The sequence below is a fragment of the Ambystoma mexicanum genome, chromosome 5p (genome assembly GCF_040938575.1).
Source record: "Ambystoma mexicanum isolate Mex_15411 chromosome 5p, UKY_AmexF1_1, whole genome shotgun sequence".
Lineage (NCBI taxonomy): Eukaryota > Metazoa > Chordata > Amphibia > Caudata > Ambystomatidae > Ambystoma > Ambystoma mexicanum.
In genome coordinates this window covers 1,305,213,916-1,305,358,094 of record NC_090930.1, presented here as the reverse complement: position 1 = coordinate 1,305,358,094, position 144,179 = coordinate 1,305,213,916, and the positions used below count along the sequence as shown (strand labels likewise).

Sequence of the window (144,179 nt, the reverse complement as noted above, 5' to 3'; positions counted from 1 at the left end):
TGGGACAGAACTTGCCCTTATTGACCTGAAGAATCAACTAGACAACGGAAAGACAAAGGAGAAGCTTCCATCCTTCTCCTTATGGACTTATGTGCCACGTTCGACCTGGTCGACCACAAAACCCTGTGGAACCACCTACAAACAGCCGCCCACTTCTCCAAGGAAGCCACAACATGGATAAGCTCCTTTCTGGACAACAGATCCATGAGAGTCTTCTCACCTTCCTCCGCAGCAGACCCAGTACCCATCACATGCAAAGTACCACAGGGTTCTTGTGTCTCTCCAACCCTGTATAATATATTTACCAAGCCCCTCTGCGACATACTTGACAATCTGGATGTCTCATGTACCAACTATGCTGACGACACCCAGATTCTCCTCCTCATCCACGGAGACTATGACAAAGATGTAACCCTGATTAACAAAATAATAATACAAACATGGATGGCCACACATGGCTTATGCCTCAATGACGAAAAGACGGAGCTCTTAATCGTTGGGTCTCCTAACAGATTGACTAAACTCTCTTCCCAAAACAACTCTGTCACCATTGATGGAATTAAGATCAAAATATCCAAGGAGGTAAAGACCTTAGTTTTCTACCTGGAATCTGCACTCAACCACAATAAACAAATTAATGTCACAGCCTCTGCTACTAGCTACATGTGCAAACTGATTCATGCCTGCAAACCTTTCCTGTCTACGAAAAGCTGCACTACGATTGTGAGGGCCCTAATCCTCTCCAAGTTGGACTACTGCAATGCCTTATACTTGGGTACCAGTAAACAAAATACCAACAAACTCCAGACACTCCAAAACAACGCCTTACGATCTTCCCTGGGCATCCCCAAAACTCAGCATATCTCCCACGTGAGACGCTCCACCAACTGGCTCTCCATAAACAACAGAATCAAGTTCAAATCACTTAACCTTACCCACAAATGTCTTTCCAACAATGCTCCACTATACCTCATTGATAGATTTACCAAACACACCTCAGAAAGACCTACCAGAAAGGCGCAATCCAATAGCCTTAGAATTTCCAACTTCAAACTAAAAAAAAACAGAAGGCTCTAGCTTTCCAGTCTTGGCAGCACAATTATGGAACTCTATCCCTGATTCCTTTAGAGCCACATCTCCCTTCCCTTCCTTTAAGATTAATGTTAAGAGTTGGTTGCACTCATGAGACCTGTGACCACTTGTGCATGTATCCTTGCACAAAATCTTGAATATTATATCAAAGTAAGGAACTGTAATTAATGTATATATTGTAAATATGTACATTTGTACATTTCTTCTGCAAAATGTATTTGTATGTATATGTATTTTATGTCCATGTCATCTGTAACTATGAAACCTGTAATGCGCCCAGATGCCTACTGGCTCGGTGTGCTCAATAAATGAATAAACAAACAAACAAAAAACTTCATAACTTTCCCTTATTGCTTTTTCTTCTATATACTGAACAGTTGTCTGTGAGGTATACAAAGGTTATTATTAGCAAACTCCTCATATGTTCCCATCCATTTTGCCATTCTTTGTCGATTTCCCTCTTTCCTTTGTCCTGTGATTTGTTCTGTTTGTTTATTCATTATTTCAGTTTGTTGCTTTCTTTTTTAATTTCTTTTTTTATTTTAAGTGTGATAGTCATTTTTGCTGGGTCTTTGTTGACTTTATATTAGTTCAGACATTGTCCAACATGTCTGAACACGGCAGTGGCAGCAGCAATGATGCGATTGGGTGCCAAACCCACCATCCCTATAAAATATTATGCGGAATGAAGAAAACAACAGATAGCTGGAGTAACTTCATGGTGGAGGAGCAACCTTTTCTTAAAGAAATTGAAAATGTGCAGTGCAAGATCTGCAAGAGGAAACTACACCGGGGACCATCAAATTTGACTTCACAGGGTTTGGGGCCATCCGCCCTCATTCAACCCCTAGTTAGAGTGTACTGGGATGATGTAGACAAGGACTATAGAAAGACCCATGAGCACTACAAAATATAGGTCCATGGACCACACTCTGGATGGTGACGACCAGCTAAAACCTCAACTTCAACACTAGCAACTACCACTGCAACCTCTGGACGATCAACTTCCACCTCTGTACCTACCACAACTTCCACCGGACCCCCACCTCACACGCTGCTGCCAACACCAGACCTAAATGATTGCAAAGTTATATGCAAATTATGCCACAATTGGATCACAGTGGGGGATGCCACAATAGATGGCTTGAGACAGGCTGTTTCTGAACTCCAGAACCACTCCCACTGGGAAAATTATTTGTTTAAGTTACATTCCCCCTCCCCTTTTTGTTTTGGGTATGGAGTTCATTTAATTTCTTTTTAGTTGCAGCTATCAAGGTCCTTGGTGCAGCCTGGGTATCGGAGCAAACAGTTGGGGCGAGTTGCAATTGGTGTTCTTGTAGCCGCGGGAACGATCTCCAGTTATTGCTGAGATTAACCATGCATCGAACCTTGTCATATCATTGGATGGTGTGGTAGCCATGCTTATGAATTTATGTTAAAAAGAAATATATATATATATATATATATATATATATATATATATATATATATATATATATATATATATATATATATATATGTATATATATATATATATATATGTATATATATATATATATATTTTTTTTTTACATATGTATGTATGTGTGTATTCAGTACTCCTTGCAAGTTACATTTTAAGACACATAGGGCCTCCTTACCGGGTCCCAGTACTGGGTTCCTTCAATGAGGAATAACCGGGTCATTCTGACTTTGGAGGACCCAGTAATTCCTCCTTGAAGGAACCCATCCCCATTACCATTTGAGCCCCCATAGGGCTCAATGGTAATGGAGAGGGAGCTAATAACGGGCCTGTAAATAACAGCTCGTTATTAGCTCTCGCGGGACCCTCTGAGGACGCCTGGTTTTACAAGGCGTCCTTACCGGGTCCCGCAAAGGGAATCTCCTAATAGGGCGTCCTGTATAGAAAAGGTGCCAGTCCCATACCGGCGCCCTTCATTACGGAAGCGCCTATGTCATAATGAGGCCCATAGAGTGTAAGAGATAATGAGGGTAGGTTGCGGTAGCATGAATAGATGTAGTAGTGACAGGGTGAGTAGGGATCAAGAGGGTGTGGGTAGGCTAGGCAGAGGAAGAGAGGATGTGGATAGAGTGTGGGTAGACTGTCAACAAAGTGAGTGGTTGGGGGTAGCCAGAGTTAGATTAAGTAGGTGTGTTTCATATTAGGTACAGACACTTAATAGATATAATGAGAAAGGTATAATTTTCACTCTTCTAAAAAGAACACATAATTAGTTAGAGAACATACTTCATGAAATACAATTAGTTACAGTTGTACACATATGTTTAATTCTATTGACCCTCATATATAGAGCATCATATGCACTATGCTCAATACAATATTTGTGCTTGCTATAATGTTGTTGTATTCACATATGATAATCATTGAGTCATTACAATAACACATCAATAAGGTAAATGGGTGGGAGTATAGTGGGTACGGATGTGCAGAGTAGGTGCAGGTACATAGGCGGCACTTGGGTGGGTGAGGGTACAGAAGATGGATGTAAGGTGGGTGGGGGCACTGAAACTAGGGTAGGGTGGGTGAGGTTATAAAAGAGGGAGTCGGATGGGTTTGGATATAAAAAGTGGCAGCAGGGTGCACAATGCTACAGGGGGTGAGGGTACAATGCGCGGACAAGGATAGAGGAGGGGGTGGGTGAATGAACAAAGCATCCATCCCTGCAAAACCCCTGCAATGAAAATGTGGCATGAAAAAAAACTGCAGACTACTGGAGGTACTTTATGGTGGACCAGCACCACTCCATAAAACAGACAGAAAAGGTGTAATACAGAATCTGCAAAAAAAGCTATGCTGTGGACCATCTAATGTCCCATCACAGAGCTTGGGGACAGGTGTCCTCATACAACACTTAGTCCGATTCCACTGAACTACAGTGATGAGGTCTACTGAATGCTCAATGAGAAACAGAAAATACAGGGACCTGGACCGAACTGTTGCTCTCTTACTTATAAGAATCATTCGGCCGTTGGAAAAGAAACAAGGTGGATGGAAAAAACCCACACAGTTTGTAAAAAAACCTCTTTTACATTTCCGCATTGCTGTTTATTAAACTACTGCTAACAGCTGCTGTGGTGTCAACCTCTGCACCAGCAACCACCATGACAACATTTTTACCATCCACCTCCACTCCACCACCGTACCTTCCACGACCTCCACCAGCAACATGCAAAGTTTTGTGCTACAAATGTCGCATTTCTTTCACTTTGGAAGATGCCATTTTATGCCTCTGAAAATTTCAGAAATGTTTAAGGAACTAAACCTTTAAACTCAGAGAAGGTTGTCAAGTCATTATTTAAATTATTTCATATCTTTACTTTCAGTGGCCTAATGCTATTTCTCATGTCTTTCTCAAGCGAAAACTGCTGATATCTAGAGCGTACTTCATGGAGGAGGTGCAGTGAAAGTTTAGGACAAGTGCAAGCAAATAATCCTTTCCCTCAGTAACCTGTGTAGGAAAAGGAAAATATTTGAATATAAATCCTGTTCTTTTTAAAAGCATCAGAATAAAACACTGCTAATGCAAAGCTGTATAAACAGGGATGGCTTTATTTAATAGCATCTCAGTAGAACACTGGCAATGCATAGGTGTATGAGCAGCACCAATATTTTTCTAATGCTATAAAGTTAAGCAAAATGCACTTTCTAAACACTTTCATGGTACAATTAACGGAAACGTGATGTGAGCAGGAGGAAAATACTGGCAATATATGCCATCTGATAGCACAGGTTAATATAGCTGACACACACAACACTGCAAATAAACCTTTACATTTGTAAATATTTACCGACACTTTCACATCAGCCACACACTCAGCATGTGCACAGTCTGAGTTCGGCAATCAAAAGGAGAACAGTGGACAAAATGGTCAATAGCATAATATAATATATACGTATATATTATAGTGCAGCGTTTTTTTTCAGCAAAAGTGCAGCCTACTTCCCATTCATTTTCCCATAGACAAAAAAAGGTACATTTTTTTGCCAAAGGGCACAGCCTAAACCACTGGATCGATTTAGACCAGGTCCAAAACACCTGGGCACGAAGCATTGACTCGCTATCCATGCATGGTTTGGGGTTATTCCGTGCCATAGCATTTGAAAATTTGACGTAGAAGGGGGTGCCCCTTCCCCAAAACTTATAGTTATATCTCCCATGGTGCATTTCAGGATCATGGTTTTCACAAATGAAATGACCGCCATCTTGTTTTTCTTTCGATGCAAGAGCTAGTTGTGGCTATAGCCGAGGTTATGGGAAAATGAAACGCAGTAAAAAGCTATTTGCAGTTCAAAAAACATACAAATGCAATAAGGGTAGAGGAGTTGGATGGGGTCCAGGGATCCAGTTTGCAACATAAAGCTTTCTGTAGCCTCGGCTATAGCCGCAAATAGCCGGCATCTGAAAGCAAACTGCATGACAGAAGCAGCGTGTGCTCTCGGGTGAAAGGGAGCGAGCAGGGGAGGTAAGGAGGCCATCTGGGAGTGGGGAAGCTGGCACAGATGAGGGGTCACTTGGTGTGGGCAGGGAAGCATTTCTTTTTCGTCTGTTTTGCCAAGCTATTAACAGCTATATCTGAGGTTGCAAAGGACTACAAATAACCACGGGTATGTGTAGTTTGGTACCTGCAGTTACATTTTTTAAAACATTTTTTGGGGGAAAGATATTTTAATAACTATAGTGACATTACGGGTGGAACATCACTGGCTATGGCCAAAGACCATGGCCAGTGACTCAATTGCTATCCAGGTCTCCCATTCATTGCAGTAATCAGGACAGACCCTGCCTAGCTTCAAAGAAGTGAGGAAGGGGCCATCCTCCTTAAGCCATGTTGCCTGATACATGAGCCAAACCTACAAGACAACCTAGAGGAATGGGCCGACCCTTTTCTTGCTTTGAAACTAAGCAGGGTCAGACCTGCTTTGAAGATAAGTAGGGTTAGTCCCGGTTAATGCTTGGATGGGCGACCAAATGGGCATCTGAATTATTATCTTTTTTAAAACTGTGCTACTGTCAGTCCTTGAAGGTCTTGCATTCAGAGACATTTATTTTTCCTTTTGCTGAATTGCATTCTGGTATTTATAGTCCCCCAGTCAATAATACATATTAAAAAAAATGGTATTTTTTACAACAGTGAGTTTCTTATCCCTGCAGTAACTGGGACAAACCCTGCTTATCTTCAAAGTGTGGAATGGGTCAGCCCACTGGCCATGTTGCCTAATATTTGGCCCCCCTTGGAAGAACACTTAGAGAAACATGACCTAAGGGGGCTGGATCCTTCCTCACTTTGAAACTAAGCAGGGTCGGTCCTGTTGCATTGGATGGCAGACAGTCCACGGTCCTGAATGCCATGGGTTTTCTTAGTTTTAAATATCTCATAACACACGGCATCTGCATTTTTATAAAACAGAGAAAATTAAATGTTAATAAATCACATTTATGTTGAACACTACCAGCAGAGAATCTTGGCCTTAAGGAGTTTGAAACACAGCACTGAACCATCATACTACAATGAGGTTATTGTGTGTATTTTAGGAAGTTTCATACCTAGCCTGTATACCTAGCCTTTATTGCTGAATATATTAAATTATAGGGTAAGTATGAAATGTATGCCCCATGAAAAACCAAACCATTGTGGACTAGTGATTAAATGCTGGGCCTCGAACCCTGGCTAATCAGGGTTCAAGGATGTATGTTTTTTTTTGTTATTTAACTAATTTAATTTCATTAAAAGCGAAGCAACAAGTGGAGGTGGCGAGGTTTGTTGCAGTGCAGTCCTGTGATCATATTTAGCATGAGGGCATTTAGGCATGGCTGCAATGTCAGACACGTCCAAACATCCCTTGCGCCAACATAATTGCGACGGAATGGCATTCATGCTGAAAAGGGTGCGCCGAAATGGGCGCTGCCCAGAGTTCTGTTTAACAACAACACTCTAATATTATGTTTTGTTGAAATGATCACATTCTTTAATACAATAAGTAGTTCATGATGGATTTCCCGATCACCCCTCACATCTTGTTACTAATATTATAAGCACAACCTCTTTTAGAGATTAATTGAAACACAATTAATTTCATATGTGATGTCATCAGTGATGTCATCAATGACATTTGCAATGTCATTTTGATGTCCTGGGTGTTAGTCTTAGCAGTGCACGGAGGAGGAGCAAGTTATGCTTGCTTAGCATACCATCATTGTCGAATTTCAAGGGTTTTTCGGTTTTACTTGTAACCATAACATCTCTTTAACATCCCTTTAACAAAGTTCTTTCAGTGAATTTCATAGGTTATTGTTAGGGCAACTTAACCATAACGCCCCTTTAACAAAGTATTTTCAGTTAATTTCATAGTTTTTGTTAGTGCAACTTAAGCACAACCTCCCTTTAACAAAGTATTTTCAGTGAATTTCATGGGTTTTTACTAGTGCCTCTTTAATCTGCTGCAAGTGCCCTATATTATACAACCCCCACCCCAATATGGCAGATATACAGTGCACGGACAGCACAGTAGCCTGCGGATGTCAGATGGCATTAACAAGACTCAGAATCATAGGGAAGGCCTAAAAAAGATATACTGATCAACCAGCAAACATATGTACCTAAAACCACAACTAATGTTTACAACATGCAAATGGGAGATGGTCTATCTCTTTCGTCGGCTGGGTCCTCCCTCTGGAACCATCTCCGGTTCAGGAAGCACCTCAAGACCTTCCTCTTTGCTTCTGCATTCTTTCTGCCTCTCCCCTGCTGAACTCCTGGCTGAAACTGAAACTGCACTGGTCGTCTGGCTGCCCTCTGATCTCGGGCCCAGGTTCTCCCCACCAGCTGCACACCTGCACTACCCTCCTGGCAACCCTACATTCAGGGGATGTTTCCGTATCCCATAAGCCCCCTGACATCACCTGACATTTGTTGTCTGCACTTACCCCTGCACTTGCCACCAGCTAACTGCACTTCTTATTTATTGTTTCTATTTATTCATTCTGTCGATCCCATGTACTGCACTGCCCCCTCCCGCTTTCCCCATGCACTTCCTCCCTGCACTTGCGTGATCTCAATGTCACTTGGCCTTGCAAGATTGTTGTCTCTGTCTTCCCTCTGTTTCCCATCCCTTGCCTTGTCGTGCCTTGAAACACTTGTGTATAGGCGAGTTACAAATGCTGTATCATATCATATCATATCAAATATATCTTTTTGTACAATCACGTAAAACATGTTTTTACTTTTTTCATACAACACACATTAGAATGGAATGCACCAATCACAAAACATAACTGTACACTTCATATAATCTCCTCACTACAACTCTGCATACAGATCAAGAAACACCAGGTGCTTATTGGACAACATATTCTCACTAAATAATAAGTGCATTGTATTCATGTTTGTTTTATTAGCTTTCATTACATAAACATGTGTTATAAGACATAAGCCCTTTTTTTCTCACAGAAATGGCAAGCACACTTCAGAACTTCCCAAAAGAAGAAATGAGCGACAATAACATCTACAATAATATATAATAGATATTTTAATGTCATCAAATAATGTATTTTGTACACACCTTACCAAAATATTTCTCTTACAGTACATAGTTTTAATGAAGAAACCACGCCCCAGTTTAATCATTCCAATCCCAGGAAGTCCTAATCCCAAATGTAAATACTGAAATCATGAACTTGTCTAAAATATTGAAAGAACTAAGTAATGATTTTAAGGAACTTTTACAGTATGTCAAAAATCATGTCATTAAAAATGTTCCCTACCACTGTCCTTCTTGCACCTTTCCCCCTTGTCCCCAGCAATCATCCCTATAAAATTCTGAACAATTTTATCAAAGATGTTTTGATGAAACTACACTCCCTTCCTCCCCTCATGATTATTGTACTCAAATTTCTAAATCTCCCATTTATGTTTCCCATTCCAATACCCCATCCCGTTCTTGAATAAATATATTTGTTGTACTACATATGTTTTGTTTATTGTTGAGTGGTATTCCCTTCTTCTTTTTAAAACTCTCATTATGAATATGCGGACTATGCATTCAAAATGAAGGTACCCCCGAACTGGCGCGATGTCCAGGCATGTCCTTTTCGTGTGGTGCACTTTTAATTAGTCCGCAGATGGAATGACTGCCTGGAGGTGTCCACACTCAAAGTGAAGGTGCCCCGGACAGGCAGGATGTTCGAACATGTCAGTTTTTTTTGTGTGACACACTTTTAATTAGTCTGCGGACACCGCGCATTAGACTTGTGATTCACAAACCCCATCGCCACAACCCCTCGCACGCGCAAACCAAACCCCCAAACAAACACACCTGCTATTTAATGGAATGTTCAGTGACTGACCTTGATGTTTTCATTTTCAAAAGATGTCATGCCTACACCATTCAAAAAAGCACATATACTTTTATTTACAAGATGCCTACCTTGTTCTAGTTGTGCACAGAACAAATTTGGGCACCTCCACAGTTCCTTGGATGTATTGCTGAAAAATACAAATGGACCGCAGCTCTCCAGTGCTGAAATCCCTCAACTGGCTCCCTACAGCTGCAAGGATAGAATTCAAGACTCTTTGCATTGTCCACAAGGCTTTCTGGGGCCTGGGATCTACCTATCTGCATTGCTGCCTGCCTAAATACTGTCCCTCATGAGCCCTCCGCTCATCTACCTCCAACCTTCTGCGAGTGAGCTGGTTCTCCAAGCAGAGATTTGGCCAGAATTCCTTATCCTCAGCAGGTGCCTCCCTCTGGAATAGCCTCCCTGTCGCCCGCTGTCTTGAGCCGGATCTCCTGAAATTCTGAAGGCTGGTGTACCTCAGAATATCCCTGGACCCCTACGTTCCTGCCAGTCCTCTTGCAATTGCTGCAGGGCCCTACACCCCACTCACACTCATCGTACTGAGAAATTTACTGAAGAGAGTGGCTCTCTTTGCACTTACCCCAGTCTCAACTGACCGGGTGCACTTGACCCTCCCCTTCCTGTGACCCTCTGTTCACTTCTCGATCCATACGCACCACGCCTGAAGGCCATCTTGTCTGTCTCTCCCCTGTCTTGCCCCCAATTGTACTGTTATAAACTTGCAGAACCGCTGTCAGGCCTATTTGCTATTTCCCACACTTAAATGTATTTCATGCACTTAATTTGCTTGTACAGACTATTATCGTCTCAGAGTTTCAAGGGCTCCTTGCAACTGTTGTTTTTTTTCCTATGTTGCGACCCTTCTTGAGTGCTTTGAAACACTTGCCTGTATATAGGCACTATATAGATAAACAATACAATGCAATATAATACAATACAATACAATACAATGCAACCTGCAAATAGAGTGGATCAACGTACCCCAAACTATTTTCTCCACAATGAAGAACAATAATATGTGGGCATTGGAAGTGAGCCATAGTCTTATAAAACAATAGTAGACACACCCATCTTAACCCAGACACTGAATAGCAGGAAACCTCCATCCCTCCAAACCTATAGTACCACAGATGCCACACAACTCAGTGTACCTTTTCAAATAATTCACCCAACAATCACCCACTATCCACAATTGTGGAGAGGAGTTAGTTTGTGCTGGGCTGTGAAGACTGACAGAGTTCAAAAAGGGTCAGAGCACTGGCTGTGAGAAATTTCTCGCCGGTGCTCCCCACCCAAGATTACAGAATCATTTTGTGCTGACACTGGGCCTGCATTTGCAAAAATAGCAAGGTCAAGCTGTAAATAACCATGGTAAGAATTGATGACATGTAAATGTAAATCAATATAATAAGTACCTATGAAAACAAACGGGAGTTTGTGTCATTCATGCATCTGTGAATTATTTTCTATAGGTGATGTCTAAAGGGGAGGTTTGTTTCTGTTCAGTAGTGCATTTGTCAATTTACTACTGCAAGTAAAATAACAACCCAGAAGAAGCTAGTAATATTCACTGATAAAGCAGGTCTGTGTGTGTGTGTGTGCCTTCCTTGCATGCTGATGGGAAGGAATCTGATATGATATATAGATTACTGGAAGTCTATGAACCAGTAATGCTTAAGGGCACATAGATTACTGGATGTAGATAAGCCAGTGATACCAGCCACAAACTGTAGGTGGAGCTCTGAATAAAATTATTGGGTTCTAACAGTGCATAAGTGTGGGGCTCTCTACAGACAACTAAGAGGTATTCTAATAGAAAGGAAAGTTTTGTTTTATGATGGGGTTATAGTATAAAGAAGAAAACCATGCTCACCACTATACCACAGGAATAATTACCGCAAAACAAAATACCACTAAAATTACCACCAATATAAGCTAACAAGGTATGGTCACTAAAATAAGGTGATGCCAAATCCAATCTAAGTGCAAGACTACTTTACCACCAAATTACCACCAATATTTTTACAGTAAAAAAATACTGCCAAATCCCAGAATTACCCCAATAGAACAAAATCTCTTAACAAATAATGGTGTGCCAGCCAGGAAAGTGACTGTAGAGCTCCTATTGGGCATGGAAAGTGTGTCTAACACTACCATATGTGCATTAAAGGGAACCCATTTTATTTGAGCAGCGTGACACTAAAAGTGAATCTCAGAATGTCTCAAACGGAGGCCACATTCCCAGAGTTAGTGCAATATCTGGAGGCAAAGTTATATGCACATGGAACATGGTCATCAAATAACGCCACAGAGTGGCATGACCGTATCTAAGGTGAAGTGCAGAAAGAACCATTGGACAGCATTTTTGCAGAAGGTAGCATAATCCAGGTCTGTCTTTTGAGATTATTAAATGCTGCTGATAAACATGCAGAGAAAGATTGTCTGATACAGCTATGTGCCAAGACATGGTTCATTTTAAATAGGTCTTTGCGAATGCAAGAAAATGATGCCAAGCTGATTAGCAGATTAAAAGTAGAATTGGATGGAGCTAGTGAACAAGAGGAAAAGTTAAGAGCAGAACTAGAGGTATGTAAAAAGGACATGCAGTTAAAATGTAAAGATCTCAACACTCAATTGTCCCAAAGAAAGAACAGTTTTAAGATAGTGAGCATGAATTAAAACACTTGAAAGGGTTGGTAGATCATATTAGACAAGATAAAGATGAGGTTATTTTGATTTTACAAAAAGAACATTTTGAGAAAGAAAGTGATCTTCAAAATGCTGAACAAGAGATAATTAAAATGTTTCAAAAAAGACACAAGAAAGACAAAGAATTCAATGAATGCCAAATACAAATGAGCGATATGCAAAATGTGATTAATAAGATGGGTGATGAAAATAATTACTTGCGTAAGGACACATATCGACTCCTTAAAAAGTGCAAGGATTTGGAACAGCAAATTAGCATTTCCAGGTCCCAGGACAAACGACAGGGCACCACATTCAATGGATTTGATGTGAATTCTATTTCTAGACGGAGAGATATTGCCCCAGTGGCTGTGCCGGTGTCTGAACTTGGTTGTAGCGCTCTTGGGGGATGTGACACACCCATTGGGGGCCGCCACCAATCCCATACGCCTGAAACAAGGGTTGAATCACAAAGTAGTGCAATCCCAAGTATCGCAATAAGTAGCCATATCGAAATAATGAAATCAATCAGGGGCCTAATCAAACCATTCAAAAAAGGAGGGGAGTGCTGCCTAGAAGGCCACTTAGAAGGGGTACACAATATATTTAAAGCCCTCCAGATACCTGAAGAACAATACAGACAATACTTTCATTTAACTCTGGACACCCCCACAGCCAAAATCATTAGAGGATTAAATGAACAGCAGAACATGACATGGGCAGAGTTTGAAAAAGAGCTTAGACGTCATTTTTCTCCATTCCAGTCATTACAGGAGGCAAAGAAAGTGGCATACACGATTACGGCTGGGCCAAATACGTCCCCTCGCCAATTTTTGCAAGACTTTAAAAGAGCTTTTTCTCGCTTTGATGTATCTTTTGACCCAAATTCCAATGAGTTTAAAACTGCCTATTTCTATGGGTTGCAGAAAGACATCATATCACAGTTAGTAAGTGAATTTGACTGTGACAAGTCCCTTGAGTGGATTGTGCACCAAAGTACAAAACTATATGAAGTGCTATATTGTCAGGGTAGAGAGAGTGATAAAATAAAAGACACTAGACCAAAATCTAAAGAATCCTCAGCAGCAGTGATGGAGGTCAGGTCAGCTAAAATGTCACTTGAGTCTGCTCAAAGTCCAGGTAAAAATAATGTGATACCTGAACAGAGGGGTAATCAATAAAGGTTGCTGCTCTCTGCACCGATGTTTCAATCACATGATCCTAGTAATAGGGAGAGCTACATTAGCCCTAGGTACTTAGGAGACAGGCCCCGGGCAGGATATCGGCCTGATATGTCAGGTATGAACAATAATCAGAGACAAAGCCAGGATCAAAGAAATAATGGTCCCTACCAAACATTGGGGACACAGGGCAGATTTGACGCCAACACCATGATATATGGTAATCTCGACAGACCCCGATATGTGGATCAATTTACTGAAAATGGGAATCAGCATAGGGACAATACTCACAAAATGAGAGACAGGACATGAGGCAGAGTATGAATTATGCCCCATGTCAATAAAATCAATCGCCGTCACCGGAGGACTACAACCAAAGGATAGGTGCACCCCGCTCCCCGCCCCACATGAATCAAGAGTTCAGAAGCAACCCCAATAGAAAACATTCTACTGAGAGATATCACAATAGATTCAATCAGGGAGAAAACAACCAATATCGACCTAGGCCACAGAGAGAAGATTCTAGAGCGATGGAAAGATTCCAGTGTCTCAAGGCCCAAGTGAAAATGTTGGCTGAACAAATAGGAAAACTATGTACGGTTCAAAAACAGACATCAAAGGAGGGGGCAGAAGGCCATAGCAATGAGTGGGTGGTTTTCGATAATAAGTGACTAAATATTCATGATACCTGCAATGCTAAAAAGACAGATTGCCCTGATCTGGTTTTACATAATGATTCTGAGATGCTCAATGATTTAAAAATGAAAGTACTGGCAAATGAACATGTGACAGAAATTGCAAATACATCTAAGAAACATTAGAGATTTGCACAAATGAAAAAGGAAAACATGAAATTCCAAAAGAACAAAGAGACAGATTTAAGAACGACAACTCATGCATGGGTAATACAATTGATCAGGGAGTAAGTGGGGATGTTAGAACGCTCTCTCTAGACAATCAAAACACTAACAAAACACAGGCAGGAAGAATAAGTACTCAAAAGGAGGATACAAATCAGTCACTTGAAGAGTTCTTTGAGCCACAGATTTTTGTTAAAAAGATTGGTACCATGCCAAATACCCACAAATGCCCAGAAATAGAAAATGACAAATTATCAAGTAATGTTTCTACGCATATTCAGTTGGAGATTGTAGTGTGAACTCTGATGATTCCCGGATGGAAGGGCGAACAGTGGCCACACTCCAAAGGAAGTCTGAATATGGGGAAATGAGTAAGGTTTCTAAAACGGAAATGGACAGAAAGGAGGGAAAAATGTCCTTTCATTTACCAATGTGCTTAGCCAAAAGTGAGAAAGGTCTGAGAAAAGTGAATCCTGAAATCAGTAAAAATTCACACTTTTTGTGTTTGATAGAGAAAGTTGAGGACGGATACTATGCTCCCATTACTGTGGAAGAAATATGCAATACATTTGCCATGATTGACACAGGTGCAGAGGCCACAATTAGTATTGGTAAAAATTGGTAAAAAGTATCAATGAAGGGAGATCTTCACAGAATCAGATCACAGTAAAACAGAGTGAAAGCTCAGTGCATAACTTTAACAGTGAGGAGGTGCTATCGTGGGTGTCACCGAGGTTGACATAAAGATAGGAAAACACAGAATGAAACAGGAAGTGTTGATCACACCTATTTGTGAAATCCCAATCCTAATGGGAACAGATTGCCTGAAAAGATTGTCTCCTCTCATAGATGGGGTAAATGGAGTACTATGGTCCTTAACCAAAAAACCATTAAGACCTAAGAAAATAAAACATCAAAACAGCAATGTAAGTGAATGCCATACTGTTGCCAAAACGAATGATGCAGTGGAGGTATACCTACAGAATAGCTGTGTGCCTAGTGTCACTGTCATTTTGATGTGTCAGGATAAAATGCAACGTGAAAAAGAAAAACAATCTGCGCAGATGTATTTGGATCCTAGGAAGAAATGACAAACTGAAATAAATGAACACACATTGCGTTTCTATTTAAAAGAGAAGAAATGCAAACAGAACACTATTCCCATAGCAGACCCAGAAAAACCCATCATCACCCTTGCTGAAATACATATGGAAGATGAACAGCCATGGATTCACATTGGTATAAATGAGCATTCTAAAGTGATTAAAGCTACTTTGGCGCTTGAACAGGAAACGAGTTTTATTAATGAGACATTACGGCAGAGAATAATGGAAAGGGAGGAGATCCCTAAATTTAGAATTAGAAACCAATATGTCTCTAGTTTGGAGAATCCAGATTTTGAAAATCGAATTGCACGAAGGTGCATGCTAAAGATTAACATTGGACACAAAACCATCTACCACAATGTGTGGATAGTGAGTGGAACACAAAATTATTTTTACATGGGCAATGATATCATGCACAGGATGTGTATGGTGCTAGATTTCCTTAACCAAAAAGTATGGTCCCAGCTAGGCATGCCTGCACCCGAATTTCAAGATAAGAAAAGGCTTATCATTGTGCACAATTGGTACCATATGCAATTGAATTACCGGTGAAGAAGGATATTACTATTCCTGCATTCACCAAGCAGGTTGCTATAATAATAATGTGCAAGAATGGACAGCAAATGAAAGACTCTGATGCATTTGTGTGCTTAAATGAATCCATGAAACAGCAAGGCCTGGATTATGAATACACCCCATTGATAGATGCTGGGGAATGGTCTGTAAAAATGATGGTGAACAATAAGGGATGTCAGGATATTCATTTAGAAGAGAATTCTTTATTAGGAATGGCCATTCAAAAATCACATTTTAGTGGAGATTTCAATAACATGGTGAATGGAAATATCCCTGAGAGATATGTAGATACACAGGGTGTGTTGCCAGAGTATCTGGATTCTCAACCCAAAGGGATATTCAAACTTCAATCTGTGTACCCTTATGATTCCAATGTGACAGTGTGCTGTCAGCAGGAGAATTGTATAGTATTTTAGTTGAATGAAAATGAAACAGAAAATCAACGCATTGAAATGGAAGCTGATAGGGCAAAATATTTAAAAGTGGCAACTTTGCAAAGAGATACAGTCACACAGCTAGAAGAGAGCACAGAGATGCCTCCACTGCAGGATTTCCCTGAATTTTCAAAAATGATAGAGGAGCAGATTCTGTTAGCAGATGCATGTCATAGCGAAGAGGATAAGAATGAATTGAGAAAAATGTTTATGGAATTTAAAAACGTTTTTGCTAAAGATGCATATGATTGCGGCCTAACTAATTTACATGTAACCACATTACCAGAGGGGTGTGGTAGAAATCCAGTATTTGTGCGCCAATATCGATTGCCACTGGCATGCTTAGAGTCATTGGCAGAGATAATTAAAAACTTGGAGTCTCTGGGAATTATCAGGCCCATTCATAGTACCTCCAACACTCCTATTTTGGGTGTGTTAAAGCCAAATGGTCAATGGCGTCTGTGTGCAGACTTGAGAGAGTTGAATAAAAGAGTACTAGTGTCTATATGGCCGCTGCCATTCTGTCAGAGAGCACCAAAGTATTAACTGAAAAGGATACGGTACTCAAAAGGATACAGGTGGTAGGGTCTTCCGGATCCTTGTTCACGCGTTTTGATAGTTGTGAAGTCAAGTTAAGACCTTCCAAATGATACAACTCTCTGACTGGTAAAACAGGCAGAGCGATGGATCACTGGAAAGGGCGTGGGTAAGGTATAGGAAGTCAGCCTAGAACAAAATAAAGTATCATGAATAACTGCCCCAACCTGAGTATGATGGAATAGAAAACGACATGAATGCACACACTGACCTTGAGTCTAGAGCAGATGAATCCAGCAGAGTCTCTTGAGGAAATCCAAGGTAGAACAAACGACAAGGAAGGGAAGATTAGTAAGGGAGACTTATCCCGAACGGAACGAGGCTCACGCTAGATACCGGGTTGATGCACCACAGGATAGCGTCCAAAGTACTGTTCACTGTCACCTTCCAATTATCCTTGAAAAGCTTCCTTCCCACGTAGAGTAAAGTATAGAAATGAATCAATCCCCCTGTTAATATCACAGGTGCAGGAGTTGGAAATAGCGCTCTTTTTATGGTATAAACAAAGTACACGCGGTTCTGTACAGCCGCGAAGAAAATAGCGTGTGCGTGTGGATTTACACGCGATTAGGATTCACGCAGTCCAGGCCAACAGCGCTTGAAGACAAAGTATGCGTGTGGATTTACACGCGAGCAGGATTCACGCAGTCCAGGCCAGCCGTACTTGAAGATAGCGTGTGCGTGTGGAATTACACGCGAGCAGGATTCACGCAGTCCAGGCCAGCAGCGCTTGAAGATAGCGTGCGCGTGTGGATTTACACGCGAACAGGATTCACGCAGTCCAGGCCAGCCGTGCTTGAAGATAGCGTGCGCGTGTGGATTTACACGCGAGCAGGATTCACGCAGTCCAGGCCAGCCGTGCTTGAAGATAGCGTGCGCGTGTGGATTTACACGCGAGTAGGATTCACGCAGTCCAGGCCAGCCGTGCTTGAAGATAGCCTGCGCGTGTGGATTTACACGCGAACAGGATGCACGCAGCCTAGGCCAGCAGCGCTTGAAGATAGCGTGCGCGTGTGGATTTACACGCGAACAGGATTCACGCAGCCCAGGCCAGCCGCGTTTGAAGACAATGTGCGCGTGTGGATTTACACGCAACCAAACAGCTCCAGGAATCAGCGTGTGGCGGAAAACACGCTATAGAAGGCCCAAAAAGTAGCTATAGTAACCTGCAAGGATGCAGTCCGGAGGTTCAGCTACACAACGCCAAATGATTCGATCAGAAGCAGCGAGTGAAGTTTCCACGCTGCTTAAATACGTAATGCCGTAGTTCACGTGACGAAGCAGAATACACGTGAAGTTAGCGACGTGAAAAGTGCAAACGTCGTTTTCCCGGCAACGTTTCGAACAACCGCCATTTGGAATAGAACGGTCTAGCTGTTCTACGAGCGTAGGAGGTAGGACCACGTCCATCATGCATGACACATTCATTGATCAAGGCCTTGCTCAAGTGCATGGGTCAAAGGTGTTTACCACATTAGATCTCACATCTGGATATTGGAGTGTGCCACTGGCAGAGGATATACAGAATTTATTTTCATTTTCATTTGATAAAACACAATACACATGGGCTAGAACACCATATGGGTATGTCAATAGTGGGAGCGAATTTGGCATATTTTTGAGAAAGGCTATGCCAGATGCAGCAGAAAGAGGAATCATAGTTTATGTGGATGATGTCCTGATAAAAAATTTAAACTTGAAAAGCTATTTTGATGAAATTAGCCAATTGCAAAAGGCGGGTGCCAAAGTATCTTTGCAGAAAGCCCAATGGTGCAAGAAAAAGGTGAATTTCCTAGGCCATGAGGTAACTGAACATGGGCTAAATCCACAAAAGAAAAAGGTGGAGGCCATACAGAAATTGAAAGATCCTAGAAATGTGAAAGGTTTAAACAGTTTATTAGGAATGACAGGATATAACAGGAAATGTATTGAAAATGATGCTGAAATTATTCAACCATTGACTAAACTCTTGAAGCTGAACACACCATGGAAATGGAAAACGAGCAATCTGAGGCAGTTGCTAAATTGAAGGAATGTCTCATAAAGGCACCGTGTTTAGCGTATCCCATACAAAACAGAGATTTCTTTATAGAAATAGGTTTCACTGAACATTGTAAGTCATCAGTGTTATCTCAAAAACATGGTTTGAACCACAACACCATTGCTTATACAAGTAAGGCATTTTCCCAGGTTGAGAACAAATTCAGTGAATGTGAAAATGCCCTTTTGACCACTGTGTGGGTGTTGCAGTATTTTCTCCCCATTGTTCAAGGGGATAAAGTAATTATTGAAACAAATACAGTTTTTACAGAGTAAAAGGATTAGGTCAGGCAATTTAGCACAGTCCAGAATTACTTCATGGACAAGGGCAATGCAAGGCTTTCCTGTAGAAGTGACATATGGCCAAAATAAAAGGAGCCCAGTTTCTCAAGGGTTAGCAGATTTACATGACTGTGCAGCTGAATGTGTTGAAAAATCACCACACAAAGCTTTTGATGAAAATACATGTAAAGATTGACCAACTGTATATGTTGACACATTGAAAATGACAGCAATAAACAGTTGGTATCAGGGATCGGAAATGTATGGTTAAAATGTGAGCACATTCCTAGTATAGGGATGAGAATTGGGGCTAGGAGTAGCCGGGTAGCGGAATTGGCAGCTATTTATAGAGCAATTTCTACAGCAGTTGATAATAAATTCAGTAAAATTGTCCTGGTGACTGATTCTGATTATGCACGAAATAGCTTTGTAGAGTATTTGCTTGGCTGGAAAACAAGAGGTATGCTTACATATAATTAAAAAAAAAAAACTCAATCATGGAAAAATGATACAGGCTATAAACAAATTAGTGTCAGAGAATGATTTAACAATATATTGGAGAAACATTTGTGGACATTGAAAAACTCCAGGCGAAGATAAGGAGGGAAATGATAAAGCAGACCAATTAGCCAAGATTCGGGCTCTTATGGGAGAACTATTACCCATTGAACACTTAATTGGTGAAATACAAATAGATACAGTTACACGCTCTAAGGCTCCAAAAGAGGTATAACAACCAGTAGTGCAATGCAGTTATGATACACCAGATCATGATCTGATTAAAGCGCAAAAAGATGATCCAATATTGGGGATCTATTATAATCATTTGATGGACCCCGAACAAAATCCTTTAACTGAAAATGATTGTACAGGAAAAGAAGAGTTGAGGGTGTTTTGAAAGAATAAACAACGAATTAGACTACAGGATGGACTCATGATCAGGGAATCCATAACAGGACAGATACAATGGGTGGTACCCCTTTAATTCAGAGGGCTCATGCTACACCATGCACATGATGCAATTACTGCAGGACACAGAGGTTCACAAAAGACTTTAGAAATACTGAAAGATTATGCTTATGTCCCAAGATTTGGAATTATACTCTAGGGTGTGTCTACTATGTGCCCAATTTAAACCCGCTTCACCAATGCATAGAGCTCCACTGATGAAAAGAGGCTAAACCCTTCCATGGTCAGATTTGCAAATTGACTATGTAGGGCCTGTAAAAAGGTAGAGTAGGGGGAACCGTTATCTTTTGACCGTGGTTTGTTTGATGTCAAAATGGGTAGAGTGTATTCTTGTACCAGATTGTAGTGCGCAAACAGCAGCTACATTACTGGTAAATCATATATTTTCAAGATTTGGATTACCACAAAGAATAGAGTCAGACAGAGGAAGTCATTTCACAAGCACCTTGATGAGTAAGGTGTGGCAGGTATTGGGGTGAAAAGGAAACTGCATATTGCGTACCGACCCGCCTCTTCTGGGAATATGGAACGTTGCAACAAGTCTGCTGTGGAGATATTAAAGAAGGTTGTAGCGGAGGCAGGTTCCAGCTGGGATTTATGATTACCTCTGGTTTTGATGGCAATCAGATCAACTCCTGCCAAAACAACAGGTATCAGCCCTCATGAGGTGTTGACAGGTAGGAAGATGGTACTGCCACAACATTTATTATACAGGACCCATGAGCAGACACTTGTGAGTGCGTCTACAGTTCATGAATATGTGGAAGAATTGAGGAAGCATTTACAACATGCATTTGCATTGTTGCAGCAAAATTTGGAGAGAGCTGCTGATAGTGCAAAGTCATATTATGATAGAAAGACGTTCGTGAAAGAGTATAATGTGCGGAATCAGGTGTATAAATTTAATTTTGGAAAAGGTAATCAGAAAAATTCTAAATTTCTTGCGGCTTGGCAAGGGCTATTTGAAATCGTGGATAACGTATCCTCAGTAGTTTACAAAATATTGAAGACAGAGGGTGAAATGGTAACGAACAATTTGTTCATGTAAACCAAATTAAACCCTGTCACCCCAAACATGAAATCAGGAGGCTGGAGCCAGTGGAAACAGCTTAAGTGCCCTGAATACATGGAAAGAAAAACACAGTAGCTGTTTTCATCGTATCCCATACCATAGAAATAAAAATAGATGTGGTCCTTATTGTAGAGATAAATGTAAATGAAAATACAATAGGTGACATATTGGGCTGAAGCAAGTTGAATTATTATAGTACAATATTGAAATATATTTTTGATGTATAATGGTGTCTTGTGTATATTTTTGTTTTCTCTCTAACATGTGCTTAGTTTCAGAAATCAATCGGAATGTTTTGCACTACGTTTTTTTTGTTTTGGTAGAAAGGGTAAAATTGGTATTGTGCTATGTACTTAATCTGTCTCTTTTCTATTTACTTTAGAAACATTAATTGGTCTTTGGTCGAGGTCGGAGGTCGCAGGACCGGAGGACAGGAGGAGATTCCAAAAAAGCCCCGGCGAGGGCAAAGAACAAGTCTACAAGACTGATGACATTGATGATGGCACCAGCAACATGGATAATGGTTCTGTTGGTTGCAGGGAATCTTAAAGCCATGAAAGCACAGGTTATCATTGAGCCCAGACCAGCTTCTGGTATTGCAGTGGAGGAAGTGCCTGGTTTTATTATGGGCAATAGAAGAATGATCTTCCAGAATATATATATACCCATGAATCCTGAAAAAAGAGGACGCTAAGCAGACAATAAGAGATATGTTAATGCAATTAGAAAAGACATTTGTGAATTCAGCGGATATAAAAAAAAAGGAGGGGAAAGAGAGGGGCAGTAATGCTTTTGGTCTCCTTGGTAATGCTCATTATTGGAGCAGTAATAGGTACTACGATGTCAACAGTTAATGCCATTTCAGTAGGGACATTGAGTGCCAAAGCACAACAATTAAGTTACAATCTAGAAATGATCCAAAAGACCTTGGATGGAATTAGGGGTGGATTGGGCGAACACGTGAAATTTATTAATGAAACTGTGGTGTTACTAAATGAACAGGCTGAAATTATACAACATAGTACCAAAGTGATAATTAAGCATGACCGAATATTGAATGAGATTATAAATGTAACAAATCCTGTTGATAGATTGTTGACAAATTACATGATTGAAGTCCAAACTGCAATTTCCCAATTAATTCAAGGACATATACCGTTATATTTTGTTTTGAAAGACATTGTTCATCAAATGATGGAGAGGGTCACAAAAAGGGAAATTGAAATAATGCAGGTGAAAGTTGCATTTGAAATGGCCAGTGCAATGCCACTATATGTGAATTTAGAAAGAATGGAAATAGGGTTTTTGCTGTGCATATCATATATAGCTCCTGAACGTATTTACCAAACTAAGTGGGTACATAATGTGGGATTGTGGCAAGAAGGGAAATATATAAAAATTTAAACTCCAGAGGTGGTGACATTTCAGTCATGGGAACCTGCGGTTTACTTAATTCCAAACCTGGAAACATGTATAAAGTGTAAAGAACAAAATTACATGTGTCCATGTAAAACATTTGTTACTGATGCTAGAGATGCTATTTGTGGTTTAAAATCTGACCCAGGTGTATCAGGAGGATGTAAAGTGGTCATTAGCAATTCGCGTGGTGAAGAGTTAGCACACGCCAAAATGGTTAAAAATAGATGGTTGGTCAGCACCGTTATGAAGAATATGACTATCAAGCATCTAAATTATGGAACATTTGTTGTAAGCAATTGAAATATAATGTATTTTACTTGCAGGTTCCAAAGGATACAATTGTTTCGGTTGGGGGTCTGACATTATTCCATATTAAAAATGATATTTGGGAAAGCCAAGTGGAAAATACTGAGTTTTTTCAAAGAGATATATTTCTGATAGACACGGATGTAGAATTTTTGTTGAGTCATAAGGGAAAGCATACTATTAAAATTATTCTGAAAAAGAGCAACATTACAGTTAGAAGCCTGGGTGTAATGGAGGTGGATGTGTTTAATTGGGGAACCTGGGTGAAACATACTAAATTTTGGTTTCCTCCAATTGTGGAGTTGGGTAGCCAGAATTGTCAGAAACGTGGGGTATGTATGGACATATATATTGTACCAAAATGTAATATATATATATATATATATATATATATATATATATATATATATATAATACAGAATTCACAGCACAGCCAAGCCCAACTGAAACTGCAGAGAATTAAATGCACATAGAAAAACTTAGTGCTGCCAGGCCAAATAATGAAGTGCACCATTTATTTGGATACCTTATACATGGAGACTACATTAAATTACATAACTGACTAACATAATTAATATTGCTAAATACTAATTCTAACTTTCCTAACTTTATAATATAGTCTCATGTGCAAAATGTGGTGAAAATCCATGTTTTAGTGGCACTACTGAAATTAATTTTAAATACAGACTGGCGTTTACTTTAGCTGGTGGAGAGGAGAAAGAATGCTGCAGCAGGAAATCAAAATGAAACAATAATTCTGTTCTGAAGCGCTCATTGTTCTGAGCATGAGAGTTGTTACAGAACACATCCTTGTTAACCTGATTGGTGGAAATTATAGGCAGACATGCCACGCCAAAATGGGAAGGATCCAAGCTTTCCTGATGACAAAAATTGCTGAGAGGAATTAGTTTGTGCGGGCTGTGAAGACTGACAGAGTTCAAAAAGTGTCAGAGCGCTGGCTGTGAGAAATCTCTCGCCGGTGCTCCCCACCCAAGATTACAGAATCATTTTCTGCTGACACTGGGCCTGCATTTGCGAAAATAGCAATTTCACGCTGGGAGCTTCAAAGAAATACGAATCTTGGTAAGATATGTACGTGCCAAGTGAGGACCGTGGGAAATGCCCTATGAGTGGCTAAAGTTTATCAAAGGGCAGGGAAGTCAGGAAGTCATTGCATGTTTATTTTTGTCATTTTCAGAATGTGGGAACATTTATCTATGTTTCAAATAGACCTGTTTGTTCTGTTTTGCTTTCTTTTGTATTCAAGAGGCTGCTGTAAATAACCATGGTAAGACTTGATGACACGTAAATGTAAATCAATATAATAAGTACCTATGAAAACAAATGGGAGTTTGTGTCATTCATGCATCCGTGAATTATTTTCTATAGGTGATGTCTAAAGGGGAGGTTTTTTTCTGTTCAGTAGTGCATTTGTCAATTTCCTACTGCAGGTAAAATAACAACCCAGAAGAAGCTAATAATATTCACTGATAAAGCAGGTATGTGTGTTTGTGCCTTCCTTGCATGCTGATGGGAAGGAATCCGACATGATATAAAGATTACTTGACATCTATGAGCCAGTAATGCCTAAGGGCACATAGATTACTGGATGTAGATAAGCCAGTGATACCAGCCACAAACTTTAGGTGGTGCTCTGAATAAAATTATTGGGTTCTAACAGCGCATAAGTCTGGGGCTCTCTACAGACAACTAAGAGGTATTCTAATAGAAAGGAAAGTTTTGTTTTATGCTGGGGTTATAGTATAAAGAAGAAAACCATGCTCACCACTATACCACAGGAATAATTACTGCAAAACAAAATACCACTAAAATTACCACCAATATAAGCTAACAAGGTATGGTCACTAAAATAAGGTGATGCCAAATCCAATCTAAGTGCAAGACTAATTTAACATCAAATTACCACCAATATTTTTATGGTGAGAAAATACTGACACATCCCAAAATTACCCCAATAGAACAAAATCTCTTACATACCCCAAACTATGTTCACCATAATGAAGAACAATAATATGTGGGCATTGGAAGTGAGCCATAGTCTTACATAATGATAGTAGACACACCCAGCTTAACCCAGACACTGAATAGCAGCAAACCTCCATGACTCCAAACCTATAGCACCACAGATGCCACACAACTCAGTGTACCTTTTCAAATTATTCACCCAACAATCACCCACTATCCTCATAGTGAGCTTTTCTTGAGCACTAGCCACATCCATCTTCCCTATACACAACATTCAAAACACCTACTACCCTCTGTTCCTGGAAACCAGAACCAAAACTCCTCATTGGCTAATTCCCAGAGTCTCTTTCCCATGAGAAACAACCTTAAAAGACCCGGATGTGGCAAGCACTGTCTGTGGACTATCACAGTGTCCGCGGACGTTGCAGCCAGTCAAAGGGGTCGGGGGAAATTAAACTCAATGTAAGTTATTTAATCTTTAGTGGTGGCTCTGAAAAGAACAGTTATTTTGGGTTTGTTTACAAACACCTTTTTTATTTCCTTTTTTTTTGCTTTTATGTACAATAGTGCAGTACACTCTGCATCTTCCTTTACAATTTCCTTACAGGAACTTCTTTAATGCATTCCTAAAATTGGAAAGGAACATTGCTTTTCCGACATCTGTGAAGTGAACTCCATCTGGACAAAAACAATTCACACAATGAGAACTTATATTATCATTCTCAAAAGAAGACATTCATGTAGCATTTAAAAAAGCAGATACACCTTTATTGACAATCTACCTTGATTCTTCAATCTGTGGACTGAAAACGCGTGTTGGACATCTACAAGAGTGCCTCTGATTTATTTCCCAAAAAATAATCTGAGCAGCAGGAAACAGTTGCATTAGGCTTTCAATAAATCCTTCATCACAACTTGCAAAGACACTGGAGTCACACACCCCAAACTGTCCCCTGCACAATTCACAATCAAAATGTCTGGGCATTTAAAGTGAGCAATACTCTCACAGAATGAGTTCAAGCTTGCCCAGAAAAAGTCAACTTCTGCCAATCCAACATTTTCAAGAAGTCCATAATTCTCGGCATACATTGTCAATGAATGATATTGAAGAGTCCCCCAGAATCCTACACTCTGCCTTCTCAAACACATAGACATGGCCATTGTCACTGAACTCACAACTCCTGAAAACAAAACTTCTACCCTCTCTTCCTGTACACCACACCTAGCAAACCTGATTGACTAATCCTCACAGTCTCCTTTCCATGCCAGGCATCCTCAAAAGACCCAGATGTGGCACGTGCCGTTTGAGGACTACTGTGTGTTCCATGGACCCCCATAGAACAGGGGCAACCCTTCTACCCCTTCCAGATTCACCTTCTTAACAATCCCTCATTGGCCGCTTTCAAAGAGTCATACATTCATCCACCAATCACATCCAAAACCTCTACACCTAACCCTGTCATCTCACTTAAACACTTCAGATGTACACGTGAACTACGTATCTTCTGTCAATGAAAGACATCTGCATCAAAAACTACTGTGAAACTGCCCAAGATTTATATTTCCAGATTCAACAAGATATGCATCTAACAAAAGATAGTACAGGTATGCTTATATTTTTTTAAAGGTTTTCTTGAACTCTTTCACAAATATATATATAGAGGGTTCCTGCTATTTACCCTGTAATAAGCTTCTCAATCAGCATATTATCTGTGTTAACCACTCTAGCCAATGCTAGGCATTGCATCAATCACCACCTGCTCACATGGAGCAGCAAATAATTAGAATGCTCTGCATTTCAAAACATTTCTTTTTACAAGCATTTTGATGAAAGTTAAAACATGCATATGTGTAACGCTCACCTGACTCCCATGGAGACGCTGACCAGGCCTGGGCTGCTGCGGCCTCATCTAAGGTGATGCGCAGGACTCGGAACACCGATTGGGCCGGACCGCCAAACCTCGCCTGTCTGATGCGTAGGAAGATCTTTCTGTAGATGGGGAAAATGATTTTAATCACCTGCGGAGTGACGAGTCGAACACCTCCTTTCCCCTTTTACTCTCTCTTCAAACCACCTCTGAACCTTCCCGTTAATTCTCACAAAAATATTTGAAATGACGAGCTCTCCATCCTGCTTCCGGTGCAGGTGTGCGGTAGAATCCAGTTGCTTCACTGGTTATCGGACGGGCATTCAGGTCCAGTTGCTTCATTGTTTTTTTGGATGAATAAGGCGCTTTCGTAAGTATATGACTTATCAAGTTCAAGGGTTGTTCTTCCTTCCTTTTTGGATTTTATTTTCAATGGACAGCTTTTAGTCTTTTAGCGCAGGTGCAGAGCGAAGATTCCATGTAGAGAAGACAATTCGCTGAGGATAATTCAGGTGAGCTTATGTTGGGGTGGTTTTTCTAATGTTTGTATGTTCACCCACTGATGCGTGTGTTCTTTTTTCCCCATAGGGGCCGGGGCGCGGTACTGCCAAAAGACGTGCCGACCCGAGATGAGGAAGGATTCTCCCCCACCAATCGCCAGGTAAGCCTTCTGGCAAATCAGTTTTTTCCCAATGTTTTCTCTGGCTCACCTTTTGTTCTTCTCTTTTTCTTCCTAGGTGCTGGAATGCAGCGGAACTTGCGGATAGTCGTAGGAGTACGGAATTCCTTGTGGACAGGTGAGTTGAGCGCAGCGCTGCAACGAGCAACGCGAGGTGTCCAAAAATAATGTCTTTTCCTTTAGGATCGTCGGCGTGTTGGCTCCGGATCCCATGCAATATCAGGTAATGTCCTTTATTCACCTTCTCTTCCTCTCTTCTTCCTTTTAGGTGTTCCAGGACTGAAGCAGGCGTGGCTGGAGTCAGGATGCAGGAGCAGACATGGTGAGCGTCCAGCTGCTAGGAGCAGAGCAACGCGAAGCGTGAGCTGCTGTCTGGCCGTGGCTTAAATAGCCTCCAAAGAAGTCCCAGGTATGTATCCTTCCCCAATCAGGTATGTATCCTTCCCTGACCACGCCCGAGTGGCAAAATAGTCCCACAGGTAAAGTAGTTCCTTTCAGGCCTCAAAGAGGTCTGGATCTGGCAGCATGGTCTGCATCAGGTAAGTCCACCAAAAGCACTCCCTTTATGAGCCTGGCGCCTACGGCGCCAGGACTGATGTCCAAAATGAGCCTGGCGCCTACGGCGCCAGGACTGTGTCCAAAGGGCCCCTATTTGTGGTTGCTGGACCTTCCCTTGGGTACCTGATGTGTGCTTCCGGGGCTGCCGGTCTTGGACTGGCTCTCCGGGAGTATGCATCATGACAATATGTGCATGGGCAACAGCAGTGTCACTTTTTCATAAAATAAGAGAAAGGTAGATACAAAGTATCTCTAAACCATTTTTAAGTTGCACTTAGTGTCTATGCTTCTTAATTCTTTCTTTTTTCCTTTGCATTCTGTCAGTTCCAATTCCACAACTCAAACTACAAGTCTGAGAATGCAAATAAAAAAATATGACTAAACTTCAACCGAATATCAAATTGTGACATGTATATCAAATACAAATACAAAATGCTGTGATTTTCAAAATAATATTTTTTTAAGAAAGTAAAAAATGCATATTTGCAATTATAGCAGCACTCATGAAAGAAAGTAAAAGCAGAATTTTTTTTTAAAAACCATTTGTAATTGGCACTCAGTGTGTGCCAGTTTAATATATTGACAATATATGTATACTTCCTAACATATCCCATTCAAATCTTCAGCTGCTTATGCAGTCCAACTTTTTTCTCTACATTCTGGGACTTGTACTCCAACTTTCACAATGGGAAAAGTGGAACTACAAGTCCCAGAATGTAAACAAGAAATAAATGTAGAACCACATAACCACCTGCAGATTAGAATGCATCATGTTGCACATACTCCTAACATATTAAACTTCAACAACCCAACTGTCATTTAAAAGTGTATTACAAATCTTTTCCATCAACTTTTCTTCTCTTTTACAAAAGTTCCAGAGCTTCTCCAAATGCACATACGCATTTCTTAATTTTCATGAAAATGCTCATAAAAGCAACCAATTGTAACCATCCACCAAATTTATTAACTTTTCCCCCACCACTCCTCCTTCAATTCTAAATATTGTTATACAGTAGGAAGACATTTTTTATGTTTCACTTCTGCAATTTCGACATATCTTATAAAATTATACTTTCTTATTGTTATACAGTAAAAATACATTTTTATGTATCACTTCTAAAATTTCAATGAGACAATTTGTTTCTTTTCATGTAGACCATACAATTTACCTACTAGGAATAAGTTATATACATTTATGTCAGGAAAACAAGTCAGCGTGATGCATTTCTTATCTATCGTAAGGACGCAATTTCAGCAACTTCCCATTTACCTATTGTTACGAAGGTCGAAGCGGTAGACAACACAAAATGCTGGAGCGTCATTATCACACTTGCAAATAAATTCGAAATTATCATACTAGTTTCAACTAATATCAAGCGAATCCAATTTCCAGGAGGGCTTATGAATGGAACAAGCCGATTTACCAAAGATTAACGTACCAAATTCTAGCAGTAGATCAATGTGCTTTAGAGGAACAGCAGAATACCAATATTGTGTTATTAACCTCAGCAGCTAGGCTGCTCGTCTTTCTTATGAAACATCTTCTCAAGTTCATTGTTTATAGTTATTAGGAGTCTACACAGAGCTAATATAAAACTTGTGCGTGTCCCCCACATACAAACTAGCCAGAGCCATTCCCTAGTTGCCTCAGTTAGTACACAGTCAGTTGTAATTGTTAATATACGTGTTGCCTCAAAGTATGTACAAAATATAACCAGATGTTTCAAGGTTTCTTGAATCGAACCATCCTTGCAGAACCTGCATCCTAACTGCGCTTCTACTTTCTAACGTAAAGGATTGGTTCATTTTAAATCGCAAGTAGGTTTCCCTAGCCTTATTACAGGGGAACTGGATTACATAAGGTTTGTGCGGCCGCCTCGAAGAGCAGAAATGAACTACTTCCTTATGGCCCTCAAGACCCGCTATTCCAGTTAACGTTTTACACCAATCATTTTCTATAATATGATGTTTTACATAGTTAGGTCTAGATTCGAGGTCTGCTGGTACAAGTGCAATTTCGTCCAATAGATGAATCATTTGTGCATGGTAAATCGTGATGGAAGATCGTTCAGATGCGACCATTAGTTGGCCCAAATCTTCATAAAGACAATTTGCAGGTGGATATAACATTCTGGCAAAATTAGCCAATAGGCGCCAGTTATGGCGTGCAGATAAGGCAGTAATACCAAGTTCCTGCCTTATTACAATATTTGGTGTAGATTTAGCCAACCTCAAAACCCCCTTCCACATGCACCCTTGTAGTTGGTCAAGGTAGGTGTTGCTGTTTGCCAGGCACGTATCCAAAGCATAAAGGATAACAGACTCTACTTTAAGGATGTAAAATTGCATAAGTGGCAGCAATGAAAATTTACAAAACTTCAGATATACCATCCGCATTTGCGTGGCGAGAGGAGCAGCTTTTTTTTGTAATACCTCCCTCCACATTGCCAGCGATTGGGAATCAGTTATAGTATAACCAAGATAACGAATTTGAGGAACTATAGTTAAGGGAACATTCTCAATTTTCCAATTGCGTGTGATGTTCTTCCTCTTGCGATTCCTAAATACTACAATATTGGATTTTTCCACATTACATTTCAGATTATGAGTCAGACAGTAAGATGCGAATAGATCCAATTTGGTCTGCATACCTTCGGGCGTACGATAAAATATTACAATATCATCCCCAAAGGCTAGCCATTGTATTTTAAGATATCCAAGCCTTGCTGGATAGGAAATCTGGGTATTCCAAATGTCATTGATGCCACATAAATAAAGATTGAAAAGGGTGGATGCTAAATTGCAGCCTTGCTTCACACCAAGGGCGATCTTTATTGGATGTGTTGTACCACCTTCGTTATTTACCCTTACCAAATAAGTGGTATTTGTGTGGAGCTTAGATATCAGTTGTATGATGTATTGTGGTATATTCATAGCGGCCATTTTTTTCCATAAAAGTGATTGTACAACCGAATCAAAGGTGGATGTGAGGTCTATCAACGCCATGTATAGTGGGCCAGAATCCTTAAGTTTGTGTTTAGCTAATAAATGCGCCATAATTGTAGCATTTAAAGGGGTCCCCATTCCTGCACGGAAACCAATTCGATACTTAGACAAGATCTTAAGGTCTCTGATCACTGCTTGTAGTTCCCCCAAAAGTAAGCTAGCAAACACTTTAGCAGCCGTATCAATTAGCGCTATTGGACGAAAATTGCATGGCTGAGACCTCACTCCTTTTTTATAAATTGGAACAATGATTGAATTTAGCCATGACGGTGAGGTATGTACAGTTGTCAACATGTTATCAAACAATTTCTTGAAGATCCCTGCCCACAAAGCTGGGTGGCGTTTAATAACACAAGGTGGAATCCCATCTGGGCCCGCTGCTTTTGAGTATTTCAGGGCAATTATTGCAGGTTCAATACTCAAAATACCCCAGAGAGGAAAAAAGCGTAAGGCTAAACAGGTCCATTTATATTCGGTTTCTACAAATGCTGTTGGGAGGGCAAACTTTTTTTCGAAATAAATTCTCCAAGTCTGCGCAAAGATAGATGATGATTGATCAGAGGAGAGTACAGTTGTTCCTGCCCTAAGCAAACTCCAAGTAGAGCGCCTGTCTCTGTGGCAGAGTGTACTAAACATTTTCTGATTCTCCTGATTATGCATTAAATATCTGTGATCTCTGCATTTGTTCCGATAGGTGTTCAGAACCCTTTTTTTCTCTAACAAGTAAACCCCCCATGTGGGAGCGGTTTTAAAAATACGCCGCAGAGCCGCCCTCTTTGATCTTTTAGCTTCAAGAATAAAATTAGGGGCTTGCGGCGACGAGCTTACTTCGGGGAGCGGTGCATGCACTCGCAGAGATTGAATTACCTCTGTTATTATTCTAGATATCACGGTAGTCTCTTGGGTAGGACTGTTAGAGTAGAAGTCAGAACTGTGATGCAATGTCAAATGTGCAGAAACCATGTCATTCACCTTATCACAAAGTTTGGTGGCCCATCGAATTGACAAGCCAGGACAGTCCCCTTCTATAAACCTTTGCTGAGGGTCCATGGGCAGGTGCATCATGTCGAAATGAAGATTTAGATGGATCATGTAATGGTCACTAAAACCAGGATCATGTATTGCGATGTTGTCGGAATACGATTACAAACCTCTCGATATGGCGAAGTAGTCAATGCATGCCAATCTATCCCCTCTTCTCCAGGTATAACACCCGTCACTAGTACCAAACGGGATAATGTCAAGTTCCCAGGATTTTAAATATTCCTGCCACAATCTGCCTCTATGCCATGTTTGGAAAATACCCCCACAGCTCAACAGGTTAGAGTTAGTTTTCATACAATAAGCATTGAAGTCCCCTCCTAATACAATATCACATGTAGGATGACAAGCCAAGATGTCATCAAATAAGATATTAAGCTCTTGAAATGCAGATGTTTGGTTGAGCGTTATAGGGTTGTGATATAATGATACCAGGAGAATAGGAGTTAGCCGAGAACCCTTGAGCAAAATTAGTACTGCCATCATTACAGTTGTTTTAAAAACATCCAGTACCAATATATTTAGATTGGTATTCAAGGCTATCGCCAGACCCCCATACAGCCGACCACTTGTGCCTTGTTTCGCTTGAGTTTGGATAACATTGAAACCGGGCAACACGAGATCGTGTGTACAGATAGTTTCTTGACATAACATTATATCACACTCCAATCCTACATGCGGCTTGCTAAACCATAACTTCAAATTGCTGTACCCGCATGAATTCCAAGATAGAATGGAGAGGGAGGCAGGCTACTTACTGAGGAGTGTTAGACATGGCTGAGTTTCGAGTGTTTTGCAAGGCGGCTAGCCATGACCAATCCTTACTAGTATTAGACTTACAAGTTGTGCAATCACTTCAGCATTAATGCCACTTTGAGAATCAGCAGTGGCCGAATTTGGCAATTCCGCAGAACCAGGCGCCAGAGGCGTTTCATTAAATGAAATAGCATCATCGATTGAATCGAACGGATATAGCATTAGGCCAATAAAACGTAACTCATCCATGTATTGCAGGAGGAGGTTGGTGATAATGGCCGATTGCACCTTACATACCATGCGATGGTTTTGCATGGGTGGCAAGGTTATCCATTCGATATCATTCGAGTGCAACATGCGCAGGCCAGGTATACGGTTGAAGGCTTACATCAGGGCAGAGCGATTAAGTCGCTTTATGCCATTCTTAAATGATATGATTTCCCATCCTAAAATAGTAGTGGATTGTTTTGTTGCTTCCCCGAATTCTTCCGGGTCCCCCACAAACCGCTCTGGCACTGACTCCTGCTGCTTTTGCTTATCACCTACTCCCAATTTGTTCAGCACGGGAGAGGACTTCTTCACAGTCCCTCGATCATTGCTGAGAATCGGTGACTCGATGCCTTCATCACCTCCTACGGCCATCGGGTCAGTGATCGCCATCTCCGTCACCCTCTCCCTGTTGTTGGCAGGAGACACAACTACTTTACCTATTTGCGTTGTTTTGTTATCTATAGGTTTAAAGAAGTTAGGTAGTTGCGTCTGAGATGAAGGGTGTCCTAGCTCCTCAATCACAGAAAGGGGTGCTTGCAGGTGCTCATTTTTTGTGTTTTTGGTTGCAATTATTTCGCCAATGTCCAAGTCATTTACGGAACTTTTCCGTCCTGCAGACTTGCTCAGTGGCTTCCCTACACTCTTCTTCTCAATTTTTATTTTGTTTTTTTCATTCATTTTTGCAGGAGGGATCAATTCGTCTTGTACAGTTTTTGCCGTTTTTTCCGATCAGCTTTTCTTTTTAAAGCACGGAAGAATAGCCTTTTTTCCTTCCTTGATATAAAGGACCGTTCTGGAAGTTGCGGGGGACTATTCTCAACAGTTAGTTGACTGATATCAGGAGCAGGTGTAATATTGTCAAGATAAGAGTCAGTTTGACTGGTGGTTTCAAACAGTTTGGTTAATACAGAGGGGCTGTCTAGATAGAGTTCCTGCCCCCCTCCATGCAGGAAGGAGACGGCCCCACTTTTTCCGCCCCCTGACTGGGATGCAGGAAAAATAAGAGCTGTTCCAACTTTTCCGCTTGAAGTGCAAATTCCGTACATAGTTGCGCATGCAAGAGGATATGACATGTAGTAGCCGGTCTTGGGGCAGCCAGGGTTTGCGCAAAGGATTGCGGGAATGCATAGGAGACTGTAGGGGCATTCCTAATAATAGAGTCATTCACTGGAATTTCTGAAACATCTGTTTGGGTAGAGACGGAACTGTTTAACAGCACTTCTTTTCTCGGTGGTTTATGCCCGTCACCACCCAGTCTAAGACTGTCTGCAAAAATGAAACCCTCTAGTTTGTTTATTTTTATTAGGATTTCTGTAAGTGCTGTTTTGCAATCCCTCAATTCGTAGTGCGTGTACTCATGGCCACGAAACAACAAGTTAAGTATTCTCGTTAGTACCGGGTAAGATGCTTCCAGAGATTGCATGTCACCTGTGGGTTCCAGCATATCAAAGCCCAATGGATGATTCGAGGCCTTTTTGGGGGGGGAATACAGGTGATCCGTTACTAAGGTATTAATACCAGGTACAGCCCGGGTGAGGGAAGGTGGCCGAGCAGGGGAAGATGGCCACGAGCTAGAGCCAGGAGAGGTGACAGACTGGAGTACATTGGGGAGAGATGATGGCGAGCTGTTTACGTCCTCCATATGTATGGTGTCTTTGCAGTGAATATGGACATCAGCTCTTTTGGAACTTGGAAAGGTAACCGGTGTCGATGGACCCACCGATAACCTCACCCGTTTCTCCAGGGCAGCAAGTACCACCGGCGCTAATATGGAGTTGTCGGAGGGGGAGGAAGGGGTAGCATCAATGGAATGCACAGGCTCAGAGACTACAGTATCCATGCGCATACTCAAGAAGCTTTTACGGGCAGGTTTGGGTGAGGGCTTCCTAGGCGGGAATTTAGAATCAGCGGGGGGGAGACCCATCTGGTGCTGCTGCGAATGCCTGTGCACGCGCATATGAAAATGCCACCTCATGTTTTATTAAGTCCTGATCGGTAATTGGACCCCAATGTGCCGCTAAAGCAGTGCATGCACTCATCCCAGGAACGTCACTTTTCATAACCTCTTTAGGCAGTGACATTTTTTTTTTATTAATTCGACTTTTTTTTGTGATTTTAACCAGAGACGATTTCATGGGGCGCGCATTGCGCAAACTTAATACCATTTAGACCAAACGTGCAAAATTGAAATACCAATTTCATAAGAGAAAATAAAAACTCACTTGTCCCACGCTCCCAGCCTCACTGCCTAACAGCCCAACGGTCCACTTGGAGCCCACTTCGATGCGCACGCGCGATGCACTAGTGCACGGGCTAAGTAGGAAAGTCGGCAGCTGCAGGGGGGCCGGGCGCTGAGAGCAGGGGGCGGAGCTACCAGACTGGTGACTACAACAAAAATAGAAAAGGGATACTATTAGGATTCCGGGCACAGTGTAAACATAACACAAAAGACTCCTTTAGACTGCCGCGGCAATGCCGCAGCAGTGGTTCCAAATTGAAAAAAGGAGAAGCTAGTCCAAGTCTAATACATTAGAGTTCATTACTTGGTGACTTCTCGAGTTCGGCGTTTCGCCTGCGCAGAACTTCCTCTTGCGCACGGCGGTTCGGGTGGAAGAAAAGGCAAAGACGATCCAGATAGAGCGCTGGGAATCCTCACAGCAATTCCGGGCAGCCCAACAGTCCACTTGGAGCCCACTTCGATGCACACGCGCGATGCGCTAGTGCATGGGCTAAGTAGGGAAGTCAGCAGCTGCAGGGGGGCCGGGCGCTGAGAGCAGGGGGCGGAGCTACCGGACTGGTGATTGGTGACTTCTCGAGTTCTGCGTTTCGCCCATGCAGAACTTCCTCTTGCGCGCGGCGGTTCGGGTGGAAGAAAAGGCAAAGACGATCCAGATAGAGCGCTGCGAATCCTCACAGCAATTCCGGGCAGCCGAACAGTCCACTTGGAGCCCACTTCGATGCCCAATGTCTTTTTATCTAATCACAGTAGGTGAGTGGTTTTCTGCCTCACTCCCCTCTCTTTAGCTTCTGAACCAATGTGGATAGTGGTCTTTGGGTAGGAGAAATTGTTTTTTGTTTGCGGCTGATTTTTCGCAACAATGCTGTCCTATCTATGGCGTGTATCGCCCTTCATGTCTCTGAATCTTAATCAGAGCTCTTATTACTGCTCAAGGATCTTACTTTCCCGTTGTAGTTGAAGTTCTACGCATCTTGCAAAGCCGTCCTATCTTTAGGTGGATTTACAAGTTGACGTAGGTCTTCTCAACTTCCCCGCCATTTGATCATTCGTTCCAGGCTGGTTGAGTGGATTGGTTTTCTCGTCGCCCGGATGTTTTGTATGGCTTATCGTCTCGCCCAGCTTGCTTCTGTCACGGGACAGCACTCCTTTCAATGTCTTCTCGGGGTCTCCTTCCTCGTACACACCGCTTCGTCTTTTCTGTTTTCGACTTCCTTAATAAGTTCCAATTCTAAATATGAACCTTGCTTCCTAAAAGTACTTTACCATTTCCACATGTACCCACTAACTTTCTTTTACAGTTACAGGAGAGAAGCAGATGACTACAATCAACAACCAAAAATGTAATACCTTTTGCATCCTACAAAGTAAGTACATTAATGTACCAGGTATGTATTTAATGTTATCAGCACAGTTTCACTATATATATTAACCCAGAATGCTTTTTTCAAACCAACATGTCTTTTACTCTAGCCCATTATATTTCACCAATCACACTCCTACTATTCCCATCTACACACCACAATTGCAGCACCCACTCTGCTCCTTAAAACAGAACAAACACTACAGATTCCATCACACCACCACTGCCTTACTCACTAGCCCAACACCATCACATTTCTGTACACTCCTATTCTCACAACCTTCCTCAGAACCTTCCCAACCACACCTAATATCCCACATCACAATCAACAGCACTCTATTCATCTCTACAATCACACCCACACGTCCATGCACCATACATGCATATACATTGCACAACGTTCCAATGCAACCTTTCACTTTTCCAAACAAGACACACCAAAATGCCTACTAAACAGCAACTCTGTAGAAAATAAAGAAAAAGTAGAGCAGATCAGAATAAAAGTACACCACATAGTTGTCCACCTCTAAAACAATGTAAAAAAACCATTAAAATGGAAGAGCTTGTAACCTCACTCAACAAACTAAGCCAGCCACGACTAAAGAAGGTAAGGCCCTTCTAGCAAAAAACATAAAGTAAACAATTATGTACAAAGAAAAGCATACCTACTAACAAACTCAATCCTCTATCTACTAGTGTTAACGTAGTCACTGTAAAGCAATCCAAAAACTGATGTTATAAAAAATGTTCCACCATAGAGTTCTTTTCAATCTTATAAAAACATCTGAAAAGTAATGTTCTTCAATACAAAACGACCACAGGAAAATAATCATGCAAGCTCTAATTGACAGTGCATTTCTAATGAAGAGAACATTGTTTATATTGATTTTAAATGGAATAAAACCACTAACTAAATTAATTAATACATTATAACAAGCACTTCTAAACATGTGCATTGTCAAAATAGAGACATTTTCAAACTTCAATGATGGTGAATGGATTCACACAAGCTGCTCAGAACCATTTTTCAATGAAGATGCTTAGAAACAAAAACAAAACAAAAAATTGCCATACACAATAGTGGTTGAGGGTATGACATGGTGGAACACACAATTTTGGCAAAAGAAACCCTTATAGAAAAAAGTCTGCAACAAACTTTCAACCAAATGCTCCTTTCACCCAAACAAACTGTCCAGTGTACAAATAGACATGCAGCTCAAAGTGTAACGTACACCAACAATCCTTTAAATCTTGCTGACAATTCCTCAATCACTATGTGAAACTAAAAAACAAATGTAAAATGAAAACTTTACAACCATAGACTCCTGTCCAATGCACAACCACACTGGTCTGGGAGGGCATTAATTAGCCTGCATTTTTGGAACTGCTTGCAAAAGCACTTTCCACCACATCAAAATATTAGTGACACACCATTCCACTATACAGAATCTTGTGCATCGATTATACCATGCGAAAAGTCCTGCTCTAGAACTATAGCATTTAAATAACATTCTCCTACATGCAACTGTCAAAGAGCTCTTTCAAGAAATAGAGCACATCCAATGTAAATACTTTGGAACTGAAGGTGACTTAGAAAATGCTGTACCTTTAGAAAACATTACCAAAAACCTCATTGTCAGATATGCTAATAGCAGTACTGGTTCCAGGGTCGTCACTTAGAGAAATGTCCCCCTCCTCCTCATCTGTGTCCTTGAATGACGTCTCTGGTCTTTTACCTTTCCTCTTTCAATCTTTATGTAGAGATAAGGTCTCCCTCGAGTAGAAGCCACTCTGCATCCTTTCTGGTGAAGGCGAGCAAAGGACCCCCTCCCTAGAGAGCCCAAAAGAGGAAAAAGCAGTATGTAGAAAAATCCTCTCGTATCTTTCGGCAGGTGGATGGCAGAAAACTCTATTTAATGATCTTCGGTATGGATTGAGCTCCCCAAAGTCCAACGGTCCAGGATGGTTATTTGCAACAGAGTGGAATGGCAAGGTACCGCTGTTGCCCACGAGATGGTAAGGGGGTAAGAACTGTAGCTTAAGGATGGTAAATGGGAAGGTAGGTGATAGAGCAGAATGAAGAAGAAAGTAGAGTTACGCCCAAAGGGTATAGACAGAACAGAAGGACTAAAGACAAGAAGTGTAAACAGAGTACTACCGAAAGCCGGTACAGAAGTAGGAAAACAAGAGAAAGCGGACACACAAACAGTATGCCGATACAGAGGAAGGTTTCCGGAAGGAAGGTAAGGTTTGGGAAGATGGAGAAGATGAACGGGACCCGGCTAAGGAAAGTGGAATAAGTCGGAACCGGAACGAAAGGAGGTTTGTAACGGCGGAAGGGAAGAAAAGAAGGTAAGCAGAGGGAAAGAGAGAGAGATAGGAAGAAACAGCAGAGGGAGGAAAGAGAGAGAGCAAGCGCAGCTAGCGAACAAGGAAATAACAGCGTCTAAGCCCAGAAGCGGAGCGCATGCAAAGGGGTTTCAATGCACCCCAGAGAAAGAGGGGCGGAGCTATAAAGGGGAAGTAAACAAGAGAACAGAAAGACTAGACCTACGCTCCCGGAAGAACAGGAGCATGGTGGAACATTTCAATGGCGGATGAGTCGCCAAGGAGACCATAAGCCCCAAGGGGTACGGCTTGTGACACTCATAAACAGCATCCTAATAAACACATCCAAAAAAGAAATAGCTAAGTTTCAAAACACATCTGCTGAAATACCAGACCAAATATGTGTCTATTGCTGCAGAACGTTTTATAAAAAGAGCACACAAATCTAGCTTTCAAAATAGAAGACAATGAAGATTCCAATGGTTCCAATTAGCCTTATATCTAACAGCAGAAGCTAAATACAAAATAACTAACCCCTCAAGAGTGTGCACGTACTGCAACACAAAGCTTGACAATAACCAAATGCCATCATTGGCTATCACTAATAACTTAGAAATATTCCCACTTCCAAAAGATCTCCAACAGCTTACCTTGTACGATATCATTATAATACAAACAGTGCACCCATTTCAAACTATAATACACTTTCAAACAAAATCAGCCAAATTACCTCCATCCGAGATACTATTGCGCATCCGTGGCAAAGTAGTATATTTACCATTGGATCTAAAAGAAAATGTTCAAGCTCTAGGACTGTAACAGCCAATAGATGAATCTTTGATTGTATTAGTTAATGGTGTCCCAACAAAAGTGCAACACTTCTTTGAGGAAAAGAATATCAATCCAGTGGTGTAGGACACATCCTCATGCTTTTGTGGATAAAAGATGCTCCAAAATGTGACCATGATAGTGATGCCACTGTTTTAAAGTTTATTGAAAAATATATTACCTGGGATATCCCTTTAGAAACCACAGATATTGACCTACATACACATGTCTTACACTTCCAAAAACATAAATGTGGCAAATACTGCAGACGTAAACATAAAAACAAAGGGAAATACTTGGGCAATAAGCCCTGAGCTGCAGGGACATTACAAAGTCAGTTAATGCCCCGTGGCTCATAGTTACAGGCCCTAGCAAAGCGAGGGCCATAACGTAAGCCCCAGGGCATTACCTGTTTTGGTAATGCCCTCACGGGGAGGGGCTTATTACTATAAGTACCCTGTCCCATAAGACCGGGGTACAAAAGTATTTTTTTTTTCTTTTCCGAAACGCTGCAGAATTTCGGAACAGGAAAACAAAATGTTAAAAACATGGCTGCCGTGGAAGGGAAAACAAATACTGTTTTCCCTTGCAATGGTGGCAATTGAAAACATTTTAAAAAGTAAACACAAAATGGCAGCCATGGAACTGGAAGAAGGGACTACATGTAGTCCCTTCTCTCTTTCCATGGCACCCATTAAAAAGGTAAACAAACAAATGGCCGGCATGGAATGGATAGAAGGGACTACGTGTAGTCCCTTCTTCCTTTCCATGATAGAATGTCGCAGATTGGGAGCAGACGCGCTGGGGACAGAAGTGTCCCCAACGGGTCTGCTCCCAAAATGGACTTCAATGAAGGTAAGTGGGGATGGGGGCTTTGAGAGAATTCTGTGGAGGGGAGGAGGGAGAGGAGAGGGGAAGTGGGACACCACTTACTTCATTTCTTGGTGGGGAAGATGGCGGCCTCCAGCAATGAGGCTGCTCGGAGCGGGGGCATTACTTTGGCTGAGAGGCTAACACCCCCCCGCGCCAGGTACTAATATACCAAATTTCACTTTGACTTCCCTAGACCAGTTTGCAAAAAAGGACATGTAAATAGCTTAATGTCTTCTATTAGACACAGTGTAAAAGGCAAACCCCTAAAAATACATAGAACATTAAAAGGGGCAATGCAATCATTGTTGTCTTGTAAAATGCAAACATAGACATACAATACATTGCAATTACACTGCACTACAGCTGCGAAAACACAGCTCTACGATGACATATCATCTGACAAAACACTATCACAGAAATTGTACAGCTTTGGTATAAAAATGCTGTCCCATAGAGAATGCAGGTCCTACGAAGCTGCAGACCGTTTAACAGGTACAACCTTATGTGGCAAATCTGAGCACATTGTCTGGCTGAACCTTGTACCAGCTTCGTCCCGAAAAAGAGTACTAAAATCCTATCAAGAGATTGAAAACATAGCCACAAATGATCCCAACAGCTACGACATGTTAAAAAACAATTTACTCGACACATACTACCCAAACAGAAGTACTGCTTTGGAAAACATGTGTCTGTACGACATTGCCCACAACTTCACCTACAAAAACAATGTCACACCAAATGAGACAACTGGCAAATATTCAGTTTCAACATGTGAAGGAATCCTAGTGAAACCCAACAAACCCAGTGTACTTAATCATGTAAAGTTATAATTTAAATCTCCACTACATAGATGAATGTATTACATGGCCCTACGTCTACTTTTCAATCCTTGGAGAAAAAAAATATATTAGGTGACTAGAACTCATTTGAAGCTACATCAAAGCAAATGAAAGCAGTATAACAAATGACAATTTCATACAATACAAACAAATGTTGGACAATGAACGCCAACAAGAGGAAGAAATTGAAGTTCAACTATACAAAGACACTCCTGAGGGCAGTCAACATTCCCTTACAAGAAGCCAAGACCCACTTGGAGAACCACTCATTCTAAATGAAGCAGAATTAGCCATGACTGGGGTAGAAAATACCATGTATCAATATAAACAATCCAAGGAATAATTGTCAGTTGTGGAATCACAGATAAATTGTGCACCATTCACCTAGAAGTCGCTCAAGAACTTGAACATGGTTTTAAACATGAAAGTAAAATATGTGCTTTAAACATTATAAACCTCTCCTCCTGTATTTAAGTGGTGAAGCTGGTTCTGGCAAAACATTCTTAATTAAAATATTCGGCACATTTCTACAAAATGTAACAAACAACAACCTTTCGGCTGTGGTAATATCCACCACAGGTCTAGCTGCCTACAACACAGTTGGTGTAAATTTACTCCTCTACGTAGAACACCAAAACAAATTACAATACTACAAATTGTCAGAAAAAGCTGTTACTGAAGTATGCAGAATTCTAAAAACAAATAAAATTTCTCCGGATAGATGAAGTAAGCATAGTTTCCAACCTCATGTTATGTTGAATTCATGTCAGAATGCAAGATGTTCTAAAAACCAACTACAAAGGACTGTTTGGAAGAAAATATGTTATTGCTTTCGGAGACCTCCTACAGTTAACACCAGTGAAAGGGCAACCTATTGTCAAATCATTAGGACACAAAGAATGCTGCAATTCCCTTGGTAATATTGGAAATGTAAGTCTCTGGCAACATTTTCACTACAGAGAACTAACTCAAAATATGTGCCAGTCTACAGACCTCACATATTCAAACATTTTAAAAAGCATTAGAACTGGGCTGCTTAATAAAGATGCAAAATCCATCTTAAATAAGTAGACTAATCCATGAGATATATTGAGGAAACACATCTGCTCCTGATGTCATGGAACGATTAACTCAAAAAAATCTAAACTGTATGTCCTTAATGTCAGCCCTTGCAAGCTGTAGTCAATTCAACCAGACAATGTTGAAAAAATAAATGCTACCCATACTACATATCAGCTCCGCAGGCAAACTAGAAGTGCACCAGCATGACATTTCCTATGCGTCAACAAGCAACAGCACAACTAAATAGCTTAGAAAAATGTATCTCCAACACAGCCGGATTGGTGAAATTATTGACTTTGTGTGTATACTGCAGAGTAATTCTAAAGCGTAACCTTGACGTAGAACAAAGTTTAGTCAATTGAGCAATTGGTACAGTTGTTGGCTTCCAAACAAATTCACATGACAACAACAGTTTGTCAACATCCACTTTGACAAAATTGCGGAAGTTAAAAAAATTGGCCGGACAATATAAGGTTTCCTTCTTTTCAAAGTCATGTATGTATGCAGACGACAATTTTCTCTATCTCCTGCATATGCTGTCACTGTTCACAAATCACAAGTTCTAGCACTATATCAAGCATTGATTGACATTGGCAGCACAATCTCTAAAGAAGGTATGAGTTACATAGCGCTGAAACATCTGCGTACATGCAACGGTATATTCCTAGTTAACTTTGATGCTTACAAAGTCCATGCTGAGATTCCTTGCATCCTGGAATACAACAGGCTATGGGCACTATCCACCCCATCTAGATATGTACCCGCCACCTCAAAAAAAGAAACCTTTTAATAGACAAATATTAGAAACAGAACCTATAGCAGATGTCCCAACAATACCACTAAAAAAACAACAGGCAATTCCTTCTGCATCAAACAATACTAATACAAAATCAACTGCACATCCATCACAAAAGAAACAGACACATCTCTCTTCTCTAGAAACATCAATAGGCCCAACAAACGATCCACAAACAGAAATCTCTGGTCCATTTAAATTCAGAAACACAGCTGGAGTAAATTGCTATGCTTATGTGACAATGAATCTTCTCTTTCAAGTGCCACCAATTGTTCACAACATTTACTTAAACGGCTCGTACCAGTTGTGTTTGCAAATGCTTGTCCTTCACAGAAATGCCACAAATAATCCTGACAACACTTACATTGTCTCAGGCATAAGGCATGAATTGGACTACTGTTCAGGAATGGTAACATAGACCATAAACACACAGGAAGATCCACAAGCATTCCTAATGTACTTACTGCAAGTACAAGAAAACAAGAACATCCCTATGAAACTTCCAGATTTCATACACATGGAAACATACATGCACTATATGCAACCCTGTTCCACAAGACCACATCCCTAATGAACAATTTGTTTGTTTGTTTATTCATTTATAATGTGCACCAGACCCGAGGGTATCAGGGTGCAGAGGTTACAAGGAGATACACAGCTTGGTTTACAAAATAAATGACAAGATACAGGCAGATATAGAGCAACAGTACAGGTACAAGAGGCAAATATGAGTCAATACATACAGAGAAGAGCACATCCACAGGCATATTCTATGAGCAGCAGGTAGCTTAGATGGTCCGAGTAGAGGGTGGTAAAGGGTGGGCCTTAGTGATCGGTAGCCTTGAGCAGGTTGATGTAGTTAAGTCTAACACTCTGGTAAGATCGGTCTTCACGGAGAGATGGCTGCAGGGTATTCCATAGTTGAGGTGCTTTGACAATAAAGCTACAGCCTCCAACCTTAGAGAGTTTATATCTGGGAATGGAGAGGCAATTAGTGTTAGCAAGGCTGGATGTTCTGGTAGAAGTCCTTCTATGGAATCTCTCGGAGAGATAGCTGAGAGCTGTATTATGCAGAGCTCTGTGGGTGAGTGAGGCAATTTTTAACTGCATTTTTTCATGGGTGGAGAGCCAATTGTTTTGGCGCCTAATCTCAGATATGTGATTTCTCTTGGGCACGCCGAGGGGGTCTCTAAGGGCATTCTTTTGTAGGATTTGGATTCTCTAGATGATGGATTTGTTGGAGCCGATGTATAGGGCGTTACAATAATCCAGCCTCAAGAGGATGAGGGCTCTGGCCAAGATGATGTTGCTGTTGTCAGAGAGAAAGGGTTTGCCGGTTCTAATTAGTTTACAGGTGTAAGCTGTGGCCGAAGCCATAGCATTCACTTGTTTGGTAAAGGGGAGAGTGGAATCAAGGTAAAAGCCGAGGGTTTTTACCTCAGTGGCCACTTTGATGAGGTTACCATCAATTATGAAGGCAGAGTATTGTGGTCCCAGTCTTTAGAGTTTAGTGGGGTTACCCAGGATGAAGAGCTCCGTTTTTACCTCATTCAGGCATAGACCATGAGTTTACAAAAACCAAAATATTCCTTTAAGTCAGGCATGTGTAGAACCCGCGTAGTTTAGTGTCGTGACCAGTGTCTATCGTTATAACATCTGATAGTGTGCAGCCGTTCATCATTAAGCATGCTGACACATGTACTAAATACATTTCTTTTATAGAAAGCAAACCACTTCTACTTTAATTATTAATAAAAAAGAATGTATTCCATCATTTTGTTTGTGCAGTTCACAGTTTTATAGAACATTCGTATGATTCAACAGCTAGTAAATAAAGTAGTAGTGTATACAAAAAGCTATAGTTTCCAATTAGCTCTCCACTTGATGTTCTGATTACAAAAAAATGTTTTGGCAACCTTTGATGAGATTATCCACTCATTCAATTCCTATGAATCCCTTTGATATCATTATTCACTCATTCGATTCCTATAAATCCCGACATGTTTAGCTCCTTCTCATTCTTATTCACAATAGTTACTATGGGAGTTTCTTCAGGGGGACACTACATACAATAACCACATTGCTATTACAGATCTACCACAATTACACCGTTAAAAAATTACTCTTCTGCTATATCGTGATTCCTGCCACTCCATTTAACATCGCGAGTTCCAAATTAATGTTGTGTGGTCATGGCTTTTCTGTATCCACCAACTGCCAAGGGGTCTACAATACACAGAAAAAGGGGTTATAATTACCCGTCTTATAGCGCCTTCATAAGTTTAGGCTTGCGACTGCGTGTTAATACGTGTCAAAGAGTATGAATCTCTTGCTTTAGCATAGCATTGCCAGTGATAATGACTCGGTTCACTCACCCGTCCGGCAATCCCTAGGGATAGGGTTCTGCCATCTATGTGTCAGAATGGAAGTGCTGCATGTGTGGCCTTCCATCGGTATGTGTGACCGTTTCCACCACAGTTGACAGTCTCTGTGCGTGGTTCCGGAGGAATTCACAGCCTCCCCGCCAGTGCCTCTCGTCGAGCAAACAGCTTGTGATAGAGTATAGTGCCGGTCTGAAGAGTAAACAGAGGAGAGTTCTGTTACTCCGCGCTGAAAAGCGTTTGCAGATATTAATAAAGACTGATGTGTTCCCATATGAGTGCGTGCTCAGTCTCACCTACTACGGGAGGCATCTTCATCAGGTCCCCCATGTGTGTCTATCCTTCGGTGTATGCTGGGTAAACCTGGTAGTCAGGGCGACCAGTTTATAGTACCCGCCCCGTAACGGGTTCACTACTCTAATCCCAAAGGCTCCACCTGTGTCTTCGGAGCATCGGAATGAGAAGTAGCTCACAGAGCGGCACAATTGACCAAGGATGAATGAGCTCCCCTGGAATCTCTACTGTTTGGAAGGGCCCTATTACAGTGCGTCATAGTGGTGGCTCCATGCAGAGCCGGGCTCGCTGCGCAACAACTCTACGCTACCGCCCCATTAATCAGTGGCAGTTCTTGCTAATGACGGTAAGTGAACCAAAGTCAGAACAACAGCCAATGCTATGTGTCTCACGGCACAGCTGCCGCACATAAGGCCGAATAACATATGGAAACTAGAGGGTAGTTTAATGACCCAAAGGAATAGTCCCCCTAAAATCTAACGAGTATACAAAAACCAAAATATTCCTTTTAGTCATGCATGTGTAGAACCCTGTGTAGTTTAGTGTCGTGACCAGTGTCTATCGTTATAACATCTGATAGTGTGCAGCCGTTCATCATTAAGCGTGCTGACACATGTACTAAATACATTTCTTTTACAGAAAGCAAACCACTTCTACTTTAATTATTAATAAAAAAGAATGTATTCCATCATTTCGTTTTGGTGCAGTTCACAGTTTTATAGAACATTCGTATGATTCAACAGCTAGTAGATAAAGTAGTAGTGTATACAAAAAGCTATAGTATCCAATTGCCTCTCCACTTGATGTTCTGATTACAAAAAAAGTTTTTGACAACCTTTGATGACATTATTCACTCATTCAATTCCTATGAATCCCTTTGATAACATTATTCACTCATTCGATTCCTATAAATCCCGACATGTTTCACTCCTTCTCATTCTTATTCACAATAGTTACTATGGGAGTTTCTTCAGGGGGACACTACATCCAATAACCACATTGCTATTACAGATCTACCACAATTACACTGTTAAAAAATCACTCTTGTGCTATATCGTGATTCCTGCCACTCCAGTTGACATCTCGAGTTCCAAATTAATGTTGTGTGGCCATGGCTTTTCTGTATCCACCAACTGCCAAGGGGTCTACAATACACAGAAAAAGGGGTTATAATTACCCGTCTTATAGCGCCTTCATAAGTTTAGGCTTGTGACTGCGTGTTAATACGTGTCAAAGAGTATGAATCTCTTGCTTTAGCATAGCATTGCCAGTGATAATGACTCGGTTCACTCACCCGTCCAGCAATCCCTAGGGATAGGGTTCTGCCATCTATGTGTCAGAATGGAAGTGCTCCATGTGTGGCCCTCCATCGGTATGTGTGACCATTTCCACCACAGTTGACAGTCTCTGTGCGTGGTTCCAGAGGAATTTACAGCCTCCCCGCCAGTGCCTCTCGTCGAGCAAACAGCTTGTGATAGAGTATAGTGCCGGTCTAAAGAGTAAACAGAGGAGAGTTCTGTTACTCCGCGCTAAAAAGCATTTGCAGATATTAATAAAGACCGATGTGTTCTCATATGAGTGCGTGCTCAGTCTCACCTACTACGGGAGGCATCTTCATCAGGTCCCCCATGTGTGTCTATCCTTCGGTGTATGCTGGGTAAACCTGGTAGTCAGGGCGACCAGTTTATAGTACCCGCCCCGTAACGGGTTCACTACTCTAATCCCAAAGGCTCCACCTGTGTCTTCGGAGCATCGGAATGAGAAGTAGCTCACAGAGCGGCACAATTGACCAAGGACGAATGAGCTCCCCTGGAATCTCTACTGTTCGGAAGGGCCCTATTACAGTGCGTCATAGCGGCGGCTCCATGCAGGGCCGGGCTTGCTGCACAACAACCCCACGCTACCACCCCATTAATCAGTGGCAGTTCTTGCTAATGACGGTAAGTGAACCAAAGTCAGAACAACAGCCAATGCTATGTGTCTCACCGCACAGCTGCCGTACATAAGGCCGAATAACATATGGAAACTAGAGGTAGTTTAACGACCCAAAGGAATAGTCCCCCTAAAATCTAAAGAGTATACAAAAACCAAAATATTCCTTTAAGTCATGCATGTGTAGAAGCCTGTGTAGTTTAGTGCCGTGACCAGTGTCTATCGTTATAACATCTGATAGTGTGCAGCCATTCATCATTAAGCGTGCTGACACATGTACTAAATACATTTCTTTTACAGAAAGTAAACCACTTCTACTTTAATTATTAATAAAAAAGAATTTATTCCATCATTTTGTTTGTGCAGTTCACAGTTTTATAGAACATTCGTATGATTCAACAGCTAGTAGATAAAGTAGTAGTGTATACAAAAATGTATAGTTTCCAATTAGCTCTCCACTTGATGTTCTGATTACAAAATACATTTTTGGCAACCTTTGATGACATTATTCACTCATTCAATTCCTATTAATCCCTTTGATAACATTATTCACTCATTCGATTCCTATAAATCCCGACATGTTTCGCTCCTTCTCATTCTTATTCACAATAGTTACTATGGGAGTTTCTGGATGTTGAGGTAAACTCTAATCACCAAAGCCACTCCTTGACGTAATCCCCTGAAAGTGGGAGGAGAATCTGAGTATCATCTGCGTAGTTTGTGTAGGTGATACCAAGATGGTCCAGATCATCGAAAAGGGGCTTTGTGAATATGTTGTACAGGGTGAGAGAGACGCTTAGCCCTGGGGTACCCTACACGTAATAGGGATAGGGTCTGCGGCTGCTGACGGGGAGAAGACCCTCATGGTCCTGTCACTTAAGAAAGATTGGATCCAGATTATGGCCTCTTTGGAAAAGTGTGCAGCTGAGTCTAGGTGGCTGCATAGGATCTTGTGGTTCACAAGATCAAATGCAGCCAAAAGGTCAAGGAGGAAAAGGAGGGCTGATTTCCCCTTGTCCCTTAGCTCATCTACTTGGGCCTTCAAGTCAATGAGGGCAGATTCAGTTCCGTATTGGGGACGGAACCCTGATTGACAAGGTCCTAGGAGATAGTGTAGTTACAAGTATTTCTGGATTTGAAGGTAAGCATCCTTGTCTAGAATTTTTAAGAGAAAAGGTAATGTTGTGATGGGTCAGTAATTAGTAGGTATTAGTGGGTCTATCATTTGTTTTTTTTAGCAGTGGGAGCATCCATGATTCTTTGAGGTTGGTGGGGATAATGCCGGGTGCAAAAGAGGCATTTGATGAATTTTGAAAAAAAGGGAGCAAGTTCCCTTGCTGTGTCCTTCATAAGCTGGGCTGGGCAGGGGTCACCCTGGCAATTAGAGGGCTTCAATGAAAGTATTACTTTTTCTACTTCGAGGATGGAGGTTTTTGCAAAATTGAAGTGGGAGGGAGAGGTGTTAGAAGTCGTATTCTTAAGGGGAATGTCAGGAGTCATATTTCTAGGTGAGGATAGAGGATTTAATGATGCTTTTTTTTGGGATATTTTATTTTGGAGGGTGGTAATTTTATTGGAGAGCGCCTGTTGGATGTCTGAGCATCAAGTTTTGTCTTTAGTACAAGTGTCTGGCGTTGAGTCGGGAGTCTCGAATTCTTTTAAGATTGTGAATAATTCATTCGTACTCTAATTGGCTTGAGAGATACGGTTGTTGTAGGATTCCCGTTTGGCCAGGCATATTTCCTTTTTATAATGTGATGAGATCTTAGTCAATTCAATTCTGTTTGCTTCTGAGGAGAGTAGTCTCCAGGCGGCCAAACATACCAAATTCTGAATCCATTTAATTTCAAGCTTCTGCAGAATGCAAATCATGACATATTATGCACTTTTTGCAATTAAAAGAATTGTTCTACCATACAAATAAACTCACATAGCCAATGGCCCTCATAACAAGTCAGGCGGTGGACCATGGTGCTATTAGCACCATGGTCCATGCCGGATTCCGCCATGGTGGATGGCGGAATTACCGCCCCATTCCAAGGTGAGTGGGGCGGTAATTCCCCATTCACCATTTGCCCTTCCCCATTCCCATTTTTGCCCCAAAGGGCATAATGGGGATGGGGAAGGCGCTAATTATGGCACCGTAAATTACGGTGCCGTAATTAGCACCAAGGTCGCTTAGCGCCTTGGACTTTAACGCCTGCAAAAAGCAGGCGTTGAAGTGTGAATCAGGCGTTAAGGGTTAACGGCGCCGACGGCGCCGTTAAACCCTTAACGCCTGACTTGTAATGAGGGCCAATGTGTCATACTAATGCTTCTAAGGTACAATGCAGATGGTAATAGAAATTACTGTAAGCTTACAGGCTTCACACATGTCCAAATATCTCTTGGCAAGAAAACCATCACAACAGTAGGCATAACATACCACACTGGTGCAACAACCACTGCAGGGCACTACATTGCATATGTCAACAAAATGTGCTTGGTTTGAATGTAATGATACCTCAGTTACTCCAAAACATAGGTTACTACCAAATTTAACAAATGCCTACTTAATATTCCTTCAACCCAAATTTTGTCACTAAACTGTAGCAAAATTAACAGTTAGAATATGCCAACAGATATCTACATCCATAATACCACAATAACACCACTTTTCAAAATCAGTCTAGTTAGAATTTGCCAACAGGTATCTAACTACTTTAACGACACCCTTCATAGCAAAGCACTTCAGCAGCACCATCTCAATTCTTAAATGACAAAACCTCTTCTTACCTCTAATGTAGTTAGAATACACCAACAAGTATCTAACTATTTAAAACATTCCCTTAATTACAACATACTTTAAACAAACATGTTATCCCCCTTACACTCAAGTAACTGTAATCAGGTTTTTTTTAATCCAGTTTGAATTATTTTTTACCAATGACTCAATGATTATGTAATGTCAAAACAACATCAGTGTGTCATACACTAATGTTGTACCACACAAAGTACTTAAAATGTAATTTTTATGAGGGTCTAAAAAGGAAAATGTATATTTAAAACTGTATACCACTAGAGCTTTTGAACTATGATGCTTAAAAAATGTTACTGTTTTTTTTTCCCACAGAAAAGAAACCAGAGATTGCAGCTTCATAACGTTATAACACTAAGTAACCACAGCAATTAGGATCAACTACATATTCGGCTAGCACTATCCTTAATTGCACTACAATCATAGGTACCATATATAGTTCAATTACATCATTCCTCCATATTACAAACACTTTGTACTCCCACTAGATTATCTACAATTACTGTCCATATGTTGCTACTATTGTGATTCTGGCCATACTCCTACTACATTACCTATAATTATTATACACATATTACTACCGTGGTCGTTCTGCCCAGTGCACATAATCTGGGGGCCATTGCCTGTGGCCATGCCCCCAGAATCTGGCCACTGAGCACAACCACCACAATACTATGAACTATATAACAAGTACGGATATATACACCATCAACTAATAAAACTCACCCTGACCCCCAAGCAATCAAAATGATGTCCATGGACACCAAAATAGACCACAGACTCGGCAGCATTTCCAAACCCTTTTTTACACCTATAAAAACTGCTCTACATTACCTTAATTCCACTTCCCTAACATTTCTATTTCCTCTTCCAGCCATCTATTAACCCCAAATGCCTTTTCCACGACGTCCATTCACGCCACTGTCTGTGAACAACTACATTGTTCTCGGACAGCTACGACACCTGCCCGGCCTTTTTCAACCTACAAAAACAGCGCCATAGAATCTTTTTTCTACTCCCCCACCCTTCCCAGCCCCTGTTTCCACCACCAAATAACCCCAAATATGTTTTCCAGACTTTTCCTACACCATGCTATCCGCTGTGACTGTCCGCAGATCCAACATGGCAGATGTTTCCAAAAATATGACGCATCTCACGCTATTTACCATTGAATCAGCGGGCGTGTCCGATGTCTGTGGACCCCATATCCTTGCTTGCTGTTGTGGCTCAGAACTGGGGTTGAACTTCCAGCGATGACTACTAGATGATGTTGTGGAATGTATACACTGGCAAAAAACATTGTTAAAGGAACGTTATGGTTAAGTTGCACTAGCAAAAACCTTTGAAATTCTATGGAAAAACGTTGTTACAGGGATGTTATGGTTACAGGTAAAACCAAAAAAAAATGAAATTCGACAATTATGGTAAGCTAAGCAACCACAACTCGCACCACCTCTGTGCACTGCTAAAACTAACACCCATTAAATCAAAGATGACATGACATATGGCAGCAGGCCCCACATGACTGCTTGTTGTCCACCACCTGACAATGCGTGTGGGAATGGACGTTTGTGCGTATTGCAAGTGCAGGCATGTGTATATGTGTCCTGCTAACATCAGCACTCTGCAGCATATGCGAAAGAACGTTAATGTGGTCGGGGCATGCACCCACGTCTTACAGCTAAGTATGCAAATAAGCATCTCAGCTGGTGCACCCTATAAGTAGCCAGCATCTTCCCAAAATGGTTGGTGCACGTGTTGCACACTATTAGTGTGTAGAAAATAGTGCACCCAGGCACATGCACACAACGCAGTGTGCCCAAAATGCGTCCAGCGGACAGTCACCCAAAATCATACATGCCAGCATTCTGTGCCCAAAAATGTGTCGGGATGTTAACGTTTCAACAATCATACCTACCATATTGATGACATAAGGGAAATTATGCCACGTCCACTTCACGCAATGAAATGAAAGTACATAATATCACAGGAAATGATTTCACATTAACTTTCACCTTATGACATCACAGGAAATGACCTCAGTTGGCATATGGCCTTCAAGAGATCACAAGAGCGGAGTGCCTGGTGGGCTCCATCCCATATCCTCTAACCCATCATGATAAAGAGAAGAACCAAATGAGTGACCTGTACATAGTGTCACCAGTTTCTTCCTTAGCACAACACAATTTCCTCTTGCAATATATCAATAACAACAATATAATTCAGCATTCACTTTGGATTTTTAGAACTCGATTAAACCTAGTGAACAATGTATGAGATCAAGACACATGTACTACTTCTCTACAAATGAACCATTTTACTAGGTCTTGGTAAAACAAACAACATGTCAGTAAGTAAACACGAGCAGGTAAAGAAAGTGATAATAGTGTACTCAGTAGGTAAATCCAGTAACTTCTTAAATAGCAAAGAGTACCTTGACATCAAACAGATTTTGTTTTGTAGAGGCCTAAAAAAAGTCTACACTTTTTGACAAAAAACAAGTGTACTTGGTGTTACAAACTGTAATGTTACATTGGAGCTACATGTGACTCTCACACCAACTACTGCCAAACAAGCCCAACTATGTCAATTTGGGACAATCTATAATGAAACATTATGACAGACCTACATCACAATCATTCCAGAAAACAGTCCTTAGTTATTCAAGAATAAGTCCTCTACACATGTTTCATCACAAAGTGTGGGTCTTCAGTAGGCGCAAAGTACTCTAATGTTGATTTATCCTACTTATGATTTCGCAGTTTCTTTTATAATTTCACCAGACAATTTATCAATGCTTCTTGTACTAGTTGAATGGAATGGGTTTCATAATCCAATGTTTCTTTGATGGAGAGGGAGAAGGAGATACTTCTTTCTTTGGTGGCCGTGAGCAGCAGTTTCCTTGTTAGGACAGTTTATGCTTTAAATGTGCTTTTCTTTTGCACATTGACTGTATTCTTGTGTGTTCGGATTGGTTAAAGGATTGCATTTTGTATAAATAAGGTCAATATAAAATTATATCACTGTAACCAAGAACCAAGTATCCCTAAGTAACTAAGAAAAATTCATGTAACTAAGACAATGGGGGTCATTACGAGGTTGGAGGTAGCCATGGTGCTATTATCACCATGGCTACCCCCTTACCGCATTCCGGGTCCGGGTTCCCGAAATAGGGACTTACCGGGTCATTCCAACCTTGGAGGACCCGGTATGTCCCCATTCAGAGAACCATTCCCCATTCGCATTCGGCCCCCATAGGGCTCAATGGGAATGGGGATGGAGCTAATAACGGTACCACAATTTGTGGTACCGTTATTAGCTCTGAAGTCCCTTAATGTGTCCCTTCCATAACGCCTGGTAAAACCAGGTGTTAAGGAAGGGACCCACTAAGGGACCTCGGAATAGGGTGGTACGGGATTATCGCCACCGGTGTCCTTACCGGTGCCGCTAATCCCTTACCTCCAACCTCGTAATGACCCCCAATATCATGCAACTGTGCCTCGATGCCCTTGGGCTGCTAGTGCCCTTTGCAAATCCTAATGATTAAATAAAAAAATAATAAAACATGATATATCACTCAGTTTCCTACAAGAAATTGGGTGTATTTCACTTTTTGCAATGGTGGAATGGCTAAAAGTGGTGTCCTACAGTGTATCTGCAACTACCACCAACCATTTCACTCTGGCTGAATATGCACAGTAGTGGAGAAAATTATGAACGTCCCTTCATGTCACCCACAGACGCAACAACGACAGTCCCAATTGTCCCAATGTTATAGGTAGTTTGCAGAAAAAGGGAATATATGCACGTGCATTTACCCAAGGATGCGATGACCTTGGCCGGATGAAGCTGAAACATGACTTCTTCCCTTTGCAGTGTCTTCTTTGCAGCACAGCAACATTGTGTATTCTTAAAAAGGTGCACCCGCTTCCACCAATAACATTCAAGAGCTCTCCATGTCACAGTATTAGTTGTTTACAACAGCCCTCTGCGTACACACCGCAACCAGAAATGTAGTTTCACAATCCCTGTGCCTGTACAGTCCCATTTCCATAGCCGCCATCCGTAAAATCACCGGATGTGCCTTTCAAGCTGTATAACAACACCATTGCCAACGTGACCAGGCGACCACACCAACGGTGTGCGTGGGCACTCATTTCAGGGACAGGAGCCAGACTCTCCAACAGCGACAAAGCATAGGGTTGAGAAATGTACGCAGTGTTTTTTGGAAAGGGCAGGCTTTCAAACACATTGCTATGTCCCATTGCACATGCATGCATGTTTCCGAACAATGTACGCTGCTTTCCGCGTGAAAAATCTACACAACAATCCGCCCAAAAGGCACACCATAGAAGTGCTCTGTAATGTGTTTGCACCTTTTCTTAGCGGCACATAGGGTTGCCCTGAAAGTAATGGTGCACCATATCTACTCATTTACAGTGCATCTGCAACTAGTGCCAGCCATGTGACTGTGCCTAGATATGCACAGTATTTGCGAAAATAATGCACAGGTCTTGGTGGCACCCACACCGCAACGATAGTCCCCATTGTCACAATGTCATTGGTAAATTCCAGAAAAAGTGAGTATATGCATGTGCGTGTAGCCAAGTACGGCGACAGACTTGTCCAAATGAAGCACAAACATTTCTTCTTGCATTTCCAGTTTTTTTCTCTGCAGCACTCCGTCATTGTGTACTCTTAAAAAGTTCCACACGCTTCCACCAATGACATTGAAGAGGTCTGCATGTAACAGTATCAGTTCTGTACATTAGTCCTCTACGTACACAGCCCGCCTACATATGTTATTGCCCAATCCCTATGGCTCCATAGTCCCATTTCCATCGCACCATCCTGAAAATGTCTGGATGTGGCTTTCCTGCTGCGTGTAAGCGTGGGGGCATAATGTACAACCAGGGTAGGGGAAGTTTGTTATAAGGGATGGCTCTCAATAGAGCTTTGTTAGTGTTTTGTATTTTAAAGTCTTCTAGAAGAAGACCTTCTTTTCCTTTTTTTAATATCTATTTTCTTGTGCGGGCATTGTTAAATTAAACTCTTCACCGCATCTTGTAGACAGGCAAACAAAACAGCATTACCAATGGGCAATAAAGAAATGCCATCTGGTTGGAAAAATTCTACATTTCCACCACTAATGAGGTCTTTGTTGCAGAAGAACATCCCAGCAGCCGACAAAAAAGTATTTATGCTTCTTTTGATCAGACACCTTCCTGCGTCTGGCTCGGGACAACATCCATGATCACTGGCCCACACTCTTCATGCTGTTATCGATGAAAACAGCACCTTCGCAGTGGGAAAAAGCCTCTTCACTAGCTTTAGCAACCTCTTTAGTCTATGGAACAAGCCTAAACAAGACATGTAACCGATGTGCATGCCGCCGTAGTGGATGACGATCATGTTGCCTCTACCGAAACTTGCCAGGTCTTTGCAAAGTGCATCCATGTTGGTGAAACTGCGCTTGTACACACCATTACACAATGCGACCACTCCTTCCAACCCGAAATTCCCATCAAAGTTTCTTTCCAGGGCATACTCATGCAGATGTAGTAGAAAGGCATCACCCATAGGCAACACAATAGGTTTTGCCACGTCATCCAGCCTCACTACGCCCAGAATAATGTACATCAGTGTGAACGCACCTTCCAGTGAACCACACCCACAGAACCTGATTGGATAATTCCAAAACTCCCTTGTTCATTGGACAACAACGTAAAAAGCGGAGATTATCGCATGTGTGGTTCCCAAAGTACCGCGAGGGCCGCACCAAAGGAAACCAGTACCAGTCCTTCTTCACTTTCCACTGCCTTTTGTCCAGCACCATCTCATTGGGTACCGGTCAATGGGCTCACACGAATCCACCAATGCCGTTGAAGACGTTACCATCTAACACTGGCTGTGCTGCACAACACTTCATAGGTACCGTTAGAAAATCAGCCTGTTACTGTACTGTCACTTGCTAGCACATCCACTACAAATTTCGGTAATAGATTGCAAAATATGTGCATCCACATTCATCCACCTGCGTACCCACTACCACAAATGTAAGGTACCCAAAATGTTTCTGCACTATGCATATTACTGTGTTATAGGTACCTCCGCGCTCAGTATCTGCCACTGAGCGGCCATTACGGTCTTTAGAGGCATACTGTTTTTTTTTTCCCATCCCCTACCATGAAGTGACACGTTAATGATATGTGCTTGCAACTTTCTCATTGACCCATATCATACAGTGTAATATCCAGACAGGAATTCCTTGCTTTCCTTTCACACAATGGTACAAAAGGTTTTCCCCTCCAACAACCCACCTCCTACAAAGTGTACAAAAATGGCATCAATAGCAGCATTAATTGTATCGTACCCAGGGAAAGCAACTTTCCAAAAGATCATTTTCTGCACAGCTCTACTTCTGGGTAGGCTGGACTATTACAGCAGGCTCTTTTTAAATGTGCCCCCTTGCACTCGCCACCCTCTGCAACACATCCAGAAAAGGAGTGCGCGACTTGAGATGGTATCTGTCCTGCACTGAAATATCGCCAATAGCTCTGAGTGGCTGCAAGCAGTAAAAGGAGAAAACTATGCATCATAAAGAAGGCCTTCTGGCCCCTGGGACCACAATACCTTCAAATTGAACTCCCTGTATATTTTCGAGCGCAAGCTCTTCCCTTATCCGTCTCCAACTTCCTCAGAGTCACACACTTCTACAAAAAAACAATTGTTGGTAGATGTGCTTTTTCACCTGGGGCCTCCCTCTGCAACATGCTCCCTGCCTCCTTGACACTTGAGGGGAACCATCGTCGGCACCTCAAAGTATTTTTCTTCATGTCTGCTGTTTCTGCTCATCTCCCCAGCTAACTGCATGATGTACACTTTATCACCACTACTTACCTGACGACTCTGTGATGTTGAACCCATGTTGAACCCATGCCACCTCCCCCTGCCAGGCGAACCCCATCACTGACTTTCTAGCAAAACCCGCACTTGAGGACTGTTTCCTGTATGCCTAACTGTGTATCCACCACCTCGTGTGTGCACTTATCCGTACACTTGGCACGATTGGCCCATATTTTTACTTGTTGTAATTTCTTCCCCTCCCTCTTCCTTCTTCCCCTGTCTCCCCTCTGTTTGCCTTCCATTGCCTAGTTGTGGTTTGCTACATGTGTGTGGATGCATTACGAATGCTGTAGCATACAATCGCACATCATATTACATCATGCACACAATGCATGCACAACAGTGGGATGCCTGCCACTACCGTTTACACTGTAAAGTTATTGTTTGGTTTCGGCATTACCCCCCTTACTGCACACTTGTCAACAAATATTGGGCACACGCAGCAAACTTGCATGTTACTAACTCCAAAGAAATGCATACATTTGATACATACACCCAGGCTGCCTGTTCCTTACATTGCTCACTTCCACCTTAGCCTGCTGCACTGCTTTGTGCAAAGAAAACTTCCGGTACACTTTTTCAGTACACACCAGACCCACCAACTTTATAAACAGTGTCTTTCACTCCACAGTTTCCTTTCCATGGCTCCCATCCAGAAAATTGCTGGGTGTGGCACGTGAAAGTGTAATGTTCAGCATAAACCACAGACTTTTCGTGGTATGGAGGGAGGGAGGGGGTGCGTTGGGGGGTTAAATGTAAAACAGGATAAGGAGTTGGGTCTGTATTATTGTCTCATAAAATAAATGTTTTTTTAAAAACTTTTTTTGTCCTATTTTTGTTGTGTACATGCTTGCTTACACATTTTTGTTTTTTATGTCTTTTGATGCGTTCCTGTTCCCTTCTCCTCCTCACACTTGTACGTACTGAACGTCAACGCTTCTGATTGTATGCAATGCTATGTGCAGAGTGGCAAACAAAACAGTTTTGCCAATGGAGGGCAGAAAAATTCCATTTCCTTGCACCCAATGCAAATCCTGCTCCTTAATGCTGTCATATTCGGTGCTGAACACCCAACACTGCACATAAAGGCACACATGCTTCTGTTAATAAAACACCTGTAGCTGTGGGCAAATTACAACCTAATGTGCAACACGTGCAATTACATACAGCATGTGCTTGTGAACAAATAGCACCTCAATGCGGTTGTTCCACCAACAGTGAAATATCTCTGCACCCATTATTCAAAGGTCACCATCCTCGGAGATAAACAGAGGCAACTGTACATGGCTGCCGTATTGTATGCTGGCTGTCATCAAGGGACAGGCTCTTGGGTGCATAACCAATGGCCTGCAGCCATTGGCCATGTACCCAATACTGTAGGCCTTACCTACAACCAGCACAACATAATGGCCTCATGAAAGAAAACATTTCCCACATACCACAATCCAAAAATGTAACATATGATGGGTGGTGCAAAAGGCAACTGATATCAACCTCAAGTAGCGCCATGTGCCTCCCTAATGTGCTAGGGGCTGGCATAATGGGTACCATATGGTACCGGACGCATATCAGGTCACTTGCGCTGTTCAACCACATCTACAAGGTCCTGCACAACCATATTTTCAATATCGCCACCAGCGGAGACATGCATACTTAAAAGTGCATGTCAGCATTATGGTGGTGTGCTATTGAGCAAGCCTAACCTCTTTGGTGACTACCCTACAGACTACAGGCTTTTTGGCATACACCCAACAGTCTTAAGCAGGTGAACAAATGGCCAGGTACATGCAGGTCACCCCTAGCCACTTCTAGGCATCCACTACTTCAGCACTTCTCCCACAGGACACACTGGAGGAGTCAGCATTCCATCAGGTCCAAGCATATGCTACACAGTGTAATAATTGCAACCAATCCCCACAACCATAAAAACAACATTTTATGCAATGATCACAAACTGCACATCGAGGACAGGATTATTAAACGAACTTCACCCCACAGCACTCTTTTGCCAGTGCAAGGTGGCCACCCATGCATGGAAGGGTCTACAGGTTTAGCACACGCAACACACTGTATTGGAGTGTAGATTCCAAGTTTCATATGTTCTTCATTGTTCTCCCCTTCTGCCATTGCTCTACCATCACTGCCCGCTGAGCCTCACTACACACTGAACACCGTGGTGCAACCTATGTTTTACTTCTCATTTCATGTGTAATGCAGGCCCCACCTGCAAATGGGCCTGCCAACTTTCACCCTGGCCACATCTGTACATACGTTGCTCAATTGCATTGTGTTGCTTGTGCACACCGGTATGTGAGTGGCTGTGTACATTTTGCATTTTGCAACTTTCTGATGCTGATGACTTCCTTTCATGGCGCAATGTGGTAAAAGGCTTAGTCAAGGAAGGGATTTATAAGGGCCTACCCATAGCAAATGCAGACAGTGACACGTGGCTCCCTCTTGTGCAACAGTCGCAATCATGTATATCATATGGTAATGTACGCATAGCAGCCATGCACCCAACAGTCTAGGCCACACTCACCACAATATAATGGAGCCATGCAGGCGGCCAGTTATGCATGTGCCAAATATCACAAAGCCAACATACGCATCAGCACTTCCACCCAGCCTCCACACCATAAAGCACCATAAAGCAGAGACGCAATGACGTGTTCCACTTACCATAATGCAGCAACATACCAGTGTGTTTGGCACCGCTACCCACTTCTAATCTGATACCATTAAAAACATGCCAACCAAACAAGACAATCATCACAACTTTCAGCCTGCTCCCACCACTCTAGTACATGCATAGAGCCAATGGTGCATACTGCATGGCAACTCTTACTAATCTGCGCAATGGACACTACACAAGCATATGCAAGAAACATTTGTACCATATGTACACTATTCCGTTAATACACCCAGTGGACACATCTCTACCCATACACCGACAACTGTAGGTTGGAGTACCAATCATCACACACATGCAACATTATGTGCACTACAGCCAAATGTGACACAATAAGCAACAATGTGGCATCTACTTTCAATCAGTGGACTTACCTTTTCAACCAGTAAACATAATTTTCTGTGGTAGGGCTGCAGGCATGCAGCCAAGGGGCTACACACTTACCTAATGCAGCACACCATAGTACACACTATGTTTATGTCGTCATGTGTCGTGGAATGCACTCCCCTTCAGCAAATGTGCCTGCCACCGCTACCGCTGTCGCACCACCGTCTTCTTGTATATTGAAAGATACCACGTGAAGTTATTCTCACTCCTGCACCCTTTCCATACTTTCTTCCCACCACCAGATGCCAAACACTATGATTTTCAGATCCTTTTGTCGCTGCATTGTCTTCAGATACAACATGCTGCCGGCATGGAACACTGTTCACACATCCTGTCACCGCACACTGCAGTGCAAGCAAACTTTTGACTGCGCAGCAAACAGGGAAATAGGACGGCAGAGTGGTTACACATATGAATATTTCGAGTACGCACACTGCTACATCCAAAAGGCCCAGCCATGCACACAGTAGTGTAGACCCTTGCCACACACACCGCAACACTGTCCTCCGATACACCATAGCAGCGTTTCCCAAAAACTTTGATGCACAGCACGCTTCCCTCCAGACAACCACCGGCCACGTGCACAGTTCGCTTACAGCACAGCGTACTGCAGGCCAATGAGAAATCGGTCCGTGGAGCGAACAGGGAAATGGGTCAGCGGAGCGGACTCAGATATCACACATTTTTGGGACATACATTTCAGTCTTTTGCAAAACCAATACTGGTCCGATTGCAACAAAACACACAAAGCATGCTTTCTGGCCCAAGCCCTTGCTCCTGCTGCAAATTTGGTGAAAATCCGTCCAGCCGTTCGGACTTTAGCCATGCTCAAAGTTTTTCCCCATTCAGTCTATGGAAAAAAATGTGGGACCACACTATAACTCCCCCCCCCGAGCACGAAACCTCACCCAACTTGGTGGAAACATTCAGAGCCGGCCATATACTTTTTTTGCAAAGTTTGGTGAGGATTCGTCTAGGGGGAGCAAAGTTATAAGCCGCTGAAAAAGTACTCTTCCTATGGGTTAACAACTTAACCATAACTACACGGCCACTATATAATATATATATTACATGGCCTGCTGTAGCGGCCATGTAGTTATGGTTAAGTTGCTAAACCCATAGGAAGAGCACTTTTTGGGTGGCTTATAACTTTGCTCCCCCTGGACGAATCACCAAACTTTGCAAAAAAAGTATACGGCCCACTCTGAATGTTTTTGCAAAGATTGGTGATGTCTGGTCAATGGGGGGCAAAGTTATAGGGGGGTCCCAAAATGATTTTTTTCCCATTAGACATAATGGTCAAAAACTTGGTCACGCCTACAGCCCAAACCGCTTCACAAATTTTCACCAAATTTGCAGCAGGAGCGGCAGATTGATCCCAAAAGTGTGCTTTTAAATCCGTCCAGAAGATTTTTTTTTTTAAATGACCAAAACATAAGGCAAAAAAAAATGTGATATCTATGTTTGCTCCGCGGACTCACTTCCCTGTTCGGTCTGTGGACTGGCCTCTGATTGGCCAGAAACATTTGCTGACTTTTGCGTGGTCCACGGACATTGGGACACGGCGGCTGATTGGGTGGTGAGAAAACGTGAAATGCATCGGTTTTTCTAGAATGTCCGCCATCTTGGATTCACAGACTTTTTGGGGTCCGCGGACAGTGCATTGAAAACATTTAAAAAAGCAACTTTGCACTTGTCAAACTCAACAAACAATCTCTGGGGATGTTGGGGGGATGGGGATGGGATGGGATATGGCCATAAGAAGCCAAAGAAATGGGTTGTTTCAGCCCCCAACAGTCCTCAAACACTCCAGATGTAATGGGGCAGTCCTGTGGTGTTCGTGCACACTTCAGATGTCCTAGGACATCTGTACCTATTTCTGCATTACAGGGTTGGAGAAAAGCAGTTTTGGATGGCTTATAACTTTTGCGCCACTCAATGAAAGTGCATGTAATTTTGCAATTCTATTCTAGAACTCATCCTGAATGGTTTTGCAAAGTTTTGTGGGGTTCTGTCAAGAGGGGGCAAAATTAGAGGGGGGACCCAAAATATTGTAAAGGCATATAAATGTGGTGTCATTTGACGAATATGCACAACATTTGGCAAAATGATTTTGGATCTAGATATAAATGGTTTCTAAAGTTTGGTGGGATTTTCGCAAGAGGGGGTGAAATTAGAGGGGGGTCTCAACATTTTTAGATGGCTTATAACTTTGTTGCTTTTTGATGAAAGTGGACAAAAGTTTGATAAAGATTATAGACCCAACCTTCAATGTTTGTGTAAAGACTGAATGGATTTTGTCAAGTGGGGGTTAAGTTATATGACTATTGTATGCACATACATTTTGACACTTTAAAAAAAAAAAAACATGGGTGGATTTCGAGCAAACTCGTGAGGAGCAATGGCAAGGACATTAAAGCATGGTTTTGCAAATGTGACCGTGTTTCATTTTTTGACAAGTGTCATAATGTAGGTACAAAAAATAGTGTTATACCTTTGGTGACTGAGGTATAGCCTGTCGCCGTGGGCAGTAGCCAGATTGTCAGGGTAGTGGCATAAGGTTATGACGCTGAAAATCTGGCTACTGGCTATGGCTGCTAGGGACGAAGAATTGTCTTAAAGTGGCAATGTCCATCTGGGACCGGCTATGCGGTAAAGTTATTCGAAGGTAGGATAGGTTTGAAAGGGAAAAAAAGTGGTTGTGGTAATACGGTTATAGGCTTTTGCAGGCTGCCATGGCAAGGGAAGACGGGCTGTGTACAGAGCCCCGCCTTCTCTTTCTATGTTGGCTGTCTTGGAAAAGGATTTTCCTTCCTACAGCTGTAGGAAAGATAATCCCTCCTTCTTACAACGGGACACCGCAGGCGTCCCGCTATAGGAAGAAAAATCTATGTTTTAGCAACCTGGGTTCCCAATTTGGGAACCAGGGGTGCTAATGGCCTTTATCCCCCATTTCAGGGGCTGCAATGGACGATAATGGTCTGTAGCCCTCCTTATTTATTTATTTATAATGCACCAATGCCCGCAGGCAGCAGGCTGTGTGGTTACAGTATTTGTTGAGGAAGATGAGGTGGAGGAAGACAGCTTACTACTTGCTGAGAAAGGAACAACCTTTCGGAGAGCATTGCAGTCATTGGATTTAGTGTGGTGGCCCATGGAGGTGGTCCCATAGGAGTACTGTCCAGGTAGTCTGCGACTGAGTACACTCAGTACATTTCACTTTGGTAGCTTTACCCTTTGGTACACTCTCAACAGTAGAAAAGAACTGGCACGCCCATGATTCGATCTTGGTGCTAGAGGTAGGCACTTCCTCTACCTCATCTTATTGGTCCTCTTCATTGTCTTTGAAAGTACTGCACTTTTTTTGTTGTGAAGGTCCTCCAGCTTGTGGTGGCGGCTCTTTGGGAGGAGGGATGGCAATAACTGATGCCCTTTTTAAGATAAATAGCAGTTTTGATCAAATTCTTCCAAGTATGTACGGTGGACTAGATTGGTAATGGATAATTTGTACGAAAAGGTGTAGGAGGTGTGGAAGGGAAATTATGAAGTTGTAAGTTCCTAGATCAGTAGAAAAATGCAGCTCTGAACTGTCTTCGACGCACGGATACGATCACAAAGTGCAGACGCCTTTGTGAACACGTCACAATGGCGCTGTAGGATTGTTTAGCATGTTTTGGGAGCACAGAGCACAGCACAACTGCACAGGATCAATGTATAGCATGTTTTTTGAAGTGCAGCACCACTGCATGGGTTTGGTGCATTGCCATAAGGTGGTACAGCAAGGCATGTGTTGCCAGTGTAACATGGACATGTAAATGAAAACAGGCTATGCAGTCAAAAACGATTTCTACATTTAAAATTCAAATAATTTTTTCACAGTTAAAAGCATATTTTTTTTTTTACCTGAAATTCCTCTGTTGCAGGAGACACATTTGAGGATTAATGAACTAACCTCATTAACAAAAAACTAACATGCTAACTCATTAATAAAATAATGTGTTCTCCAGTGCAAAATGGATGGAAAAGACAGGCACTGAAAGTCATTTTAAACGCGCATCCAGATTTTTTTTTGTTTTTGGTGCTCTGTGCTGCTTTGTCCACAGTATTTGCAGGAAGCAAAGATTTGAATAAGCAGAAAATCAGTTTTGTTACAGTTGCTTACTGTAAAAGATTTCTATTGTGTGCAGGAGGAGGATAGGACATAGGGGATTCTTATTGGACAAGCATCATATTAGAGGCTGTAACCAAGTTTTCCTGTAGAATCTGGGGGAAGGAGAGAGGCAGAAGACTTTTCACACATCTGGGAGAAAGACCTGGCTGGTGGCTGAGTTCCTGATTGAAAAAGCAGATCCCAGCTGCAGTGCTGCAGAGACTGGGAATCCCAGACAATAATCCCTGGTTTGAGTAACGGCAGATGCCTGTTCTCACTGGGGGTGCTTGAAGAGGGAATTGCCACATCCAGAAGGCGACCAGCCGAAGAATTTCACATGCTGAACAGATTAGGTAATTATACATTGCAAAGTACGGGGGCAGTGTGCGTGAATGCGAAACTATTAAGTCAGTGTAGAAGAAAGAATTCCAGTGTCTTATCAACAGGTTTAATGTTGCGACTGTTCTCGTCGCCCTCTTCTCATTTTGTTACAGATAATGTTGAATGTGCTATTTCATGTATTTCTGTAAAAAGAGTAAGATCGTGTTTAAATGCAATTTTTATAATACACAAAAATATCTGAAAGCAGACGGGTAGTGTGTTTTATTTTCTCTTTCCTTTGTGCATTTACCATTACAGTGCTGATGATGTGGGGAGAGGTTTAGACAGTGCAATTGTCATTTTTAAGCTAGCTAAAATTAAGACTTAGCGGTAGCTGTGTGCATGATTCCATTTAGTATATAAGTGTATGTTTCTGAACGGAATATAATAACAATATAATGAAATAGACTGCTGCTGGAGGTACATGAGTCAGCAGAAAGAGAGGCCCTGGACATAGTTCACCGATGTAGATAAGTTGGTGATAAATACCGCATGTTAGCTCGCTGTGGTGTTCCTGAAATGTAAGCCTGAGGCCTCTCTAGTGATCACACGAACAAACTAAGCAAAAATAAGGGGTTCTGGATATTGGGGCCACATATAAAACAAAGGAATTATGCTCACCAGAAATACCACCAATAACGCATACCAACATAATGTATACCACTAAATGTATCAGTGTGCTGAGATAATGTATGTGTACTGTAGTACTATATACCATATCTAATCTGAATGCAAAGAGTGATTATTACTGAATTATTTTCATTTTGGCGGTAAGAAAATACTGCTAGGCCCCAAATCTACACAAAATACCCAACATATTTATGTTGCTTTGCAGGCCGGGAAAGTGATCATAGAGCACCTACCGAGCATGGCAAGCGTGTCTCACACTGCCATCTGTACATTAGAGGGAACCCATTTCATAATAGCAGTGTGCCACTAAAAACAAATTTCAGAATGTCTCAAATGGAAGCCACATTCCCAGAGCTAGAGCTAGTGCAATATTTAGAGGCAAAGTTATTTGCACATGGGATGTGGTCATCGAACAATGCCACAGAATGGCACGACCAGATTCATGGTGAAGTGCAGAAAGAAAAACTAGACAGAATTTTTGCAGCAGGCAGCATAATTCAGGTCTGCCTTCTGAGATTATTAAATGCAGCTGACAAACATGCAGAGAAAGACTGTTTAATACAGCTATGTGCCAAGATCTGGTTTATATTGAATAGATCCCTGCGAATGCAAGAAAATGATACCCAGCTAATTAACAGGTTAAAGACTGACTTAGATGGGGCAAGTAAAAAAGAGGAGATGTTAAGAACAGAATTAGAAGGATGTCAGAAAGACATGCAATTAAAATGCAAAGATTTTGATATTCAGTTGTCCAAAAGCAAGAAACAGTTTGAAGACAGTGAGCAAGAATTGGTACACTTAAAAGCCTTAGTGGATCACACTAGACAGGATAAAAATGAGATTGTTTCAGAGATGCAGATTTTACAAAAAGAAAATTTTGAAAAAGAAAGTGATCTCCAAGGTGCAGAGCAAGAAATTGTTAAAATGATTCAAGAAAGAGACAATAGAAACAAAGAATTCAATGAATGCCAAATGCAAATGTGCGACATGCAGGAGGTAATAAATAAAATGAGTGATCAAAACAACTATCTGCAAAATGAAGCACACAGGCTCCTTAAAAAGTGCAAAGACTTAGAACAGCAAATGTGCATTCCCAGGTCCCAGGAGAGGCGGCAGGGTACTACATTCAATGGAGTGGAGGTGAATTCTAGTTCTGCCCAAAGAGCTAGTGCTCCAGTGACTGGGCCGGTGACTGAACATGGTTGCAGCGCCCTTGGAGGATTTCATACTCCCATTCGGGGCAGCCACCAATCTCATACACCTGGAACCAGGGTTGAGTCACCAAGTAGTGCAATTCCATGTATTGCAACAAGTAGCCCCATAAAGATAATGAAATCCATTAAAGTCCTGATCAAACCATTTAAATAAGGAGGGGAATGCTGCATTGAGGATCATTTAGAAGCGGTTCATGACATTTTTAAAGCACTCCAGATACCTAAGGAACAGTACAGACAATATTTTCATTTAACTTTAGATGCTCCGACTCCAGCATCACAAGGGGATTAAATGAACAGCAGAATATGACATGGGTGGAGTTTGAAAAAGAAATTAGGCGTCATTTTTCTCCTTTTCAGTCATTGCAGGAGGCAAGGAAAGTCGCTTACACAATCACTGCTGGGCCTAACACATCCCCTCGCTAATTTTTACAGGACTTAAAAAGGGCATTTTCTCGCTTTAATGTATCTTTTGACCCCAATTCCAATGAGTTTAAAACTGCCTACTTCTATTGGCTACAGAAAGACATCCTATCACAATTGGTCCGTGAATTTGACCGTGACAAGTCCCGTGAATGGATTGTACATCAAAGCACAAAACTATATGAGGTACTCTATTGTCAGGGTAGAGAAAGTGATAAAATGAAAGATGCTAGACCTAAATCTAAAGAACCCTCAGCCACAGTGATGGAAATCAGGTCAGCCAAAATGTCCCTTGAGTCTGCTCAAAGTCCAAGTAAAAATTATTCGGCACCTGAACAAAGGGTTAATCAACAAAGGTCATCACACTCTACACCAATGTTCCAATCACATGATCCTAGTAATAGGGAGAGCTACATCAGCCCTAGGTATTTAGGGGATAGACCCCGGGCAGGATATCGGCCTGATATGTCAGGTATGAATAATAACCAAAGACAAAATCAAATTCAAAGAAATGATGGTCCCTACCAGACATTGGGGACACAGAGCAGATTTGATCCCAACACCATGATATATGGTAATCAGGATAGACCCCGATATATGAATCGATTTGCTGATTATGGGAATCAACATAGGGGTCAGTACCCACAACATCAGAGACAGGACATGAGACAGAACATGAATTACACTCCACGTCAGTACAATGATTCCCCACCAGGGGACTACAACCAAAGGATGGGTGCACCCGCTCCCCTCCACAAATGAATCAAGAGTTCAGGAACATCCCAATAGAAATCACTCACCTGAGAGGTATCAGAATAGATCCAATCAGGGGGAAAACAACCAATATCGACCTAGGCCACAAAGAGAGGATTCTAGAGAGATGGAAAGGTTCCAGTGCCTCGACGCCCAAGTGAAAATGTTAGCTGAGCAAATAGGGAAGCTCTATACAGCGCAAAAACAACTATCCAAGGAGGAGGCTGATGGCCATAGCAATGACCGGGGGGCTTCTTCTGAAAAGTGACTAAGTACTCATGATACCTACAGTGCCGAAAAGACAGATTGCCCTAATGTAATTTTGCATAATGACTCTGAGATGCCTAATGATGTAAAAGTGAAAGCACCAATGAATGAACATGTAACAGAAAGTGCAAATAATTCTAAAAAAGAGGTACGGTTTAACCTAGAGCTAAATCAAACATTGAAGGTTTGTGCAAATGAAAAAGAAACACCTGAAATTCCAAAAGAACAAAGGGACAGATTTAAGAAAAATGACTCATGCATGGGGAATACCAGTGAACAGGGAGTAAGTGGGGATGCTATAGCTCCTTCCCTGGACAGTCAAAACGGTGAACAAACACAGACAGAAAAAGGAAATACTCAAAAGGAGGGTACAAATCAATCACCTGAAGAATTCTTTGAGCCACATATTTTTGAAGAGACTGAAAGGGCTGGTACCACACTAAATGATCACAAATGCACAGAATTAAACAATGACAAATTACTAAATGATGTTGTTACACATGTTCAGTTGGAAGGTTGTAATGTGGTCCCTGATGATACCCAGATGGATGGGCGAACAGTGGCCACACTCCAAAAAACCTCTGCACATGTGGAAATGAATAAAGTCTCTCGCGCAGAAATGGGTAAAAAGGAGGGAAAAATGTCTTTCCATTTACTAATGTGCTTAGCCAAAAGTGAAAAAGGCCTGAGAAAGGTGAGCCCTGAAATCAGTAAGAATTCACACTTCTTATGTGTATTAGAGGAAGTTGAGGACAGATATTATGCACCCATCATTGTAGAAGAAAAATGCCAAACATTTGCAATGATTGACACTGGCGCTCAGGCCACAATTATGTCCATGGAGCTGGTAAAGAGTATCAATGAAGGGAGATCCCCACAGAATCAGATCACAGTGAAGGAAAATCAAGGTCCAGTGCACAACCTTAATGGGGAGGAGGTGCCCATCATATGTGTAACTGAGGTTGACATAAAAATAGGAAAGCACAGAATGAAACAAGAGGTATTGATCACATCTATTTGTGAAATTCCATTTCTGATGGGGACAGATTGCCTGAAAAGATTGTCTCCTCTCATAGATGGGGTGAATGGAGTGCTGTGGTCCTTAACCAAAAAACCATTGAGACCTAAGAAACTAAAATCACAAAACAGCAACATAAATGAATGTCACACCGTTGCCAAAACAAATGATGCAGTGGAGGTATATCTCCAGAATAGTTGCATACCTAGTGTCACTGTTATATTGATGTGTCAAGACAAAATGCAGAGCGACAATGAAAGACTACCTGTACAAATATACTTGGACCCAAGGAAAAATTGGCAGACTGCCATAGATGAGCACACATTATGTTTTTATTTAAAAGAAAAGATATGCAAACAAAATATTACTCCTAAAGCAGATTCAGAAAAACACATTACCACTCTTGCTGAAATACACATGGAAGATGAGCAACCATGGATTCATGTTGGTATAAATGACTGTTTTAAAACAATAAAAGCCACCTTAGCGCTTGAACAGGAAAGGAGTTTCACTAATGAGAAATTATTGCAAAAAGTAATGGAGAGGGAGGAAATCCCGAAATTTAGGATTAAAAACCAATATGTTTCTGGGTTGGACAGTCCAGACTTTGAAAACCGAATTGCAGGTAGAGCATGCTTAAAATTAGCATTGGGCAGAAAACAATTTACCATAATGTATGGATAGTGAGTGGAGCACAAAATGACTTTTACATGGGCAATGACATCATGCACAGAATGTGTATGGTATTAGACTTCCTTTATCAAAAAATATGGTCACGCTTAGGTGGGCCTGCACCTGAATTTGAAGACAAAAGAAGGGCTTTTCATTGCGCGCAGCTGGTCCCATATGCAGTTGAATTACAAATGAGGAAGGATACTATTATCCCTGCATTCACAAAACAGGTTGCAATAACACTGAGGTGCAAAAATGGACAGCAGATGAAAGTTTCTGATGCATTTGTGTGCCTGAATGAATCCATAAAACAGCAAGGGCTGGATTATGAATGCATTCCATTGGTAGATATTGGTGAAGGGTCTGTAAAAATTATGTTGAATAATAAAGGTTGTCAAGATATTCTTTTAGAGGAAAACTCTCCATTGGGAATGGCTATACAAAATTCACATTATGCTGCAGATCTAAATAACATGGTGATTGGAAATATACCTGAAAGGCATGTAGATGCCACGGGTGAGTAGTGGCCATGTAGTTATGGATAAGTTCTTAAAGTACTTTACTTAGGGTTTGGTCTCAGCTCATGGTGCACATGCATGGGGCAATAGCAGGCCTCAAACACTCAATTCATTTGTATACAGGAAGATAAACTTTGATGCTATTAACATTTTCTTATGATGCTGTTTCTTTCTTCCTTACTTTAGTTTTCTTGTATGTGATCTGAATATGTATTGTGGGTTTTCATATGTATTGTTTGTAGTAGCCCAAGTGTGTAGTAAGTCTTGAATTGTTAGCTAGTTATTACATGTTTAACATTACAAAATCACCCCTGACATCTTGTTATCAACATAATAAAAACAACCCCTTGTAGTTAGGGACTTTTCATCAAGATTAATTTCACATGTGATGTCATCAGTGATGTCATCAATGACATTTGTGGGTGTTAGTCTTATGGTGATGGCGTGAGTTATGGTTGCTTAGCTTACCGTAACTGGTGAATTTCCGACGTTTTTCTGTTTTACCTGTAACCATAACGTCCCTGTAACAATGTTTTTACATTGAATTTCATAGGTTTTTATTAGTGCAACTTAAACATAACGTCCCCGTAACTAAGTATTTTCATTGAATATATATTACATGGCCACCGCAGTGGCCATGTAGTTATGGATAAGTTGCTGTTTCCATAGGAAGAGCACTTTTTGGGCGGCTTATAACTTCGCTCCCCCTGGATGAATCCTCACCAAACTTTGCAAAAAAATATGTGGCCCACTCTGAATTTTTTCGCAAAGTCTGGTGAGGATTCGTCCAGGGGGGGAAAGTTATAGGGGGGTCCCAAAATGTCTTTTTTCCCATAGACTGAATGGGAAAACATTTTTACTCGCGCCTACAGCCCAAACCGCTGGACGGATTTTCACCAAATTTGGACCAGGAGCAGCGGCTTGGTCCCGAAAGCGCGCTTTTGCATATTTGGTGAAAATCCGTCCAGTAGTTTTTTTAAAAATGACCAAAAAGTGGGTAAAAAAAATGAGTGATATCGCGGACACACTTCCCTGTTCGCTCAGCGGACAGGACAGGGATTGGGCAAGCGGGTTGCGTCGTGTATGTGGACATGTTACGTGCTTTCCCATTGGCTGCACTGCAGCGTGCAGTGCGTCGTATTTTCAAGACGCCCGCCATCTTTGTTTGTGGTTTGTGGTGAGAGCCCGGCTAGTAAGTGTCTTCCTTCCATTCCCCCCACCCCCACTCATGCCCGTGTCTTCCTCCCATTCCCCCCACCCCCGAATCACGTCCGTGTCTCCTTCCTGTCCCCCCCACCCCCACCCCCATGTCTCCCCTGTTCCTCCAGCCCCCGCTCACGCCATCGGCACACGGTGGCCTGCGGAGGGCCGAGGAGTGGGATCTGCTGCTTGCACAGTTAGCTCAGGCCCTGTGTCTTCCTCCCATTCCCCCCATCCCCAGCTCATCCCCTGTGTCTCCCCTGTTCCCCCCCACCCCCGTACATGTCTCTGCTCATCCCCATGTCTCCTCTGTTCCACCTCACCCACCGCTCATCCCCCATGTCTCCCTCATGATCCCCACCACCCCCCCTTCATGCCCTGTGTCTTCCCTGCCCCCCCACCCCCGGCTCATGCCCTGTGTGTATCTACCCTCCCCCCAACCCCCCGCTCATGCCCCGTGTGTCTCTCCCCTTCCCCCCCACACCCCGCTCATGCCCCGTGTGTCTTCCCTGCCCCCCCACCCCCGGCTCATGCCCCGTATGTATCTACCCTCCCCCTCACCCCCCGCTCATGCCCCGTGTGTCTCTCTCCTCCCCCCCTACCCCCCGCTCATGCCCGGTGTGTCTCGAACCTTCCCCCGACCCCCCGCACATGCCCCGTGTGTCTCTCCCTTCCCCCCTACCCATGCCCCGTGTGTCTCTCCCCTCCCCCCACTCATGGCCCATGTGTCTCTCCCCTTCGCCCCACCCCCCGCTCATGCCCCGGTGCCCTGTGTGTCTCTCCCCTCCCCCAACCCCCCGCTCATGCCCCGTGTGTCTCTCCTTCCCCCCACCCCCCCTCATGCCCTGTGTGTCTCTCACCTCCCCCCACCCACTGCTCATGCCCTGTGTCTCTCCCCTCCCCCCGCCCCCCGCTCATGCCCCGTGTCTCTTCCCTCCCCCCACCCCCTGCTCATGGCCCGTGTGTCTCGACCCTTCCCCCCCACTCCCGCTCATGCCCCGTGTGTCTCTCCCCTCCACCCCACGCTCATGTCCCATGTGTCTCTCCCCTTCCCCCCACCCCCCGCTCATGCCCCGTGTGTCTCTCCCCTCCACCCCCGGCTCAAGCCCCGTGTGTCTCTCCCCTTCCCCCACCCCCCGCTCATGCCCCGTGTGTCTCTCCCCTCCACCCCCGGCTCATGCCCTGTGTGTCTCTCCCCTCCCACCCACCCCCTGCTCATGCCCCGTGTGTCTCTCCCCTCACCCCACCCCCCCGCTCATGCCCCGTGTGTCTCTCCCCTCCCCCCACCCCCACTCATGACCTGTCTCCCCTGTTACCCCCACCCTCGCTCATGCCCCATGTGTCTCTCCCCTTGACCCCACCCCCGCTTATGCCCTGTGTGTCTCTCCCCTCCCCCCCACCTCCCGCTCATGCCCCGTGTGTCTCTCCCCCTCCCCCCACCCCGCGCTCACCCCTTGTGTGTCTCTCCCCCTCCCCCCCACCCCCCGCTCAAGCCCCGTGTGTCTCTCCCCTGTTCCCCCCACCCCCTGCTCATGCCCGTGTCTGCCCTGTTCCCCCACCCCCTGCTCATGCCCCGTGTCTGCCCTGTTCCCCCACCCCCTCTCATGCCCTGTGTCTCCCCTGTTCCACCCCAACCCCCACTCATGCCCCATGTGGCTCCCCTTCCCCCCCACCCCCCGCTCATGCCCTGTGTGTCTCCCCTTCACCCCCACCCCACTCTCATGCCCCGTGTGTCTCTCGCCTTCCCCCCAACCCCCCGCTCATGCCCCGTGTGTCTCTCCCCTCCCCCACCCCGCTCATGCCCCGTGTGTCTCTCCCCTTCCCCCCCACCCCCCACTCATGTCCCGTGTCTCCCTACTGTTCCCCCCACCCCCGCTCAATACCCGTGTGTCTCTCCCCTCCCTCCCACCCCCCGCTCATGACCTGTCTCCCCTGTTACCCCACACCCCCTGCTCATGCCCTGTCTCCCCTTCCCCCCACTCATGTCCCGTGTGTCTCTCCCTCCCACCCCCCACTCATGACCTGTCTCCCCTTTAACCCCGCACCGCCCGCTCATGCCCTGTCTCCCCTTCCCCCCACCTCCCACTCATGCCCCGTGTGTCTCTCCCCTTCCCTCTCACCCCCCGCTCATGCCCCATGCGTCTCCCCCTTCCCCCCACCCCCTGCTCATGCCCCGTGTGTCTCTCCCCTACCCCCATCCCCCGCTCATGCCCTGTGTGTCTCTCCCCTCCCCCTACCCCCCAGCTCATGACCTGTGTGTCTCTCCCCTTCCCCCCACCCCCCGTTCATGCCCCGTGTTTCTCTCCCCTTCCCCCCACCACCTGCTCATGCCCCATGTGTCTCTCCCCTCCACCCCCCGCTCATGCCCCGTGTGTCTCTCCCTTCCCCCCCACCCCCGCTCATGCCCCATGTGTCTCTCCCCTTCCCCCCACACTCCGGCTCATGCCCCATGTGTCTCTACCCTCCCCCCAACCCCCGCTCATGCCCCATGTGTCTCTCCCCTCCCCCCCACACCCTGGCTCATGCCCCATGTGTCTCTCTCCTTCCCCCCACCCCCCGCTCATGCCCCGTGTGTCTCTCCCCTTCCCCCACACCCCGCTCACGCCCCGTGTGTCTCTCCCCTCCACCCCCGCTCATGCCCTGTGTCTCCCTACTGTTCCCCCCACCCCCCACTCATGCCCCTTGTGTCTCTCCCTCTCCCCCACCCCCTCTCATGACCTGTCTCCCCTGTTACCCCCCACACCCCACTCATGCCCTGTCGACCCTTCCCCCACCCCCCACTCCTGCCCTGTGTGTCTCTCCCCTTCCCTCTCACCCCCCGCTCATGCCCCATGTGTCTCTCCCCTCCCCCCACACCCCGCTCATGCCCCCTGTGTCTCTCCCCTCCCCCCCGCTCATGCCCCGTGTGTCTCTCCCCTTCCCCCCACCCCCTCATGCCATGTGTGTCTTCCACCTCCTCCCCACCCCCCGCTCATGCCCCGTGTGTCTCTCCCCTCCCCCCACAACCCCGCTCATGCCCCATGTCTCTCTACCATCCCCCACTCCCTGCTCATGAACTGTCTCCCCTGTTACCCCCCACCCCCCGCTCATGCCCCGTGTGTCTCTCCCCTTCCCCCCCCCACTCATGCCCCGTGTGTCTCTCCCCTTCCCCCCCCACCCCCGCTCATGCCCCGTGTTAGACAGAAACCTGTGCAGTTCCCTATGGGACCACTGCAAAAGATTTAAGACTACAGGTGTTTGGCAGTAAACCAACTTGGTAGCAGTCTGTACCACACAGATTCACTTGGTAGCTGTGGCTGAGCTTTCAAACTTCCCTCAAGAAAATGTAGGCAGTATGTGGAGTATACAAGATAGGGCAATTTACAAAGTAGAACAAGCAGACACGGAACAGAGCTTGTGTGTAAAGATATATAATTATTTATTTTAGAAACACATCTATGAAAAACACACTGGCACTAATACGGCAAACAACTTCAATTACAATTACTATAAGTATATCAATCCCCTAACAATATTTCGACAAGTCTAGGTTCAATGGCACCACTTATTTGCAGACAGAGGTGAATGCTTTAACCTAGATGGCACTCTAATATTCGTTAGAACGGGAGAGAAAAGGCAGGGTATGAAACCAACTCGGTACCAACACTTTTACGAAGCAAATGCAAGGCAAGTAAGGCTGGGTCTACTGTAGATCACAAAGTTCAGAGGCCAGGCCCACTCGGAGAGAGGCAAGGCAATATGTCCCAAAAAGTATCACAGTGGAAATGCACTTCAAGTCTTTGTAGCAAATTGTCACAGAAAGGTTGGACCAGTTTAGAACAAAATGTTAAAAAGGTCTGGAGGCGACCCAAGGGAAAGGCAAGGATTTAAGACACCTCACGCTAATCATCACAAGGGAAGCCAGGCGGACACAGTACCTTGTAAGTGCAGAGACAGCTCCGGCGGGGGCAGTTGTTCCTGGTGGTGGATGCAAGTCGGGGCTTTGCCAAGAGATGAGATGGTCTTGTCGTCGAAGGAAAGTTTGAAGATCGTTGCACCACCAGGGAAGAGACAAGCCGCGGAGTGCTCCATCACAAGGCACCACCTTTTGGTCACGGTACGGGCTAGTGGCTATCCGGTTGCCGGGGTGCTCAGCACGGGCAATTCAACCACTACGCCCTGGAAGCGAAGAAAAAGCAAAGGGACTGGTTGTTCCCACCAGTCAGGGGAAGAAGACTCTCCAGCAGGGAGATCTCCTCTGTCGTTGGGAAGTGGTGAGTCGGTTCAGCAGGGCTACACCAGAGGTGTCGTCGTTGCAGGTCGGCTCAGCTTTACCCTCGTCGGATTCTTAAGTCCTGTGGCGACTTCTGAAGATCCAGTCCCAAAAGCCCTGCTTTTATGCAGAAAACCCCCATTCATTCAGCCTAGCTGTCAATCAAAACACGCTAAGTGATGAGCGGGATGGCTCACCACTTGGGCCAATCACACCAGAGTGCGACTTGAGTTGGCAAGGCAACTCAGTCCAGGGTGACTAAACCCCCTCCTACACCCCCTGTGGTACCCAGACAGAATGGCAACACTTTGGAGGGCTTCTGTGCGGAAGCTCGCCAAAAGTGGAACAAAGGGCTCAACCTTTGGTTCGGAGTTACAGAGACGAACACATACACCATTTTAAAAACTGAGTTCTGGCAGAAAATACCAACCGGTAGATTTATTTAAGACAAATAAACCGGCGGTACATTAGAGACTAATGTGAAAAAGTATTAGCCTCCAACAATGGGAAGAATCCCATAGGAATATATTCAGGGTCGAATATAAAAAGTAGTTTCCACTGCCACAAGCCAAACCTCAACGAGGGGGGACGGGACAGTGCCCTCTCGAACAACAGACCCAGGGGTAATCGAATTACCCCTACCAGTACGTCCACAATAGGATGGTTTGTACTAGTTCTGTTAGTAAATTTAGGTCTAGTAAAGCCAATGGTGACTTTACATGCCCTGGGAGACAGTAATCAGTCGCAGGGTATGGAGTCTATGGTGGGGATCCTCTAGGACACCCCAGTGTTACGGCACAGAGGGTGCGGTGTAACACACATAGTAAAACACATGAGACCCTATGGAGTAAAAGATCCCATAGCCCATAGAACACATTGATATTCAAAGGAATTAACCACATTTATGTCCAAGAGTGGGAGAAAAGAGTCTCACTCTTGGCAGGATGGAAAAAAAACAAACTCGAGAAATCCAGCAAAGCTGCTGGGGGACTCACTAGGTTAGGAAATTCAGCCCAAACAGAGAATTCTCCCTAACACCCCCTGTGTCTCTCCCCTCCCCCTCCCCCCGCTCATGCCCCGTGTGTCTCTCACTCAGCCCACCCCCCGCTCATGCCCCCTGTGTCTCTCCCCTTCCCCCCACCCCCGCTCATGCCCCGTGTGTCTCTCCCCTCCAACCCCCGCTCATGCCCCTTGTATCTCTCCCCTCCCCCCCACCCTACCGCTCATGCCCCGTGTGTCTCTAACCTCCCCCCGCCCCCGCTCATGACCTATCTCCCCTGTTACCCCCCACCCCCGCTCATGCCCAGTGTGTTTCTCCCCTTCCCCCCACCCCCGCTCATGCCCCGTGTGTCTCTCCCCTTCCACCCCACCTCCTGCTCTTTCCCCGTGTGTCTCTCCCCTCCCCCCCACCCCCCGCTCATGCCCTGTGTGTCTCTCCCCTGTTCCCCCCACGCCCTGCTCATGCCCCGTGTCTGCCCTGTTACCCCAGTCCCTGCTCATGCCCCGTGTCCGCCCTGTTCCCCCACCCCCGCTCATGCCCCGTGTCTCCCCTGTTCCCCCACCCCCCGCTCATGCCCCGTGTGTCTCCCTTCCCCCCCACCCCCCGCTCATGCCCCGTGTGTCTCCCCTTCCCCCTCACCCCCCGCTCATGCCCCGTGTGTCTCTCCCCTCCCCCCACCCCCTGCCCATGCCCCGTGTGTTTCTCCCCTCCCACCCACCCCCGCCCATGCCCCGTGTGTCTTTCCCCTCCCCCCACTCCCCGCTCATGGCCCGTGTGTCTCTCCCCTTCCCCCACCCCCTGCTCATGCCCCATGTGTCTCTCCCCTTCCCCCCACCCCCCACTCATGCCCCGTGTGTCTCTCCCCTCCACCCCCCGCTCATGCCCCGTGTGTCTCTCCCCTCCCCCCCACCCCCGCTCATGCCCCGTGTGTCTCTCCCCCCACAACCTCGCTCACGCCCCGTGTGTCTCTACCCTCCCCCCACTCCCTGCTTATGACCTGTCTCCCCTGTTACCCCCCACCCCCTGCTCATGCCCGGTGTGTCTCTCCCCTTCCCCCCACACCCTGCTCATGCCCCGTGTGTCTCTTCCCTTCCCCCACACCCGCTCATGCCCCATGTGTCTCTCCCCTCTCCCCCACCCCCGCTCATGCCCCGTGTGTCTCTCCCCTCCCCCCACCCCCCGCTCATGCCCCCTGTGTCTCTCCCCTCCACCCCCCGCTCATGCCCCTTGTATCTCTCCCTCCCCCCAGCCCCCTGCTCATGCCCCATTTGTCTCTACCCTCCCCCCACCCTCAGCCCCCCAGCTCATGACCTATCCCCCCTGTTACCCCCACCCCTGCTCATGCCCAGTGTGTTTCTCCCCTTCCCCCCAACCCCCGTCATGCCCCGTGTGTCTCTCCCCTTCGCCCCCACCCCCCGCTCATTCCCCGTGTGTCTCTCCCCTCCCCCCACCCCCCGCTTATGCCCCGTGTGTCTCTCCCCTTCCCCCCACGCCGCTCATGCCCCGTGTGTCTCTTCCCTCCCCCCACCCCCTGCTCATACCCCGTGTGTCTCTCCCCCTCCCCCCCACCCCCCGCTCATGACCCGTGTGTCTCCCCCCCACCCCCCGCTCATGCCCCGTGTGTCTCTCCCCCTCCCCGCCACCCCCGCTCATGCCCTGTGTCTCTCTCCCCTGTTCCCCCCACCCCCTGCTCATGCCCCGTGTCTGCCCTGTTCCGCACACCCTGGTCATGCCCCGTGTCTGCCCTGTTCCCCAACCCAGCTCATGCCCGGTGTCTCCCATGTTCCCCCCACCCCCCGCTCATGCCCCATGTGTCTTCCTTCCCCCCCAACCCCCGCTCATGCCCTGTGTGTCTCCCCTTCCCACCCACCCCCCGCTCATGCCCCGTGTGTCTCTCCCCTCCCCCAACCCCTGCTCACGCCCCGTGTGTCTCTCCCCTCCCCCCACCCCCGCCCATGCACCGTGTGTCTCTCTCCTCCCCCCCGCCCCCCACTCAAGGCCCGTGTGTCTCTCCCCTCCCCCCTACCCCCCGCTCATGCCCCGTGTGTCTCCCCTTCCCCCCCACCCCCCGCTCATGCCCCGTGTGTCTCTCCCCTTCCCCTCACCCCCCGCTCATGCCCCATGTGTCTCTCCCCTCCCCCCCACTCCCGCTCATGCCCCGTGTGTCTCTCCCCTTCACCCCCCGCTCACGCCCCCTGTGTCGCTCCCCTCCCCCCACCCCCCTGCTCATGCCCCGTTTGTCTCTCCCCTCCCCCCACCCCCCACTCATGACCTGTCTCCCCTGTTACCCCCACCCCCTGCTCATGCCCTGTGTGTCTCTCCCCTTCCCCCATCCCTGCTCATGCCCCATGTGTCTCTCCCCTTCCCCCCCACCCCTGCTCATGCCCTGTGTGTCTCTCCCCCTCCCCCCAGCCCCCGTTCATGCCCCTTGTGTCTCTCCCCCTCCCCGCACCCCCGCTCATGCCCGTGTCTGCCCTGTTCCCCCACCCCCTGCTCATGCCCCATGTCTGCGCTGTTCCCCCACCCCCGCTCATGCCCCATTTCTCCCCTGTTCCCCCCACCCCTGCTCATGTCCCGTGTGTCTCCCCTTCACCCCCACCCCCTGCTCATGCCGCGTGTGTCTCTCCCCTCCACCCCCCGCACATGCCACGTGTATCTCTCCACTCCCTCGCACCCCCCTGTAAGAGGATTCAATTCAACACTACAGCTAAGTCAATGCCTAGTCTGGGATACTGAATGGAAACCCTTATTGATATATCTTTATGTCCAGTTCATGAGTTCTGGATGACTACCCCTATATAACACCCCTCTCTTAGAATCCCCCTGACTCCACTGAGCCAAGAAGAAGTTCTGTTTTGCAAGTTTAAAAGGTTTATTTGAGAATTTAAACAATATATATATATCACGCTTTATAATAAATTAATATCTGATAGTACACTTAGACATATGATGTTGATCAACAATGGGTAATCTGGCACTAGCACACTTCTTTACAATCAATGAGGAGTTAGTATAGGATGGATAAAGTAGCAAAAATACTTTTATGATTTCAAGGGAAAAGCAATGAGGAATAAAATGCAGTACAGAAATACTTGATATGATTTTAGCAAAAGATAAGATAATAACTTTTTCTCTGGCAATTCACCCCCCTCCCCTATGCAATGTAAGAAATGGAAGGAGATGGAAAGAGGAGCACACAGTTCTCAGGAATGCAATCAAATACAATACGAAATTTGGTTCTCCCCCAGCAAGCTTAGAGGAAACAGGTAGGAGTTTGAAACACAGGCCCAGAATGCTTTTTAAATGTGATGGCAATGGATGGGAAAATGTGCCAACTGATTTTAATTCCCTCTAGAGATTCAGGGTGAGTGGGAGATGCGTGTTGGTATTAGTTCAGGCTCAATTTAGCAATGCTCTATGAGTTATTACCAAGTTGCAAACGGATTTTAACAAAAGAAATAATGGAGCTGCTATTTTGACAAGTGGAGAAATTGAGCCAAAATCGCAAATCGCGGTAAATTCGCGAGTGCGTGAATCGTAATTGCAGCAAAAGTATAAGGAGTAGGAAGTCGGTTCTAGGCTTGTTGGAAAGCTTAGATTCTAAGCTTTCAGAGGTAAGTTAAATTCGTTCCTAGCCCAAACGGTTCCAGAGATACGGACGATTAAATAAAGGTAGTTTTTCGGATTTACAGTAAACTCAAAATGACAGGTGACAGATTGCAGCTGCAGAATTGACAGGTGACAGTTGTGCAGCTTTAAAAATGACAGATGACACAATTTCTAGGAGGCAGTTCTACTTAGGTTAAAATAGTTTGGATTAGATTATTTTAACTAAGAGATTGGTTCTGCACAGTTCTGCTAGGTACTCACAATATAAATTTGAACTAGGCCTCGTCACGGATCTGGTCAGGTTTTGGACTGGACTCCGGTTCTGGTCTCGGCACTTCACAGTGATCTGGGTCAGCTCTCTGGTTCTGCTCACAGCGGTCTGGGTCACTCTGGATCTCTGATCTGGTCTCTGGCAATTGTTCTTGGCAAAAGAATTCAAACAGCTCGCCCGGCTGTGGAATAGTTCGCAAATGATTTTAAGGTTGCTGAGGCCTGCTGAGAAGAGTTCTCAGTTTGTGGGTTTAGGCCCTTGCTTTAAGTTCTGAAGTAAAGTTCTGGTCTTTGGAGATTGATGGATTTGAAGTCTGGATCTCTGGATGTGAAGTCATCAGTCAGCATGCTCCGCAGCAAATGGAATTGAATGTCTCTACTTGTCCCAGCAGTCTCTTTTTATGTGTTTTGGAAAGTGGGTGTGTGCGTTGGTCATAACTAAACCTGCCCCTCTCACTTGTCATTGGCCCAATTCTCCCCTCTCCCATGATTGGGGGAAGGAAGTGTGAGTCAGAGTGATGCTGTAGGTTTTATGATCAGAGGAACCGCCCCTTGTCAGATTGCACACAAATCTATTTCTGACCCAAATACATATTTATCTATGCACCATTTTTCTAATATTATAGGTCCAGTTAACAAATTTTTTGTAGCACCAAACCATCCGATCCCTGTCTTTGCACGATGTCGTGTCCACTGATGACAGAATTCTCCCCTTTTCATCCAGATAACGACCTCTAAACCTTTCCAGATTTTACACAAATGTGCACCAGGGATATGGGTTACAGATGATAAAGTGTCAGATTTTTAACATGCATACATTTGGAGTGAGACCCTATTTTCCGCTAGCAACCCCCCAGAATACACCACAGGGTCCTAACGCCTCTTAAAATGTTCACAGAAAAATCACAAAAATAATGATATTACTTATATAATTCTGACAAGTCCGCACTATGAGTTATCTATCTTTTTAAAATTATGCTCTGGTCAAAAAATGGGTGTGGCTTCCCACATCACAGGGTGGAATAACTGGTTTATCCACTTCCCCCAAGCTCAGCTGCTAGCAGAGGCACTGCCCCTCCCAGTTTCCCCTAAGAGGAAGCCACTTTTACGACGCCCCAATATAACATTTGCCTGAGTCCAGGACAGGCCTTTGTTCAACTCCCTGTAGTCCCCAGCTGCTCCACCCCTAATCTAATCAGATAGGTGACAACTCCTTTTGGCAAGGGTAAAAGTGGCTGAGCAGGTTTCAACTCCTGTCGGGGGTAGTTGTCAGGCAGAATCCAGTTTCATTAAGCCAGGTTTCAGCTAAATGTCACTTTTTGTTCCCAGTTTAAATCACTTACAATTTTTACATATACATTAAATAATTACTTTCTTCAAGTCATTTCAGAATATAGTTTTACATTGTATCCACCTCTTAGCAAGTCTTTCCTTGGTCTGGTTTTGTTTCATTTGTTCAGTTTTACACAAAAGTCTGGTGGTTTTAAAAAGCCGGCGTTCTGATAGTGGTGAGTACTGCTAATGCAACCATTTTTGGGATTAAGAAAATGAATTCCCCACAGTTCTGAGTTGCTTTTTTGGCAATCAGCATTGCCATTCCCAATGGTTTCAGGCTACTGTGTGTGTAGCCCAATGGTGGTTTTAGGCCGTGCCCTCCTGTGCTCACAACATAGGCAAAAATGGGTGGCAGCCTATTCTTCATGTTTTCCCTGTGCACTCTCTGGGGAGTTCTGGCCATCATGATGTTTTCCATACCAGTACTGCACAGTTTTATTGTAGGGCTTGGATGCATGGGTAAAAACATCCCACAAGCCCCACCTCTTGCGATGGCCATTCTGTTCTTTCGCTGATGGAACTCGCAAGATCTGGGATGTTCGCCTCCTCTTCTTCCAATTCCATGGATGGCACAGCTCAGCATCTTTTCCTCCCTCCAGTCGATCAATCAGTTCTCCTTGCTGGTCCTGATGGGAGGATTGGGCGGTACCCCGGGCCCCTCGGGTCTCTGCTCCTGGTCCCCGGTCGTCCTTCTTGGTCAGTCTCCATGGTTTCCTCTCTCCTAGATGATAAAGCAAAAGCGGCAATACACATTCCTAGACATTTTTCCACCACTATTAATGGTGTGGCGAACATGTACATTTTATACATCCAAATGCATTTTGCAGTCTGATTTTAAAAACAATATATAACAGGGCACATTTGCATTACGTTACTATATTTTTGATATGTGGAATATTTTAGAGTTTGAACTGACTTACTCTGGAGCGGCCCCCTCTGGTATTGCAGAGGACTCCTCCATTTGCTGCAGCGTGTGCCTGGGATGGCAACACTTTAGCTGATTTATATGTACCCACTTGTCTTCCCCTTCCGCCAAACTGCCTTTGGGGATGCAGATCTTGTATGCAACAGGGGAGATTTTGTCTATAATTTCAAATGGTCCCTTCCATGTAGGCAAGAATTTTCGCTGTTTGGCCTGGTTCCTTTGGAAATTGTATAGTGGGTATAGTGGGTCTTCATGCTCTCGGCTGATCTTTCTAGATTCCGCTGAGCATAGGCAAAAGCATGTTGAAGGTGTTTCCTTAAATTCTCCACATACTCATGAGTTGTGGAGGCATTTATCAACGTTTGCTCTTGGGTTCTGTAGAGCAAATGCTGGGGAAGCACCATCTTGCGTCCAGTCATCAACTCAAATGGTGACATTTTGGTTGCAGATGAAGGGGTAGATCTGATGGCCATTAGGACCAGAGGTAATCGGATATCCCAACTTGGCCCAGAATCTGCCACAAACATTTTTATGATGCTCACAATGGTTCAGTTATATCTCTCTACTGCTCCAGAAGAAGCTGGCCGGTAAGCAATATGTAGCTTTCTTTTGACCCCCAGTATCTCCCACATCTTTGTCATTACTTCACTGGTGAAGTGGCTACCTCTGTCTGACTCAATCCTTTGAGGTAGACCAAAACGGGAAAAGATGTGGTTAATCATCAGGGCAGCTGCTGTTTCTGCCTTGCAATTTGGGGCCGGGAGACATTCCACCCACTTGGTAAACAAGCATGTAACGGTCAACATGTACTTGTTTCCTCTAGACGAGCGGATTACAGGGCCTACAAAGTCGATTTGCAAATCTGATCATGGCAGTGTCATCCCCCGACTCCATTGGACAGTTGAAAGATCATTGTGAGCATTTGTCTGGGACCTAGTGATCGCAGTGACCTGGATTTCCCCCAGCAGGAACTCTATTTCTATTAGATCCCCTTGGATGGCCCCGGTTTTGGCCACCTGATCAGCTAAGTCATTTCCAGTTTTGTCTGGTCCCTCTACTTTGGAATGACCCTTGATCTTCTTCCAGTAGATGGTCATCCCATTCGATGTGGCCAGATCATCAATATTTTGGATTAACTTCCCATTTTTCAGGGGTTTGTTATTAGCGCATAACATGCCTCTGGTTTTCTAGTTGACCAGGTGCTCCACGAACCCGTTCCGTACATAATCCGAATCTGTGATTATGACCAGTTCGTGGAGTTGATGCTGGACAGCAGTGAGGATGGCCTGATGCACAGCCATCAATTCTGCCACCTGACTACTTCGGGGACCAATTTTGTATCCAGCGGAGGGTTCTGGGAACTCCTTCAGCCATGCAATCCCTACGCGAGCCACCAGTTCTTTCTCCCCGTCGTTGTCAACATGGTAAGAGCATCCATCCACATGGACAGTGGGCATTCCCTCACACTTGTCTTCTTCAAAGACTTTGTGTGGGGAATTAAGGTATGCCTCCATGTTGTCCTTGATTTTTAGACTTTCGTCCTCGAGACAGTTTTCTCTGGCGCAATCATGCAAGTCAGCCAGACCTTGCGCGAGGGGACTCTTCTTGTTTTGGCCATATCTGACCTGCACAGGAAAGCCTTGCATTGACAGAATCCAGGAAGGGATTCGGGAATTACTCACATTTCCGGCCCGGATTCTGTCACTTTGGAGATATTGCAGAGGCTGGTGTGGAGTCTCCACTATGATGTGTTCCCCCTGGATAAACGGGCGGTAATTCTTCAATGCCCACACCGTTGCCAGGAGTGCCTTCTCACAATCGTTGAATTTTTCCTCCACAGAGGATAAAGTTTTGCTCGCATAGGAGATTACTTTATTGACCTTGTCATGCTTTTGGTATAATACTGCCGTCAAGCACGTATTAGAGAACCCTGTCTCAAGGAAGAACTCCTTGTTTCTGACAGGGTAAGCTAGGCAAGGCACTTGTGAGAGGCTTCTTTTGAGTTGTCTTACTGCCTCGGCTTGTTCTGGACCCCATTCCCACTTGACTCCCCCCTTCAAGAGATGAATCAGGGGTCTAGTGATCTCTGCGTAGCCTTCAATGAACTTTCTGCTGTAATTAGTCAGTCCAAGGAGGCTCCTTAGTTCCCGCAGAGTTGTGGGGTCTTTCAGTTTCTGGAGTGCTTCCACTTTCTTTTCTTGGGGACAGAGACCCTGAGGAGTAATCTCATGCCCTAAGAAATTAACACAGGTTCTACACCACTGTGCTTTCTGAAAGGAAAGTTATGCTCCGGCGGCCCTCAACTGCGTCAGAACATAACGGATCTCCGCTATGTGTTCCTCCACAGATGAACTTTTGATGAGGACATAATCTACATAAGCCAGGTTACCCCTCGCACCCAGGTCGGGCATGGCCTTATGTAGGAAAATGTTGAATGCATTGCCGGAGTTGAGGTATCCGAAGGGAGTCCGGGTCCATGTGTACTGCTGCCCCCAAAGGTAAAAGCCAGTTTGTATTTGTCCTCCCTACTGACAGGCACGGTCCAGTAGCCATTGGTCAGGTCTATTGCTGTGAATACCTGTGAGCCCTGAATCTGGGCCAGCCCTTGGTCAATGTAGGGCAGATGCCATCGGGAAGTATGGACCCGTTTGTTGAGCTCCCTAAGGTCGGCGCAGAGTCTCCACTGGCTGTTTGGCTTCAATATTCCCAGCACCGGATTATTGAAAGTGCTGTGGACTGGACAGATTATTCCCCGGGACTCAAGGTTCTTGATTATTTCAGTAAGGGACTCCATGGATGCAAGAGGCAAGCGATATTGCTTCACAAACACTGGAGTCATTCCAGGGTCCGTGGGAATTGTTGTGGTGTGGATGTCGGTGCGACCACAGTCATATGAGTCTACCGCAAAGAGATCTTGGAAATCCAAGAAAACTTGTTTCAACTTTTGCTTCTGTTCCAGAGTCACACAGGCATCAGCTAGGTTGACTCTCTCTTCCACCATCTGCCTGAAGCATGGAAAGACTTCTGGTTTGGCTATCTCAGTGGCCTCCTCCAGCTGGGTGGAGAAGTCCCTGGTCAGAGTGCTGATTTGGACTGGAGGCTTCAGGTGGGAAAGGCAGCCCTCATGGACCTGGAAAATCACCTCATCCCTGCTGAAGTCACAAGTCACATCTTCCTTACCATAAGGGCAAGACGTGTACACCAGGAAGTTCCCCCCATGCCGGGTGAAAATCCTGTCTGGTGTTGTATTGTCCTCACTGTCACTGTCAAAACAGTCCTTGGGGATTGGTCCTAACAGTTCATTTCCTAAATCAATGGAGAAATGTCGGTCATCAATCGCCATTCCAATAATGGTGCCTGCGGCTAGAGTAATACTCTTTAAGTCGCTGTTATCCACCTCTATTGGAATGGTGTCATGTTCTTTGTTCACTAATGGTGTTGGGTTTACCCCCAACCCTTGCTGTTGGAGAGAAGCATTTAGATGAATATAAGCATCAGGGTTTTTCAATTTTTGTCCTCCTTTAGCTTTCACTCCCAGGGAGAATTGTCGGGTCCTTTCTGGGATGGTGACTTTCTCTTTAATCTGAATTTCGACTGCATAAGGTAGCAATTGAGCTGACCTAAATGCTTTTGCTGGATCATCAAAGCCCATGGGATTATCCGCTAATCGGGACCAGGCTTTGAAGTTCATTAGGTCCAAACTAATGGCAAAGCGATTGAGAATGTCACTGCCTAAGTAAAAGGCGGCAGTGACGTCTCGCACGACCCAAAAATTATGGACTATGCTCTTGTTTCCAATGGAGATTTTGAGCATACACCTGCTTGGCAGGAGATGTTTGGAATTAGGTGCTTCCAGGTCCATTTCCCATTTGTCTATCTGATTGCATGTGGGAATAGCTGGATCTTTTGGAAGTTGGCGGAACATGGCTTCGCTGATGAAGCTCTTACCGTTGTTCACACACACTCGAGCGAGAACAGAGTCCTTCCCATCATTTAACTGGAAAGGGATGAACAACTTCTCTTCAATTTGCTGAATATCAGACAGGCTCTGAGCTGATTTCACATCTTTCTGGACTATAGGAGTGGGAGTTTCTGATTGTGGATTAGTAAAGAATTTCAGGGTGTTTCCTTCCAGTGTGGAATACCACCTTAAACTGGAAGGAAGGTTGATTTTCAGAAATAGAGAGGACTCCCCATCACCAGTCTGTTGTCCTACTGCTATTACTGTCACGTCTGGAATTTGGTTGTTCTGGAAGTGAAATTCTACTTGGTCAGATTTTTGTTCAACCATGTGGCAGGTGCCATTTAAACTAACATGGTTGACACTCTGTTTTAATTTTATTGGTCGGCTAGTCTGGGTCCAGAGGACCTTGTTTACGCAATCTATTAGGGGTGACAACCTTCTCAGGAGGTCATTCCCTAGTAAACAAGGGGTGCCCTCTGGAGTCACTACTATGACCGGGTGTTTCACCTTGTGTCGCCCAATTTTAATGTCCACGTCTGCAGTCCCCTCAATGGGAATTTCCTTCCCGTCAAAGTTCTGCAGTTGTCCAGGAAGAGAGGTGAGAGGAATTCGGTAATTCTCCCCCTTCCTGCATTTAGTTCCTCAAAGGCCCTTTTGGACAGAAGGGTAGCTTGGGATCCAGTGTCCACCAGTGCCAAAATTGTACCCTGCCCCTGTACTTGTACCGGGGCATAGTATCTGCCCTCCTTCTCCTCAAGGGGGCACAGATAATGCACATTTTCGGACAACTGGTGGGCTGATTTTCTGGTTTTGGACATTGCTAGCGAAGAGATTTGGGCAGAATTCTGTGGAGAGCCTTGGGAATCTGAAAGAAAAAGTTGGCAACTGGAGATCAGAGCCATTGTGGGTTCCCCTGGTTCCGTTTCTGGGCCGCCCCCCCCTTTTTGGAGGCTGTCACTAGGATGGGTTTGAACCAAGGGATTTTGGTATTGTCGGTTCTGGGATGAGATGATGGGCGGCGGTAGCTCAGTCTCCACATCTCCCCAGTCTGGATTGGAATCCCTTGGGACCCATTTTTCCTTGGGAGGAGTTCCCCCATCTCTGAAGGAGAAGATCCTTTTCCCAGGATCTTCTGAGGATCCCTCTCTTTCAAATTGGAAGACCTGTACCTCCTCCACAAAGTGGGTCTGTTTGGGTCCTTTGTTTCTCCTACCCCCCCCTGCTCCTTGGGAGGCAGGTTTTCAGGGGCAGGAGATTTTGTTTCCGGTTCCTGGTTTTCCAGGGGCTGTTTACAAGTTGGGAAGGAAGCTTCCTCCAAGGCTTTACACCCCCCTTCCCCTGGTGCCTCCTCCCTGGGAACCGGTGGGTTATCGGGGTACTACCCCCGCCATTGTTCTGGAGCACCCAGTCCAGAGTTTGGGGCATTCTGCGGTGGCATGCTCATCTGAGGGTTCTGTTGAGCCCTCAGTATGTGACCCAGATCTCGTGCCATATTTTGGACCTGGCGCTCAAGTTGTGAAACCCGCTCGGGCTGATATGGGGCTCTATTTTCTCCCCTCGGCTGATCCCGGGAAGGGTAGCTATCCCTTCTCTGGTAGTACCCCTGGTTGGGAAGATTTTGGTACCCCTCCACCCTTGGCCTCCCCTCTCCCGGATTAGGTTGTCTGGGCTCAGGGAATTGGGGAAAGAAGGATGGATGATTTTGGGGCTGGAAATTGGGTGGATACCTGGGGAAAAAGTTCTGCCCAGGATTTGGTGAATTTCTGCCCTCCTGGGGGAAGTTAGGAGGGAAGTTCCCCGGGTCAGGTGCTTGGCTGGATCCCCCCCTTGGGCTGGAGGAGTCCACACATAACCCAGGATTGGTCGGTTTCCCTTGTAGCGGGGACTTACATAGTCAGGGGGGTGGGGGACCCCATTTGTGGGACTACCTCCTCGACTCCCTGTCTGTGACTGGCCCGAGGGCCTTCTGGGCTGTGAATTATTTGGTGCAGGCAGGTTTTTAGGCCCCCCCATCTCCAAATCTAAAACGGGGGCAACCTTTACCTCTGCCACCTTGGCAGCAGCAGGGGTGCTGTTGGTTTTGGGGGTTTTCGGCACATTATTTTTATTTTCGATGGGCTTCTGCACCTCATAGATCCGTGTAGCCTGTTCAATGACCCAGTCTAAAGATCTTTTCTCATGAAAATCTCTCACGAGCTGGGTCATTATGTATTTGGGTAAGGCATGGAAAAACATATTGATAAATTCTCTGCTATCCGTGCGCACCCTTCTGGTGGTCTGCGCAAAAGCATGCCTTCATTCTTGCACAAACTCTTGTGGGGCCTGATCCTCCCCACACTGCAAATTGTAGGCTGCCTTGCGAGCCTCTTGAGGATTTCTGTGCACAGAAAAATGTTTCAAGATGGCCGCCCTGTATGTGGACCACCTTGAATGGTTTTGATCCTCCAGCCCCGCAAAGAAACTGGAGTATTCTGGTGAGAAGGTCCACTTTACATATTGAATACAGCTTTGGCTGTCCTTCAAATGGAAAGTCTCCATCATTTGCTCATAGAGCTCCAAGTGTTCCCAAACAGAATACTTGGCGTTCTTATGATAAGGCGTGATGACACTCCTTATTGCCTTTATTTGTTTCAATGGGTCCTTAAGCAAGGCCCTTTTTGCCTTATTGGACTTTTTGGTTCGGGTAACCCTGGTCCATTCATCCTCCGACTCAGAAGCGCTGTTCCCAGAGGTGCCGGTCTGATCTTCCAGGTTTTCCCGGATTCTGCGAGCCTGGGAATGGCTGGCAGAATGTGGGGACCTGGTCTCCTGTGTCCTGTAATGCTCAGAGGAGTCTTCAGACCCCTCCTTGCTGCCAGGATTTGATGGGTACCCCCCAAACTGACCTTAATGGGCCTACTCTCCTGGGGTTCCCCACTAAATTGCACTGTGCTTGGGTGCCCATACACGGATGCCCGCCCATCCATTCCTGGGAGGTACTGGCCTATGAGCCCCATACTTCTAGCTGGATAGTAATCTGCCATCTCCGTGGCCCTGGGCTCATGTGCGCAAGGGGACATGGGGGTGGCAGAGTCCAGGGACTGGGAGAGATGAAGGCCTCTGGTACCAGGGCTCCTGAGGTTACGCTCAGGCGTTTCCCTTTCCCAGCGAACCTCCTCTCAATCAGCCCCTTCTCCCTGTTGCAATGCAAGAGCCTGCACTTTCAGTTCCTCAGTTAAGGTCTTACTAGACTCTATCAGTCTCTCCTGCATCGCTACCTGTTGCTGGAGCCTATCATTGTGCTGACAGAGAGCCTCATTTTCTCTCTTTGCCTCCTGATTGGTCCTGGAGTACTGGGCTAGTCTCTGCTGCAGGAGGGTTACCTCCTCAGTCCCATCCCTACTGGCCTGCTCCTTTCTTGCCAGAGCATCCTCCACCCTCCTGGTGTGCTCTAACAAGTTCTGGTGTTCTTTTTGGAGGTCACCCAGTCCCTGGAGGGCCAGGTGATTTTCTTCCATTTTCCTTTTTAAGTGGCAGACTTCCTGGCCTAAGGTATCCCTTTCCTGACTAAGAGCCTGCATCTGTGCAGCCAGGTCATCCCTTTGCCTTTGGAAGGCACCAGCTTTCTGGCGCTCCTGGTCAAACTCTGCCTGGGTATCCAGGTCTTTCAAAATCAGTTTATTGCTCTCTGCCTTCTCCCTATCTAGGAGGCTTTGCGGGGTGACTACCTGCTTGGCACATGCCCTATTGAAATCTAATTGTTGCTCCAGATTTTTCTGGCTCTGCAGTAGGGATTCCAAACCTTCTTGGTACTCCTTCTGCAAGGCCAGAAATCTGATATCCTGGTCCGCCTTTTCCTGTTGCAGCACATCCATATCCTCCTTTATTTTAGTGATGTACTGTCTGCTGTCCTTTTCTGACTCCTGGCTCCTGAGCAGTCTCTGCTCAGAAGAGTCCAGATCAGATTGGGCCTTCTCTAACGCCATCTGTTGCCTATTTGCCAGATATTGGCCTTCAGCACATTTGTCCTGCATGGCTCCCATATATAGATACAAATATGCCGCTATCCTGGCAATCTTATTATGTTCATCTTTGGCTTTAGGGGCCATATATAGTTCACTCATGGCCACATGTAGGGGACTCTGATCTCCCCATGTATCTGACCCTGTTTCAGTGACCTGTTGCACGATTGCCTGCAACCAGACCGTTTGGTCCTGATGAGTCCACTCACCTCTCACAAATAGCTTATGTAAGAAGTGCTCTCTGGCTATTTTCATATCTACCAAGGTTGTCATTCTGGAATTTGAGTTCCTTTCTGACTTACAGAAGTTTGTATTTTATTTTGCAAAACAGACCGTTTCCTTAGAGCGTTCCTTTGAGGGGTGCTTTCACAGTCTAAAACAGCGTGGTGATCTAACCGGATATGTGTATCTGGTCAGTTGGCACACTGTATTAATCTGCACAAATGGTAAATCTAACCCAGAATATCCCGGACGAGCCCCCACTTTGTAAGAGGATTCAATTCAACACTACAGCTAAGTCAATGCCTAGTCTGGGATACTGAATGGAAACCCTTATTGATATATCTTTATGTCCAGTTCATGAGTTCTGGATGACTACCCCTATATAACACCCCTCTCTTAGAATCCCCCTGACTCCACTGAGCCAAGAAGTAGTTCTGTTTTGCAAGTTTAAAAGGTTTATTTGAGAATTTAAACAATATATATATATACATCACTTTATAATAAATTAATATCTGATAGTACACTTAGACATATGATGTTGATCAACAATGGGTAATCTGGCACTAGCACACTTCTTTACAATCAATAAGGAGTTAGTATAGGATGGATAAAGTAGCAAAAATACTTTTATGATTTCAAGGGAAAAGCAATGAGGAATAAAATGCAGTACAGAAATACTTGATATGATTTTAGCAAAAGATAAGATAATCACTTTTTCTCTGGCAATTCACCCCCCTCCCCTATGCAATGTAAGAAATGGAAGGAGATGGAAAGAGGAGCACACAGTTCTCAGGAATGCAATCAAATACAATACGAAATTTGGTTCCCCCCCAGCAAGCTTAGAGGAAACAGGTAGGAGTTTGAAACACAGGCCCAAAATGCTTTTTAAATGTGATGGCAATGGATGGGAAAATGTGCCAACTTATTTTAATTCCCTCTAGAGATTCAGGGTGAGTGGGAGATGCGTGTTGGTATTAGTTCAGGCTCACTTTAGCAATGCTCTATGAGTTATTACCAAGTTGCAAACGGATTTTAACAAAAGAAAGAATGGAGCTGCTATTTTGACAAGTGGAGAAATTGAGCCAAAATCGCAAATCGCGGTAAATACGCGAGTGTGTGAATCGTAATTGCGGCAAAAGTATAAGGAGTAGGAAGTCGGCTTGTTGGAAAGCTTAAGCTCTAAGCTTTCAGAAGAAAATTAAATTTCGTTCCTAGCCCAAACGGTTCCAGAGATACGGATGCTTAAATAAAGGTAGTTTTTCGGATTTACAGTAAACTCAAAATGACAGGTGACAGCTTGCAGCTGCAGAATTGACAGGTGCCAGGTGTGCAGCTTTAAAAATGACAGATGACACGATTTCTAGGAGGCAGTTCTACTTAGGTTAAAATAGTTTGGATTAGATTAGTTTAACTAAGAGATTGGTTCTGCACAGTTCTGCTAGGTACTCACAATATAAATTTGAACTAGGCCTCGTCACGGATCTGGTCAGGTTTTGGACTGGACTGTGGTTCTGGTCTCGGCACTTCACAGTGGTCTGGGTCAGCTCTCTGGTTCTGCTCACAGCGGTCTGGGTCACTCTGGATCTCTGGTCTGGTCTCTGCCAATTGTTCTTGGCAAAAGAATTCAAACAGCTCGCCCATGATTGGGGGAAGGAAATGTGAGTCAGAGTGATGCTGTAGGTTTTATGGTCAGGGAACCTCCCCTTGTCAGATTGCACGCAAATCTATTTCTGACCCAAATACATATTTATCTATGCACCATTTTTCTAATATTATAGGTCCAGTTAACATATTTTCTGTAGCACCAAACCATCCGATCCCTGTCTTTGTACGATGTCGTTTCCACTGATGACAGAATTCTCCCCTTTTCATCCAGATAACGACCTCTAAACCTTTCCAGATTTTACACAAATGTGCACCAGGGATATGGGTTACAGATGATAAAGTGTCAGATTTTTAACATGCATACATTTGGAGTGAGACCCTATTTTCCACTAGCAACCCCCCAGAATACACCACAGGGTCCTAACACCTCTTAAAATGTTCACAGAAAAATCACAAAAATAATGATATTACTTATATAATTCTGACAAGTCCGCACTATGAGTTATATATCTTTTTAAAATAATGCTCTGGTCAAAAAAGGGGTGTGGCTTCCCACATCACAGGGTGGAATAACTGGTTTATCCACTTCCCCCAAGCTCAGCTGCTAGCAGAGGCACTGCCCCTCCCAGTTTCCCCTAAGAGGAAGCCACTTTTACGACGCCCCCAATATAACATTTGCCTGAGTCCAGGACAGGCCTTTGTTCAACTCCCTGTAGTCCCCAGCTGCTCCACCCCTAATCTAATCAGAGAGGTGACAACTCCTTTTGGCAAGGGGAAGAGTGGCTGAGCAGGTTTCAACTCCTGTCGGGGGTAGTTGTCAGGCAGAATCCAGTTTCATTAAGCCAGGTTTCAGCTAAATGTCACTTTTTGTTCCCGATTTAAATCACTTACAATTTTTACATATACATTAAATAATTACTTCCTTCAAGTCATTTCAGAATATAGTTTTACATTGTATCCACCTCTTAGCAAGTCTTTCCTTGTTCTGGTTTTGTTTCATTTGTTCAGTTTTACACAAAAGTCTGGTGGTTTTAAAACGCCGGCTTTCTGATAGTGGTGAGTACTGGTAATGCAACCATTTTTGGGATTAAGAAAATGAATTCCCCACAGTTCTGAGTTGCTTTTTTGGCAATCAGCATTGCCATTGCCAATGGTTTCAGGCTACTGTGTGTGTAGGCAATGGTGGTTTTAGGCAGTGCTCACAACATAGGCAAAAATGGGTAGCAGCCTATTCTTCATGTTTTCCCTGTGCACTCTCTGGGGAGTTCTGGCCATCATGATGTTTTCCATGCCAGTACTGCATAGTTTTATTGTAGGGCTTCGATGCATGGGTAAAAACATCCCACACCCCGCTCATGCCCCGTGTTCTCTACCCTCCCCGCCACCCCCCGCTCATGACTTATCTCCCCTGTTACCCCCCTCCCCCCGCTCATGCCCAGTGTGTTTCTCCCCTTCCCCCCACCCACCGCTCATGCCCCGTGTGTCTCGACCCTTCCCCCCACCCCCCGCTAATGCCCTGTGTGTCTCTCCTCTGCCCCCACCCCCAGCTAATGCCCCGTGTGTCTCTCCCCTTCCCCCCCGCTCATGCCCCGTGTGTCTCTCCTCTCCTCCCACCCCCTGCTCATGCCCCGTGTGTCTCTCCCCTTCCCCCCCACCCCCCGCTCATGACCCGTGTCTCTCCCCCCCACCCCCTGCTCAGGCCCCGTGTGTCTCTCCCCCTCCCCCCACCACCTGCTCATGCCCTGTGTGTCTCTCCCCTGTTCCCCCCACCCCCTGCTCATGCCCCATGTCTACCCTGTTCCCCCACCCCCTCCTCATTCCCATGTCTGCCCTGTTCCCCCACCCCCGCTCATGCCCCATGTCTCAACTTCCCCCCACCCCCTGCTCATGCCCCGTGTGTCTCTCCCCTTCCCCCATCCCCCACTCATGCCCCGTCTGTCTCTCCCCTCTACCCCCCGCTCACACCCCGTGTGTCTCTCCCCCCCCCACCCCCGCTCATGGCCCGTGTGTCTCTCCCCTTCCCCCCTACTCCCGCTTATGCCCCGTGTGTCTCTACCCTTCACCCCCCGCTCACGCCCCATGTGTCGCTTCACTCCACCTACCCCCCCGCTCATGCCCCATTTGTCTCTCCCCTCCCCCCACCCCCCTCTCATGACCTGTATCCCCTGTTAACCCCACCCCTCGCTCATGCCCTGTGTGTCTCTCCCCTTCTCCCATCCCTGCTCATGCCCCATGTGTCTCTCCCCTTCCCCCCACCCCCTGCTCATGCCCCGTGTGTCTCTCCCCCTCCCCTCCACCCCCCGTTCATGCCCCGTGTGTCTTTCCCCCTCCCCCCCACCCCCCGCTCATGCCCCGTGTGTCTCTCCCCTGTTCCCCCACCCCCTGCTCATGCCCGTGTCTGCCCTGTTCCCCCACCCCCTGCTCATGCCCCATGTCTGCGCTGTTCCCCCACCCCCGCTCATGCCCCATGTCTCCCCTGTTCCTCCCACCCCTGCTCATGCCCCGTGTGTTTCCCCTTCACCCCCACCCCCTGTTCATGCCCCGTGTGTCTCTCCCCTCCACCCCCCGCTCATGCCATGTGTATCTCTCCCCTCCCTCCCACCCCCCGCTCATGCCCCATGTTCTCTACCCCCCCACCCCCCACTCATGACCTATCTCCCCTGTTACCCCCCCACCCCCCGCTCACGCCCAGTGTGTTTCTGCCCTTCCCCCCACCCACCGCTCATGCCCTGTGTGTCTCGACCCTTCCCCCACCCCCTGCTCATGACCCATGTGTCTCTCCTCTTCCCGCCCACCCCCCGCTCATGACCCGTGTCTCTCCCCCCACCCCCTGCTCAGGCCCCGTGTGTCTCTCCCCCTCCCCCCACCACCTGCTCATGCACTGTGTGTCTCCCCCCTGTTCCCCCCACCCCCTGCTCATGCCCCATGTCTACCCTGTTCCCCCGCCCCCTCCTCATTCCCATGTCTGCCCTGTTCCCCCACCCCCGCTCATGCCCCGTGTCTCAACTTCCCCCCACCCCCTGCTCATGCCCCGTGTGTCTCTCCCCTTCCCCCATCCCCCACTCATGCCCCGTCTGTCTCTCCCCTCCACCCCCCGCTCACACCCCGTGTGTCTCTCCCCTCCCCCCCACCCCCCCTCATGGCCCGTGTGTCTCTCCCCTTCCCCCCTACTCCCGCTTATGCCCCGTGTGTCTCTACCCTTCACCCCCCGCTCACGCCCCATGTGTCGCTTCACTCCACCCACCCCCCGCTCATGCCCCATTTGTCTCTCCCCTCCCCCCACCCCCCGCTCATGACCTTTATCCCCTGTTACCCCCACCCCCTGCTCATGCCCTGTGTGTCTCTCCCCTTCCCCCATCCCTGCTCATGCCCCATGTGTCTCTCCCCTTCCCCCCACCCCCTGCTCATGCCCCGTGTGTCTCTCCCGCTCCCCCGACCCCCGTTCATGCCCCGTGTGTCTCTCCCCCTCCCACCCACCCCCCGCTCATGCCCCGTTTGTCTCTCCCCTGTTCCCCCCACCCCCTGCTCATGCCCGTGTCTGCCCTGTTCCCCCACCCCCTGCTCATGCCCCATGTCTGTGCTGTTCCCCCACCCCCACTCATGCCCCGTGTCTCCCCTGTTCCCCCTACCCCTGCTCATGCCCCGTGTGTCTCCCCTTACCCCCACCCCCTGCTCATGCCCTGTGTGTCTCTCCCCTCCACCCCCGGCTCATGCCACGTGTATCTCTCCCCTCCCTCCCACCCCCCCGCTCATGCCCCGTGTTCTCTACCCTCCCCCCCATCCCCCGCTCATGAGCTATCTCCCCTGTTACCCCCCACCCTCCGCTCATGCCCAGTGTGTTTCTCCCCTTCCCCCACCCACCGCTCATGCCCCGTGTGTCTCGACCCTTACCCCCCACCCCCCGCTAATGCCCCGTGTGTCTCTCCTCTTCCCCCCACCCCCCGCTCATGCCCTGTGTGTCTCTCTCCTTCCCCCCCACCCCCCACTCATGCCCCGTGTGTCTCTCCCCTCCTCCCACCCCCTGCTCATGCCCCGTGTGTCTCTCCCCCTCCCCCCACCCCCCGCTCATGACCCGCGTGTCTCTCCCACCCACCCCGCGCTCAGGCCCCATGTGTCTCTCCCCCTCCCCCCCACCCCCTGCTCATGCCCTGTGTGTCTCTCCCCTGTTCCCCCACCCCCTGCTCATGCCCCGTGTCTACCCTGTTCCCCCACCCCCTGCTCATTCCCGTGTCTGCCCTGTGCCCCCACCCCCCGCTCATGCCCCGTGTGTCTCCCCTTCCCCCCCACCCCCCGCTCATGCCCCGTGTGTCTCTCCCCTCCCTCCCACCCCCCGCTCATGCCCTGTGTGTCTCTCCCCTCCCCCAAACCCCGCCCATGGCCCGTGTGTCTCTCCCCTCCCCCCACCCCCCGCCCATGCCCCGTGCGTCTCTCCCCTCCCCCCACCCACCACCCCCCACTCATGGCCCATGTGTCTCTCCCCTTCCCCCCACCCGTCGCTCATGTCCCGATGCCCTGTGTGTCTTCCCCTCCCCCACACCCCGCTCATGCCCCATGTGTCTCCCCTTCCCCCCCACCCCCCGCTCATGCCCCATGTGTCTCTCCCCTTCCCCCCCACCCCCCGCTCATGCCCGGTGTGTCTCTCCCCTCCCCCCCACCCCCCGCTCAGACCCCGTGTCTCATCACTCCCCCCCACCCCCTGGTCGTGCCCCGTGTGTCTCTCCCCTCCCCCATCCCCCGCTCATGGCCCGTGTGTCTCTCCTCTTCCCACCTACTCCCGCTCATGCCCCGTGTGTCTCTCCCCTCCACCCCGATCACGCCCTGTGTGTCTCTCCCCTCCCCCCACCCCCCGCTCATGCCACGTGTGTCTCTCCCCTCCCCCAACCCCCCCGCTCATGCCCCGTGTGTCTCTCCCCTTCTCCCCACCCCCCACTCATGCCCAGTGTGTCGATCCCCCTCCACCCGAACCCCCGCTCATGCCCCGTGTGTCTCTCCCCGTCCCCCCCAACCCCCGCTCATGCCCTGTGTGTCTCTCCTCTGTTCCCCCCACCCCCTGCTCATGCCCATGTCTGCCCTGTTCCCCACCCCCTGCTCATGCCCCGTGTCTGCCATGTTCACACACCCACGCTCATGCCCCGTGTCTCCCCTGTTCCCCCCCACCCCCGCTCATGCCCCGTGTGTCTCCCCTTCACCCCCACCCCCAGCTCACGCCCCATGTGTCTCTCCCCTTCCCCCCCACCCCCCGCTCATGCCCTGTGTCTCGCTCCCCTTCCCCCTCAACCCCCGCTCATGCCCCGTGTCTCCCCTGTTCCCCCACCCCTGCTCATGCCCCGTGTTCTCTACCCTCCCCCCCACCCCCCGCTCATGAGCTATCTCCCCTGTTACCCCCCACCCCCCGCTCATGCCCAGTGTGTTTCTCCCCTTCCCCCACCCACCGCTCATGCCCCGTGTGTCTCGACCCTTCCCCCCCACCCCCCGCTAACACCCCGTGTGTCTCTCCTCTCCCCCCCACCCCCGGCTCATGCCCTGTGTGTCTCTCTCCTTCCCCCCCACCCCCCGCTCATGCCCTGTGTGTCTCTCCCCTCCTCCCCCGGCTCGTGCCACGTGTATCTCTCCCCTCCCTCCCACCCCCCCGCTCATGCCCCGTGTTCTCTACCCTCCCCCCCACCCCCCGCTCATGAGCTATCTCCCCTGTTACCCCCCACCCTCCGCTCATGCCCAGTGTGTTTCTCCCCTTCCCCCCACCCACCGCTCATGCCCCGTGTGTCTCGACCCTTCCCCCCCACCCCCCGCTAACGCCCCGTGTGTCTCTCCTCTTCCCCCCACCCCCCGCTCATGCCCTGTGTGTCTCTCTCCTTCCCCCCCACCACCCACTCATGCCCCGTGTGTCTCTCCCCTCCTCCCACCCCCTGCTCATGCCCCGTGTGTCTCTCCCCCTCCCCCCACCCCCCGCTCATGACCCGCGTGTCTCTCCCACCCACCCCGCGCTCAGGCCCCATGTGTCTCTCCCCCTCCCACCACCCCCTGCTCATGCCCTGTGTGTCTCTCCCCTGTTCCCCCACCCCCTGCTCATGCCCCGTGTCTACCCTGTTCCCCCACCCCCCGCTCATGCCCCGTGTGTCTCCCCTTCCCCCCCACCCCCCGCTCATGCCCCGTGTGTCTCTCCCCTCCCCCAACCCCCCCGCTCATGCCCCGTGTGTCTCTCCCCTTCTCCCCACCCCCGACTCATGCCCAGTGTGTCGATCCCCCTCCACCCGAACCCCCGCTCATGCCCAGTGTGTCTCTCCCCGTCCCCCCCAACCCCCGCTCATGCCCCGTGTGTCTCTCCCCTGTTCCCCCCACCCCCTGCTCATGCCCATGTCTGCCCTGTTTTCCCCACCCCCTGCTCATGCCCCGTGTCTGCCCTGTTCACACACCCACGCTCATGCCCCGTGTCTCCCCTGTTCCCCCCCACCCCCGCTCATGCCCCGTGTGTCTCCCCTTCCCCCCCACCCCCTGCTCATGCCCCGTATGTCTCCCCTTCACCCCCACCCCCCGCTCACGCCCCATGTGTCTCTCCCCTTCCCCCCCACCCCCCGCTCATGCCCTGTGTCTCGGTCCCCTTCCCCCTCAACCCCCGCTCATGCCCCGTGTCTCCCCTGTTCCCCCCACCCCTGCTCATGCCCCGTGTTCTCTACCCTCCCCCCCACCCCCCGCTCATGAGCTATCTCCCCTGTTACCCCCCACCCCCCGCTCATGCCCAGTGTGTTTCTCCCCTTCCCCCCACCCACCGCTCATGCCCCGTGTGTCTTGACCCTTCCCCCCCACCCCCCGCTAACGCCCCGTGTGTCTCTCCTCTCCCCCCCACCCCCCGCTCATGCCCTGTGTGTCTCTCTCCTTCCCCCCACCCCCCACTCATGCCCCGTGTGTCTCTCCCCTCCTCCCACCCCCTGCTCATGCCCCGTGTGTCTCTCCCCCTCCCCCCCACCCCCCGCTCATGACCCGCGTGACTCTCCCCCCACCCCGCGCTCAGGCCCCATGTGTCTCTCCCCCTCCCCCCACCCCCTGCTCATGCCCTGTGTGTCTCTCCCCTGTTCCCCCACCCCCTGCTCAGGCCCCGTGTCTACCCTGTTCCCCCACCCCCTGCGCATTCCCGTGTCTGCCCTGTTCCCCCACCCCCCGCTAATGCCCCGTGTGTCTCCCTTCCCTCCCACCCCCCGCTCATGCCCCGTGTGTCTCCCCTTCCCCCCCACCCCCCGCTCACGCCCCATGTGTCTCTCCCCTCCCTCCCACCCCCCGCTCATGCCCCGTGTGTCTCTCCCCTCCCCCAAACCCCGCCCATGGCCCGTGTGTCGCTCCCCTCCCCCCCACCCCCTGCCTATGCCCCGTGCGTCTCTCCCCTCCCCCCACCCACCACCCCCCACTCATGGCCCATGTGTCTCTCCCCTTCCCCCCTCTCGCCGCTCATGTCCCGATGCCCTGTGTGTCTTCCCCTCCCCCACACCCCGCTCATGCCCCATGTGTCTCCCCTTCCCCCCCACCCCCCGCTCATGCCCCATGTGTCTCTCTCCTTCCCCCCCACCCCCCGCTCATGCCCCGTGTGTCTCTCCCCTCCCCCCCACCCCCCCGCTCAGACCCCGTGTCTCTTCCTTCCCCCCCACCCCCTGCTCATGCCCTGTGTCTCTCCCCTCTGGCCCACCCCCGGTCATGGCCCGTGTGTCTCTCCCCTTCCGTCCCACTCCCGCTCATGTCCCGGTTTGTCTCTCCCCTCCACCCCCCGTTCATGCCCCATTTGTCTCTCCCCTTCCCCCCCACCCCCCACTCATGCCCCTTGTGTCTCTCCCTTCCACCCCCCGCTCATGCCCCGTGTGTCTCTCCCCTCCCCCATCCCCCGCTCATGGCCCGTGTGTCTCTCCTCTTCCCCCCTACTCCCGCTCATGCCCCGTGTGTCTCTCCCCTCCACCCCCGATCACGCCCTGTGTGTCTCTCCCCTACCCCCACCCCCCCGCTCATGCCACGTGTGTCTCTCCCCTCCCCCCACCCCCCGCTCATGCCCCGTGTGTCTCTCCCCTTCTCCCCACCCCCCACTCATGCCCAGTGTGTCGATCCCCCTCCACCCGAACCCCCGCTCATGCCCTGTGTGTCTCTCCCCGTCCCCCCCAACCCCCGCTCATGCCCTGTGTCTCGCTCCCCTTCCCCCTCAACCCCCGCTCATGCCCTGTGTGTCTCTCCCCTCCCCCCACCCCCCGCTCATGCCCATGTCTGCCCTGTTCCCCACCCCCTGCTCATGCCCCGTGTCTGCCCTGTTCACACACCCACGCTCATGCCCCGTGTCTCCCCTGTTCCCCCCCACCCCCGCTAATGCCCCGTGTGTCTCCCCTCCCCCCACCCCCTGCTCATGCCCCGTGTGTCTCCCCTTCACCCCCACCCCCCGCTCACGCCCCATGTGTCTCTCCCCTTCCCCCCACCCCCCGCTCATGCCCTGTGTCTCGCTCCCCTTCCCCCTCAACCCCCGCTCATGCCCTGTGTGTCTCTCCCCTCCCCCCACCCCCCGCTCATGCCCCGTGTGTCTCTCCCCTCCCCCCACACCCCCGCTCATGCCTGTGTGTCTCTCCCCTCCTCCCCACCCCCCGCTCATGCCCCGTGTGCCTCTCCTCCTCCCCCCACCCCCGCTCATGCCCCGTGTCTCCCTACTGTTCCCCTCACCCCCCCTCATGCCCCGTGTGTCTCTGAACTTCCCCCCACCCCCCGCTCATGCCCTGTGTCTCTCTCCCCTTCCCCCTCACCCCCGCTCATGCCCTGTGTCTCTCTCCCCTTCCCCCTCACCCCCTGCTCATGCACCGTGTCTGCACTGTTCCCCCACCCCCTGCTCATGCCCTGTGTCTGCCCTGTTCCCCCACCCCCGCTCATGCCCCATGTCTCCCCTGTTCCCCCCACCCTCGCTCATGCCCCATGTGTCTCCCCTTCCCCCATTCCCCGCTCATGCCCCATGTGTCTCCCCTGCCCCCCTCCCCCGCTCATGCACCGTGTGTCTCTCCCCTTCCCCTCACCCCCGCACATGCCCCATGAGTCTCTCCCCTCCCCCCCACCCCCCGCTCATGCCCCGTGTGTCTCCCCACCCCCGCTCATGCCCCGTGTGTCTCTCCCCTTCCCCCCACCCCCGCTCATGCCCCGTGTCTCCCTACTGTTCCCCTCACCCCCGCTCATGCCCGTGTGTCTCTCCCCTCCCCCCCACCCCCCGCTCATGACCTGTCTCCCCTGTTCCCCAATCCCCGCTCATGCCCCGTGTGTCTCTGAACTTCCCCACCCCCCCCGCTCATGCCCTGTGTCTCTCTCCCCTTCCCCCTCACCCCCCGCTCATGCCCTGTGTGTCTCTCCCCTCCCCCCACCCCCCGCTCATGCCCCGTGTGTCTCTCCCCTCCCCCCACACCCCCGCTCATGCCTGTGTGTCTCTCCCCTCCTCCCCACCCCCGCTCATTCCCTGTGTGTCTCTCCCCTTCCCCCCACCCCCGCTCATGCCCCGTGTATCCCTACTGTTCCCCTCACCCCCGCTCATGCCCGTGTGTCTCTCCCCTCCCCCCACCCCCCGCTCATGACCTGTCTCCCCTGTTCCCCCATCCCCGCTCATGCCCCGTGTGTCTCTGAACTTCCCCCCACCCCCCGCTCATGCCCTGTGTCTCTCTCCCCTTCCTCCTCACCCCCGCTCATACCCTGGTGTTTCTCCCCTCCCCCCGCTCATGCCCCGTGTGTCTCTCCCCTCCGCCCACACCCCCGCTCATGCCTGTGTGTCTCTCCCCTCCTCCCCACCCCCTGCTCATGCCCCGTGTGTCTCTCCCCCTCCCCCCCACCCCCCGCTCATGCCCCGTGTGTCTCTCCCCTCCCCCCACACCCCCGCTCATGCCCTGTGTCTCCTCTGTTCCCCCCACCCCCGCTCATGCCGTGTCTCCCTCCTTTCCCCCACCCCTGCTCATGTCCCGTGTCTCCCTCCTTTCCCACCCCCCACTCATGCCCCGTGTGTGCCCTGTTCCCCCCCACGCCCCCTCATGCCCCGTATGTGCCCTGTTTCCCCCCCACCCCCCCGCTCATGCCCTGTGTCTCCCCTGTACCCCCCCCGCTGATGATGCTCCGTGTGTTCCTCCCGTTCCCCCCACCCCCCGCTCAAGCCCCGTGTCTAACTTCTTTCCCCCCAACCACCCCCCGCTCATGTCCCGTGTCTCCCTTCTTCCCCCCCACCCCCGATCATGCCCCGTGTCTTCCTTCTCCCCCCCACCCCGCTCATGCTTCGTGTCTCCCTTCTTCCCCGCCACCCCCCGTTCATACCCTGTGTCTCCCTTCTTCCCCCCACCCGCCACTCATGCCCCATGTCTCCCTTCTCCCCCCACCCCCATTCATGCCGCGTGTCTCCCTTCTTCCCACCACCCCCCGCTCATGCCCTGTGTCTCCCTTCTTCCCCCCACCCCCCGCTCATGCCCTGTGTCTCCCTTCTTCCCCCCCACCCCTTTCTCATGCCCCGTGTCTGCCTTCTTCCCGCCCCACCCCCCGCTCATGCCGCATGTCTCCCTTCTTCCCCCCCACCCCCCGTTCATGCCCTGTTGTTAGGGAGAATTCTCTGTTTAGGCTGAATTTCCTAACCTAGTGAGTCCACCAGCAGCTTTGCTGGATTTCTGGAGTTTGTTTGTTCCATCCTGCCAAGAGTGCAACACTTTTTCTCCCACTCTTGGACATGGATGTGTTTAATTCCTTTTGAATGTCAATGTGTTCTATGGGCTATGGGGTCTTTTACTCCATAGGGTCTCATATGTTTTTCTATGTGTGTTACACCGCACCCTCCGTGCCGTAACACTGGGGCGTCCTAGAGGATCCCCACCATAGACTCCATACCCTGGTACTGACTACTGTCTCCCAGGGCATGTAAAGTCACCATTGGCTTTACTAGACCTAAATTTACTAACAGAACTAGTACAAAGCATCCTATTGTGGACATACTAGTAGGGATAATTCGATTACCCCTAGGTCTGTTCTTCGAGGGGGCACTGTCCCGTCCCCCCTCGTCAAGTTTTGGCTGGTGGCAGTGGAAACCACTCGTTATATTCAACCCCAAATATAACTCTATGGGATTCTTCCCATTGTTGGAGGTTAATACTTTTTCTCGTTAATCTCTAACATACCACCGGTTTATTTATCTTAAATAAATCTATCGGTTGGTATTTTCTGCAAGAACTCTGTTTTCAAAATGGCATCTGTGTTCGTCTCTGTGACTCCTAAACCAAAGGTTGAGCCCTTTGTTCCACTTTTGGCGGGCTTCTGCACAGAGGCCCTCCAAAGTGGTGCCATTCTGTCTGGGTACCACAGGGGGTGTGGGATGGGGTTTAGGCACCCTGGACTGAGTTGCCTTGCCAACTCAAGTCGGACTCTGGTGTGATTGGCCCAAGTGGTGAGCCACCCCGCTCACCACTTAGCGTGTTTTGATTGACAGCTAGGCTGAATGAATGGGGGTTTTCTGCATAAAAGCAGGGCTTTTGGGACTGGATCTTCAGAAGTCGCCACAGGACCTAAGAATCCGACGAGGGTAAAGCTGAGCCGACCTGCAACAACGACACCTCCGGTGGAGCCCTGCTGAACCGACTCACCACTTCCCAACAACAGAGGAGATCTCCCGGCTGGAGAGTCTTCTTCCCCTGACTGGTGGGAACAACCAGTCCCCTTTGCTTTTTCTTCGCTTCCAGGGTGTAGTGGTCAAATTGCCCATGCTGAGCACCCCGGCAACCGGATAGCCACCAACCCGTACACCGACCAAAAGGTGGGGCCTTGTGACGGAGCACTCCGCGGCTGGTCTCTTCCCTGGTGGTGCAACGATCTTCAACTTTCCTTCGACGACGAGAGCATCTCTTCTCTTGGCAAAGCCCCTACTTGCATCCACCACCAGGAACAACTTCCCCCGCCGGAGCTGTCTCTCAACATACAAGGTACCGTGTCCGCCTGGCTTCCCTTGTGTCGGTTAGCGTGTGGTGTCTTAATCCTCGCCTCTCTATTGGGTCGCCTCCAAGCCTTCTTAACTTTCTGTTCTGAACTGGTCCAATCCTTCTGTGACAATTTGCGCCAAAGACTCGAAGTGCATTTCCACTGTGATACTTTTTGGGACATTTCACCTTGCCTCTCTCCGAGTGGGTCTGGCCTCTGAACTTTGCGATCTACAGTAGACCCTGCCTTACTTGCCTTGCATTTGTTCGTAAAAGTGTTGGTACCGAGTTGCTTTCATACCCTGCCTTTTCTCTCCCGTCCTAACGAATACTAGAGTGCCATCTAGGTTAAAGCATTCACCTCTGTCTGCAAATAAGTGGTGCCGTTGAACCTAGACTTGTCGAACTATTGTTAGGGGGATTGATTTACTTATAGTAATTGTGATTGAAGTTGTTTGCCGTATTAGTGCCAGTGTGTTTTTCATAGATGGGTTTTTATAAATAAATAACTATATATCTTTACACCGAAGCTCTGTTCCGTGTTTGCTTGTTCTACTGTGTAAATTGCCCTATGTTGTATACTCCACATACTGCCTAACACTTCTTGAGGGAAGTCTGACTGCTCAGCCACAGCTACCAAGTGAATCTGTGTGGTACAGACTGCTACCAAGTGGGTTTACTGCCAAACACCTGTAGTCCTAAATCTTTTGCAGTGGTCCCAGAGGGAACTGCACAGGTTTCTGCCTAGCACTGGTGGCAGTGGTGGGATTTGTATCGAGTATACAGTTTAGAGTGCTTTTCAACACTTTAGGATAACTAACCACAAAGCTTAGCACTAAAAAACAACTTCCAAAAACATGTCTACTATGGAACTTTACAGTCAGGAATCCTTGTCAGGTGAAAATACTGAGAGTTTACGAGCCCTCTGTAGACAAGAGAATCTTTCTGTAAGAGGCAAGAAAGTAGAACTGATAGCAAGATTACTGGAAAACCGAAGTCTGGGTACTGGTTCAGAGGAACCAACATCTCCAGCAAATGTAGATAACAGTAATGGTGTTGATCTAAATCAAGGTTCTGATGATAGTGATGAAGAGGCTGAAGAGGAAGGAGAGGCTAACGAAACTGTCTCCCCTGCCCCTCTGTCTGCCTTACCAGCTGTACCTACAGGGCCTATAACAGGTCCCACACTAAGTCCTCAAATCCTTGAACTAGAAAAAATGAAAATAGACTTGGAATTCAGAAGGATTACTGCTCAAACTGAACAGAAACACCAAGAAATGCAACAAATTCTTAGGCTCCGAGAAATGGAGCTCAAGCACGAATTAGAAATGAAAAAGTTGTCTGTCGAAACTGCTTCTGTCTCTGGCTCCTCTAGAAGTTCCAGTCCCAAAAGACCCCGGATGCTGAAGGAATTAATTGGTATGTATGAACCAAAGTTGGATGTGTTGGATTGGCTGAGTTTGTTTGAGTACAATCATGGGCTCCAGAACATTACAGGTAATGAGTTGCTTACCTGGCTGTTCTCTAGGCTCCCCCCTGTTGCAACTGATGTGGTAATGGAGTTGGGGGAGGAGGATAGGAAAGAGTACAAAAGTGTGAAACTAGCTTTGATAGCTAGGTTCGGGAAGACCCCTTCCCAGTATCTTAAGAGGTTTAGAACCCTCAAAAAGCATGATGGTACCCCTTGGGCTACCTGGGTCAGTGAAGGGTTGAAAAACTTAGAGGGATGGGTTAAGGGTTACAAAGTGAACACTTATGAGGGTATGAAGAATCTTTTTATGTTGGAGTCTATTTATGATGCCTGTTCTCCTGAGCTCAGACAGCACTTGGCTGATTCGAAGGAATTGGATTCCAGGAAGCTAGCTAAGGCTGCTGACTTGTGGGTTGCCAACAGGGCTACTCATAAGGATTCTGGGGCAACTCAGAAAAAGGATGAGGGAAAACAGCCTAAGGAAGACTCAAAAGAGAATTCTAATAACTCACATTACAAAGAGGGACCCAAACAAAACCGTAAGGGTAAGCCACAAGGAAAACCGCAACAGAATAGTGTGTATTCTGGTGCCAAACCGGAAGGAGGCCAGAACAAGCCACCATTCCAGAAAGCATTCGGGAAATGCTTTGTTTGTGGCTCGACTGACCACGTGAAAGGAGATCCCAGATGTAAGGGTAAACCTTCAGGGGTCCAGCTTGTCTCCTTAGCCTTCGCTCCAGAGGAGGAAGTCCAAATGGCAAGTGGAAACTTTCTACTGCTGGCTGATGAACCCATTGGAGTTTCAGCCAGTGTTTCTTTAGTATCTCTGGGGTTGTGGGAACAACAGAATTTAGATGTCTATAATTCTATCCCCGATAATACTAAAGAGTATTATAAGGACAGTGTCCAGGTGAATGGTCAGGAGACTCTTGCCATTAGGCACACTGGGGCCAGCATAACTGCAGTGGATAAATCGTTTTTTCAGGTTGAGGATGTTGCTAAGGCACACAAACGCCTCACCAAGTTAGCTGGAGGGCCTGTGCAGATTCTTCCCCCATTACCAGTTCTCATCCAGTGTAACGACATGACTGTGAAGATCCCTGTCAGCATACAGAGTGAGGTACCAGGACGCGTTCTGTTGGGTAACGATTTGAAAACTCTCGGAGTTGTGTCGCATACCCCCAGACCTCCTCGTAAACGGTTACAGGAGCTAACCAGACCTACAAGGGAGAGAACCATGCAAGGTACTCTCCAGGAGATGATGAAGAAAGAAATCACTCCTGCTCCACTGGAATTGTCAGCCGCTGTCTCCAAGAAATCAGAAGCAAAAGGGAAACCTAAGACTTCTATACCGAAACCAGCAGCCAGCATTTCAGTGCAGCCAACAAGGACTTCCCCGCGGTTGTCCAAAGTTACACCCCTAGCTCCCCCTCCAGCTGAGGCTGAGTGGCAGGTACAACCCTGTGCGGTAGAATTAGACTCTGAAGAGGAGCTAATTGAAGGCCAGGACTCATTGGAGATCTGGATCCTGTTGACCATCCTGAGCTGCAGTCTTTACTGGCAGAAGGTGGACCCAGCAGGGCAGACTTCAGTAAGGGACAGAGAGAATGTCCAACTCTGGAAGGTCTTCGCCACCAGGCAGAAGCTCAGGCTGAAGGGCAAGAGCCTGGGAAATACAGGTTGCACTGGGAAGATGGCCTCTTCTACAGTGAACCGACCGAGCCTGCACCTGGAGACTAGAAATGACTTGTAGTACCCCAAGAGAACAGACCACAGTTCTTGCAGTTAGCCCACGAGATTCCTTTGGCTGGTCACTTGAGTTTCAAGAAGACTAAGGAAAGGCTCTCTCTCTACTTTTATTGGCCGAAGATGGGGGCCGAAGTAGAAAAAAACTGAAGGAGCTGCCACACCTGCCAGACCTCTGGTAAGGTGAGCTCCAAGAATGTGGCACCTTTAGTGCCTCTCCCAGTTGTGGGAGTCCCATTTGAGAGAGTAGGGATTGACATTGTTGGTCCCCTTGATCCTCCAACCTCCTCAGGCAACAGGTTTATACTTGTTGTAGTAGACCATGCTACTAGGTATCCTGAGGCAATTCCTATGAGGACTGTTACAGCTCCGGCTGTGGCTAAGGCCCTCCTTGGTATTTTTACCAGGGTTGGGTTTCCTAAGGAAGTAATCTCTGATAGGGGGTCAAACTTTATGTCCCACTACATGAAAGCCATGTGCAAAACCTGTGGAGTTACTTACAAGTTCTCAACGGCTTACCACCCACAAACCAATGGGTTGGTAGAACGGTTCACCCGAACCATGAATAGCATGATAGGTGCTTTAGAAGAACCCCTTAAACGAAAGTGGGACCTTCTACTGCCATGCCTTCTCTTAGCTTATAGAGAAGTCCCTCAGGAGGGAGTAGGATATTCTCCCTTTGAGCTTCTCTATGGTCATCCCGTCAGAGGTTCATTGGCCCTGATTAAGGAGGGGTTGGGGACTGCTCCTTCCCCCAAGCCAGTCAGAGTGACTGACTACGTGATAGGTCTCCGGAGGAGAATGTCGCACATGATGACAGAAGCAAGCGATAACTTGAAAGCTGGACAAGCATTGGTCAAACACTGGCATGATCAAAAGGCTAACATGGTTGAGTTCGCTCAAGACCAGCTCGTTCTCGTTATGATCCCAACAAGGCAGAGGGCCTTGCAAGACAAATGGATGGGACCCTTCCGAGTTGTGGGTAAACTCGGAGAGGTCAACTATCTGGTGGACTTGGGCAATCCCAAGGAGGCTCTGACAGTCTTCCACACCAACCGACTCAAAGCGTATGTCTCAAGACCTGATGTATGAGCGTTGCTTCTAGCATCATCAGAGGAAGGAGAAGAGAGTGAAGCTTTTCCGGATCTCCTCAGAGGCTTACCATTAGACGAAAAAATTGAAGTAGTAAATCTGTCTTCAAATCTGACACCTGAGCAACAAGAAGAGTGCAAATCTATGTTGAATCAGTTTGCCTCTCTGTTCTCGCTTTCACCAGGCTTGACCCCTTGGGGCCAGCATGACATACTCACTGGTGACTGTCTGCCAGTCAAAAGCAGAGGATACCGAATGTCGGAAAACGTATGAACCCACATCAAAGGTGAGGTCAGCAAGATGCTTGATCTCGGGGTAATAGAGTCCTCTACTAGTCCATGGTCTAGCCCAGTAGTGTTAGTACCAAAGGCCGGATCTAAAGAACTTAGATTCTGCGTGGATTATAGAGCTCTTAATGCAGTCACCAAGACTGATGCCCACCCTTTGCCAAGAACAGATGAGTTGGTGGATAAACTTGGCGCAGCCAAGTTCCTCAGCACATTTGACTTGATGTCAGGCTATTGGCAAATAGCCCTGACAGACCATGCCAAGGAGAAAACTGCATTTTCTACCCCTGTTGGCTTATACCAGTTTAAGGTAATGCCTTTCGGATTGAAAAATGCACCTGCTACATTTCAACGGATGGTAAACCAGGTTCTGAATGGGATGGAGGACTTCTGCATGGCATACTTGGATGACATAGCAGTGTTCAGCAATTCCTGGGAAGAACATGTAACCCACCTGAGAGATGTTTTGCAGGCTCTTGGGCAAGCCAATCTGACCATAAAGGCGAGTAAATGCCAAATTGGACAGAGCAAGGTAGTCTATCTTGGACATGAGGTAGGAGGTGGAGAAATAAGGCCTTTGCTCAGCAAGATTGAAGTTGTGCAAAATTGGACAACACCTACTACTCAGACCCAAGTGAGAGCCTTCATAGGCCACACTGGGTATTACAGGAATTTCATTGAGAACTATGGGACCATAGCTTCTCCTCTGAATGTCATCTCCTCTCCCAAATTTCCTAAAAAGGTTAGATGGAACGAGGAGTGCAATCAGGCTTTTGAAAACCTGAAAAAAAGGCTCTTTGCCAAGCCCCAGTACTCAGAGCTCCTGATTACCACCAAACTTTCATTGTGCAGACAGATGCTTCAAATGTAGGAATAGGTGCCGTACTCACTCAACTGGATGGGAAAGGTAGGGAGCACCCTGTTTGCTTCATCAGCCGCAAGCTGAAGGATCCTGAAACAAGGTGTAAGAGGATTCAATTCAACACTACAGCTAAGTCAATGCCTAGTCTGGGATACTGAATGGAAACCCTTATTGATATATCTTTAAGTCCAGTTCATGCGTTCTGGATGACTACCCCTATATAACACCCCTCTCTTGGAATCCCCCTGACCCCACTGAGCCAAGAAGTAGTTCTGTTTTGCAAGTTAAAAGGTTTATTTGAGAATTTAAACAATATAGATATATATCACACTTTATAATAAATTAATAATTGGATATCACACTTAATCTGATCAGTAATCAATAATGGATAGTCTGGCACTAGCACACTTGTGAATAGGAACAGAAGAATAAGGTGGTAGAGAATACTTTATATAAGTTCAGATGGATGTAATGTTGAATGAAAAATGCAATACAGAAAATACCCAATATGATTTCAACAAAACAATGTAATCACTTTTCTCTGGCAATCCCCTCCCCCCTTTATGCAATGCAAGGAAATGGAAGGAAAGCACACAGTTCTCAGAAATGCAATCAAATGTAATTCAGTTCACCCCAGCAAGCTTAGACTACAGAAGTTTGAAACACAGGCCCAAAATGCTTTTATATGTGCTGGCAAGGAAGAGAAAAATATGCTAAAATGCTTTTATTCCCTCTAGAGGTTCAGGTTGAGGATTAGTTGGTTTAAATTAGTTCAGGCTTACTTTAGCAATGTTCTAGGAATGATTGGCAGGTTGCAAGCGACTTTCTAACAGTTCTAGCAAGAAGCTGCTGTTTTCACACGTGGAGGAATTTTCAAATCGTGGTCAAATTTGCGCGTGCGTTTCTCGCAATTGCGGCAAAAATATAGGGGGTATGAATGCGGTTCTAGGCTCGTTGAAAAGCCACGATTCCCAGCTTTCAGAGGAAAGTTACTGCAAGTCTCTAAGACAAACGGTCACAGAGATATGAGTGATATGGTAAAGGTCATTTTTCAGATTTGAAATTTTAAAATTCAAAGTGACAAGTGACAGTTTTGCAAAATGACAAGGTACAACTTCTAGGAAACAGTTCTGGTTAGATTAAAATAGATTGAATTATATTATTTTAACTAAGAGATTGGTTCTGCACAGTTCTGCTAGGTACTCACAATATATTTAGAAATAGAATGGGCCTCGCCACGGATCTGGTCAGGTTTTAGACTGGACTCTGGTCTGGTCTCGGCACTTCACAGTGATCTGGGTCAGCTCTCTGGTTCTGCTAACAGTGGTCTGGGTCAGCTCTGCTCTCTCTGGGTACAGCACTGCTTCTGGATCTTTCTGCACAGCTTTCTCTGGAGATTGATGGATTTGAAGTCTGGATCTCTGGATGTGGTATGGTCCGGCAGCATGCTCCGCAGCAAATGGAATTGAATGTCCCTATCTGTCCTGACTGTCTGCTTTTATGTGTTTTGAAAATGGGTGTGTGTGCAGCATCACTAGGCTCTACCCCTCTCCACTTGTCATTGGCCACTTCATCCTCTTCCCCTTGATTGGGGGAATGAAATGAAGTGTCATCATGATGAGGTAAGTTTATGGTACAGAGAACCCACCCCTGTCAAATTACACACAATCTATATTTTGACCCAAAAGACATATTTGCACAGGTACACATTTGTTTAAAATTACATGCACCCATCACATATCACAGGAGGTATACCCTGTCCAAATCTGCTCTTCCTGGGAGCTTGCATTCAGAAATGGCGACATTTGCACTTTTTAACTGGTTTCGCAATATCGGACATTACCCCAAATTTACACACATGTGCGCAAGGAGTATGGACATTAATTGATGAAGTGTCAGATTTTTAACATGCATACATTTTAAGTAATACCCTCTTAACTGAACTGCTAGCTTGCCCCCAGATCATACCACCGGTTCTAAAAACCTCTTAAAATGCGGGCAGAAAAATCACAAGAATTATGGTATCATTTAAATAATTTTCACAAGTCCGCTCTATGAATGATCCATCTATTTAGAGTGATGTTCTAGCCCCAAAGGGGTGTGGTTGCCCCCCCAGCACAAGATTGAATTTCTGGTTTTTCCAGTTCTGCCAGGCCAGCTTGCTCTCACAGGCAGTGCTCCTCCCCTTTCCTTCCAGGAGGAAACCACTTTTACGGCCCCCATAATAAATCATTTGCCTGAGTCAGGACAGGGCTCTGTTCAATTTCCTGCAGAGCCCAGGTAATTCAATCAGAGAAGTGTCATATTCCTTTTGGTGGGAGCATCAAAAAGCAGCTAGGCCTGGGAACACAGCTGTTGTGCAAGTCTCATCTCCTGTCGGGGGTAGCTGGTGGGCAGAATTCAGTTCCTTAAGCCAGGCCCCAGCTAATGTCACTTTTAGTTACCCAGTTTTCTGCAGTCAAATAAACTAACCATTTTTTACATATGCAGCTAAAATGCTGATTCTAAGTTTAAAACTATGACATTTAAACAATTGCAACCTATGTGACACTCAAAAGTAGGTCACTCATTTCTTTTAAACATTTAGATTTTTAGTGTCTTTCAGTCCAAATTTACTTAAACTGCTGAAATCCACAGCTCAGCCAGTCTTGTTATAAACCTTCAAGTCACTTCAGAATATAACTTTACGTTGTATCCACCTCTCAGTAAGTCTTTCTTTGGCATGCTTTGGGTTCATTTATTCAGTTTTACACAAAAAAAAAAAAAGTCTGGTGTTGTTTTAAAACGCCGGCTTTCTGATAGTGGTGAGTACTGGTACTGCAACCATTTTTGGGATTTAAGAAAATGAATTCCCCACAATTCTAGGTTGCTTTTGGCAATCAGCATTGCCATTCCCAATGGTTTCAGACTACTGTGTGGGTAGTCCAATGGTTGTTTTAGGCAGTGCCCTTCTGTGCCCATAACATCGGCAAAAATGAGTGGCAGCCTATTCTTCATGCATTTCCCTGTGCATTTTCTGGGAAGCTCTGGCCATCATGATGTTTTCCATGTCAGTACTGCACAATTTTGAGGTAGGGCTTGGATGCATGGATAAAAACATCCCACAAGCCCCCCTCTTGCGATGGCCATTCTGTTTCACTGATGAGACTCGCAAGACCTGGGATGTTTCCTCATCTTCTTCCAATAGATGGCACAGTTCAGCATCTTTTCCTCCATCCGGTCGGATCGATCGGTTCTCCTCGCCGGTCCTGATGGGAATATTGGGCGGTACCCCGGGCCCCTCGCGTTTCTGCTCCCAGTCTCCGGATCATCCTCCTTGGCCAGTCTACAGGTTTTCCTTCTCCTAGGACGACAAAGGAAGAGCGGCAATACCTATTCATAGACATTTTTCCCCCACCATTGATATAGTGGGGTGGCATATAAATTTATAGTCAAAACATATGAACATGCACATTTCTTTTTGCATTCAAAAATGAAAACACCCACATTGAGAAACTCAAAATTTGATAGGTGATATGTAGGATATTTTAAGTTAGAACTGAATTAATCTGAGACAGCACCCTCTAGGATTCCAGAGGATTCCTCCAGTTGTTGCAGAGTGTGCCTGGGATGGCAACACTTCAACTGGTTAATGTGGACCCACTTGTCTTCCCCCTCTGCCAAACCGCCTTTGGGGATGCGGATCTTGTAGGCCACAGGGGAGATTTTGTCTATAATCTCAAAGGGTCCCTTCCATGTAGGCAAAAATGTTCGCTGTTTGGCCTGGTTCCTTTGGAAATTGTATAGATAGACCCGGTCCCCCACCTGATATTCCTTCCTGGAAGTCTTCAGGTCATAGTGGGTCTTCATGCTATCAGCTGATCTTTCTAGATTCCGCTGAGCATAAGCAAAAGCATGTTGAAGGTGTTTCCTTAAATTCTCCACATACTCATGAGTTGTGGAGGCATTTATTAGTGTCTGCTCTTGGGTCCTGTAGAGCAAATGCTGAGGAAGCACCATCTTGCGCTCAGTCATCAACTCAAATGGTGACATTTTGGTTGTAGATGAAGGGGTAGATCTGATGGCCATTAGGACCAGAGCTATTCAGATATCCCAACTTGGCCCAGAATCTGCCACAAACTTCTTTAATATGCTCACAATGGTTCGGTTATATCTCTCTACTGCCCCAGAAGAAGCTGGCCGGTAAGCAATATGCAACTTCCTTTTGACCCCCAGTATCTCCCACATCTTTGTCATTACTTCACTGGTGAAGTGGCTACCCCTGTCTGACTCAATCCTTTGAGGTAGACCGAAACGGGAAAAGATGTGGTTAATCATTAGGGCAGCTGCAGTTTCTGCCTTGCAATTTGGGGCTGGGAGACATTCCACCCACTTGGTAAACAAGCATGTCACAGTCAACATGTACTTATTCCCCCTAGCAGAGCGAATCACGGGGCCTACAAAGTCGATTTGTAAATCTGACCATGGCAGTGTCATCCCCCTCTTTTGGAGAGGCTCACGGTGCGTGAGGGATGATGGCTGAAATTGTGCACACACAAGACACCCCTTCAAGTATTGGTCGAGGTCCTGCCCCATGTGTGGCCAGTATGCAACCTCTCTTAAGATTTCCAATGTTGTGTGAAACCCCCTATGACCGGCGGTGGCCGCATCATGTGCGTGATTTAACATCAGGCTTCGGAATGAGGTAGGAACCACCCACTGATCGTGGCCAGCTTTGGATTTCCTTACCAACAAACCGTCTTGGATTCGGAACATTTTTGGACATTTCATCAACACTCTTAGGTCCTCTTTCCCAATATAATCGGTATCCGTCAGGGGAAAGTTCTCAGGGTCCTCAAGGTGCTGGTAAAATTTACCAATTATTGGATCCCCCTTCTGAGCGGTAATCAAATCAACATCAGGGGTTTCCTTACTCCATTGTGCAATTGAAAGGTCGTTGTGAGCATTTGTCTGGGACCTAGTGATAGCAGTGACCTGGATTTCCCCCAACAGGGACTCAATCTCAATTAGATCCCCTTGGATGGCCCCGGTTTCGGCCATCTGATCAGCTAAGTCATTTCCAGTTTTGTCTGGTCCCTCTACTTTGGAATGACCCTTGATCTTTTTCCAATAGATGGTCATCTCATTCGAGGTGACCAGATCATCAATGTTTTGGATCAACTTCCCATGTTTCAAGGGTTTGTTGTTAGCACATAACATGCCTCTGGTTTTCCAATTAACCAGGTGCTCCACGAACCCATTCCGTACATAATCCGAATCTGTGATTATGACCAGTTCGTGGAGTTGATGCTTGACAGCAGTGAGGATGGCCTGATGCACAGCCATCAATTCTGCCACCTGACTACTTCGGGGACCAATTTTGTATCCAGCGGAGGGTTCTGGGGACTCATTCACCCATGCATTCCCTACGCCGGCCACCAGTTCTTTCTCCCCGTTGTTGTCAACATGGTAAGAGCATCCATCCACATAGACAGTGGGCATTCCCTCACACTTGTCCTCTTCAAAGACTTTGTGTGGGGAATTAAGGTACGCCTCAATGTTGTCCTTTATTTTTAGACTTTCGTCCTCGAGACAGTTTTCTCTGGCACAATCATGCAAGTCAGCCAGACCTTGCGCGAGGGGACTCTTCTTGTTTTGGCCATATCTGACCTCCACAGGAAAGCCTTGCATCGACAGAATCCAGGAAGTAATTCGGGAATTACTCACATTTCTGGCCCGGATTCTGTCACTTTGGAGATATTGCAGAGGCTGGTGTGGAGTCTCCACTATGATGTGTTCCCCCTGGATAAACGGGCGGTAATTCTTCAATGCCCACACCGTTGCCAGGAGTGCCTTCTCACAATCGTTGAATTTTTCCTCCACAGAGGATAAAGTTTTGCTCGCATAGGAGATTACTTTATTGACCTTGTCATGCTTTTGGTATAATACTGCTGTCAAGCACGTATTAGAGAACCCTGTCTCCAGGAAGAACTCCTTGTTCCTGACAGGGTAATCTAGGCAAGGCACTTGTGAGAGGCTTCTTTTGAGTTGTTTTACCGCCTCGGCTTGTTCTGGACCCCATTCCCACTTGACCCCCCCTTCAAGAGATGAATCAGGGGTCTGGTGATCTCTGCGTAGCCCTCAATGAACCTTCTGCTGTAATTAGTCAGTCCAAGGAGGCTCCTTAGTTCCCGCAGAGTTGTGGGGTCTTTCAGTTTCTGAAGTGCTTCCACTTTCTTTTCCTGGGGACAGAGACCCTGAGGAGTAACCTCATGCCCCAAGAAATTAACACGGGTTCTACACCACTGTGCTTTCTGAAAGGAAAGTTTTGCTCCGGCGGCCCTCAACTGCGTCAGAACATAACGGATCTCCGCTATGTGTTCCTCCACAGATGAACTTTTGATGAGGACATCATCTACATAAGCCAGGTTACCCCTCGCACCCAGGTCGGGCATGGCCTTATGTAGGAAAATATTGAACTCATTACCGGAGTTAAGGTATCCGAAGGGAGTCCGGGTCCATGTGTACTGCTGGCCCCCAAAGGTAAAAGCCAGTTTGTATTGGTCCTCCCTGCTGACAGGCACGGTCCAGTATCCATTGGTCAGGTCTATTGCAGTGAATACCTGTGACCCCTGAATCTGGGCCAGCCCTTGGTCAATGTAGGGAAGAGGCCATCGGGAAGTATGGACCCGTTTGTTGAGCTCCCTGAGGTCGGCGCAGAGTCTTCACTGGCCGTTTAGCTTCAATATTCCCAGCACCGGATTATTGAAGGTGCTGTGGACTGGACGGATTATTCCCCGGGACTCAAGGTTCTTAATTATTTCAGTAAGGGACTCTATTGATGCGAGAGGCAAGCGATATTGCTTCACAAACACCGGAGTCATGCCAGGGTCCGTGGGGATTGTTGTTGTGTGGATGTCGGTGCGACCACAGTCATATGAGTCTACCGCAAAGAGATCTTGGAAATCCAAGAAAACTTGTTTCAACTTTTGCCTTTGTTCCAGAGTCACACAGGCATCAGCTAGGTTGACTCTCTCTTCCACCATCTGCCTGAAGCCTGGAAAGACTTCTGGTTTGGCTATCTTAGCGGCCTCCTCCAGCTGGGTGGAGAAGTCCCTGGTCAGAGTGCTGATTTGGACTGGAGGCTTCAGGTGGGAAAGGCAGCCCTCATGGACCTGGAAAATCACCTCATCCCTGCTGAAGTCACAAGTCACATCTTCCTTACCATAAGGGCAAGACGTGTACACCAGGAAGTTCCCCCCATGCCGGGTAAAAATCCTGTCTGGTGTTGTATTGTCATCACTGTCACTGTCAAAGCAGTCCTTGGGGATTGGCCCTAACAGTTCATTACCTAAATCTATGGAAAAATGTCGGTCATCAACCGCCATTCCAATAATGGAGCCTGCGGCTAGAGTAATACTCTTTAAGTCGCTGTTATCCACCTCTATTGGAATGGTGTCATGTTGTATGTTGACTAATGGAGTTGGGTTTACCCCTAACCCTTGCAGTTGGAGAGAAGCATTTAGATGTATGTAAGCATCAGGGTTTTTCAAATGTTGTCCTCTTTTAGCTTTCACTTCCAGGGAGAATTGTCGGGTCCTTTCTGGGATGGTGACTTCCTCTTTAATCTGAATTTCAACTGCATAAGGTAGCAATTGAGTGGACCTAAATGCTTTTTCTGGATCATCAAAGCCAATGGGATTATCCGCTAATCGGGACCAGGCTTTGAAGTTTATTAGGTCCAAACTAATGGCAAAGCGATTGAGAATGTCACTGCCTAAGTAAAAGGCGGCAGTGACGTCTCGCACGACCCAACAATTATGGACTATGCTCTTGTTGCCAATAGAGATTTTGAGCATACACCTGCTTGGCAGGAGATGTTTGGAATTAGGTGCTTCCAGGTCCATTTCCCATTTGTCTATCAGTTTGAAGGTGGGAATGGCTGGATCTTTTGGGAGTTGGCGAAACATGGCTTCGCTGATGAAGCTCTTACCATTGTTCACGCACACTCGAGCGAGAACAGAGTCCTTCCCATCATTTAACTGAACAGGGATGAACAACTGCTCTCCAATTTGCTGAATATCAGCCCGGCTCTGAGCTGATTTCACATCTTTCTGGACTATAGGAGTGGGAGTTTCTGATTGTGGATTAGTAAAGAATTTCAGGGTGTTTCCTTCCAGTGTGGAATACCACCTTAAACTGGAAGGAAGGTTGATTTTCAGAAATAGAGAGGACCCTCCATCACCAGTCTGTTGTCCTACTGCTTTTACTGTCACGTCTGGGATTTGGCTATTCTGGAAGTGAAATTCTACTTGGTCAGATTTTTGTTCAACCATGTGGCAGGTGCCGTTTAAACTAACATGGTTGACACTCTGTTTTAATTTTATTGGTCGGCTAGTCTGGGTCCAGAGGACCTTGTTTACGCAATCTATTAAGGGTGACAACCTCCTCAGGAGGTCATTCCCCAGTAAACAAGGGGTGCCCTCTGGAGTCACTACTATGACCGGGTGTTTCACCTTGTGTCGCCCGATCTTAATGTCCAAGTCTGCAGTCCCCTCAACGGGAATTTCCTTCCCGTCAAAGTTCTGCAGTTGTCCAGGAAGAGAGGTGAGAGGAATTTGGTAATTCTCTCCCCTTCCTGCATTCAGTTCGTCAAAGGCCCTTCTGGACAGAAGGGTAGCTTGAGATCCAGTGTCCACCAGTGCCAAAATTGTACCCTGCCCCTGTACTTGTACCGGGGCATAGTATCTTCCCTCCTTCTCCTCAAGGGGGCACAGATAATGCACATTTTTGGACAACTGGTGGGCTAACTTTCTGGTTTTGGACATCGCTAGCGAAGAGATTTGGGCAGAATTCTGTGGAGAGCCTTGGGAATCTGAAAGAAAAATTTGGCAACTGGAGATCAGAGCCATTGTGGGTTCCCCTGGCTCCGGTTCTGGGCCGCCCCCCCCTTTTTGGAGGCAGTCACCAGGATGGGTTTTTTGTACCAGGGGATTTTCTTGCTGTTGGTTCTGGGATGAGATGGTGGGCGGCGGTAGCTCAGTCTCCCCATCTCCCCAGTCTGGATTTGCATGCCTAGGGACCCATTTTTCTTTGGGAGGAGTTCCCCCTTCTCTGAAGGAGAAGATCCTTTTCCCAGGATCCTCTGAGGATCCCTCTCCCTCAAATTGGAAGATCTGTACCTCCTCCTCAAACTGAGTCTGTTTGGGTCTTTTGTTTCTCCTACCCCCCCTCTGCAAGTCTCTAAGACAAACGGTCACGGAGATATGAGTGATATGGCAAAGGTCGTTTTTCAGATTTGAAATTTTAAAATTCAAAGTGACAAGTGACAGTTTTGCAAAATGACAAGGTACAACTTCTAGGAGACAGTTCTGGTTAGTTTAAAATAGATTGAATTATATTATTTTAACTAAGAGATTGGTTCTGCACAGTTCTGCTAGGTACTCACAATATATTTAGAAATAGAATGGGCCTCGCCACGGACCTGGTCAGGATTTAGACTGGACTCTGGTCTGGTCTCGGCACTTCACAGTGATCTGGGTCAGCTCTCTGGTTCTGCTAACAGTGGTCTGGGTCAGCTCTGCTCTCTCTGGGTACAGCACTGCTTCTGGATCTTTCTGCACAGCTTTCTCTGGAGATTGATGGATTTGAAGTCTGGATCTCTGGATGTGGTATGGTCCGGCAGCATGCTCCGCAGCAAATGGAATTGAATGTCCCTATCTGTCCTGAATGTCTGCTTTTATGTGTTTTGAAAATGGGTGTGTGTCCAGCATCACTAGACTCTACCCCTCTCCACTTGTCATTGGCCACTTCATCCTCTTCCCCTTGATTGGGGGAATGAAATGAAGTGTCATCATTTGATGAGGTCTGTTTATGGTACAGAGAACCCACCCCTGTCAAATTACACACAATCTATATTTTGACCCAAAAGACATATTTGCACAGGTACACATTTGTTTAAAATTACATGCACCCATCACATATCACAGGAGGTATACCCTGTCCAAATCTGCTCTTCCTGGGAGCTTGCATTCAGAAATGGCGACAGTTGCACTTTTTAACTGGTTTCGCAATATCGGACATTACCCCAAATTTACACACATGTGCGCAAGGAGTATGGACATTAATTGATGAAGTGTCAGATTTTTAACATGCATACATTTTAAGTAATACCCTCTTAACTGCTAGCTTGCCCCCAGATCATACCACCGGTTCTAAAAACCTCTTAAAATGTGGGCAGAAAAATCACAAGAATTATGGTATCATTTAAATAATTTTCACAAGTCCACTCTATGAATGATCCATCTTTTTTGATTTATGTTCTGGCCCCAAAGGGGTGTGGTTTTCCCCCAGCACAAGATTGAATTTCTGTTTTTTCCAGTTCTGCCAGGCCAGCTTGCTCTCACAGGCAGTGCTCCTCCCCTTTCCTTTCAGGAGGAAACCACTTTTACGGCCCCCATAATAAAACATTTGCCTGAGTCAGGACAGGGCTTTGTTCAATTTCCTGCAGAGCCCAGGTAATTCAATCAGAGAAGTGTCATATCCCTTTTGGTGGGAGCATCAAAAAGCAGCTAGGCCTGGGAACACAGCTGTTGTGCAGTTACCCAGTTTTCTGCATTCAAATAAACTAACCATTTTTTACATATGCAGCTAAAATGCTGATTCTAAGTTTAAAACTATGACATTTAAACAATTGCAACCTATGTGACACTCAAAAGTAGGTCACTCATTTCTTTTAAACATTTAGATTTTTAGTGTCTTTCAGTCCAAATTTACTTAAACTGCTGAAATCCACAGCTCAGCCAGTCTTGTTATAAACCTTCAAGTCACTTCAGAATATAACTTTACATTGTATCCACCTCTCAGTAAGTCTTTCTTTGGCATGCTTTGGGTTCATTTATTCAGTTTTACACAAAAAAAAGTCTGGTGTTGTTTTAAAACGCCGGCTTTCTGATAGTGGTGAGTACGGGTACTGCAACCATTTTTGGGATTTAAGAAAATGAATTCCCCACAATTCTAGGTTGCTTTTGGCAATCAGCATTGCCATTCCCAATGGTTTCAGACTACTGTGTGTAGTCCAATGGTGGTTTTAGGCAGTGCCCTTCTGTGCCCATAACATCAGCAAAAATGAGTGGCAGCCTATTCCTCATGCATTTCCCTGTGCATTTTCTGGGAAGCTCTGGCCATCATGATGTTTTCCATGTCAGTACTGCACAGTTTTGAGGTAGGGCTTGGATGCATGGATAAAAACATCCCACAAAGGTGGGCAACAATCGAAAGAGAATGCTTTGCTATCGTGTGGGCTCTGAAGAAGTTTAGGCCATACTTGTATGGTTCTACTTTTGTCATTCAGACTGACCACCAACCCTTGAGATGGTTAATGCAAATGAAAGGGGAAAACCCAAAACTACTGAGATGGTCGATCTGCCTGCAAGGATTTGATTTCACCATTGAGCACAGGTCAGGGTGTCACCACCAAAATGCTGATGGTCTCTCTAGGATGTATGTCATCGACTAGAGGTATGAGATTCATCCAGGAGTGGATTAAATTCTCCTGTCCATTAGTCTGAGGGGGGCGAGTGTTAGGGAGAATTCTCTGTTTAGGCTGAATTTCCTAACCTAGTGAGTCCCCCAGCAGCTTTGCTGGATTTCTGGAGTTTGTTTTTTCCATCCTGGCAAGAGTGCGACACTTTTTCTCCCACTCTTGGACATGGATGTGGTTAATTCCTTTAGAATGTCAATGTGTTCTATGGGCTATGGGGTCTTTTACTCCATAGTGTCTCATATGTTTTTCTATGTGTGTTACACCGCACCCTCCGTGCCGTAACACTGGGACGTCCTAGAGGATCCCCACCATAGACTCCATACCCTGGGACTGACTACTTTCTCCCAGGGCATGTAAAGTCACCATTGGCTTTACTAGATCTAAATTTACTAACAGAACTAGTACAAACCATCCTATTGTGGACATACTAGTAGGGGTAATTCGATTACCCTTGGGTCTGTTATTCGAGGGGACACTGTCCCGTCCCCCCTCGTCGAGTTTTGGCTTGTGGCAGTGGAAACTACTCGTTATATTCGACCCCGAATATAACTCTATGGGATTCTTCCCATTGTTGGAGGTTAATACTTTTTCTCGTTAATCTCTAACATACCACCGGTTTATTTATCTTAAATAAATCTATCAGTTGGTATTTTCTGCCAGAACTCGGTTTTTAAAATGGCGTCTGTGTTCGTCTCTGTGACTCCTAAACCAAAGGTTGAGCCCTTTGTTCCACTTTTGGCGGGCTTCTGCACAGAGGCCCTCCAAAGTGGTGCCATTCTGTCTGGCTAGCACAGAGGGTGTGGGAGGGGGGTTAGGCACCCTGGACTGAGTTGCCTTGCCAACTCAAGTCACATTCTGGTGTGATTGGCCCAAGAGGTAAGCCACCCCGCTCACCACTTAGCGTGTTTTGATTGACAGCTAGGCTGAATGAATGGGGGTTTTCTGCATAAAAGCAGGGCTTTTGGGACTGGATCTTCAGAAGTCGCTACAGGACCTAAGAATCCGACGAGGGTAAAGCTGAGCCGACCTGCAACGACGACACCTCCGGTGGAGCCCTGCTGAACCGACTCACCACTTCCCAACGACATAGGGGATCTCCCAGCTGGAGAGTCTTCTTCCCCTGACTGGTGGGAACAACCAGTCCCTTTGCTTTTTCTTCGCTTCCAGTGCGTAGTGGTCGAAGTGCCCGTGCTGAGCACCCCGGCAACCGGATAGCCACCAACCCGTACACCGACCAAAAGGTGGGGCCTCCGCGGCTGGTCTCTTCCCTGGTGGTGCAACGATCTTCAACTTTCCTTCGACGACGAGAGCATCTCTTCTCTTGGCAAAGCCCCGACTTGCATCCACCACCAGGAACAACTGCCCCCGCCGGAGCAGTCTCCCCACATACAAGGTACTGTGTCCGCCTGGCTTCCCTTGTGTCAGTTAGCGTGAGGTGTCTTAATCCTCGCCTGTCCATTGGGTCGCCTCCAAGCCTTCTTAAGTTTCTGTTCTGAACTGGTCCAATCTTTCTGTAACAATTTGCGCCAAAGGCTCGAAGTGCATTTCCACTATGATACTTTTCGGGACATTTCGCCTTGCCTCTAACCGAGTGGGCCTGGCCTCTGAACTTTGCGATCTACAGTAAACCCTGCCTTACTTGCCTTGCATTTGTTCGTAAAAGTGTTGATTTCATACCCTGCCTTTTCTCTCGCGTCCTAACGAATACTAGAGTGCCATCTAGGTTAAAGCATTCACCTCTGTCTACAAATAAGCGGTGCCGTAGAACCTAGACTTGTTGAACTATTGTTAGGGGGATTGATTTACTTATAGTAATTGTGATTGAAGTTGTTTGCCGTATTAGTGCCAGTGTGTTTTTCATAGATGTGTTTTTATAAATAACTAACTATATACCTTTACACCGAAGCTCTGTTCCGTGTTTGTTTGTTCTACTGTGTAAATTGCCCTATGTTGTATACTCCACATACTGCCTATCTCTTCTTGAGGGAAGTCTGACTGCTGAGCCACAGCTACCAAGTGAATCTGTGTGGTACAGACTGCTACCAAGTGGGTTTACTGCCAAACACCTGTAGTCCTAAATCTTTTGCAGTAGTCCCAGAGGGAACTGCACAGGTTTCCGCCTAACACCTGTGTCTCCATTCTTTCCCCCCCACCCCCCGCTCATGCCCCGTGTCTCCCATCTTTCCCCCCACCACCCGCTCCTGCCCCGTGTCTCCCTTCTTTCCCCCTACCCCCACTCATGCCCTGTGTCTCCCTCCTGTACCCCCCACCCATGCCCAGTGTCTTCCTTCTTTCCCCCCGCTCATGCCCTGTGTCTCCCTTCTTCCCCCCCACCCCCCACTCATGCCCCGTGTCTCCCTTCTTCCCCCCACCCCCGCTCATGCCCCGTGTCTCCCTTTTTCTCCCCCACCTCCCGCTCATGCCCCGTGTCTCCCTTCTTCTTCCCCCACCCCCGCTCATGCCCTGTGTCTGCCCTGTTCCCCCCACCCCCCACTCATGCCCCGTGTCTCCCTCCTGTACCCCCCCACCCCCCGCTCTTGCCCCGTGTCTCCCTCCTGTACCCCCCACCCCCTGCTCATGCCCCATGTCTCCCTTCTTCTGCCCCACCCCCCCGCTCATGCCCCGTGTCTTCCTTCTTCCCCCCACCCCCGCTAATGCACCGTGTCTCCCTTCTTCCCCCCACCCCCCGCTCATGCCCCGTGTCTTCCCCTTCCCCCACCACCCCCCGCTCATGCCCCGTGTCTTCCTTCTTTCCCCCCACCCCCCGCTCATGCCCCGTGTCTCCTTTCTTCCGCCCCACCCCCGTTCATGCCCCGTGTCTTCCTTCTCCCCCCACCCCCCCGCTCATGCTTCGAGTCTCCCTTCTTCCCCCCACCCCCCGTTCATGCCCTGTGTCTCCCTTCTTCCCCCACACCCCCCGCTCATGCCCTGTGTCTCCCTTCTTCCCCCCACCCCCCATTCATGCCCCATGTCTCCCTACTTCCTACTTCCCCCACCCCCCACTCATGCGCTGTGTCTCCCTTCTTCCCCCAACCCCCTCTCATGCCCCGTGTCTCCCTTCTTCCCCCCACCCCTTGCTCATGCCCCGTGTCTCCCTTCTTCCCGCCTCACCCCTGCTCATGCCGCATGTCTCCCTTCTTCCCCCCCACTCCCCTGTTCATGCCCTGTGTCTCCCTTCTTTCCCCCCACCCCCCGCTCATGCCCCGTGTCTCCCTTCTTTCCCCCCACCCCACGCTCATGCCCCGTGTCTCCTTTCTTTCCACCCCCACCCCCGCTCATGCCCCGTGTCTCCCTCCTGTACCCCCCACCCCCCGCTCATGCATCGTGTCTTCCTTCTTCCCCCCCGCTCATGCCCCGTGTCTTCCTTCTTTCCCCCCACCCCCTGCTCATGCCAGTGTCTCCCTTCTTCCCTCCCACCCCCCCGCTCATGCCCCGCATCTCCCTTCTTTCCCCTGCCCACTCATGGCCCGTGTCTCACTTCTTTCCATCCACCCCCGCTCATGCCCCGTGTCTCCCTTCTTCCCACTCCACTCCCCACTCATGCTCTGTGTCTCCCTTCTTCCCACCCCACCCACTGCTCATGCCCCGTGTCTCCCTTATTTCCCCCCTGCTCATGCCCCGTGTCTCCCGTCTTTCCCCCCACCCCCCGCTCATGCCCCGAGTCTCCCTTCTTTCCCTCCCACCCCTCGCTCATGCCCCGTGTCTCCCTTCTTCCCCCCCACTCCCCGCTCATGCCCCGTTTCTTCCTTCCCCCTCCACCCCCCGCTCATGCCCCGTGTCTCCCTTCTTTCCCCCTCCACCCCCGCTCATGCCCCGTGTCTGCCCTGTTGGAACAGGGCAGACACGGGGCATGAGCGGGGGTGGGGGCCCCACCTTGCCCTACCCCTGCTCATGCCCCGTGTCTCTCCTGTTCACCCCCACCCCCGGTCCTGCTCCATGTCTGTCTCCCTCCTTTTCCCCCCGCTCATGGCCCGTGTCTCCCCTGTTCACCCCCTTCCCCCGCTCATGCCCCGTGTCTCCCTTCTTCCCCCCCAACCCCCTCTCATGCCCCGTGTCTCCGTTCTTTCCCGCTCATGCCCCGTGTCTCCCTTATGGTTACGTTGCACTAATAAAAATCTATGAAATTCAGTAAAAGAAAATGTGTTAAAGTGACTTTATGGTTAAGTTGCACTACTAAAAACCTATGAAATTCAGTAAAAAAACGTTGTTAAAGGGACATTATGGTTCCAAGTAAAACCGAAAAACCCTTGAAATTCACCAGTATGGTAAGCTAAGCAACCATAACTCGCGCCACCACCGTGCACTGCTAAGCCTAACACCCAGGACATCAAAGATGACATCACAAATGTAATTGATGACATCACTGATGACATCACATGTGCATTTACCTTTCATGAAAAGCCTGTACAAGGGATTCTTAGTGTAATGTTAATAAAAAAAAGTGTCCAAGATTATTGGAATAAATATCTGACTGTGAACTAGCCACTGGTTAGTGGTGAAACGCGTCAGGCTGCCGTCTGGCAAAGCATATATTGCATTGGGAGAACACTTTCTATCTGCTGCATTTGTAAAATAAAGGCTGTTATATTTCACACAACCGAAGATGCAGTGTGTTGCTGTTGGATTCCCGTGATGATTTTAATCATTGAAACACTTTCTTGTTCGTGGAGTGCTGCTCGCCTGAATAGTTTCTGCAGAAGCTGTTTGTTTTTTGAAATATATATATATATATATATATATATATATATATATATATATATATATATATATATATATATATACATTTTTTAAGCATTTTGTTGCACTAAACGTAGTCACCTCAACTGTCCCTTACTGAAAAATCTCAAATTATATATGGTTAAGTTGCTGTTTCCATAGGAAGAACACTTTTTGGGCGGCTTATAACTCCGCTCCCCTTGGACGAATCCTCACCAAACTTTTTGCCATAGACTGAATGGGGGAAAACTTTGCACATGGCTACAGGCCAAACCACTGGACGGATTTGCCCCAAATTTGCGGCAGGGTCTTGGTCAGGAAAGCGTGCTTTTCTAAATTATGTGACAATCCATCCAGTAGTTTCCTTAAAAACAATCAAAAAGTATGTCTTTAAAAATTAGTGATATCTATGTCCATTCCGTGGTCACACTTCCCTGTTCGCTCCGTGCAGAAGATTTCAATTGGCTATTACGTGGCGTGCTGCCCGCGACCATGTTGCGCTTTCACAGATTGGTTGTGCCACAGCGTGAAGTGCGTCATAATCTTTCGATACGCCCGCCATGTTTACTTCGTTTTCTGTTGTACGCGGATATTGCCGCCAACATACATAAACGAAGAAGACACCAATGCACTTGTTACACGTATGGAACACTGTTTGGAAAGGTGAGCGTTAATGAGATGTGGCAGTAGAAAGTCAAACATTGGTGTCTTCTTGTTGCCACTGTCATAATGTACAGTGGGACTTGATACTCATTGTACGACATGAACGTACTGCGTCCATGTTACAATACATAAACAACATTACTGTGGTCAGACTGGCGTCCTACAGTTTGAAAACTAAGCATGCCACCTGCACTATTTCATACACACAGCACTTCTGCACGTGTACGGGAGCAGCGGTTCTCATGAATAGCTGCTGATATGTTGTTGCAAGATGAGAATGTATTTGCATTCGGAGTGGAGGTCACCTGATGTTCTCTTTTCAATACGAGCTATGTACGGCCACATATTTTTCGGCACCCATAAGGGTCACTTGTTTTTTAACCTTGAGCTACAGGGAAAAAGCAGAAAGAATGCAGGGAGTAACCGTTTGAAAAACATATAGTTTGATAAGGTTATGCTTCAAAAACATTTGTAACAAACATGAAATATCAGTTCCCGAAGAGGCACTCTTCCAAAAACACTACTGTCTGACTGAATTGAATGCAATGGAGGCGGTCCACATAATGTAAGTTTATTTTTGACGCCTGTATACCGACATGGCATTACATTTTTAATTTTGAAAAGAAAAACATTCTTTTTGGTAATGATTTACAAGTGTTCTGTGCCGTTGATTTTTTTTCCCATTATGGATATTGCACATTGTCGCCGTTTGTAGGGTGCCACTACATTTTCCCAACATAAGTTAATATTTAGTAAAAATGGTATGTGCAACAACTTTGTTTTGTGCACATGTTGCATATTGATACACTTTTTATTTCCCCTTTCACCGCTCTGCTACTTCCAAACAAAAATGGTATTATAAATGAAGATGTTCCAGCTTTCTGTGGCATTGACATTTTTTTCCCATTATGGAGACTGCACATTGTCGCCGTCCATTGTATTACAACTTTGGTTTGTCCAAGGGTTGCGTATTGATACATGTTTTATTTCCCGATTCTCCCTCAGCTACTTCCTTCCCTATTGTGATTGTCACGGATTGCAGCTGCCGAGTGACGGCTTTTTTAACTGTCAAATGCAACTATTCGTCACCGGTTGTCTGTGCGTCATAATTCAGTGGGATGACCGCGTCGGACCACTATGTCCTTACGCTGCTGTCGCCATAAGGAGTAACATTCCATCCTTTCTGGTGGTGTAGATCACAGCCATTGACGTTGTCTTACAAATCAATGTGCGAGGAAAACGACTACTGTGCCGGCAATGCTTACTTTCTGTGTGCGAAAACAACAACGTGGCCATTGCCATTAACATTTTCATTGTCGACCAAAGAGACAAACTTAGTACTTCTATGGAAATGTGAAGTGCACAGGTTTTTGGTAGGTCAACTTAACCATAACGTTCCCTTAAGAAAGTTTTTTTTGTAGTGATATATATATATATATATATATATATATATATTTTGAGATTTTTCAGTAAGGGACAGTTGAGGTGTTTGAGGTGACTACGTTTAGTGCAACAAAATCCTTAAAAAAAGCAGTGAAAAAACTTTAGTTGAAGAACCGTTAAGATGAAATAATCTGATGCAATGAAACCCTTGACATTCAGTGGAAAAATACTTTAAGTTAAAGTGATATTGTTGAGGTAATCGAAAAAAATGCTGAAAACTCAGGTGTTGGAAGCTAAGCCACCTTAACTATGAGGCCCCCATTGCACAACCCCTAAGCACACTGATCACATTACAAATTAATGTGAGGGCTAAATAACAAATTGGATGGGCCAATGCATATGTACATATAGCTGAGGCAGGGGTGGTAGTTTTGCTCTATGACATTGGTTAAAGGTCCTTAGATGTATTGTCAGAGTTAAAGCAAACCAGTGTTGACACTGACCCCTTCAAGGTTCCACCAATATGCAAAATCCATGGGATACAGCTATGCCAAGTTTTTAGTAGTTTGGCATCACTGGGCAAAAAATACGGGTATAAGACCCCATTTTCTCAGATGAATTTTCACCTACTGAACTTATGTTTTCATCTATTTACACTTTGACTCTCACAGTCTCACTTTCACAGAATGAAAACAGTTGTACAGTGCCAAACTCATAAATACCACAATCTAGGGCAGAATTGGTACTATATCTGTATGAAGAGCTCTGTGTGCCAATGTAGAGGCTCGCCCATCTCCACAGTCCAGCCCTTTGCATGTGTCCACGCACTACATACACTCATTGCAAATAAAAGGGAGATTATGAAACACATTGATCAGAAAATATCTTACCTCACTGTTGAGCTGCAGTGAAATGAAAGAGCAACATCTAAACTTCATGTGGAATGGTAGAGATGTATCCTGCCATGAGTGTAGGTGTGACAATCATATAACAGCGTATGCCCCTGTCTCCTGTTGCTGGTATGAACATTAAATAAGCTCAGGACGGCAACTATATGTACAGAAGGACCAATCATTGATAACCCCAAAGGTTTGGGCTCTGCTAAATCAGAACTGTTTCAATTGTGCATGCTCTTCCCATGTACCATACATCCTATGCCAATATGAACAACACCAAATGCCTGATCCTGACATGGCTACTATGCAAGACCCTAGAAAGTGCAGCCAAACCCCATTCAGGATATAGCTATGTCTCTGATATACAAACCCTCAACACTTCACTAAGGTAGCATCAATGTTGACATTCATATGGGTGATGTAAAAAAGGCCAGGAAATTAAGCCACCAAACTATGCCAAACATTATCCATGAAGATACCTTGAGGCAGACTGAAAAACATGTTCTGCATACTTTTTTACAAACAAATGTTGTAGGAGTCATCTCCATCACCATCTTCAAAGGTCTTTTGAAGGACATGCTTCCTTTTCTGTTTTTTTTTGTTTAACTATAGAATGTTCCATTTGATGTTTCACATCCAATTCAAGGTTGTTCATGGGTAGTAGTGTGCCTGCCAACTGGTAGGGTTTCCTTGTGTAAGTTCTTTATCAGATGTTTTGCATTAGGTTATTTAATTTAAATCGTTTTTCAGCGCAACTCTAAGAGTTCCGGTTACCTACATCGTTTACATAAATAGTTCTAAAGTTATATGGATTGTACAGCTATTGCTGATGCAATTACTGCAGTACTGCTAATCGTTATCCTTTCATTTCCAGCCATTCAGAAGCACTAGCACAGCTTATTGTCCCATGGCTGATTGCCCTGCATTTAAGTGAAGTGATGGCCTTGTGCAGGGATCTCCTTTTAATGAAGTATGCCATATAAAAAAGTTATATTCCATGATTAATATAATTAGAATGCAGAGCTCATAAATTCCATAAACCATGTGTGCAATATTAGAGCACACGCTGCTATGGGTATTATTCGTGTGCGAAAGACAAGGATGGGCCTCAGGGGAATCGGGAACTGCATCCTAGCAGGTGGGACAACTTTTCTTTACCTGCCATTAATCAAATCAGCGAAGGAATGTGGCTTTCCCAATTGCTGTCTATTTTCGAGAAAGTCAAACATTGTAATAAAAACGTAAAGTAATTCAATTTCAACAATTTAAAGTCAGCTACATTACAACACAGAGAATAATAAAGGCAAATAATGACGGCCGACTCTGTTTGCTTTAAATTAAATACGGAGGAAATAAACCTGCAAGTGGAAAAAGGCAGTATTTGACCCCTTTGCTGTGGGATTGGTTTTCCTTGCAAAATGTATTGCATTTCGTGTTATAACCAAACTAGCGTAACCTAGAATATGACACGCCAATCTAGTGCTCTCTCTCTCTCTCTCTCTCTCTCTCTCTCACTCATCGCGTTATCTCTCCTTCTCTCTTTTTCTCCTTTTCTCTCTTTTGCAATCAGTCATGTTCTGTAACATGCCAATAGAGTGATCAGGAACACCGACCATAGCACTTGCATGCCGGTGTGTCACCTGCATGTGGTAACGAGTCAAAACAGGTGTAATTGCCCTTACTCTTTACTTTTCCTCTCGGTTTTGTAAAAGATGCACATGCTGCTTGCAAATAAGGCTTTGCAGGCGGCATTTTATAGGTTGTTTATAGGTCGTTTTCTAAAAAAGGCAAATTAGATTCAGGCAACCACCAACGCTAGCACATTGGCATTTTAAACGTTCACAACGCATAGGGGAATACACGAAGAGTGAAGCCGGCCATATTCTGTTTACTCCTCTGTTTACTTTCCCTCTTGTAAAAAAAATACATACAAATGACACTTTGCAGGCAGCATGTATCAGTGAATTGCTATGGCTTCTGCCTGCTCCTCTTTAACATGTGCTAATTGGAGGTGAATGCCAAAGGAAGATATGTGTTTTATGCAGGCATGAAAAGCTCATGCAGGCGTAAAATGAAGTACACTGACAATGCATAGGAGGTCAGCATGGCAGTGCTCTTAGCTCCACTCTGTGGGCCTCATTACGACCCAGGCGGTAAGTTACCGCCTGGGCCGTGACTTTACCACCATGGCGTAAACTACGTTTACGCCATGGTGGTTGGCGGATTTACCACCCCATTCCAACCTTGGCGGGGCGGTAAATCCCCATTTTCCCATTTTCCCTTCCCCATTCCCATTTTGCCCCAGGGCATAATGGGAGTGGGGAAGGCGTTAATTACGCCACCGTAAATTACGGTGGCGTAATTAACTCCATGGTCCCTTAGCGCCATGGATTTTAACACCTGCTAAAAGCAGGTGTTAAAACCTCCACGGCGGCAAGGGACCTCGTACTCAGGCAGTAAGGGTCGGCGCTGTTTACGGCGCCGTAAACCCCTTACCGCCTGCGTTGTAATGAGGCCCTGTGTCATTTCTCCACCTTCTTACTGCTGGAAAAGGGCGTAGAGTGGGAAATAAAGGCGTAAAAGAATCACACCTTCCTTTTATTTGCCTCAATTTCCCCCTGGGCCCCACTTGAAATAAGGTTGTTACAATGTATCCCTGTAGAATCCCTGCTTTTGGTGGACTCTAAATGACGGTGGATTCCGTAGGAATCCATTTCTTCTACGTCTGCATGAAAATGTCAAGCGGCCATACAACTGAGCGATTTTGAAAGTGGAGCAGGAAGGGCGAGGAGGAAACAGGTTCCCCACCCCATATCCCACTCGTCATGCAAAACATTTCTAAAATGAACCAGAGCAATTAAGCAAGGGGAATCCAAAGGCATACTTATGTAATATTATATGACACCAGTAGTGATTTGAAGGGTCACGTCTATGCATATTTGATAAAGTAATTACCCTGCACCGCACATTCCTTTCCAGTTCCATGTTCCATTCCTGTTGCCATACATACAATACACTCACACACATTGAATACCTCATACCTCATACAGAGTTCTTTTGGGATGTTGGACACCACTCTCTTTTTGGTCTCTCTTCCTGTATCAGGACCTTTAGAAATTTCACCCTCTTCTGCATTGTTTAATAATACTGTTTCTGCTCACATTTGCACAGTCTGTTATGGTTTCGCACATTTCTATCAGACGTGTCTGTAACCTTGTACAAGGTTTCACCATTCCTTTTGTCAGATATTCTCGTAAAGCCTTTCCCCAGATCATATTTTCAATTTCGATTGGACCCATGCAGATTTATCACTATCATCTTCCTGAGTGTTTTCCTAATCTCAAATAAAGCCATATTTTATGCTTCCATTTGACATTTCTTCCAAGCATTTCCTCCAGGTCTATTCAGCTACATCAGACACAACATAGCATTTGATGTCCTATGCCCAAGCATTTCAAATGGGCTTACTTCATCACCAAATTTGCTATAAAGTGGTGTGCTATGGCAACATCCTTAACATTTCTCTTAAACTGTAGCCTGAGTCTATAAGTATATGTCTTCATTCCACACTTCACCAAGTCTGTACACTGTCTTTTTCATTTTTAGATGGTATATAGAACGTATCTAAGTAGAATACCAATGTTGGTAAGGTACTCTTCATGCATTTTTATATTTATTGCAGTTGCTAGTTTGGTTTGTTTTCCCTCTATCTAGAACTCTGCTATGTCAATTAAACAGCTGTGGCCATACTTACCTGTTGTGCTATTTTCTATTCCGTTCATTTGGATTGGTGATAAATCGGGACAATTACATTCTTCTGGAATACCTGAACTGCGTGCGGACCATCAACATTGTACATATAACTTAAAGCAATTTGCTTTCAACCATTTAAAGTAAGCTACATCACAATATAGGGAATCATTACGGCAAATGGACCCACTCTTTTGTGCAGCAGTTGTGGCAATCGACTCTGTTCTGCCCTATTTACTTATTGTGCACAAACTGCACAGCACAAATTCTCTTATTTCCTTTTTGATTTCAGTGTCAAATCCAAGAAACTAGAAAACCCAGTCCACGATTTGCTTGGTCGTACTCACTTCACCATGTTCTTGTTGACTAGGTCTAATTATCCTTGCTCTGACACCTTTTGGCAGACATTCTATCGCCATTCATGGAAAAGTCCTTTCCTATAACCACCTCCTCCTGCATTGGCCAAAAGGGGACCTAGCCTATTTCCTTCAATACTTCTTTAGTCATATCTCTGTCATATACAGGTTCCTTGAATCTACTCAATTCTGCACCGTAGTCTCTGGCTTTTTCTCCCATCGATCTCCCTACTAACTCATTGTGATATCCCTACTCACACATTGCTGAAGGCTCAGTGCCTCACTCTTCCATGTATTACTCTTACTCTTCTTGTAAAAGTCTCTTCTCTACAGTCAGAGATAGATAGACTGTTTGCTGCTTTTGTGTTTTTTCTCTGGCACGTACCTAACCTCAAAAGACTGTTCATGCATGCAGAGTTCTCAGCAAGAATCCAATCCAGTAGGCAAACGTATTGAGACTGTCCTTCATTCAAATTATCCTCAACGTGTTTTTGGCAATCTCCTTCCCGAGCCCTCCGCTTGTCTACCTCCAACTCTCTGCAGGTGAGCCACTTCTCTAAGCAGAGACTTGGGGGAGATCTTTATCCACTGCAGGTACCTTCCTCTGCAACAGCCTCCATGCCTCTCTCTGTCTTGAGCCGGATCTCCTTAAGTTCTGGAAACTCCTCAAGATTTTCATCTTTGCCTCCTCCTTCTCGCTCCCTCTCCACTGCTAAACACCTCTTCCTGCTCTCTCACTCTCTCTCCTCTAGTTTTGCTCAGTTCCGCTGACTGGCTGCCTGGTGCACCTTCAGAGCCTCACAGGTCCCAAGCTTTCCTTGCAAGTCTCCTGCACTTGCCCCCGGGCCTTGCACTTGCTGCAACACTACTGTACTTAAGTTACAACCCACGAAAGTGGTATCTCTCTGCACTTAACCCATGTTCTGACAGGACTGGTGCACTTGGTCCCTGTTCCACCACCCAACACACTTCCTGTTCTGTTCACCTGTATAATCTGAATGTACCATGCCTAGTAAGATTGTTTGTCTTGTCTTCCCTATGTCTTCCCCTGCCATGCATGGTTGCGCTTTGAAACACTTGTGTTAGTAAATAACCAATCAAAAAATCAATCCTAGTTTTGAACCTGCCACACCATATTTTTGTTCTAAACATTATATTGCCCATATCATTGACAACATTACGTTTTTGATTACAGCGCATATTATATCAAGTTCCCACAAAATGCCATGTTAGGAGTCTGCAAGTTTTGGCTCTCCAGATGTTTTGGATTACAAATCACATTTACCGTAGTAAGCATATTCAATTGTTAGGGACCATGGGAGTCGTAGCACACAGCAACTGGAGAGCTGCAGGATGTAGACACCACTGCAAAATGTAGACACAATGGGTTCCTACCTTTCTTCCCCTGCCTGCATCAGTATGGCTCCTCTCCACACATTAGTTGCACCTTTCACAACAATGGTCTGAATTCCCAACTGAAAATTACTTCATTTGGGGGCCTTGTCTAACAACACTCCAACTATGTGAATTTCTTTGCACTGTGATTCTCCCATCTAAAGTCTCAAAGTACCATTGCAATCATACATTGTTGCATATTAGGATGCCATTCTGAGGAAGACTAATTTCATCTTCCACTTTTGTTCTGGTGTTCCCTTTGATATCCACTAAATTGCTCACCGTTTGTACTCTTTCTCTTTTCTGCAACAGAACATGTCCTAAGTACAATTTGGCATGGTTTACATCACATGCCTTGACCTCTGATCATTGCCCTCCCATTATTCCCACAACTCGATATGTCATCCTGAAATAGCCAGATGCCTTACTCTCCCAGGAGCAGGTTCTACATAGTAGTCAGACCAACTGGAGGCTGACACCAGCCCAAATATAATCTTACATAAAGGTACACCCATTGAAGTATGATACACATTGTCAGCCGTATTTTAAATGGGGCATAGCAGCAAACGTATACACAAAAGTGAGTCAAAAGGCTTTTAAGCCTCCATTTCCCACCCCAACCCATTGTGTTAAAATAACAAACTAGAGGAAGAGCACAGGGTGGAGATGAGCTATACTCTGTGCTGACCTCGTCTGTCTTGGTAGTGCATTTCATTTTATGCATGCATACGATTTTAATCTATACAGAAGGCTATGCATTTGCTTTGTTGATTATACCAAAGTGTTTGATTCGCTCTCACACCCATTTTTGTGGTCTAAGCTGAAACACTGGGGAATGGACCTCTAAAAGCCATGCACTCAGACACCTCAGTGATTAGACATTTAAAACAGGAGGGGGCCATAAGCAGACCTATCAAGACCAATCAGGGACTTAAACAGGAGTGTGTTCTTGCAACCCATTATTTAATCGATACGTCTCTGATATGGACCAGGCAATTTCTGCAGCATGTAAATTTCTCCCACCATCGGTGAGGAACAGATGTCATGGTTAGCTTATATGGACGATACTGTGCTCGATTATATGCCAATCTTTGTGCAGCATTGATTCTGTTGACGCCCTTCATACATTTTCAGCTAATAACTACATGACAATAAATACTACCAAAACTAAGATAATGGTGTTTATATCAGCAGAGCAATCAGTACATTGAACTTTTACTGGATTTCGGATCACTCCCACCTGGAGGTGGTCAATAGTTATAATTATCTGGGTGTCCCAAATAAATCTAGACCTAGAATTACCTTCTATGGCGAGAATATTATGCCTAACAGTTTGAAAAAGTGGTTAGCTATAAAAAGGTTTGTGTCTAAGAAGGAGGGGGCTAATGTAGATGGTCTTGTGGCCATTTATCGCACCAGTATTATTCCCAGGGTACTCTATGGTCTTGAGGCATTGTACATCTGCCATGCGATGCGACTGGAGAGACTGGAGGGGAAGCTCCTTCGCGCTTTGATGGGCATACCCAATACGGTAATCGTGGAGGTGTAAAGAACTGATATGGTTCTACCCTCCCCTCAGTCTTTTTGGTTCGTCCAAAGATGCAAGCTCTTTCTTCAATTGCGGCATCTACACTGGAATTCCAGCACCCTACTAGGTCTGATTGCCCAGCATTTATGGGAAGATTGTTCCAATCGCTTTCTACATGATTTATAAAGCTTTGTATTAAGCCATTTTACAAACATAGATCCATTGCTGCTTTTGTACTGAATCCCCTGAATGCCTTTGCCCTATTAAAAAACAAAAACAGATATTGGGGTAGAGCATCTAATATAGGGAATTTGTTTGAGAAAAAAGGTAGCAAGAATACAGCTCACAAGCGTTTCATTTAAACACCCCCTGTACCTATTTGACTAGATTTTGTGCTGGCAATTTAAGGAAGTTTATTGTTTATTTGTGCTTTAACCTACTTCCCAACTACGAATATGTTGATGGCTGGACTAACATTCCATACAAAGAGAGACTTTTGTGCAGGTGCTCTGTAGAAACCAGGTGCCATCTTTTAACTGCTTGGATAAGGAATGTGATCAGGTGCAGCAATTGAAAGCAGAACTAAATCAGGGGGAGCGAGAAACGGAATTGCAAGCTAAATATAGCGATCTGGCTACTCAATTGGCTCAGAGAGAGAAACAGTTTAATGAGAGTGAGCAAGAATTAACCCACTTAAAAGCAATTTTAGATGAAATAAGACAAGACAAAGATGTTGCTGTTTTGAAAATACAAGCCCTTAGAGAAGATGGCAGTGAGAAAGATAGAGAATTCCATGCCATGGAACAGGAGATATTTCAATTACTGGAAGAAAATGACAAAAAGTCCAAAGCGCTTAATCAGTATCAGACACAAATCAATGAATTGCAAGCAGTAATCAATAAGGTCATGGATGAGGATTCTGATCTGTGTCATGAGGCAGATTAGCTTCATGGAGAGCGCAAGAACCTAGAATAGCCAATATTTAATCTCAAGTCTAGGGAAAGGTGACAAGGCACTACATTCAATGGAATGGAACTCAATGACAGCTATGGCCAAGGAAACAATGTACCAACAGCTGTCCCTGTGGCCAGACCTGGTTATAACCCAATGGTGGGGTCTGAATCACCTACAAAATATTCACACACACTCTTGCACACAGGAATGAGCGACAAAATGACACAGACCAGAATGCACCACGTAGACCTATACAAATTATGAAATCCATCAAGACTTTAATTAAACCATTCAAAATGAGAGGCGATTGTTGCATGGAAGATCATTTAGACTCAGCATCTGCTAGTGTCATTCGAGGTGTCAATGAACAGGGAAATGTGTCATGGGCTGCTTTTGAGAAAGAGGTTAGACATCAATTCTCACCTTACCAGTCTATACAGGACACCAAAAAAACAGCTTATACTATGACGGCAAAGCCAAATATGTCACCTCGCCAATTCCTTCAGAATTTGAAAAAGAGCATTTTCAAGCTTTGATGTGGCCTTTAACTCTAACTCTGTAGAATTTAAGACTGCATACTTTTATGGACTCCAAAAACAAATTATATCCCAGTTAATTTGTAAATTTGATAGGGAAAACTCACTACAATGGATTATAGAAAAGGGGACCAAACTTTATGAAGTGATATTTGGTCAGAGAGATGAGGGGCCTAAGAATAAGGAGACAAAACCAAAGTCTTAAGAACCCACATCAGTGATTTTGGAGGGGAAATCTGTAAAGATGCTGCTATAATCAGCCCAAACTCTGGCAAGGTACAACATGACATCTAATCAAAGGGGCATGCCTCCACAGAGGACATCACCACAAACTCCTATGTTCCAATACATTGATACCAGCAATTGGGATTCCTACACTAGCCATAGATATTTGGGTAATTCTCCTAGAGTGGGATTTCGCCACGATATGCCAGGCCCAAATAACAACCAAATTCAAATGTACAATGGCCAATACCAGACACTATGGACCCAGAGTAAAACATTTTTTTTAAACTGTATTTATTAAGCTTGGCAGTGCAGAACAGGAACGATCTTTATACAGTTGGTCATCAAGTATACATACAAAATACATCTTGGAATATAAATCGGTTGAGATCAACGGGGCACAGTCAGAGACAATCAGAGTAGGGTTAGAGATACAGGCATCACAGTGTTAACCATGCATATAAACTAAGCAACTTTGGGAAGTGAGGAGACTAAGCTGTCAGCCTCGTCCTCAGTTTCGGCTGTCAGGGGGGACAAATATGAGCAGAAAGGGGCCCATATATTTCTTGGTCTAGATACCATTGGTTGTAGGTTTATCCAGCATTCCTCGGTGTCAGAAGCCCAGGTGACAGCCCAGATCCATTGGGTGTGTGTGGGAGAGCTACGCCATAGCCAGAGTAGAAGGATGCATCTGGCCGCGAGGAGCAAACATAGGATTGCCAGTTTCTTGGAGTCTCGGCTTGACATCGGGAGTTCATAAAAGAGACATGTCAGTGGCGATGGGGTGATGGCACGTTCCAGCATTGCAGACAGTGAGGTGCACACTTCATTCCAGAATTGGGTAAGGTGCAGGCACGACCACAGCATGTGAATGTAATATGCGTTGTCAGACTTGCATCTTTGGCATATGGATGGGTGGTCCTGTGACATGTGGTGTAATCTGATTGGTGTGTAATGAAACCTATGTAATATCTTAAATGGAATCATTTTGAACCGTGAATTAAATGAAATATCGTGAGTGCGGACGCACATGTGTTCCCATCGTTAGTCAGTTATCTCGACTTCCAGGTCTTTGCCCCAGGAGTCTCTAAGCTTGGTAAGTGGAAAGACCGTCCTGCCCTAAAGAGCAGTGTATAACCTGGAGACCTTACCTTTAAAGGTCGTGGTATTTAGGATTCTGACAATATTGGATCATCTTCGGGGATTGAGGGAAAGTCTGGGAGTCTACTCTCCAGTGTGCGCCGCAAGCCCGTCTATTGCAGCCAGAGGGCCTACTCGGTAGTGCTCCTGGCAGGTCATCCCGTTCTGTGAAATTGCCCTGTTCGAATGTGTCTTGGATTGTAACCAGTCTGGACTCCATCCAGCAGTGTATTGTTACGGTATCCACTTGAGGAGAGTCTGGTAAGAAATTCCAGAGTGGAAAATCCCCATGAAAAGGTTGCAGGGTGCCAGCCTGTTTCCACATTTTGGCCAAGGCTAGGGTTGTGGAACAGAACAAATGAAAAGAACAATGTAGCACACCTACAGTATGGTTCATTTGTAGAATCTAGCTATGTGTGAGCTATGTGGTAGTTTGTTTAGCTGCTGGTTTAAGGAAGTTTTAAGGTGCGGGGGAGAAAAGTTCAGCTTTGGTATCTAAGCTGGACGTACATTGCAAAACAAAGGGAGTTCCAATTAGGAACCCTACGTCCCCTGCACACTATTATAGGGCCAAAGCCTATGGGTTCTTGGACCAGTCCATTCTAGTGTCTGTTCCTCTTACAGAAGAGGACAAAGCAGACTGTCTTGTGCTATTAAGGGTATTCAGAAATAAATTCATTCAGTCATATTACATAACATTAGGTTACATTGCATATAGTAACCTAAAATGTATCATTTCATTTAACAATTTAGACCATTAGACAAGTTTATTTTTTTTATAATCCGAAAGTTGGTCTATTATATAGTGTTGCCCAACACGTTTCGAGTAGTATTCACTCTTCATCAGGGGCCAAACAATTCCATTCAATCAATTTCTACAAGAAATACATTATTTTGAAGATAACATTAGAGAATATGTAAACAGATTATGACATTAATGAATTAGTTCAAAAACTGTTAGAGTGATCAAACAAAACAACTGGAATTTATTTCATGCAACAATAGTCTAAATAAAAGAAAAAGGATAGACTCCCTAGCTAATCAAAGAACTCAAGCAAATTCTGTGCATTTATTTACAATACGAAGATATCAGACTGTAGTTTTTACACTAATATACATCTAGGATGCGTTATATTATGTTAGTTAATTCAGGTCCACAAGACCATTTTGTGTATCACTATCTTAAGGATGGTGATCTTGCCAGCTAGGGAGATCGGCAGTCCTGTCCAGCCCACGTACTTTCGAATGAGAGTGGTTAAATATTTCCCGGAGTTTGCATCATATACTGGGCCTCATTTGGTCTCCGGCGCTAAACCATGGTGCTATTAGTCCACCATGGCAGAATGGGGAATTACCACCCCATTCCGAGGTTGGCGGGGTGGTAATTCCCCATGCCGCCATGACCCTTCCCCATTCCCATTTTTGCCCCATAGGGCTTTGCCCCATAGGGCTCAATGGGAATGGGGAAGGCGCTAATTACGGTACCGCAAATTGTGGTACTGTAATTAGCACCAAGGCCCCTTTGCGGGTCCCTACTTTAACGGCTGGTAAAGTTGGGTCCCACAAAGGTAACTCGTAATTAGGTGCTAGGTGTTTAACGGCGCTGCAGCCTTTTACGGCGCTGTTAAACAATTGGGTCTTAATGAGGCCCACTGTATTTAGATGTCGAGAGACCACCACGCCCAGGTATGTAGCCTCGGTCTGTGCCCACGTAAATCCCCGGGGATTTGAGGGGGGATGGTGGCCTCAGTCAATGTGAACAATACGGATTTGGAACAATTTACTTGAAGGCCTGACAGTTCACCGAAGTGAATAACGTCTTCCAGCACTGGGGAGAGGTTATGTTCAGGTGAGCAGACGTAAAGGAGAGCATCTTCCGCATAGAGGGAGATGATCTTTGGGGGTCCCGACAACCGTATGCCACAGAGTGCAGGCCATTGGCGTATCCTGTCAGCCAGTGGTTCAATAGCTAGTGCAAAGATTAGCGGCGAGAAGGGGCAACCATGTCTTGTGCCACTGGCTATTGGGAATTGGGTCGAGCAGAGGTCTGCGGTGTGAACTCTGGCAACAGGGAAATAGTAGAGAAGTTTAACCCAGGCTCTGAAATGTGGGCCAAAGTTGCATTTCTCAAGTACCTGGCATAGTTATCCCCATGAAACTGAATCAAAGGCGTTGCCGCCACTGCCTGAGTGTTCGGATCCATGCAAGCCATATGTTAAATAAACAACGCAGGTTGAGAGAGGTGGAATGACCCGGAATGAAACCTGACTGGTCCGGGTGTATAATATATTGAATAAAGGGGGCCAGTCATAGGGCTAACACCTTAGAGTAGATTTTAACATCGCAGTTGATAAGTGAAAGAGGCGGTAGGCACCACACTGTGTGGGCGGCCTGCCTGGCTTAGGTAATACTATTATTACTGCCTCATGAAGCGTTAGTGGTAGGATTCCTGTCACGCAGGCTTTGTTCCATAGGGCTAATAATTGTGGAACAAGACAGGATTTGTAGCGCTTATAAAATTTGACTGGGAGCCCATCGTATCCGGGAGCCTTTCTGGTAGCCAGCAGATCAATAGCGTGGGATATTTCTTCAGATGTAATCAGGTTGTCTAAAGTATCTCTAGACTCTGAGGAGAGCACAGAGAGCGAAAGGCTGTCCAAGAATGCATCTATGTCGGCCTTAGTGACTTTATCAGTGTTAGAGTAAAGGTTGTTTTCGTAAAAGGAGCGGAATTCTGCATTGACCTCTTGTGATGACAGAGCTAATGTGCCATCAGCCCTCTCAATTGCCGGGATGTGTGCCGTCCCCTTCTCAAGCTGGATCAGCCCAGCCAGTACCCGTCCCAGGCGCTCCCCCTCCCCCTATCTACGTGCGGACTGGGGGGCATACAGGAACTTCCGCTCCCAATCAGTGTGAGCGCGAAACACATCAAGTTCGAGGCCTATATCAGCGAGAGTATCATCCATCCGGGAGGATGCATATTGAGTTTCGAGTCTTGCTTCGCTCTTAGTAATGTCTCCTCAAATCGTTTTAAGGATTCCCACCTTTTTAGATATCGCTATGCCCCTAATACAGGCCTTGAATATCTCCCATTGGGTGGCCTGGCCTTTGACAGAGCCAGTATTCAATGCAAAAAAAGTAATCTATGCCAGTTTCTAGTTCAATTCCAAAGGCAATATCTAATAGGGAATGTGGTTTTAGCCTCCATGTTCGGGTCCTAGGGACTTCTGCATTCCAGCTCAGGGAGATAATTACAGGGGAGTGGTCCGAGAATGTTCTGGGGAGGATAGCCATATGGATGACTGTCCTGACCAGTGTGTCTAAGACAAGACACCTATCTATGGAGGAGTGGGAGTCATGAACCGAAGAGTAGAAGGAGAACATCCAGGAGTCAGGGTGGAGAAGCCGCCATGGGTCACTGATCTCGAATTGAGCTCGAAGGTCTATGATGATTCTAGCTGCCTTGGACAGTTGGCAGGGTTTGGAGCCTGATCCGTCATAGTCAGTGTCGAAGATGGTGTTAAAGTCACCACCCCAGAGTATGGGAATAAGCGGGAAACCGGACAACATTGAGGAGAGATGTAAATAGAAGTCGGGATCATTGATATTGGGGCCATAGATATTTGATAATACAACTTCTCTGCCCTGAAAGATCCCAAAGAGTAAAACGTACCACCCTAGTTGAAACTGGAGGCTTTTGTGAATGAGGATCATAACCCCACGGTTTTGGGTGTAATAGATGGTATAATACCGTTGTGGGCTCCAGGACTTTGTAAACCCCTCACAACCTCCAGCAAGAGCATGTGTTTCCTGCAGAAAAAAAAGTTTAACCTGGTGCCGCTCAATATACAGATGCATTTTCCACATTTTAGCATGGTTATCCAGCCCCCTGCCATTCCAGCTCATGCATATGACACTGTCATCCGCCATCGTGTCGGAAGTCCAACGGTAATGGAGAGTGGTCCTGATTAGTAACTACAGAACGGGGCCCCAGCCGCAGAACATGGGGAATCAGTTTCACAAGTCCAGTCGAGTTAAATAAAGGAACTCCGGTTTCCAGCTGCTTGCCAAGCATTTTTTGAACTATAACTCCCTTCCCCCTCTCCCCCATCCACACCCCTCCCCCAATCAGAGAGGTGACACCCACCCATAACTCAAACACATTCACAACCAGTGGTGACATCGCCTTGGGGGCCTTGCACCAATCTTGAGCAGCAATGCATCCGTGGTGGGGTATTCGCTATGTGTTGTTTGGTGCATAGTGTGGTAACAATATAGGAACAGTATTAAGGAGATCCAACTTGAGGTTCCAGTCGGATATCAGGAGGTCTCATCTATTCTGGTGACTGACATTGAGCTGGACATCCGTGATCCGGCCCTACATGGCAAACATAACATAAACAGTGAACAGAGCCGAAGCTGCTACAGGGTTATC

At 46.0% G+C, this 144,179-nt stretch overlaps 1 protein-coding gene across 1 annotated transcript; it reads left to right on the top strand.

Moving 5' to 3' along the window:
* Positions 1-37,316: 37,316 nt before the first annotated feature.
* LOC138480649 (apolipoprotein A-I-like) lies at positions 37,317-137,834 on the top strand. The gene is made up of 2 exons (XM_069612322.1): positions 37,317-37,370; positions 137,439-137,834. Exons 1-2 carry the CDS (start codon positions 37,317-37,319, stop codon positions 137,832-137,834), a joined length of 450 nt encoding a protein of 149 aa, XP_069468423.1.
* Positions 137,835-144,179: the final 6,345 nt, after the last annotated feature.

What these genes read in the sequence shown, in the direction of transcription:
- LOC138480649 (XM_069612322.1), top strand. Translation starts at nt 37,317, where the DNA reads ATGGAAGAGCTTGTAACCTCACTCAACAAACTAAGCCAGCCACGACTA. An exon ending in GCCAGCCACGACTAAAGAAG is followed by an intron (nt 37,371 to 137,438) that starts GTAAGGCCCTTC and finishes TGCTTGGATAAG; the next exon opens with GAATGTGATCAGGTGCAGCA.